This window comes from Pyrus communis, chromosome 2 (assembly GCF_041283825.1).
Source record: "Pyrus communis isolate YQ-2024b chromosome 2, ASM4128382v1, whole genome shotgun sequence".
Lineage (NCBI taxonomy): Eukaryota > Viridiplantae > Streptophyta > Magnoliopsida > Rosales > Rosaceae > Pyrus > Pyrus communis.
Genome location: NC_142566.1, coordinates 1,124,015 through 1,267,492, shown reverse-complemented (window position 1 = coordinate 1,267,492; position 143,478 = coordinate 1,124,015). Strand labels below are relative to the sequence as shown.

The following is a 143,478-nucleotide window of genomic DNA, read 5'->3' as shown; positions in this document are numbered from 1 at the left end:
AACTGCCTAAGACCACCTAGCCTGCCTGGAGTTGTCTAGGCCAATTTTTAGAACAGTGAGTAATAATCGTTATGAACAACAACGGCGACGATGGCAGTTGCGCGTCGTCACAGACGACCAACAGGCGCGTGCAGCGTGTGATGTCATTATGAAATATGTCTTGCCAAATATAGTTAATTTTTTCTTCTGAGTTTCGAAAATAAAATTTTCAGAACATTCATCTACGATATCACTTGTTTGTTCAAAATTTCCATTAAGATACTCAGCCTAATATCTACCCATCATTTTCTTGAAAAGTTCCACTTGCATGTAAAGTTTCAGCCTATAAAAAAAATAAATAAAGCCTTGAGTTTTGTTGCATAATTGTAAGAAGGGAACTTTTGATCTTAGAACATTTTAACATTTTAAATCATAGCAATTAGAGGATTAAGGGCACCACAGCAGTCGAAATTGCTTCTGGCCTCCACTGGTATTTTAATTAATTTGATTTAAGGGCACCACAGCAGTTGAAATTCCTTTGGTCTCTTACATGGTGCGGTGCTCGTGTTTCTTGGGACAAGACTGGTGGTGCTCAGCTAGCATCCATCCCAAATTCGGGATCACTGCCCCATGTAAGAGACAAGGGTGGTGCTTAGCTAGCAGTCGAAATTCATTCACAGTATTGTTGAATTTGATTTAATTAATTGCACTTGGAGTAACCAGAACCATTGGGTTCAGATTGGGGCACACATTGTTTCGAAGCCTCTTTGAGATAGATGAACACCATTTCTCCGAGCAGCCATACAAGCAATATAATCTGGAGTCGTATTAAGAAGTAACAACCACCGTTGCCACCACCAGCTGCGGTGGCACCCAACAAAACTGTCATTGTTGTGTGCAGTTTTCGTTAAACAACCAGACACTGTTTTCTTCTCTCCTGTTTCGGTTGTTTGTTTAGAAAATCCCAAAATCCCACTGCCTGTTGACCAAAGACCCTCTCCTCAACCAAAAGCACCCAACCTCTCAATTAAGCAGCAAACAAAGGGAAGCACTGGCAGCCAAAAATATAAAATAAAATAAAATAAACAAGCTGCCCAAAATCTACATCCAAGCTCCAGATTCTTCCCTCGCACCCTCCCCACCATTCCACTTACCAAATAATAATTCATAACATCATCTCAAAATACATTCAATATCCCCTCAACAAATGCAACCAACATTCACAGTAACGTTCTGCGAACACAACCAAAACCACATTCAAGAATAATCAGCATACAAGCATAAAACCAGCAAAAACAAGATAATAATAAAACAAACATCAACCAAACAGATTAAACACGAGAACATACAATACAGCCCAAATTATGCATACCCAATAAGATTGATCAAACCCGCAACCCGGATTCGAATCTGATAACCCAAACTCGACTCGATCCGAGGTTTGACCCATATCCAACCGGATCTGAATATTCTCTGGAATATTTCCCTAGCGTTTACTTTTTCAGATTTTGGCTCAGTACCCCTCTTAAAAAATTTTGACGGCCAATTCAGTTTAGCAAAATTCTATTGTTTTAAAGTAGTTTGGTAGTTGACCACCACTTGAAATTGTGATTGGTGGAGATCTGACCGTTGGATCATAAAGAAATTTTAGTATGTTGTTCTAGAAGCTTAATAAGTATCTTAGGAAGTTACCGATTCAATGTCTGGATCTTCTAGATCGAGTTATGTAGTGTTGTTGACCCTACTATTGACCGTGACTGACGATTGATGACACGTCGGACACCAAGATGGCCAATTGCTAGCCAACACCCGAGGATGACACAAGCCATTTCATGAATGCATATGTCGAGAACATGTAAAACATGCATAATAATTTCACGCGTAACTATGCAATATATTATTCAAGTACAAACCTTAACAAAATATAATAATCCACTGCCAACAATTTAAAACTGATAATGTATAACATGTTCAGAGCATACTACTAATTTGAAATACAAGCGGAAGGGATATTAGAAAGTGCGATTACAAGAGATGTCCTACGCAGAGAGGAGGACATAAATTCACTGATATGGGAATGCCTCGTAGCTCAAGTCATATGCCTCGTTCCTAGGTCTTGAAGGGGGCGCAAAACAAAACATGAGTGGACCAAGTTTATACATAGTAATACTAAAACAATTACTCTTCAAATGTACTAACCCCCAATTTTAGAAAAACTCAAATAGCTAATAAGTAATAGGTTTTCCAAAAACCCTAGCATGCCATAAAACCTTCATAAAACATATATCGTATCTAGTGTGCTTAGTAGTGGTAACACAATTGCGTGAAGGCATATATAGATCTTCCGCTTGAAGGCCCTACTTCGCCTGCTCAAAGGCATATATAAATCTTCCGTCCGAAGGCATATATAAATGAATATCCACCAAGTAAGCACATAAAAATTATCAACGTAATCTTTCCAAAATATATCTCATCGGAGCTCAAAAGCTCAAACATCATATCATAAATCATATGCATAAATATTTCAGTAACGTAAATTCGATAGAGCATGATATTTCATAAAGCGTAAATCCGATAACTTATAAACCTTTCATAAGATCATGCTTTTCATGTATGCATTTCTAAAAATAAAACATGCATTTTGGAAGGGACACTCACAGATATTCCGTCGTCGAAGAGCCATTTGAACTAGGTGGAAGGGTTTTACACTTTCCAAGGTGGTGATGGTCTGGACTCCACCCACTACGTGGGCTTTTTATTTTTTTTTTCAAGAGGTATTCATCAATTTCCCCCCTCAACTTTAATTTTAGACAATTTCCCCCCTCAACTCTCGTAATTAGTCAATTTCCCCCCTCAACTTTAATTTGGCCAATTTCCCCCCTCAACTCTCAAAATTAGTCAATTTGCACCCTACTGTTAATTTTTTTATTTATTTTAATTTTCCATCTATTCTTTTCTTAATTTTCAATCTTTCTAATAACTTCCAACAAAATACTAAAATTAACATAAACTCACCTGCATAATATAGGGTAAAATGGACAAAACATAATACAGTTAGTAAGTGATATGGGTTGATTATAAGAAAAAGTTATGAATCGGGTTTAAAGCATGTAGAAGAAGAAATAATAACAAAAAGAAATAATAATCCTAAACTCATGGATCAGACCTATTTCAATAAAATGAGTTATTCTTAATAAGGAGTCGAAAATTATGAATAGACTAGCCATTTTTTCACTAAAGCTCGATTCTCCACAATTTACTTGAACTTAGCTTTCACTTTTATAAAGAAAATTGTATTCACATACAAAAATTTACACATCAATCCTTTTCGTTATCAATTTTGTATGGTCAAAAATCAAATAAAATTACTCCATACTGATTTATTATGACTAATAATACTATCTATGATAAATTGTAAAATTCTAAATTTTAATCTATTTGTAATAGGATAAAGATATAGGAACATGATTAACATTCATCTTATTTAGTTTCCTACACAAACTTGTTTAATTATGATCAAATTAAAAAATTAACAATATGGTGCAAATTGACTAATTATAAGCGTTTAGGGGGGAAATTGGCTAAATTAAAGTTGAGGGGGGAAATTGACTAATTATGAGAGTTGAGGGGGGAAATTGGCCAAAAATAAAGTTGAGGGGGGATATTGGCTAGTGGTCACAAGTTCAGGGGGGGAATTGATGAATACCTCTTTTTTTTAATTATGAAACCACGGGAAGAGTTATTGAATGGTTTTAATGTGACATCCCACATCGTCCAGGGAAGTGATCCTTAAATGTATATTCCAATCCCTACTTAGCACGAGGCCTTTTGGGAGCTCACTGGCTTCGGGTTCCGTAGGAACTCTGAAGTTAAGCGAGAAGGGGGCTAGAGCAATCCCATGATGGGTGACCTACTGGGAAGTTGCTCGTGAGTTCCCAAAAACAAAACCGTGAGGGAATGGTAAGCCCAAAGCGGACAATATCGTGCTACGGTGGTGGAGCGGGGCGGGGAAGTGATCCGCCCCGGGCCGGGATGTGACAAATTGGTATCATAGCCAATCCCTGGCCGGAAATGTGCCGACGAGGACGTCGGGCCCCTAAGGGGGGTGGATTGTGACATCCCACATCGCCCAGGGAAGTGATCCTTAAATGTATATTCCAATCCCTACCTAGCACGAGGCCTTTTGGGAGCTCACTGGCTTCGAGTTCCGTAGGAACTCCGAAGTTAAGCGAGAAGGGGGCTAGAGCAATCCCATGATGGGTGACCCACTGGGAAGTTGCTCGTGAGTTCCCAAAGACAAAACCGTAAGGGAATGGTAAGCCCAAAGCGGACAATATCGTGCTACGGTGGTGGAGCGGGCCCGGGAAGTGATCCGCCTGGGGCCGGGATGTGACATTTAAATTATGAACCAACTAACTAGGCGGGCTTTTTATCATTTTTAAAGTTTGGTGTGTGTGTGTGTGTGTGTGTCTATATATATATAAGGGAACTATTATTAGCACTTCAAAAATTTCATTCTACACTCCTTATAAGTGTATTTTTCTTTCTAATTATAGAAAGTTTGGAGTGTAAAATGAGATTTTTGGAGTGCCAATAACAATTTCCATATATAAATGTTATATGAATTATTTGGATAATGTTTTTTTCCTTCATATTATGTACATATAAATGTTATATGAATTATTTGGATTATGTTTTTCTTCTTGGGCCATCATAAGTCATATTATGTACATAAAACAAATGGGAAGTGTTAATGGCACTTCAAAAATCTCATTCTACACTCCTCACAAGTGTATTTTTCTTTTCTAATATAGAAAGTTTGGAGTGTAGAATGAGATTTTTGGAGTGCTAATAACAATTCCCAAACAAATAAATTTATTATATTCATATAATATATAATAAGTTTATCTAAATCTGCCTAGTCCGCTTAGGCACTAGGCCCCATCTCACCGCCATACCAGCGTCTAGCATTTTGTAGAACCATGGTTATTTGTAAATATTGTTAATGTTATTTCAGTATTTGGCACCCCCTTACAGTCGATTGTCATGGACTCATGCGTTGATCATGGATGTATGTCGGGATCAAGGTTTGACACTTTTTCTATGTGCCACCTCATTCTCGTTCCTACCCTATAATTCTTCAGTTAAATAACAGGTTATTCTAAAACATATACTTGATATTCTATCAACCCCCGTTTGCATGAAAACGTTCCTTATGGTGCATGAACATCCAGTCTATTATCAGCCAAGCAAGTTCCTTTCTTTCAGCCTTGACCTAGTAACAAATTATGCACTTGCTCACGTACTCGGCAATCTCTTTTCATCCCAGACCATTAATAGAAAGGTCAAATGGTAAAGTACATTTTTGTGCAGCCTGGATGCATATAGCATAAGCTGAGATGTGTGCCTCGTCAATGATCTCCTTTTTCCAACTCCTCATTGTTCGACACATACATCCGGTCACCCTGCATCACAAGGTCACCTGCCCTCCGTAATCTCAATTCTCCGTAAGCTCAACTTGGTTTACAATGACACACCCCCACACACAAGGAATAATGTTTTCTACCACGTGATTTTCTTGGAGATTGTTTTCTACCATTTATCATGATATCGTTGTTGGTAGACGCTATGGGAACATTTTCATCGTACATTTGTCTGGGAATCATGAACATATGTTTGAGGCAAAGTTTTAAATGATTGATGTGTTTGAACTTGTGATTGATGGTAGACAATGCTTTCTTCTTATATCAATTTAAACTTAATTGAGGTTGATGATAAAGCGAAAAGAATGTGTAACTTTTCCATGAAACTAGAATGCATTACTTTTGCTAGACATGGTCGGTGGATGCAAAGCAGGCTGATTCCTATAATTGGTGATTATTTCTTTCCATTGAACCACAAATGACGTATCTAACATTTCAAAACAAAACCAGATGCAACCATTCATCACACTCGATAAAATACAAGAGTTTTGCTCCACAGAACCATCTCTAATTTGCGGCACATTTGTTGTAACATTGCACTGTTCGTTTAGACATCAGCATGATGCAACACCTTAACTTGAGTATCGGGTTTCGCTGCACTCGATTGCACTGCAAAAACGCAGGTGACAATGTGGTTTGATAACACAAAAACCAACCAGAGCATGCTTCATGATTACGGTAATCCTAACTTCAACCTCGCCGAATGTAACTTGAAGCTTCAACCTTTTTTTTTTCTTCTGTCGAAAGCTTGAGGGACAATAAGGACTTCTTCAAGCAGATATCGAGCTTTTCCGGGTGAAGAAAAGGGGGAGATGCTCTTGCTATTGCTAGAGCATGTCGTATGAAAAAAGTATTTCGTTCAAGAAAAATAGGTTTTTATCGTTAGGAAAGAGAAGCAATTGTGCTGTAAAGTAGCAAAATCTGTATCAGTTCTATTCCTTACTCTAAGAGCCCCTTGCAAGTTGCGTGCTAAGAACTTGGATCATTGTTGTTATCTCGAGCAATGATGTAATAGAAGTAACGATAATTGCAGTGGTAATATTTATTTTGAATACAAGTGATATTGGAGGAATTCGGGAAGCATGTACCGTTGCTACCATCACCTGCGTTGGCGCCCGATAAACTGTTGATGTGTGCTGTGTTCGTGCAACTCAAGTCAACAAAACCAGATATAATCCAACAGCAGCAGATCGTTATGGTTTTGGTTTTGGAGTGGTAAATCAAAACCAAAGGCTTCTTCCAATGAAGATGAAGAACGGCCGAGGGACTGCCCGCTTGAACCGAGGAAATTACTTGTGAACGAGTCCTGTGCAAACTGTGACTAGCTCATGTTCGTCTAACCCTTCCATCCTCTGAGTTTGAATAAATGCCCTGTTTCATTATGCTGAAGGTGCTGTTTTCTAATGTGTTGGATCTAGCCTACCATGTATAGTCGACTATAACACTAAACAAGCAATACAAAAGTTTCTTTATAAATAGATTTTCTCACACCCCTTCACACAGACACAGACAAACCCACACCCAACCCCACGACCCGCCCCCACCCCCCACCCCCCCCCAACACCACCAAAAAACATGTTTATTTTACCCTTCAATTCTCAATTTATTCAAACCAAAGGCGAAAATAAAAAAGTGCAATGGGGAATGTGAAACCACTTCCCTGAAAAAGTGAAACAAAACATAGCTTAGGGGTTTAGGGCGTGTGAGAACCACTTCCCTGAAAGAGCGAAACAAAACATCGCTTAACAAAGAGAAAAAAAAAGAGGTGTGAAGAACACATGATCTGAAGCAAAATCTGTTTATATGTCAATTGCAAATAGAACTTAAAGATTACAACCACTAAATCGAGTTCAAACACAAATGGAACATTTGTAGGATAAACTTTTTGGCTTCGTCTCTAGAAAACAAGCTCATGAGGCTTCATGCCTTGCTTGAGAGAAAACCTTGCAGCTAAATACTCCTTCATATAGGCAATTCTGTTGATGCATCTAATCAAGGGTGTATCAACAGCCTTCTGGTCATCTTTTTTCTCCTGGGGAAGTACATTCTCGTCCTACAATTTGAAGAAAGAAATCAAAGTTAGAAGACAACGAAAAAAAGACTGTCAAATGAATGACCATCCACAGTATACACTTAAAAGATAAAAGACCCAACCTCCTCCGCTTCAAAGAATTCGCCTTCTCCCCTTCTCTTTTTCTTCTGGACTTCCTTTGCAAAATACTTGTCATCAAACTTAACCGCATTAACCTTAGAGATGTCAATCTTAGTCTGAGCTCCAATCACGTAAGACTGGTTCACACGTCTTAGAGGAACACCGTTAATCTTGAATGGTCCTGGAAAAGCAAGAAACAACAGCAGTCAGAAACATTCCAATACAGGGACACAAGGCACGGAGAATATATAGGGAAAACAACACTCTTACAACTACAAATCCAATCACCAACATGTACAGACAAGTGGCTCTCTTGAACTTAAACACACTAACAAAATTAATCACTGTAATCTCACGGTGTAAATAGTGACCATTTTCAATGATAAATGGCCACCGCTTCATCAAATTACAACTAAACGTTCATCAGCCTGTTTTCCTTTGTAATATATTTGTATCTAATATTAATATAGATTAAACCAAGTCATCAGCTCATAAACTGAAATCAACCAGCAGAACAACTGACAAAAAGAATAAGACTGATAAATCAACCAGACCAATTCGATAATGAAGAACTGAAACAGAGGAAACAACGTTTAAGGAGAACAAGAACTCACCAGTGACCAACAGCAAGCCAGATGAAAGCTGCTTCAGAAACACAACCCTCTTTCCCATGAACCTCCCGGCAAGAATGATCAACACAGTACCTGGAGTAATGCTAGCCCTACATGATATAAAGGAAAGAAAATACCTAGACATTATTAGGTATCCAAAGAAGAACACACAGAAAGGTTACCACAACTCAAAAACTTATGAGACTATAGAAACCAATCCAATTGAAAGTAAACAATGAAAGTTAAAAAAAAAAAAAAAAGAATTTCCATCTCGCAGTTTGTGCATGTTAGGTCGCAAAAAAAGTAATCCATTTTTTACTCTCCGTGTTGTAACTTCCACACTATATATCTCCACTTTCAACGTTCCCAATTTTTTATCCTCGCGATTGAAATGGATATTGAAAATCATAAACAGAACCCCAATACGACAATGTTAAACAGAATACATGCACATTGCTACATCACATCTCAACATTTTGCACATTTCAGGTGCCAATTTTAATGCAGAGCAATAGTACCCACCCATATGCCCCATCTGTGCTAGCAAAATCCCACCTATTTCTCACTTTCGACCTATTTTTCGGTATTTTCTCGAATAAAAATAAAACCCCACTACCTAAAACTACATACATGATGGAAAAAGGAAGTGTTATTAGCATTCCAAAAATCTCATTCTATACAAGTGTTATTAGCACTCCAAAAATCTCATTCTATACTCCTTAGAAGTATATGTTTCTTTCCAAATATAGGAAGTTTGGAGTGTAGAATAAGATTTTTAGAGTGCCAATAACAATTTCCTAAAAAAAAGTACTCATTAAAAAAATATACAAATTAGAACTCGTCTGAAAAGTGCTTTTAAATGACAGCAAATTTTAAACAACAAACGCTTTCAGAGGAAATATTTTTGAGTTTAAAAGCAATTGTAGTGCTTTTCTAAGATACCCTAGTTTTACTCTCAATTAGTTCCAAAAACACCTTCACAGTTATCTACAAAACATTTCCCAAACCAGCCATTAGATAGATAAAAGGTCACATAATTCAGACAATAATCACACAGGAGCACACATTTTTCTCAGAATCCAAACACATTAAGACAACAATTCAGCACATCTTCTCGTCAATCACCAGCCAGAAAGAAATACAGACATACACATAATCTATAGATATAAAGATGATTGAGAAACAGGGAAAGAGAGAGACCTGAGCTTTGTGGGCTTGGCATTGCGCTTGTTGACGAGAGGCTTCTTAACATCATCGGCGGGGTAAAACTTGGGGCGCTTGACAGCCGGGGCCTCGGCCTCGGCCTTCTTGTCGTGGCGGGGGAAAACGCCGCCGTTCTTGGCCTTGATAGCCCAAAGCCCTCGCTTGTGGTACGTCTTGGACCTCGATTGTTTCCGAATTTCTCTGATCAGATTTGGGTTTCTGACCACCTTTGAAATCCTCCGCTCCGGCGCCATCGCTAACACTCGGAGGTGAAGGTGAAGATTCTCTCTCTTCTAATCAGTCGCTCGCCAACTATAGTGGGTTAGAGTTAGACCTGTTAAAAAGGGATCGTGTTTGTGGTGTTTGTATCCTTTTTTTAACTATAGCCGTTATTTTAATGAATCATGTCTTGTCAAATTCATTATTTTAACTAGTTTTTAACAGTTGGTTGGATAATAACCCAATTCGTTAACGAGATGCGTGGTTTTGTGTCAAGTTAAAGAATCATGCAATAACTTGTCATGCTTAATATTAAGTCTGGCAACAAGATATTTTATTAGGTTCTTAATAGGTAATCCGTAACAATTCAACTCGTTAATAGATTCTTACGGCTGGTTTGGTATTGCTGTGCTTTAAAAAAAACTGTTTCTGCTGTGCTGTGAGAATAAGCTCATTTCTGTTGCTTCACGTTTTCAGCTTTTTTCCACCCAAAACTGTGAAAATAAGTTGTTTTTAAGTGTTTACCAAACATTTTTTTAGCTCAGTTTTTTTTATACCCACTTTTTATAAAAGCATTTCAGTACCAAACAAATACTTAATGATTGACTTAATAATGACCCAACTCGTTAACATGTTAACCCGAAACCTATTATTTTAATGTCGATTCATATTTGGATAACAGTCTGTGCCAAAAATGTCAAGCCTAGTTAAAGTCGATGTTTTAGGTGTGTCCTAAAAACTGCTTTATTTGATTTCAATCAACAAACTTACTAAGGGTTGGTTAGGTATTGATGTGCTTCGAAAAAAAAGTTGTTTCTACTGTGCTGTGAGAATAAGCAGCTGTGAAATAAAGCAGCAGAGTGTTTGGTAAACTTTTTTGTAAAAGTGCTTTTGAAAAAAAAAAAAAAAAAAAGCAGTATTATAGTGTTTGGTAAACTTTTATGTAAAACAAATGTGAAAAAAAACCCGTTTTTCAAAGCTAGATTTTGCAGCTTCTTGTTTTTGGCTTTTTTTTCACCCAAAACTGTGAAAAAAAATTGAAGCTAAATGTTTACCAAACACAAAAACAGCTCACAGCTTTTTTTTATACCAGTTTTTTTTTAGAATCACCTCAGTACCAAACCAAGCAAGATATGTTTTTAGCTCATTTTTTGCTGGTTTGGGCTTATTATATTAACACCTCACAAATTGTTGAATAAACCTCGCATACTTAATACACCCCACATTTGCTTTTTCACTTAAAAATTATCTTAATACACCCCACATACTTTCCTATAATACCCCACACCCCACATTCTTAATATACACTTTATATTTTGTACATACATCCCATATTTTCTATACACTCCACATTTCTCAAATCTTATAACACTCATTTTTAATTTTCAGGGATTGAATCTAACCATTTGAACGTTTAATTTGTTGAAAGATTTCAAATTAACTGATCAAATTGGTTCCATTACCTTAGTTCGACAAGTACTCCACCATCGCTCGTGAATCTCGGCAACGTTACCCCATCCACATAGAAGAAGATGATCTCAAGGGTTGCCATACTTGCTAACAAGATGGTGGTCACTTGTAGTAGAATAAGGAGCCCTGGATGATATTCTTGTGGTAGGGTTTTTGAGATATGAAAAATTAGGAGCAATATTTTTTTAGAGTTTTTGTTTGCTGCAAATTTCCCCATAACGGAAGAGAGGATTTTCCCAATTTTTTCATAGCAACTTTCATCATCTTTCACTTCACGTACATCACTATTAAATAGAACTAGACCTAGAGGCTTGAGGTTGGAAAAAGGCAAAGGGGCTTGGGCATAGGATGCATCCAATGCACAATCAACTGATCAAGGGGGGTTAGGGTTTTGTTTAGCAATGGAGGGTTTTGATAGTGGAGAAGATAAATAATAAGTTAAAAGTGCTTTGGGGTGTATTTAGAATTTTTTTTTTTTTTTAAATACCCAATAAGGTCAAAATTGTCATTGCATAATGGGGTAAATAAGTCATTGAATATTAAATTTTAATATGGAATGCATTCAACACTTTGTAGGATGCTAATATAAAAAGCCATAAAAAAATTGCCTATTTAAAAATTATTGTAAATGGCAGTAGAAAACATAGAAAAGCAAAAAGCAGGTTTATTATGCTTTTAAAAAAGTTTTTTTTTTCTTCAAAGCATAGTGAATAGTGCCCATTTAATAAAAATTTCAAATGATAAGTATACCCCTGCATATTTTACAAAATGACAATCTTTGCTTTCTTCATTATTCTCTTTGGCAATTATCATATCACATTAAATACTACATTATTTTTAGTTATTTAACATATTCATATAAACCATTTAGTATTAGGTTTTAGTGGTATTTCTCTTCACTTGTAAGCGAGATGTCTTAGTTTCGATTCTCGTCAAAAGTGAATTTGAACCACATTATTATGGCTAGCCTAGTTTGAGGATTAGCACACTCCCTTACCCCCGTTTGTTAAAAAAAAAAAAACACATATTCACATCAATTTTATATAATTTGGCTTAAATGTTAGAATGGTCTTTGTGTTTTAGTCATTGGGTCTATTTAGTTCCTGTGTTTTCAATTTAGTCAATTTGGTCCTTGTGTTTATTTCCGTTAGTCAATTAAGAACATTTCGATCTAATTTCTGTAAAAAAAAAAGTTATAAATTACTATAAACTTATTTATTTGATTTGAAATATTTAAATATGAAAAAAAAAAAAATATTCTTCTCCCAACTCCCCGACCGCCTCCCTAACATTACCCCTTGTCCTTTCTATGTCACTACCTTAATCATTTTTTAGATTGGAAGTTTTATATCGTATATGTGTTATTTCTCATTGATTTGCATTTTTCTATAAAGAAAAAGGGTAATTATATCTGTTATAATTTTCTTATGAATTTTTTAACAGATATCAAATGAACTGTCCTTAATTGGCTAACAGAGACAAATACGATGACCAAATTAACCAAATTGAAAACACATAGACTAAATTGGCCATATGACTACAACACAGGAACTGTTTTGGCTTTAGGCCTAAAAGTTTACCGAAAACTCAAATACTATTTTTTTTTTATTAAAAGCACTTTTACAAAATAAGGAGAAAAAAAAAAAAAAAACAGGTTTACGTACCCTTAACAACACTTTTACAAGAAAATATTTGCCGAACACTCAACAAATTTATTTTACACTTCTTTTATTTTCACAGTATAGCCAAAAACAGTTTTTCTTAAAGAACAGCTATACCAAACTAACCCTCACGTCTCAATTCCCAGTCCTACATATTTTCAAGGGTTGGTTTCTGCCATCCAGCAACTTAATTTATATAGTTCCACTTCGATACGAGGCAATAGACGACGATGTAATTCATCCTCGTCCTCCCGTCCTCGTACTACAGAACCACAAGTGTTCCTTCAGAAATGGCTACGAAAATACTTTTTCATCGTCATCAATAACAAAAAACAGTGCGAAACATATGCGTGCACACGCAAGCTAATGATAATTATTCTTAAACATGTTTCCTAACACAGGAAGGGCATACAACCAAACCTTCCACAATAAGTTAAAGCCCTCTCTTATACGGGCAATCAATTCTTCTTCTGTTTATATACAAAACTGGCCTTTTTTTTTGTGTTTTTTTGTTTTGGGGGAGGGGGGAGCTTCTAGAATTAGTAGATGTAGTTGTCGTCATCATTCAAAACTCCAAAGCCGCTTCTCCATGTTCAAGTAGTCACCAGGTGAGGACCAGATCGAGGGAGCACGCACGAGTATGTGACATATTTCACGCTGTCTAAAAGCACGACAACGAAAATTCGAGAAAGTGACTTCGGCTTGATCACGCCATCCACGTCAATATCACCAGCCTCTCTAGGATCAACAAGAACAGAGACAACCATGGGAGAAACCGATCTATTACCGGGCAGGGTGTTGTTCCGTTGATTTCCCTTCACATTTTCTTCGGTGACGTTATGACCAGATCCAGCAAGGGGAATTGGGAGACCACGGAGGATCCTTCTGTTCCTTCCCCTGTTCAGCTCTGTAGTATTCTGATGGTCTTCAAAAACATTCGAAACTGAAGATGCAGGTATTATACCTCCTGAAGAGGTAGTAGCTGAGACATCGAACTGAAATACTTCAGTGCACATTCCAGAACTCAGCATTGGTCCTGCAGAATATTCAAGAAATCAATAATGTAGTTTGTATCAAAGTGTTTGATGTGAGCACCGACAAAGGAAGTAAAATGAACAGAAGGAGTTAAAGCAAACATATTAGGATACTAGAAAAAGCAACATAGTACAATGAACAGAAAGAATAGTAGGATTCTATCTGTGGTATCTCAATTTGGGGTTGTAGGTAGTTTTGTGTCCAAAATTCTAATATATATATAGAACTTACCAGAGGATGACTAGGGAAGCTAATCACCCCTATATGTAAGATACCCATCTGAAAGTGTAAGTAGGTATGTGTCTGAAGCACTACTATTACTATCGACAATGAGCTTACTATTGATTTGATGTCAATTTCTAAGACTTACAAGAGATGCAAGGATGAATAAACTGTCAGACATACTTTCAAGCATGGTTAAAGCTCAAATCTAAGTATATAAAATCGACCTTCAAACCATACAAGTACACTAACAATATGCTCAACACCCTAACTACTTGACAAGTAGCTGTAATTGGAAAATGGATCCGATCTCATCACACATGTACCAACAAAACACACTGGTCCAGGCTCATAACGACTTTTTCAAAACAGTCAGGTCCAAGATTAATCATGTCACTGATCATAGAAACTGGCTCATAGCCTCACACAATTTTCTTTATACCTACTGCAAACAAAAGTCAATTTTCCTAATTTCTCCTAATTCAAAGCTCATGACTTATCTACCCAAAAGAAAACTCAAAACAAGAGCTTCATCTCACAATTCATCTACCCAAGTGATATTTCCTTACTAGCATGATTAAACTAAACTTATATTTACTACGAACTACCAATAGGTCCCCTCAAACTTAGCTGCACAACTATTACCAACACTGATGAAAATAATTTCGACTTCACTTGTTGATATAATGAAAATGCATGGCAAATAGTCAAAAACAAACCAACCATAAACGTGTTAGGCATCCACTATGTGCACATATACAGAACCTAACACAAAAAAGAAACCAGGTGCAATGTTATTACCCGCAAGACCTTCACGGAACCACTGTTGCAGTTTACCATCAGCTGAAGTTGACTTCATACGATCCTTTGGAACATCAATTGAACCACTTGTGAGAGCCTTGTGTGGTCCGGCAGAATTTCTGTATAAGGGAGCATGAATCCCTCTGTTCCCTCTCGGTTTAGGAATTGCTAATGCTGAAACCAAATCTTTAGCCACAGCCAAACCAGTCTCTCTACTATTTTGCCTTTCAAAAGGCTCATGGGAAGCCATGGCTTTCTCACTGGCCAGGACCGAATGTATAATCAAGTTTCCGTCAATCTTGACAAGCTTATCATTTCTTGGAACATACAAAGAAGCCACAAGTGGCTCACTACTAGTATTGTGCAGACGAGCAAATTCATCAGAACCTGGAACTGGTCGTGACGCTTGTTCTTTCGGCATATTTCTTGTATGATGACCCCTCTCATGAAGAATTTTGTTAGAGACATCGAATTTCCCACCAGATATGCCCAACGATATAATTTCTTCAGATCCGTTCAAATGACTGTGAACATTCAAAAGCCTCCCCCTGTTTTGACCATGGAACCTATCACGAACTTAAGAAGACCCACCAAAACCTCTACCCATTACACCACTAAAGTTAACATTCACCATAGGAACAAGCCCACCAAAAAGCAAGATAAAAAACAACAGACCCAGAAAAACTAATACTAGCAACCTTCTTAGTTCTACCCTCACTCTTCTTACTTTCCAACTTTTTGGACTTGGCCGCAGCCGCTGGCTGCTGGGATTTCAATCTAAGAATTGGTAACAAAAGGGACTGGGACCCTTGTGGCTTCGTCACATAGGGCGAATATGGCATCCATGGATAAGGCATCGGTGGCATGGGAGGAAGCGGGTGCATCCCTAAATGTGGTGGCGGTGGCGGGCACATGGTGCCACCACTACTCAAGTGCTGCTTCAAAGTAGCATTCTCGGCCATAACATAAGAAATCCTATTATTCAAATCAGTGATAGTGGAATGCATAGCCCTCACCTTGTCCTCCAGCTCCTCCACATAATGCTTCTTCCTCTGCCTAGAAAGCTGAGCACTTTCTCTGTTTCTCATCAATCTCGCCTTCCTCTTCTCCTCCTCATCGTTCGCATTTGCACCCACATTCACAGAAACAGAATTGTTGTTATTGTCTGACCTCCGATACTTGGCACTTCTTGACTCCACGTTGCCGTCGTCGCTATCTTTCTTCCTCTTCACAAGGTAATTTTTCGCCATTTCATCCTCCACATTAACCTTCTCATCATCTGAACTGCAAATCGCATTGGAAGAAACAGTAACAGAATTACCCGAATTGCCCGAATGCGAGTCCACCGCCTCGGAAATCCCAGAGCCCTGAGACGACGCAGGCCCACCAGAATTCTCCGAACACTCATTCGATGACGCCGGACAATTCAGAAACCTGAAGACGTCCAGACCCCCCTTATCATCGCCGGAAACCGAAATCGCGGAGCTACCCGATTCCGGAGACCCCGAATTAGACTCGGCCGCACCGGGATCTAATCCGTCGGGAAGGAGGAAGTCCTCGGTCATCGACGGAGAATGCCACGTGTATGGGTTTCACGTGGGAGGGTTGGTTTGCCTTTTGACTCAAGCTATTAGATCCATACGTTTGTATGTACATGGGGGAGTAGTATATATATAATTTTTTTAATGATGTTGGAGTATAAGAAGGTTTGAATTTCAATTATTAGGTTTTAGTTTTATGTTTTGATTAACGAAGTAACTGTTAAAAATTTGAAGTATTTGATATTTTTTAGCGTCGTAATAAGTTCGGATTTAGCAGTGTTTGAAATTTGGGTGGGACTTACTAACTTATTAAATAAATTGTCCTCAAGAGTTGGTCCCCATTGAAGAAGATGTGATTTATTAAAACCTGTTACTAATGAGATTACCGTTTTGTGACTCGATTGGTTGCTTGCTTTGGCAATATGGATATATTGTTAAGTATATAAGGATAAATTGGTGTGAAGAGCTAGATAGCTTAAAACTAAATGACTGTAAGAAATTAAGGAGGAATATCTGCACTTGTAATTTTATGATTATTGCAGTCCTCTTTCAGGTTTGAAGGCACCACAGCAGTCGAAATTGCTTGGAACAATGACTGGGGGTGCACAGTTAGCATCCATCCCAAACAAGGATCACTGCCCCATGTAAGAGACCAAGGGTTAAAGATTCAACGACGAGTCCCCTGGAACTACTAGCAAAACGTTGTTACATCCAGCTGTAATGTGGACTGAGTCTGGGTAGGTTTAGCGACTCAAACTCAATGAGTTTGACAGTAAAACCAAAAGAGAAATACGAGGATGAAAAGTAAATTAAGAAATGAAGAAAGTACACATTTTATATGTTTATCGTGGCAATGGAAAGTTAATAACTGTATGGGATATGACACTTTTTGGCAGATTCATTTGTTTGGCGGGATTGGGAGAGATGCAGAAAGAAATAGATTGGATGGCTCTTCAGGGGATTAACCTGCCTTAGCATTCACAGGTCAAGAATCAATTTGGAAGAAAGTTTTGATGGAAAGTTGTTAAAATTGCTCTTACATTTATGAAGGTGTTCATCAAATTCTAGGATTCTACATTATATGTCTTGCATGTTTGCTCCTTTTTTTTTTTTTTTTTTTTTTTTTTTTGGTCAAAAGGAGAATTTATTAGACAACCACCACAAATTTACAAGCAAAACAAGATCTAAGAAACACCTACTAACAAACAAAACAAGGGGCCGAGACTAAATACAAACAGAAAAGGAGCCCACGAAAGCAGTAAGGCCCAAAGACGTACACAACAACCAAGAAACCACGAAGCTTCCACTGCCTTCTACACCATCGGCTTTCTAGTCCATCCAAGCGAATCCCAGTCCACCGCCGCCGAGTAATACCTCACCAGACGCCACCTCCAACCCTGAAAAGCTACCTGAGCACAACCATAAACAGGGGATAGTCGGCAACAGAGTAAGAGAAGCCAACTACCAGTTTCAAACAAGGCAGAAAATCATGAATATCTAAATCTCTTTCACCCACGCAAGGAATCCTTGAAGCTAAAATACATAAACAAAATATATCAGAACAATAAACAAAATAAATTTAAAAAAATTCAACAAAAACAAATTTATAACAAAATATGTGGTAGTCACATACCCAAATACAGAGCCCCGCAAGAGACAATTCTGAAAGAGGAAACTAACATTACAAGCAGCATCACATCATCAGCTTCTCCAAATTTAACATTTTTGTTAATGTTTAACAGCTCTACGTTACATTCATTAGTTTTGCCTATACGTTCAGAATTCCCTTTGAATGAATACTTCAATGACTTGGATGCATATTTAGCTCCACTTCTCATACAGTAGACGCCATAGTTCAATTCTTTAGACCAGCCGTTAATATCTATCATTGAACATCTGCAGCCGTCATCCTTACAATTTTTAATGTGTACAATGTCACAAAATCTACTTATAACATAAGCTTTTGGAACCTACAAATAACCAACACACAAAACAAAAATTAATAAAAAAATCAATAGAAACAAAAAATCAGAGACAAAAATAACACTAGCCAATAAAAAATAAAAAATATGATACCTCTCGTTCAACGGAGCATATGTAACACTGCAAGTTGATTGCCTGCTTCAAGTTTTAAGTATCCCATAAAGGCAACACCACCCCGGTTATAATGGCACTAGGAGTTGTAGATGGGAGGATTTTCATGTATTTTCCAAAGCTTTTTTTTAGGATACGAAACTAAAAAAAAAGAAAGAAACAAATAAGTGAAATAAACGTAAATTGTTGCAAAATAAAAAAAAAAAAAAAAAAAAAAAAAGAATAATAGAAAATTACTCTTTGTGGAGTCCAGATTAGTAATCGTTGCATCAAAAGACATTAAAACACCTTTAGGCAAAACAATTGTACACAAGATTGTACCAGTGGTAGCAGAATCAACAGTCGTTTCAGGCAATTTACTAGAAGCTGAAAAAGTAACTGAATTAAAAAATCATGAGAAGTAAAAAAATTCGCCAAATTCATTTTCATCCATTTAAAAAAGGTCTAGGAATTCATTATCACAATTTTTCACAAAAACAGACTCCTCAATAACAAAGTGAATTGGATAATTCAATCTGTTTTGAAAGAATTTGAAAGAAAGGAATTTACATACCTTTAACAAGTTGATTCAGTCAAATAATAATATTTTTATAATAATAATTAATAATTCTACGAGCCATCACAAATTTTCATGATCGAAAAAGTCTAAGCAAGCAATGGAAACAACGATAGTGAAACTATGAATCAAAATTAGAATGAACATAAATAAGTAAAACAAAAATGATAACAAATATAGATTCAAGAAGTATTATAACAATGTAATAAAAAGGGGCGGCAGCCTTAGAGCAAGGGGTGGAGTTCTGGAGAACTGCACTGGGAAAGGGATGAAGGTGGTTAGGGGTATTTTTTTTTTCTTCAAGTTTTTATTATTTTTTTAAAATTTCATTTTCCATGTTAAAATAAGTTTTCATTCCAGCTGTATAACAATTATACATGTGTCAACTTTTGAGTGGAATGATCATGTGTTGATGTGGTAGTACGGTACTACCTAATAACATGTTGTCCAATATCCTAGTGGATAGGGTATTGAGTTTCTATTCATGCATCTCATCCTAGGTTCAAAACTCTTCATTCTCCTAAATATTGTAATAGTTTCGAACTCTTCCCATTTCCTTAATAATAGTAATTTTTTGAATTTTTTTTATTTTAATAATAAGAGATCAAACAACATAGCAAAGCAAAGCATCAATCCAACCAGGTACCGCATTATTTAAGCAGAAAATAAATAACTTTCATTTTGCATTTTATTTTTTTCAATAAATTGTAAAATACTTGGATGAACACTCATGTTTCATATGTTCTAATATTTTATAATCTATATGTTATTCTATTTTGCAATTTATGTATCCTATACAATGATGTATTTTGTTATGTATAAATAGATATTTATATACATATATATACACACAAAAATATGTTATATAACAAATTAATTAAAATTAAAAAAGAAAGGCCAAGGCTGCCACCCATGCACTAGTTAGACGTCTAGGCGTTAGACCCCTACCAGCCGCCCAAACCTTTGTAACGCGCATCCAAGACTGGGCTTTCTCTAGCGAACAATGAAACAAAAAACAGTTGGATCAATTGGTCAAACGGGATCTAACAGTTTTTGTTTCATTAATGTGCAAGTTAGCTGTGTATTGAATAACTTTTGCATCCAAGGCCAGTACAAGCAAAGGGCTGTCCACTTAGAAACAAGAACAACCAAGTATTAATATTTCAAGACCAGTACAAGCAAACCAAACCCAAGTACAGTATCCATCCGCCAGCCATCAGTCACTACGGACGGGGCAGGTGAGCTTACTCAAAGACATATATACAGACTACAGAGTGCTGAAACTCAAAGAAAATAAAGAAGAAAGCAACAGCCCAAGACTAGACAATCCAACAGCATCCTCGCCATCAGCAAGATTACGGGCTGCGAGGAACTAGGTTGAGAAGGGGGTGGCCTTCTGCAATGAATTTGCTTAAATCCGGGCAGTCCTCATCCTCGTGGTCACAAAATTTGCCACAAAGAAGACAGAACATCATATCAGCATACCTCAGCCCACGGCCATCCAATATTATGTAGCCCTTGCCAACCTCAGTTACATTGTCTGGTATACGTTTCAGGTAGGGGCATGAATCACTCCAGTGGCCAAACACATTGCAAACTTCACAAGGGTGTTTGAATTGGAATCTGAAAGGTTTCTCAGCTGTGAATGCCCTGCTCATTTTCTTCTCTTCTGGTTTTGATTTTGGAGTAGTAGTATTCCCCTCGTCAAGTTGGAGTTTAGCCAGATTCTCTTCAACAGCCTTTTCATTTTTGACTTGAGAGGGAGGGCCATCTGGGTGTTTAAGGAAATGTGGAGATACATTAATTAATAATACAAATTGCACAGTGCATATATAAGCTAAGTAAGCAAGCCATCTGAATTTGAGTCGGGCCCTTAATTACTTTGTATTCTCGATCTCATTGAGTCATCAAATAATTATTACTACTGATTCATGATCAATTAAGTTCTACTCTGTTTGGGTTAATTTGTTAGGAGGATATCTCATTGAATCATCAAATACCTACCACTAGTGCTTCATGCTCAATTACGTCCTACTCTGTCTCTAGGTTAATTTGTTAGGAAGATAACAAAGCCTGCCATATGCATGTCATTGCCACCTGTGTGTGTGTGTGTGTAAATTGCTACCGGCCTTCTTTCTACCATTGTGGTTAAGTGTGCAAGCACAAGTCCTCAATGTTGTGGGTTCGTGTGTGTTTGCGCGTGTGTAAATAACTAACGGCCTTCTTCCTACCATTGTGGTTAAGTGTGGAAGCACAAGTCCTCAATGTTGTGGGTTCGTGCATGTGTGTGTGTGTGTGTAAATAGCTCCCGGCCTTCTTCCTACCATTATGATTTAAGGGTGCAAGCACAAATCCTCAACGTCGTGGGTTCGAAGGCTGGTATCCTCAAGGGAATTATATGTATAAATAGCTAACTGAGAATAATAGATAGTCCCCTACGCATGAAATTTGTTGAGAATTAATTCTACACAAGTAGAGTAACTGCGGGAGGGCCAAATCAAAAAGATTTGGGACGATACTTGATAGATCCTACAGAAAGTTATGCTCAGTTCGCATTATGTAATGAGGCATGGAAAGGAAACAAAATACAAATTTTCAGCATAGCCAGGGAATTTTTATGAAGACAAAAAATTAGGCATCATCAAGTACCCTAATTAAGTTCAAGCACGGTAACCCTAAAATCATATATACATCGAGTTAAATAAGCTGCAAATTCGAAATTAGAGATAATATCTTCCTCCTCACAAACCCTAAAACCATAACAAATTTGCAAATCTTCTTCCTCCTCACAAACCCTAAAACCAACAAACATGCGAAAAAGCACACCAAGAGAAGAGGGAGGAGCCCGGATCTCACCTCCGAGCTTCGTCCGTTGGCCTGGAATCTTCTCCTGCCCGGATCCGGACCCTGGTCCGGCTAGGGACTTGGACTTGGACTTGGCCTTAGCCTTGGCCTTGGCCTTGGCTATCGCCCTGGATCGGGGGTTCATGGTTTTGTTTTCAAGAGACGAGAGAATTTGGGGCTTCTGCATGGGAGGCTCTAGAAAGGTTGTTTATATACTAAATCAAAGTAATGTGATTACGTCATCAAGCCTATTTCTTGTAGGATTTAGATGGTGCGAGCTAAAGCTCGGGGTTAAGTTTTTTTTTTTTATTTTTTTATTTTTTTTTAATTTTCTTAAAGGAGGACATTCTAAATCTCAAAACTCGAAATTGGTTCGTCGTTTTGAGTTTTGAAATTTAGAATGTCCGTCAACAATGGGGTTGATCATTTTGAGTTATAAGTTTTAGAGTGTTCTTTGGAATGGCTTAGAGCTTTGAGTGTAGGGCTTGGGTTTAGAGTTTTTAACCAATACATGAATATAACTTTGTTAATATGACATTGATACTCAATACGAATAGGGATAAGACCAAGAGACAAATATTTTTACAAATACTTTTACACTTTTTTTAAACCTTTTGATCACATGACATCCAATGGTTCTTATTTATTTATTAAATGACATGAATGCTTATGTGGATTTTAACTAATATTAAAGATCAAATAAAACTGGAAAAAAAAAACGTAAAATTTGGAAAATTAAAACTAAAATTCAAAAAGAAAGAAACCCTAGTTGTTCGCTGTTCTCCCCCTTTGCTGATATGCTTTTGCAACTCCATGTCTTGTATGGCAATTACATGAAGTTGAATATATTACCCTTGTTCATGTTATTTCATTTGACCTAATTCCAAACCCTGTTGTGCGCTTGGTTTTGATAATTTGAGAAAATTGAATTCGGTTTTTCAAAATTACTGCATCTGGGAACTGCTAACGGAGTTTCTAAAAAAATCACAAAATATGGAATCTCTCGTCTTAAAACACAAAGATGTAAGATGTATTTTCTCTTATGTTATGTGATACCAATATCACCTCTATAATATTGTGTATTCCCATTCAATTTGTTCTTTTAAAATTACCAACAGAACAAAGAAAATATTTGATGAGAGCCCGAATACATAAAGGATGAAGTTTGAATCCCAAGTCTGAAAAACCCAAAAAAAAAAAAAAAAAAAAATTTAGTTAATGATTTTTTTTATTAGGGTTCAAAGCTTGAATCCAAGTCTTGATCAAAATGGGAATGGGAGAACCAATTTCAGTTTAAGTTTCTTCCTTTTTTTAATTTTAATTTTAATTTTAATTTTCCAGATTTTATGTTTTTTTTTCAGTTTTATTTGATCTTTAATATTAGTTAAAATCCACATAAGCATCCATATCATTTAATGAATAAATAAGAACCATTAGATGTCATGTAATCAAAAGGCTTAAAAAGAGTGTAAAAGTATTTGTAAAAATATTTGTTCCTTGATCCTATCCCATACGAATATCATCGTTCATGTTGTTTCTTATACTTTATTGGGTTATTTTCGACATGGTCATACCGTACATTCATTTTATAGAAAATTAGATTTTAATCCCTAAATAAGATGAAATTTAGAAAAATGTCTTATTCAACATTAAAATTTGATTTTAGTCCCTAGAATCTATTTAATGCCACCATATGTATTCAATGTTTTTTTTTAATTTATAATTTTATGAATTTAAATTTTATGAGAATATTATAAATTTTAATTCTCATTTTGGTAAGCATCTTATATAAGAAGATATTTTCATAGAGATTTTTCGGTACACCTATGTTTTTGCATATTTTCTTATCTGCCACTAATTCATTACAATATATTTTAGGTATGAACATTTCGGTACACTGGGTTAGTATAATATGTTTAGGTACAGACATTTCGGTACACTAGTTTAGTATAATATATTTAGGTACCAACATTTCGGTACACTAGTTTAATATCATATAGTTAGGTACAGAAATTTCAGTACACTTATGTTTTTACATATTTTCTTATGTGTCACTATTTCACTACAATATATTTAGCTACAGACATTTTGGTACACTAATTTAGTAAAATATATTATGATACGGACGTTTAGGTACACTAATTAGAGAAAGTTCAACAAAATTAATGAATTAAAATGTGTATAATAATAAATTAAAATTTTAATGTAATAACATTAAATAAATTATCTATTAAATATAAAAACAAAAATATAATATGAATTTGAATTAAGTACACATTAAGGGACTAAAATCAATATTTAATATAACACCAGATTTTTATTAAATTTTAATCTTCTTGAAGGATTAAAGTTCAAAAACCCCTTTATTTTACTGTGACAGACATGTAAGCTTCATTTACAAGAGTACATTGAACAAAACACCAAACATTTATTTATTTTTTATTTTTGGAAAAATGATATAGAGATCATATTTTGTAGATCACATGATGCGGCACCTAACGATTAGATTCTTTCTTAGGAAAACTAATGAAAATAGCTTGAAAATTTTGAGTTTTAACAATAAGGACAAAATATAGGGTAAAGTGAATATTACCAAGATTGATTTTTTAGGGTAAAAATGTGATTATTCGTTAAAGTGAACAGCACCGGGAGCTTTTCGTTAGAGTTCCCTTCTTTCTTTAATGATTTGGAGAAGAAATACAATCATGTCATGCCACATCATCTAGTTTACAAAATACAATTTGAGGGTAATGCTTGGTAGACTAAATTTGCAAACTAATTAACATATCACTAATAAAAAATAAACACTTTAATCAATACTTATGTAATAACAAGGTTTTAAAAATCGCTAGGCGCTAGTCGGGCGGCGGGCAGGGGCCTAGCTCCTAGGCGGCTAAGCGGATTTGTGTAAATTTATTACATATCTTGTAAATAAGTGTCTATTTACACCTAAAAAAAAACTATACTTGTATAGATAATAAAATAATGATAAAATGCAAATTAGGTACACCATTTCCATATATATTGGATGAACTTGTAGTAAATCCATTATTTGCAAATTAGGTACACCACTTTCATAAGTATACCACCATAATAAAACCAAAAAAAAAAAAAGCACACAATAGAAGAAAAAAACCGCCTAGGACCGCCTAGCCCGCCTGGAGTTATCTAGGCCAATTTTTAGAACAGTGAGTAATAATCGTCATCAACAACGACGGCAACGATGGCAGTTGTGCTTCGTCCACAGACGACCAACAGGCGTGTGCAGCGTGTGATGTCAATATGAAATATGTCTTGCCAAATATAGTTAATTTTTTCTTCTGAGTTTCGAAAATAAAATTTTCAGAACATTCATCTACGATATCACTTGTTTGTTCAAAATTTCCATTAAGATACTCAGCCTAATATCTACCCATCATTTTCTTGAAAAGTTCCACTTGCATGTAAAGTTTCAGCCTATAAAAAAATAAATAAAGCCTTGAGTTTTGTTGCATAATTGTAAGAAGGGAACTTTTGATCTTAGAACATTTTAACATTTTAAATCATAGCAATTAGAGGATTAAGGGCACCACAGCAGTCGAAATTGCTTCTGGCCTCCACTGGTATTTTAATTAATTTGATTTAAGGGCACCACAGCAGTTGAAATTCCCTTGGTCTCTTACATGGTGCAGTGCTCGTGTTTCTTGGGACAAGACTGGTGGTTATCAGCTAGCATCCATCCCAAATTCGGGATCACTGCCCCATGTAAGAGACCAAGGGTGGTGCTCAGCTAGCAGTCGAAATTCATTCACAGTATTGTTGAATTTGATTTAACTGATTGCACTTGGAGTAACCAGAACCATTGGGTTCAGATTGGGGCACACATTGTTTCGAAGCCTCTTTGAGATAGATGAACACCATTTCTCCGAGCAGCCATACAAGCGATACAATCTGGAGTGGTATTAAGAAGTAACAACCACCGTTGCCACCACCAGCTGCGGTGGCACCCAACAATACTGTCATTGTTGTGTGCAGTTTTCGTGAGACAACCAGACACTGTTTTCTTCTCTCCTGTTTCGGTTGTTTGTTTAGAAAATCCCAAAATCCCACTGCCTGTTGACCAAAGACCCTCTCCTCAACCAAAAGCACCCAACCTCTCAATTAAGCAGCAAACAAAGGGAAGCACTGGCAGCCAAAAATATAAAATAAAATAAAATAAACAAGTTGCCCAAAATCTACATCCATGCTCCAGATTCTTCCCTCGCACCCTCCCCACCATTCCACTTACCAAATAATAATTCATAACATCATCTCAAAATACATTCAATATGCCCTCAACAAATGCAACCAACATTCACAGTAACGTTCTCCAAACACAACCAAAACCACATGCAAGCATAAAACCAGCAAAAACAAGATAATAATAAAACAAACATCAACCAAACAGATTAAATACGAGAACATACAATACAGCCCAAATTATGCATACCCAATAAGATTGATCAAAACATATAGTGTTATCCCAATAGGATACAATCCAAAAACAAAATGATATCCAAAAATACTCTCCTTCCTGCCTTAAAGATATAGAACATTACAAAACAACTATAACAGCTACTGAACCCTGAAACTACTGAGAGAACTCGTTGCCTTGAAGCTTCAACCTGCAATCCTCCGATTAGGATCATGAGGGAGGATAAAGTCTCCATCAAAAAAAGCAACATTGCGGCTCCCACTTCTATCAGACTGTCTAAGACGTCAATAGTCGGCAAACCAAAACAACTATAACAGCTACGGAAGCAACGTTGCAGCTCCTACTTCTACCATACTGTCTATGAAGTCGATAGTCGGCAATCCAAGGAAATCATACTCCATATCATTGATTTCAGCGACATCTAACCCATGAGTCTCTACTTTATCCGCAATCATCAGCATACTCCATATCATTGATTTGCATTTTTCTAAAAAAAAAAAAGGGTAATTATATCTGTTATAATTTTCTTATGAATTTTTTAACAGATATCAAATGAACTGTCCTTAATTGGTTAACAGAGACAAATACGATGACCAGATTAACCAAATTGAAAACACAGAGACTAAATTGGCCATATGACTACAATACAGGAACTGCTTTGGCATTTAGGCCTAAAAGTTTACCGAAAGCTCAAATACTATTTTTTTTTATTAAAAGCACTTTTACTATAAAAAAAAAAAAAAGAAAAAAAAAAAGAGTAGGTTTACGTACCCTTAACAACACTTTTACAAGAAAATATTTGCCGAACACTCAACAAATTTATTTTACACTTTTATTTTCACAGTATAGCCAAAAACAGTTTTTCTTAAAGAACAGCAATACCAGACTAACCCTCACGTCTCAATTCTCAGTCCTACATATTTTCAAGGGTTGGTTTCTGCCATCCAGCAACATAATTTATATAGTTCCACTTCGATACGAGGCAATAGACGACGATGTAATTCATCCTCGTCCTCCCGTCCTCGCACTTGAGAACCACAAGTGTTCCTTCAGAAATGGCTACGAAAATACTTTTTCATCATCATCAATAACAAAAAACAGTGCGAAACGTATCCGTGCACACGCAAGCTAATGATAATTATTCTTAAACATGTTTCCTAACACAGGAAGGGCATACAACCAAACCTTCCACAGTAAGTTAAAGCCCTCTCTTATACGGGCAATCAATTCTTCTTCTGTTTATATACAAAACTGGCCTTTTTTTTTGTGTTTTTTTGTTTTGGGGGAGGGGGAGCTTCTAGAATTAGTAGATGTAGTTGTCGTCATCATTCAAAACTCCAAAGCCGCTTCTCCATGTTCAAGTAGTCACCAGGTGAGGACCAGATCGAGGGAGCACGCACGAGTATGTGACATATTTCACGCTGTCTAAAAGCACGACAACGAAAATTCGAGAAAGTGACTTCGGCTTGATCACGCCATCCACGTCAATATCACCAGCCTCTCTAGGATCAACAAGAACAGAGACAACCATGGGAGAAACCGATCTACTACCGGGCAGGGTGTTGTTCCGTTGATTTCCCTTCACATTTTCTTCGGTGACGTTATGACCAGATCCAGCAAGGGGAATTGGGAGACCACGGAGGATCCTTCTGTTCCTTCCCCTGTTCAGCTCTGTAGTATTCTGATGGTCTTCAAAAACATTCGAAACTGAAGATGCAGGTATTATACCTCCTGAAGAGGTAGTAGCTGAGACATCGAACTGAAATACTTCAGTGCACATTCCAGAACTCAGCATTGGTCCTGCAGAATATTCAAGAAATCAATAATGTAGTTTGTATCAAAGTGTTTGATGTGAGCACCGACAAAGGAAGTACAATGAACAGAAGGAGTTAAAGCAAACATATTAGGATACTAGAAAAAGCAACATAGTACAATGAACAGAAAGAATAGTAGGATTCTATCTGTGGTATCTCAATTTGGGGTTGTAGGTAGTTTTGTGTCCAAAATTCTAATATATATATAGAACTTACCAGAGGATGACTAGGGAAGCTAATCACCCCTATATGTAAGATACCCATCTGAAAGTGTAAGTAGGTATATGTCTGAAGCACTACTATTACTATCGACAATGAGCTTACTATTGATTTGATGTCCACAATTTCTAAGACTTACAAGAGATGCAAGGATGAATAAACTGTCAGACATACTTTCAAGCATGGTTAAAGCTCAAATCTAAGTATATAAAATCGACCTTCAACCCATACAAGTACATTAACAATATGCTCAACACCCTAACTACTTGACAAGCAGCTGTAATTGGAAAATGGATCCAGATCTCATCACACATGTACCAACAAAACACACTGGTCCAGGCTCATAACGACTTTTTCAAAACAGTCAGGTGCAAGATTAATCATGTCACTGATCAAAGAAACTGGCTCATAGCCTCACACAATTTTTTTTATACCTACTGCAAACAAAAGTCAATTTTCCTAATTTCTCCTAATTCAAAGCTCATGACTTATCTATTCAAAAGAAAACTCAAAACAAGAGCTTCATCTCACAATTCATCTACCCAAGTGATATTTCCTTACTAGCATGATTAAACTAAACTTATATTTACCACGAACTACCAATAGGTCCCCTCAAACTTAGCTGCACAACTATTACCAACACTGATGAAAATAATTTCGACTTCACTTGTTGATATAATGAAAATGCATGGCAAATAGTCAAAAAAGCAAACCAACCATAAAGATGTTAGGCATCCACTAAGTGCACATATACAGAACCTAAGACAAAAGAGAAACCAGGTGCAATGTTATTACCTGCAAGACCTTCACGGAACCACTGTTGCAGTTTACCATCAGCTGAAGTTGACTTCATACGATCCTTTGGAACATCAGTTGAACCACTTGTGAGAGCCTTGTGTGGTCCAGCAGAATTTCTGTATAAGGGAGCATGAATCCCTCTGTTCCCTCCCGGTTTAGGAATTGCTAATGCTGAAACCAAATCTTTAGCCACAGCCAAACCAGTCTCTCTACTACTTTGCCTTTCAAAAGGCTCATGGGAAGCCATGGCTTTCTCACTGGCCAGGACCGAATGTATAATCAAGTTTCCGTCAATCTTGACAAGCTTATCATTTCTTGGAACATACAAAGAAGCCACAAGTGGCTCACTACTAGTATTGTACAGACGAGCAAATTCATCAGAACCCGGAACTGGTCGTGACCCTTGTTCTTTTGGCATATTTCTTGTATGATGACCCCTCTCATGAAGAATTTTGTTAGAGACGTCGAATTTTCCACCAGATATGCCCAAAGATATAATTTCTTCAGATCCGTTCAAATGACTGTGAACATTCAAAAGCCTCCCTCTGTTTTGACCATTGAACCTATCACGAACATAAGAAGACCCACCAAAACCTCTATCCATTACACCACTAAAGTTAACATTCACCATAGGAACAAGCCCACCAAAAAGCAAGATAAAAAACAACAGACCCAGAAAACTAATACTAGCAACCTTCTTAGTTCTACCCTCACTCTTCTTACTTTCCGACTTTTTGGACTTGGGCGCAGCCGCTGGCTGCTGGGATTTCAATCTAGGAATTGGTAACAAAAAGGACTGGGAACCTTGTGACTTCGTCACATAGGACGAATATGGCATCCATGGATAAGCCATCGGTGGCATGGGAGGATGCGGGTGCATCCCTAAATGTGGTGGCGGTGGCGGGCACATGGTGCCACCGCTGCTCAAGTGCTGCTTCAAAGTAGCATTCTCGGCCATAACATAAGAAATCCTATTATTCAAATCAGCAATAGTGGAATGCATAGCCCTCACCTTGTCCTCCAGCTCCTCCACATAATGCTTCTTCCTCTGCCTAGAAAGCTGAGCACTTTCTCTGTTCCTCATCAATCTCGCCTTCCTCTTCTCCTCTTCATCGTTCGCATTTGCACCCACATTCACAGAAGCAGAATTGTTGTTATTGTCTGACCTCCGATACTTGGCACTTCTTGACTCCACGTTGCCGTCGTCGCTATCTTTCTTCCTCTTCACAAGGTAATTTTTCGCCATTTCATCCTCCACATTAACCTTCTCATCATCTGAACTGCAAATCGCATTGGAAGAAACAGTAACAGAATTACCCGAATTGCCCGAATGCGAGTCCACCGCCTCGGAAATCCCAGAGCCCTGAGACGACGCAGGCCCACCAGAATTCTCCGAACACTCATTCGATGACGCCGGACAATTCAGAAACCTGGAGACGTCCAGACCCCCCTTATCATCGCCGGAAACCGAAATCGCGGAGCTACCCGATTCCGGAGACCCCGAATTAGACTCGGCCGCACCGGGATCTAATCCGTCGGGAAGGAGGAATTCCTCGGTCATCGACGGCAGGTAGAGTTTGTCCAAGTCGTCGAAAGTGAGCTCGAAGTTGCAATTGTCATCAGAACCAAACCCGAAGCCAAGATCGGACATGAATTCATCCGAGGGGACGGCGGCGGAGCCCATGCCGTTGTCCGATGAGAAGAATTCAGGGTCGAGATGAGGGATCGGGAGGGACTCCATCTCGGAATTGAATTTGAAATCGGTGTGATCCGGATGGTTAGCCGAATCGGGGCCGGAGTGCGGCTCCGCCGGAAGCGCCATGTTAGGGTTTCAGAGAGGTTTGTCTGAGAATTTAGAGAGAGATGGAGAGAGGGTTAAGGAGTACGTGGAAGAGGCGGAGAGGAGTCATGTTAGAATAAAAACCCAACGGTTTCTAAGTTGTTATTATTTAATGAGAATTTGTCAGATTTGGTTACCAAATTAAAAAAGAAAAAAAAAAAAAAAAAAGAGATTTTAATCCAAAAGGAGAATGCCACGTGTATGGGTTTCACGCGGGGTTGGTTTGCCTTTTGACTCAAGCTATTAGATCCATACGCTTGTATGTACATGGGGGAGTAGTATATATATAATTTTTTTAATGATGTTGGAGTATAAGAAGGTTTGAATTTCAATTATTAGGTTTTAGTTTTATGTTTTGATTAACGAAGTAGCTGTTAAAAATTTGAAGTATTTGATATTTTTTAGCATCGTAAAAAGTTCGGATTTAGAAAATTGCTACACTTTCTTAGCTAAAGAGTGTTAATTTACTACAAGTGGTGTTATGTCCGTTCTCTTATTTTATTTTTGAATTAATTACAATACTAGTTTATAAGGTTTCTTGATTTTTCATAAAATCATTTCACCTTTGAGACATTACACTAGTACTCTTCAAGTTCTATTCACTTTCACATAACCCCTTCGCTCAAAATTTTGCTAGTAAATTGACAATTTTACCCTCTATTTGGACCCAAATTTACATCATCGGTCCGAGTAATCAAGGCCGTTGAGTAGGCATATCTCCACATTGTTGATGGAAAGTGAAGATAATTTTATTAATATTAAACGATAACATTATGATTTTTATCATAATTATCTTTTAATGATGATTTATCTTGACATTTTCTTAAGGAAATAATATACCTCCAAGCTGGAAACAGGTGGCATAATTCAATTTGATGTGGATATTTGGCATGTGGACGTGTGGTTTGGATTAGTTTTGGTTTACAGATATGAACGGCATTAGATAATGAAGCATGCATGATGGGATATTATCCATTTAAAATATGGTGATAATCAAAAATGAATTTGAAGTTCAGGATCCAAATCCTCGGGATGCATGCGACAGTTTTGGTAAAAGATGATGAGAGGCTAGGAAAGCTAGATTTTTGGTGATGATGTGGTGATGTGATAAGCCTAGGATTTGATGGTGATGGAGTTATGATAAAAAGTTTAGGTAGACTAGTGGTCATGATGGGATAAACCTAGATGGGTTTTTATTTGAAAAGTCAGCCACATGGATCATATTTCATTCTGCAAGTTAGAATTGTAGTCGGACTCCACAATTATCTAGCCATGTCAAGCAAATATCAACCCTATAAATACAAGGCGTTGTGCAACGTAAAGTCCTTCCAATTCAACACACAACTGCCCTACGCAAGCCTCTCAAACATCTTGAGATTTTTTATGTTCTTTTTCCGCCAACACATCTTCAGTTTAGATAAACAACGTTGTGACGGCAACCGGTGACATCTTCAGTTTGGATAAACAACACTGTTTCCGTAGAATCAGCCGTTCCCGGAGCACCTTCAGTTTGGATAAACAGCACTGCGTCGAGACCGACTGGTTATCTATCCAAGTCTCGGTTGAGAAGGGTTTTCGAATCCTTATTGGCAAAGGTCATCTTATTAGCCTTCTCGGCGAAATAAGGTGTTACAAGCTACTCCATTCGGCACATTGAACTCTAAGTGGTTTTATGATTGGATATTCACAAGTGAGTTTCAAAGTTCGACATTCTGACAACCGAACCACATTTACCATCAAGACATACATCTCCTTTGAGTACTTGTGTCCATATAGTCTGGTGTCGATTCGACGTGCTTATACTCTTACGAATATAATCACTGTGACCGAATCTGGTGCCGACGATTCATGAACTTCACAAAACTAGCAGCCTTATCTTCAGGCTCGAGAACCCGAAAGCCGAGACTTGTTCCTTCCTTGGCCGCAGTCACAAGATCAAGAAGTCAGCAACACGCTCAACGCAACATCAACAAATTGTACTCCTCGACCAAGCTTGGCCGACGAGTTGGCACGGCCCGCATCAACCGAATGACGTAGTTAGCTCATTAGTTACTTGGCCTACACGCCAAGTAGGCTTTGAAATTTTTAGGGTCAACACCCTCATAACTAATTAATTAAACAATAAATAATTAAATTAGAAAAAGAAAATATTAATAATAAATAAATTAAACATTGAAAACATAAATTAAAAACTTCTAAACAAGGGATGCTATGTGTTATTGTAAATAGGGTTGTCCTGTTGATTTGTCGTCGCTCTCACATTCTAATCGAGCAAACCTTTTGCCTTAGAACACAGCCATGTCTTCCACGCAAGGTGGAAAAGCAAAGCCCTGAAGGCACCCAAGGTCGAGGAAGGAGGAGTACGACGAGTCCGATTTGGCAAACCTTCAGAAGAAAAGAGATGAGGAAAAGGCACTGAAGGAGCTTAGAACCAAGGCAGAACTTAAGGGTCATTCGGAGGTTCTGGGCTCAAGAAAAGTGGGAATAAATGAGTGGGTTTATCGAACCCCAAGTTGTCAATTTATTAGCAAAATTTTGAGTGAAGGGGGTTTTATGAAAGTAAATTAAAACGTCAAAACGTATTAGTGTAATGTCTCAAACGTGGGAGGGTTTCGTAAAAACTCAATAAACCTTATGAAGTGTTAGTGTAATTAACTCTTTTATTTTCTCTGTCATTTTCTATAAATATTCATATAAATGCTTATTATAGATGTTTATGGAGTGGTGAGATAATATATGATGTGCATGAGCTTAAGCCCTCTACAAAAATCTGAAAATTGAGTTTGATTCATATAAAACTCCTATAATAGATTATAAATTTTGAGTTTTGTAAAAGTGAGTTTGATTCCAATTCTAAATCAATTTGATTTTAATTTTATAGGAATCATATGAGTTTGATTCCAATTCTAAATCAATTTGATTTTAATTTTATAGGAATCATACTCATACGTTAATATGTCACTCTATTGATTTGTTATTCTTCCACTTGTGCTTCAAATCTGATACTCGTAAATAATAAGAGCTTACTATCTAATTGTGCCGGACAATTGTGTGGGGTAGCTAATTTTTTGTTTGTTTGTTGTTGCATAAGAAAAATCCCATTAGTCACTTAGTATTACGGTCTAGTGGTATTTCTTTTTACTTGTAAGTGAGACGTCTTAGGTTCGATTATCACCAAAGGTGAATTTGAACTACATTATTGCTAGCCCATTATGAGACATAACCCACTATCCCATCCCTTGGACCATCTCCAATGGTTGGGCTACAAGCCAAATATTTTAGCCCGAAAAATTTAGCTTTTAGCCCAGAAACATTTTTTTCTGCTTCAACCGTTTTGGCCTAAAATTTGAGCCCGGAATTATTAAAGAATGAACTTAGGCTTTTTTTTTTTTTTTTCTTAAATTAAATTTAAAAAAAAAAAAAATGTACACTATCGTAAATTAATTTTATGAACATTTTAATCTAAAAAAATTTAAATTCCGATAAATATTGAAAAATCACTAAATTTTTCGCAAAGCAAGCCTTCAACTTTTACCAATCTTTCAACATTGGGCTAACTTTCAATTCACCAACCGTTCGACAATTTGGAAATGGAAAGAAATGGTAGAAAGATAAATTGGAAGAATTGTAAGAGAAAACTGAGTTTTGCATGGATGTTTGAACAAATAAATATGTATTTATAGAGTTTTTGGGTGAATTTTGAGTTAAATAATTTTTTTTAATTATTTTAGCCGTTGGATTTAAATTTGGGCCGTTAGATCTTTTTTTTTTTTTACCGTTAGATTTGATTATATTCGATCTCAGCTGTTAGATTCAATGTATTTTAAAATAACATATTCTAAAAAAATTAAATTTGAATCTGGACCATTGGATCAACCAACGGTCCTTAAAAGCCTAGCCATAGGATCAAAATTACGGTTTTTGTGGGTGGCTGACACACGCCTGACGGCGGGGCCCACCCTTGTTGGGAAACCTTTGCAAGCGCACCGCATAAGGCACGTTGGAGCGTGGGCGGGCCGAGACTGGCCCAACAACCCGCGAGTCCACTCACATGGGGGGGATTTGGGGGGTATTTGGCTCGGCTTTGCCATTTGGCATTTAGCCCAAAGTTTTAGCATGGGTTGTAGAGTGTTTTTTTGTTGGTGGGGGGGGGGGGGAGGGGGAAGGAATTTTGGGAAAATTTTAGCATTTAGCCCACCATTAGAGATGGTCTTAGTGTAGATAATATTGTTTATTCAAAAAAAAAAAAAAATCTCATTTAATTTTGTTACTTTGATTAAAAGAGAAACGACACTTGGATTTGTAAGTTAAATTCATATTAAATACCAAGTTGGATATAGGCTTTAAAGAAAAATATCAAATTCAACCAAATATTTGATGATAGACACAAACTTTATTGCTCAAGCTTATTTCTTTTTCGGATTTTAGGAAGTTCGTTAGAGCTCGGGCTTGACTTTAAGTGGGTAGGATTTAGGTCCGTTAGAAGGTCCGTGAGAAGGTCAGTTACGGTACGAGGTTGATCATTTTGGTTGAGAGTTTTAGAATATTTCTTAACACAGGGGTTGGTCATTTTAAGTCTAGAATTTAAGAATGTCCTTAAGAGCTTAGGTATGAGAACCCGTATTTTTAAATTACGCTTACATGTTTAGACATATCAACATGATGCAACAACACCTTAATTCGAGTACGGAGGTTAGCTAAGCCACACAATTTTCTTTTCCCGCTTTTATTTATCTATTTTAGGCTTATGTTTTCTGTTCATCCAAAGGGAAAGAGCCATCTTGTCTTCTCTCTTGGGTTTGTCTGCACACTATTGCCTTGCTAAACATCAGGATTTCATCGCGGATTTCGCCTTATGAAAGCATATAAACTTATTTTCTTTTTCAGTATAAATGGAATGCAAGAACGCAGGTGACAACGTGGTTTGACAGCACAAAAACCAAGCGGAGCAGGCTTCATGATTACGGTAATCCTATCTTCGACCTCACTGAATGTAACTCGAAGCTTTATCACTTATCTTTCTCCGTAATATAGAAATTCTCCTTGTAACAGCAAATAAGTTCTGGAGTGGGCTACTGAGGAGCTACTATCTGCCACGAGATTCAACCTATTTTGGTCTTTAGTAATAGAAGTAACGATAATTGCTGTGAATTTTTTTATCTCTTTAATACGAAGCCTTTCAATCTTGAGATTTCTTCCTTGTCATCACTTGTAGCAATCATAGCATCCACATAAATAATTAAAGTTGTTATCTTACTCCTTCAGCATTTTAAGAAGAGTGTATGATATGAATTACTTTGCCCGAAGCCATACTTCCTCATGGCCATTCGGAACTGCGTAAACCACGATGATTACTTTATTTCTTACAAAGCCTTTTTCAACTTACACACCACCCCCGTTTGTGTAGGTGACGTATACCCTAGTGAGATGTCCATATACACCACTTATTTAAGATTTCTATGTAAGAAGGCGTTCTTTACATCACTCGTTGCAAGGGCCAATCTAGATTTGCTGCCAAAGAAATCGACACTATTTTTGCTACCTGGCAAATGTCTCCTTGTAGTCAATATAGTAGCTTTGACTATAACCTTTAGCAACTAATCGTGCTTTGTATCTATCATGACTTGTTGACTTTAAAAATTAAAAAGCCTACATGGCGCGCTGAGTAATTATGAGCTAATTACCTTCTTTTTGTGAAAGCAGACATGCCAACTCGCAACCAAGATCGGTAGAGCGAGTAAAATGGATGTGATGGTGGTCTCGAATGTGCTGCTAACTTCTACACCAAAGAGACTACAACCGAGGAAGGAACGCCTCTCGACCTTGGGTCCTGCAACTTAAAGACAAGGTTACTAGATCAGTGCGAAGTTCAATAATAGACTCGTCTTTCATTGTGCCAAACAAGGGGTAACCAGGTAATACCTCACTTCGTCAAAGCTAATGAGATGACCTATTGAGACAGAATTGGGAATTCTTAGTCTGCCATGACTTGGTTAGATAACAGGCCATCCAGCTGCAGTTCTGTTCATTTATCTGAACTGAATGTGCTTCTGAATCGCTTGGTTCTACGACTTCAGTACTGTTAATCCAAATTGAAGACGTGGCCGGTTGTCAGCACAATGTCATTCACTTATCCGGACTGAAGATGTGTTGACAGAAGTGTTAAGATAGTTAGCGTTTTTTTGTCAGGGATATGAGAAGAATGAGCGAGAGTTTTTTTGCACAGAGCTTTTTGAGTTATTTGTAGAGTTAAATGAGACATCTTCTATTGCAGAGCCTTCTGTATTTATAGATGAGGCATCTGTGATAAACAAGCGTGCTTAGGTAGAGTCTTGATGGGCTGTATTTGCTCGACATCTACTTGAATATTCCCCTTATACCTTGGTGGCTAAAACTTCATCTACATATAGTCTCGGCCTCTTTTATTCAAACTAGGACTCTGGATCTGATCTCTTTATGTGACTCATTCATCTTAATCCAATCATGCAAACATTTTGATCATTGGGATACTTTGTATTTATCTAAGGCTCAATATGGTCTCTAGCAATTTTAATTTGTATAGTACTGGACCGAGCCACTTTCAATTGATCTCTTCACAGTCCTTCCTTCATAAGGACTCGGTCGGAATGATCCTATTTATGGGCTGAAAGGCCATCGGCCTGAAGGATGCCTATTGGGCTGAGGTTTGTGGTTCTTGAATCGACCCTCCTTGGTCCAAATTGTCATTTCAGGCACAAACAAAACCCATCAACTTTATGTTTATTCGTGTATACTCGCCTACACTCACGTTATTTTCTTCATTCATAGTAATTGAACTAAATCCCACATTTTTTTTTTTTGAAAGTGTACTCATCTCTTCCTTCATTGATTTGGTGCATCTAGTATCATATAACGCTTCTTTCATGGAATCCAGAACATTGTCAGTTGATAGTTGTTGTATGAATGCCTTGCCTGGTTCTGATAGTTTACTTGATGACACATGGTTGGCAATAGGATATTTAGACCTTTTTGCTTCATCATGTGAGTATCCATTACGTGGTTTCCTTCGGTTATACTTGTAAGGTAGCTGATAATTGAATTGTCTGATATACTAATACAAGTGATGAAATTTTCCTCATGAATATTCATGTATAGAAGCATAGTCATATGTAGGTACTATATTTGGAGAAGATAGGGGGAAGAATCTTCAACTCCGATCTGTCGTCAGACAAATCACGACCAATCGTACTGGGCAGTGGTTCTCTATCCAATTTTCGAGTCATATCATAAATTAGGGGCCACCAATCGTGTCTGGTGATGGCCGTGCTACAAATCTCATTTCAATAAAAAATTTGTCCAAGTCTGCTCTTCACTTCTTGTGTCCCTCTAAAGATAAGAGTTGGATTGAGGAATGAATAATACATTTCATACTCTATAAAGGTTACATCCATAATGACATAGGTACGTCTGGTAGAAAGATGTTAGTATCAATAACCCTTTTGATGAGCTTCATACCCCATAAAAACGTAACGCACTGCACAAGGGTCGAGTTTGGTGCATTGGTTTTTATGAAAATGAACGAACGCAACACTCTCGAAAGCACGTGGTGGCAACATCAAGATAAATGGTAGAAGAGTAAATCTAGAGAGAGCTTGCAATGGAGTCTAAAAGTCCAACACTTTAGATGGCCTCCGATTCACAAGATAGACAACGGACACAACAGCCTCATCTCAAGAAAAGCGTGGGACGTGAGCACCAAGTAACGATGCCCGGGCAGTTTCACTTGTTTTTCCGTTCATCAACCCCATTTTGTTCAGGGGTTTGAGGACAAGTAGTTTCATGGATAATACCATGAATTGTAAAGTGCTGGACAAAGCTATGATATACGTACTCCCCACAATTGTCAAAATTTAAAATCCAAAACTAAAAAAAAAAAAAAAAAATTGAGTTTGAATCATGGTATGAAAGGTCTTGTAAACAGTTAAATCATCACTTTTATTCTTTGATATATATAGCCATGTCATCCATGTACAATCATCCATAGAAGTCACAACCCACCTTATACTAAAAAAGTAGAAACCCGGGATGACCCCCAAGCATCAGAATGTATTAATCCAAAAGGAAGATTACTTTTTGCAAAACTTAAAGGATAAGACACATGATAACTCTTGGCTAAAATGCAAGTGTCACATTTAAAGTTAGAATCAGAACAATCAACAAATATGTTCAGTAGCAAATGCTTCAAATAACTTATAAATGGATGGCCTAAACGGCGAAGCCACAACAACACTTGCTGCTTTTTGTCATCCGATGCCCTCCGTACCCAATTCACAACTCAAAGATGCACTAGTACATCATGGACCAATTATCTTATCCTGAATAAGACAAAGATGCATTAGTACATACCAATTAATTGTTCAGTAGCTTGACCAACACACATTAACTTATGCTTTAAAAAGGGAGCAAGTATTGGGTAAAGAGAGAGTAGGTGTAAGATCACTTATGCCAACCCCCACTATGGGAGAGACAACACCATTGACATTGGTGATACTGCATTGTTGATGAGTAGTCTCGCAAACCAGACCTTTAGGATGATGAGTTATATGGTCAGTAGCACTTGAGTTGATATCTTACCACAAGATCATAACCATTAGAAATGTGAAAAACATGTCACAGTTACTTGAGCTCTCTAGAGAGTAGTTAGTCTATCCATGAGCACCAAAAGAGTCATGAAGTGGAGAGCATTATCTCATTCCAATTTAACAACTATATATTTAGATTTTTTTTGTAATTTCAAGATTAATTTTATAATCAAATATAAACAAGTTAAAAAACAAAGTGCGAATAGCTAACTAACAAACCAACTACGAAGGAATATAATTTTACATGAGAAAGACTAATTTCAATAGTTGCATGATTTCAAAAATTAAATTATTATGAATATCTAGAAATCAATAATTAAATTAACACAAAAAACTAAGCATCAAGTATCCTAATCAAAATATAAAAATAGTAAACTTAAAAGATAATACATCTTCACTTGATTGCAATATTACCATTTTTCGGAACCTAATGCTTGACACTTAGCAAATTTGTGTTTTTCATCTAGTTTTAGTGAATTTAGAAAACATAAAGTGCGACTTCCTGAAAAAAAGTTGAGGTTTCAACATAAAACCAATTGATAATATGGGAAGTAACATAATTACTTATAAGCACATGCAAAATCCTTATTTCCTCGATGTGGGATTGATACTTTCATCACATTTGGAATTAAAATGAAAAGAAAAATACAAAGCATCAGTTGTCAATTCCTTCTGCCGAGCAAAGAGAAACTAGTAGAAAACAATGCGGACAACTACCCGAACATGGACGCTCGTTCGACTTCTTTCAAAGTGACGAATAAGTCATTAGTGGGCATTCAAAGCAAAATATACTCAACATCTTTGATTTCATCAAGTTTTAAATTCATGGGACTCTTCTTTCTCCTATGCTTAACATATCAAGTTTACAAAATTTTATGGTGTACCTTCAAAACTCATCATTTTGGGACTTCTTCAAAATAAATTCTAGGATCAAACAAAGTAAGCACATCCTTCAAGCAATTCGCATCTTTCAACACCGACAAATAAACATCGACACCTTCCAATACAACAACAAATCCATTATCAACTATATACGTTTTTCCAGTTCTAAAAACAACAATAAAACATAGACAATTAGTATCGAGAAATTTATAATGACATGCCATTTAAAATGCATTACATTCTATACATTCATCTGAAAAAAGACAAAGATACTTACAATAAAAACTTCAATTTCAACAAAAAACATTTTTTAAATCGTTGATATCAGCAGAGTCAACTCCATGATCCATTCTGTATGTTCGACAAATCAAATCTAAAAAACTTCAATGTAGACGGTCTTTACAAAACAAATCAACTTCTGGTATACTTCTTCCACTTCAGTAAACGAATCAAATACAAGTAACTTCCTTCATATGTCGCTCATCCTTCAAAGTCATGAAGCGAAGAACATAATATTCTTCCAATTCAACAAATGTAAATCCAAATTTTTTTTTTTTTATAATTTCAGGATTAATCCACAATTAAAATCAAATATAAACAAGTTAAAAAAAATGAGTGCAAATTCCAATTTCAATCATTAATACTAGGGTAAATTATATTTTATTCCTTCATGTGTGCAATTGCAATTTTATACAACATTTTTATAAAATTTCAATCTCATACGTTTAGTAATTATTTTATTTTGATTTCATACAACTGTTAAAAAATGTGTTAAGTTAGTCATTAAGTGACGACGTGTTAACAGTGAGTTCTACAATGCACAACCATATTCTCAATTGGCAATCACTTAGAGTCATTTTTCTAAAAATCCATGTCTAGGCGCTAGGCGGCTGGTAACCGCCTTGATTAGTCCCTAGACATTTGAAAATTAAGAAAGTGTGCCTAGACCCGCTTAGGTGTCCGCCTAGCCCGCCTAAGCACCCGCCTAGGTTGCGATCCTGACTTAGACAAAAAATTGATAACTTTCATTTTATATTTTAATTTTTCAATAAAATGTAAGAAACATATTGAATACTTGGATAAATACTCCTTATATGCTTGTTCCCCATGTTTTCAATATATTCAAATATTTTATATTTTATTTTGCAATTTATATATCCTAGTATAATTATGTGTGTTTTTTAAGTAAAAATAGGCATTTATTTATACAATACATAATAATTAAATCCACCTAGTCCTTTAGGCCCAGCCGGCCGCCCAATTAGTGCTTAGCGTTTTTTAGAATCTTACTTAGAGTTAGATGTAAATTCGTAAGTAACTCAGATGTAGCCTGCTTCTTTTAATGGCATGAAATAGTATATACTGTTTTCTCCTGCAATTAGTTGTCTAATCGCCATCATCAATAGTTAGCAAAAATAAAAAGACAGAAACTTGGAATAGGATCCTCTCCTAAGCAAATGCTCGGGATCCTCATGAGTAATCAACACGAGCCGTTGGATTTTGATTCAACGGTTATAATTATTATAACTTTTAGGAAAACCCCATATTTGTAGCCGTTGGATCAAAATCCAACGGTCCGTGTTGATTGGTCATGAGGATTCCCAACATTTGCTCAGGAGAGGATCATATCCCCAAAAACTTAGCATAAATTTGAATAAATCAACTTGTCATTTGTAGGTGTGAGAGTGGGTTTTCATCAACGTAAAATTTGAATGGAATAAATAAGTACTCGTCTCAAGACCCAACCGATGGTTTCATCAACTTTAGACTCAACCACTATTTTTGCTAGTTTTGGTCTTGGACCCAACCGTCCTCAATGCAACAAACATTACAATACTTTGATGCGTTAGGTACTTTTTGAGATTTTATTACTTTAAACATATTCACTTAATAATACGATTTAGTGATATTTCTCTAAATAAGTGAAAACTTTTAAGTTTGAATGGCGTGGATGAAAGTTCAATATCAATTTATTCTCCCATCCATCAGGATAAATATATCTTTGTATTAAAAAACAAATCCTGGATAAGAAAATTGCACAATGGCATCCAAACTTCTTTTAGTTTTGTGCAGCTATTTAAATGTCACTTAGTACTATGATATAGTGAGATGTCTCTTCTCTTATAAGTCAGAGGTCTTAAATTTGACTCTCGTAAATAGCGAGTTCAATACCAATTTATAATTAATGGCACATTGTGTGGCTTAACCCGATTATTCCACCCTTTAACTTCATATTGTGAGGCTCTTTTGGGGTGTCGTATCAATACAATTACTTGAAAAATCAGGCCAAGGAGAACCGGGATCTAAAACCCACTCACACTTGGGCTGGAATCATAGACCCACAAAACAGTAGCCCACAGAAGAATGTCTCCAAGGGAAACCAACTGTTTTCTTGACATGATGAAAAATTTGATTAAATACAAATGCTAAGAGAAAATGAGAAAGATTGTTTCTTTTGAAACTAACATTCAGTACCAGTACAATAGAACCTGGTTCCTACGGCCATCTAGCTCTTCCCTTCGTTTCATGGCCTACTATTACATGTGTATACCCCCATACCATTTTCATCCCGCATCCGAAACCCTTTAACCTCCGTTGATTCTCCCCTTCCTATACCATTATGAACCAAACAACTATCACACAAACCCAGCTTTGTTGTCCCTCCCATCATTCTACATTATAAACGGCATCAAGGATTATATAGAGATTGTATTTGAACCCATCTCATGATCTTTCTCGATGCTTATTTTTTGGTTTTCGGTCACCAATCATGGTGTTTTGCCTATAACCTATTCATAACATAGCTCCGGGATGCCAACTTTGCCACTTAAATATGATCTTTTAGGAATATCGCATTTGAGACTTGAGACAGCATCGTTCTGTGTCAAACTTAATGAACCAGTCAATGCAAGCAAGGGTTCTAACAAAAACGCTTGGTTTTCACTCTCACTAGTCCTTTCCTTCTCCTTTTCCATTTCTTCCAGCAACGCTTTACCAGTCTCAATACCTATTGATCATCAAGCAACATGACACAAACAAGATGTTACAACTTGTGTTTATAATTGGAGGCCTATAATCTCCGAAAGAACCTTAAATTAATTGATTACCTGCAAGGTGCCCGCCATGGACATAACCACTAAATTTTTCACTTGTGTGTTCCCCGGTGAAGAAGAGGCGGCCTACTGGGTTCTGGTCATAATACAAAAAAAGCAGCGTACATAATGTCAATTCATTTCAAAGTTTGTTATAAGATTGAGACCTTCTCATCGATCAAGGGAAAAATACGAAACGATATCAAATGCTCTTTAAGTGAGCAATGATGTAGCTACACTTCTAATTTTTCTCTCTTATTTTTCATGTACGAAATGTCTTAAGCCATGATGTGGCACACCATGTGACTAGACAACTAATTCACGCTACATGCAAAATATGCACGGGTGGATCTTAATGGCACGTGTGGCAAACCGCATGCAACCGTATCATGGTGTAGGAGCTTCCAAATTTCACTAGAAGAGGAGCTTCTGTGAAAAACATTAAGTGAAATTGATCTATGGTGAAACAAAACGTTTAGGAGAGAGAGAGAAGGCAAACCTTGATGTCATGAACGAATTGGTTATGAGAGATCATAGGGAAGTTACTGTAGCTGCCGCGCTGGAATCTATTGTTCCACCAGCGAGGTACAAGTATATCAGTAGCTTCCGGAATGTCCGGCCCAAACATGTCCTTAAGAGCCGCCATGGCTTCATTCAACGTCTCCTTATCAGACTGAGCTTCCACACGCTTTGATTCCCCATTCGTCAACGTCACGACCAGCATATTGGATCCAGGATAAGCATTTTCCATGTGCTGATGGCATGGCAACAGATTAGCAGCCAGCTTGGAGAGAATATGGTTAGTAGTAAAGTTAAAATATACTATAGTTATCAGTCTCGCATATTTTATTTTATTTGTCATAATAGTAGTTCAGAAAATTTCCACATATATCGGTCAAATAAGTCGTATTGTAAGATGAAAGATAGTGACATCCCACAATGCCTCCATAATATGTACAGTTTCTCTCCTAATAAAACCAAAGAAAATGATTTTAATAATATACACATTTGAGATTTGATTGACGTACGCATTATACAAACTTGTTAATCGTAGCTTCATGAAAGGAAGAACCATTCAAACTAATACTGCGAGAGATACTAGTTTATTAATCATAACAACAAGAACAACAGGAATCAATATTTGTTACCTAATTGTAGACGGAGATATTTTTACAAACTAATGCTAAAACACATGCAGCATACTCTCGACAAGGTCACTGTCAAGTTTCATAACCTACTGAGGGTTATCTAAAATGGAAGAAATGTGTAATTTTATGTACTAACATTGGGGAAGCATCCTATCAACTCAAAGTAAAATGACAGCTCGGTCATACAGCAGACAGCCAAAACATGAATATACAAAGTGAAGATTGTGTTTAAAGATCCTGTAAGTGCGCAATCGTAAATTTTGTTGTTTTCCAAAGGTGCATGAACCACAACACTTGGCATGAACATTTGAAATGTTGTCATCTTCTGATCCTTGACGAGGACCATTTATTTACTAAATTAAACAAGTAGTAGTGGCATGAAAATATGACAGGCTAGTTGGAAATTCAGTGCACAACACAACATATGGAATCTATTTATCTGCTGGAAATGAAAACTCATATATTGTTAGCTGGCGTCGAGAATGACAAATATTTAAACCAACCTGCCAAAATGTGTAGTAGCCTCTCCTCTCATGGGCATAGAGGAAGAACTCTTGTCCTGGTCCACAAGGCCAGAACTTATACGGGAACTTCAGAAAGATCTTCGTGTATACAATAACATCACATTTCTGTATAGCCTCTGTTTTCCACCTCTATGTTGTTTAATTCATCAAGTTAGCATGATTTCAAGCAAAGTACACTAACAATATCAAAAAGAGACTTTGAATAAGATGCGCTTTCAGTCATAGGGTCACAACCAATGTAACCATGACCAATTATCTACCAGTTTCGTTAAGTTAAAACAGGAATTGCATCATCGTTACTAAATATGCCTAAGCAGACGAAACAATAGTGTATGCATAAGTATAGATCTTATACTCCAGGATACAGCACGAAAAGGTATAGATCATATACAATGGGCTCAAACGGCAATCACGCCACAACTGCATAGTCAGATAGCATATAATTTGGACTACCAACTACTCTAAGAATTAGCTGCTAAAATGTATGGTGCAAAACATGCAGATGATTATTCGACAATGCTTAACAAAGGCACAAGTTGGGAACGGTTACATACAAGCCCTAACAACCATCAAACAACAATAAGCAATAAGTAAATCCAATCCCACCCAATCAAAACTCGGAGATCCTTCTATATTATCTTATCTTTATAGCACCAGCCACTGCTACTTCACCGTTGTTACATCTAACCGTTTAGAGTCATGAATGCATATGCACTACCTAATGTAGTAAGGCAAATGAAATGATGTTACCGATCACTTTTCTTTCCTTGATTATTTAACCCCGCTATTAGTAAAAGAGATCTAAAAGATTATCCATTCTACCCCAAGAAACTAAGGCAGAAGCTATAGAATACAATTCTCTTTTTTCTTGTCCACCGCATTCAACACCTACAGGCTACATTTAGTGAACCAAGCAGCAAGGCACAGCCTACATTTAGTTAACCTATTGGCACGCAAATGGGTTAAAATTCTGTAGATCCTAAGTCCATGGTATTGGCAATTTGGCATTTGGCATATAAAAAAACAGATTCCTAATCTTTCTCTTGCGTCATCAACCAGTGAAACTTATTTAATGAGCCCCGCTATCCATAATTTCTGACTCTTCATCTAAATTGCATTCAATAATGCGGACCACACCTTAAATATACCAAGTAAACAAATAGGAAACTCCCATCTAAAGGGACCCATATGTTGGGGACCTAGCCCTTGAGATCCCGCTATATCTTTACGTTGGACAAAGACTTTTCCCCATTAATGCAAGTAAAAATCAGTGTGAAAAGCATGAAGAAAGAGAGGGGCATAAAATCCATGACCAATAGCTAAAAGCTACGCCCACGTACTATGTTGGTAAGGTTGTGGTGGCAATTGAGTCCAGTGACAGACATACATGCAGAAGAGTTGTGAAGGCGGCTGATGTCATGTGAGCAAATTAACATATAAACACGTAATTGGCAAAGATATGAATTAAATCATTTCATTGAAATGATATGAACACAAAAAGAGACGTACGGGTAAGGGTGGATTGAAAGCAATGAGGTTGCTTTGGAGAACACCAATGCTAACTGACAAAATCATGTAATTTGCTTGGAAGACGCAACCATCCTCCGTCATTACCGTAACGCCGTTTCTCGAGTGCTGCAAGTCCCGAACAACCTGCCCCAAATCAAGCTTGGCTTCATCTTCTCATAAATGGATAATAGTAAAAATATTTATACAACCATAAAAAGTAGGGAATTGTTATTAACTCTAAAAATCTCATTCTACACTCCAAAATTTCTATATTTGGAAAGAAAAATACACTGTAGAATGAGATTTTTGAAATGTCAATAATACTTCCCAAAAAGTAACATGTGAAGTTCCCATAAGATCTTGAAATTCAGAGATGAAGGGTATTTATAATACATATTTAAATTAAACATCTAAAAAACAGCCATTAAATTATTTAACTTAATGAAATTTAACAGCTGTTGTTCATATGTATAACTTAAATATGCATAAGAGAAAATTCATTCAGAGATGAGAGGGGAAAGATTTATTGAAACGGAATCTGCTCAAAATTCAAACCATTAGCCCATTTATGTTAGTTTTTAAGTTACAAGGAAACAAGAAAAAAAATGTTGCATAGAACGCTGTCAGTCATTGTAACTATTCAATCTATTAATATCATGTCGTGCAAATTTGTCTCCATATTGCACCGAAGCGCCACGAGGTCTGTTTCATGCAGACTGCTCAATGAAACGTGACATGAAATCTGTTTATTTCAACAAATGAGGAGGGGAAGACAGCAGCCCATGAACTGGACAAAAATTTGACAGCACAACACTACTTCCTATTATCTTGCTCTTGGGGTCTACAAATGTGAGTGGTAAAAGCCAAAAGGGTTTTAAAGGTCTCAAGGATCGCGTCTCTTCATGTATGTACGAGTTAAAACCAAAAGAGAAAAAGAAAGAAAAGGTTTCGGATCCGCTCGGAGGTAAGTAATTGTGCAAATGGAAGTCAAAGAAGTCACGCAATTTTCATATAACAATGTATACGAAAAAAACAACCACCATTATTGGATAAAATTGTGTTAGTCACATATTTATTTTTATTTTTTACATAATTTTTTTTAATTTTTGGCTGTTGAATTCAATAAATTAAAGAAGATCAATGAACAAAAATTAATAAAGTATGTTAGAAGTAAAAATAAGTATGTGAATGATCCTACCTATTAGATAATGGATCTCAAAAAATGACAAAAAAAAGTATATGCAAAGTTTCATGGGTGGATAATTGCTTAGAAAAGGCAAACTTATGATTTATCTACGGTAAATAAATAAAAAATCGAAAAATATTTTTTTAAACAAACAATAACGTGTAAGTTGTTACATATTAAAAAAAAAAAAAAAACCATGTGGATCAAACTCGCAATCAAGTGCATAGGAATTATTTCTTTTCGACATTACTGTAAAGCATTATCTACAAAAAAATATCTTATCTTGGGAAGCTAAAATAAAAATTCTATGAACACGTGCAAATACAATAATATATAGGGTTGTGTTATCCACAAATCAATTTTTATTTTTTAAACACTCTTAATTTTCAGTCATCAAATTAAATGAATTGAAGAATATCAATGAAAAAAAAATTAACAAGAGTGTGAAAAATAAAATGGTGTGTGTGAATAGCACTAATTCACACTAAGTTACTAATGTATATAAGGTAATGCTAGAGAGACTAAATTTATAGATTAAATTTTATAAACTAAGTGACATGGAAGTTGATAATTGAATTATTATTTAAGTGTTAATTAATGTATTTATTTTTTTATTAGTGTTATATTATTTAATTTTTAAATTTAGTCTAAAAAAATTGCTAAAAAGAAACAAAAAAAATTAGTTGACCCTCGAAGAAAGAAGGGTGTATGTTACAATATAATAATGATAGGTATCATATAATTTCATAAAACAAAAGAAAAAACAGCTTTCAGAAACGTCATTATCTACAGACTGCAAAGCTGGGTCAAACTCAAGAAGAAAAGGAAGACTGCGTTTGCATACAAACAAAGCAGGAATCCAGAGTTTTCCCCTCCCACTTTCTCTTCCTTTATTTGTATTTTACTCATATCCGTCCATATTTTTTTCATCCTATTATTGGGTAGAGAAAGCGAATTTTGCAAAGCTTTACAGCATGACCTTGTAACGCAGCAAAGATTAAAGCCTTGTACGAAGGATAAGTCAATGGACTAGAAATTCATTATTAATAACATCTTTTCTTTAAGCAAATCGAAATGATTGGGCAAAGAAAATAAGCTAAAAGGTGGAAAACGAGAAGGATGAGATTCTGGTACCTTATTGAACTTGAGACGACTGTCCAACAGTTTACCCTCAGATGTAAAGAGAAAATCTTCAGCCATTTTGTACAGCATATGCTCATACCCTCTCTCATCCACAACCAAAAACTCTCGTTCTCCGTAATCCAAAAAGGTTGATATGGGCTCTACTTCTGCACCACAATCAAAATACTCCATTTCTCAAATTCACAATTCATAATCAAAATAATTTTTTTCCAAATCTTATTTGTCGTTTTCATTATATAATATAGTACTTCAAAAATCATTTTCTAAAACATTACCAACCTTAATTAATTTACATCTAACAATCTCCAAAATAAAAGAACAAGATTTCCACATAAATTATAAGCAAATGGCGCTCTCTACTACAGTGGTGGAAAGAAATGTTGCCTTCTACCACGACGTGGATTCAAACCCCGTTCCTTACTTTAACATCTAATCCAACAAATTTATTGTTTAACAAAAAAAAATATAAATTAAAAAACAAAATTCCTTTATGTGCCGCCCAGAGAATCAATTGCATTTTTAAAACAAGACCCTTTAGTTAAAATAGTTATTGAGATCTACATAACTCGTCACTTTGTTGCATGAAAATTAAAATCAGTAAAAATAATCCCTGAGTTTGTCCAACGCAAATCATTTTGATCATTTTATGAAAAATCTATCAATATTCCTGTTAAGTGATGAGGTTGGTTTAACAAAAACACTCTTAAAAAAGTGGTCACGTGGTCGTTCACGTAACAATTTAACACAAACTCAAAGACTATTTTTATCAACTTTCAATATCAAAGACTTAAATGAGAAATTATGATAACTCAATAATCATTTTGACTAAAAATCTTTAAAACATCACTAGAAAATAAAAAAAATTGGGAATTTCATGTTCTTGTCTCAGCACCCAAACAGAAAATTGACCGAGGAGGACCTGTGAAAACTAACCTGGCATCTCAAAATCGTGTAGGGTGAAGTCAATGGCGAGCTCTATCGGCGTTTTCTGTGTACTGGACAAACCACACCCATAAACAAAATAATCAAATTCCACACGACTAAAATAAAATAATTGTGAATAATATACAAAATCAACAGTTTCAGGTCAATTTCGCGGAAATTACCACAAAATACAGAAAACGCAAATAATAAAAAATAAAACTAATATAAAATAATAATAATTTGAAAAAATTGGATTTGTTAATAAGTAGAAGCCAAAGCGATTGAGAAAGGAGATTACGTGGGCGGTTCGGTGACATTGGAGAAATCGCCGCCGCCGGCTTCCAGCTTCTTCAGCTTCTGCACCGCCGACTCCACTTCTTTCTTGTACGTCTCTTCCACGAGTCCTCTAGGAAATATCTTCCCGCTGAAAGAAAAAAAGAAAAAAAAAAAGAAGTAAAATACCCAGTTAACTCGGCGAGTTCGTTATTAATAATATTCTCCACCCGCGGCGCAGTTTAGGAACAAACAGTCCACGTGGACGCTAATTTACCCCGGTCGTGCCAAAACAAATAGTTCACCGCCGGCGCAGATTAGCAGCAAAAAAAATAAAAAATAAAATAAAATTCTAAAGTGTGACGGTATGACAAAAATGTGGAGGCCAATTAATTCTCCAACGGCGCAAAGTAGCACACAAACGTCGTGGAAGCTAAATAGAGGCGGCGAAGCGAAAATGCAGGGAAAAAATTAGCTAAATAAATGAATGAACCGAAGAGAAACGGCGTCGTAATGGACCTGCGATCGTAGATGTTGTAGCGAGCATTACTGTAATCGGAGAAGATAGTGCGGAGATTCGATTTCCGGGCGAGGTCCAAGACCGGGTTCAACTCTCTGCCTCCGACTCCGACTATCCAACCGGCGCCAAGCTCCACCGATACACCACCGAAATCCTGTTTTCGGATCCTGCCACCTATACGGTCGGAAGCTTCCAGAATCACCACGTCCTCCACGCCGTTCTCGATCAATACCTTCGCCGCCGATAAACCTTTCAATAAGAAGAAATTAAACGGACGAAGTGAGAAACGAGATTTAAAATTAGGAATTGGAAAATCGACGGTGGCGATTGTCACTCACCCGAGACTCCGGCGCCGACAATGATGACGGAGGAGCGAGAAGGGGAATCCATGAGAGAGAGAAGGGCGCTGTGTATATCGGTTGGCTAGAGAAGCAGAAAATAGCGGGAGTCGGTTTATATAGTTTTTTTCACTTTGACTCGTGAGGGCGTTTTTGTCTTTTCACTTTGACTCGTGGACGTGGCGTAGGGAAAGTAGCAGGAGTTTTCGTTTTGGGTTCGATATTCAGGTATATGTGAGGGTGTTTTCGTCTTTTCATTTTGACGTGCGGTAAATGTGTGCTTTACGTGATCTCCCACGTGTTAGGCACGTGATCCATAACCGTTAAACAGAAAGGTGAAATCCATAACCGTTGTTCCTACGTTACGACGACGAAACCAATTCGATAAAATCCTCAATCGAGTAAAAGCTTATTATTATGTCGACAAGTCAGTCCAAATCTTATACGACAATATAAGCTTACAGTTGAAGAGGATGTTGTTTTGATAACGATTCATGTGAAAGTGTTTATGTTTGAAAAGGTTTTGATTCAAGTGTTTTTTTGTTTTAAAAGTACATGAAGTCTTTTTTTTATGATTCATTTGCAGTTTTACTAAAGATTAATTTCAAAAAAATTCTAATTAAAAATGTTTTTAGTTATTTTATAAACACTTTCAGACGAGTTATAATATACCTATTAGCTTTTGCTGTCAAATTTATTAAATGCATGTTTAATCAATGATCTTAAGCTAGAAATCTTTTTCAATGTGACTTTTTACGATAATGCATAACTTTTATTAAGAGGCGAGAGAGAGTTTGAAATTATTATAATAATGTAAGGGAGTAGGAATTTTTTTTTAACAAGGATGCTTGAGAATGTCAATCCTTATACTTTTTTAAACCACTAGTATAACTCAAAGGGTAGTATTTTTACACTCTTTATTTTCCTTTATGCACTCTTAATTTATACCAAAAGAAAATAGTAATGGTGGAGAATAGAGTGTTAGATTAAAACCCTAATTCATATCCGGATTCAATTACAAGGATGCTAGATGGGCACATAAGCTTCAGTGATGGAGAATAGAGTGTTAGATTAAAACCCTAATTCATATCCGGGTTCAATTTACAATTGACTTAGGAGACAAGTAAGGTTAGAGTTTTATTATGATTATTTCTTGTGTACCAAGTTAAGTGGTAGTCCCAAATTTAAACTAGTGCAATTAAGTGAGAGGTCTAATGGTATTCCTTTCCACCTGTAAGTGAGAGGTCTAGTGGTATTCATTTTCACTTGTAAGTGTGAGGTATTAGCTAGGTTCAATTCTCGCCAAAGGTGAATTTGAACCACATTTTTGCTAGGTCATTATGATGCTTAGCCCACCCCTACCCCCTTAGTGTATATAATATCGTTTGTTCAAAAAGAAAATTAGTGCAATTAAGGAGTTCTCATGTGCTAAGAAGGCCTCATATACTTTGGTATTACATCCATAGGCTAGTAGGGCTTCAAGTAGAGTCTGTTTATGGGTAAGTCTCTATTAGATTGAAGCCTGTAAATACTTGAGGTCGCTGCTCACGCTGCAATCATCACAAAACCCTGAAACTCCCCATACAGTTCTTGTGACAAAGGTGCAATTAGTGAGTGGAAGATCTTGAGTTCATTCTAATTGCGGTTCACCATCTCTTTCATCATGTCGATCATTCTAGGTTAGCGTATTCATTGTGTTTTAATGGCATAAGACTTACATGAGGTATCAGAGCACAGTTTTGTGCTATTAAAATCATGAAGAACACGAGAAATCTCTTGATTCCACTAATTTAAATTCGGAATTATCACTTAACTTGATGCACAAGGACTACTCATAATTAAACTCTAACCTTACTTGTTTCCAATATCAACTCTGAAATCAAATCCAGATAGGGATTAAGGTTTGTTATACTGGCCATTTGAGTTGATTAAGACTAAGATTTCGACAGATTTTGTCAATGCTAAAATGAAAAGAGTAATGGTACGTGGACAATAAAGGAGTAAAAAATTACTCCCCCTTTAACTCAAACAACCAATTAAGTTGACTAGGTTCTTTACGAATACAGTTAATTTTACCATGAAGGATAGTCCTCGTCCCATATTGTTAGTATAACAAGGATTTCTTCCTATTAAAAACGTTACACTGTTAAAATAAACAGACGGAATCAACACTAACCACTAAGAACTATAGAACAATATTGGTTGAATATGGGAGGGAATCAATCAATTCAACGATCCAACTCCGTATAATAACAAAAATGAGTAGCACAATATCCTAATTTGACAACCGCCGGGGATCTCCCTTTGTAATGTTATTTCAATTTTCAAAAGAAAAAAAAAAAACAATTCAACCAAATACATCAACAAGTAGTGAATTGCTTTGGTAATAAGGAGTTTTTCAACCCTATGCTTTTCGGGTTAAAACCATTTCATGATCTACTCTTAAGCTATACTTGGCTCCAGCTTTAGGTTTCATTTATATATGCGAATTTTGGTATTGTATTCTTCTCCATTAGGTTGTTATATATGCCACCATTTCCACCATTACCGTCAACTTTCGTAGCCACTGTTACCTTCAACTTTGGTATATGCTCTTTAATTATTAACTCTCTCTTTTCCCAGTATTGCAAATGGGGAAATTGTTCGTCCATTGGCCTATGGCCTCCACTCAAACCCTACAAAATAAAAATAAAAAACAAACATTTATCCTCTAGCGACTTCGAATTTTTTGAAGGGACCAGCACAATAATGTTGGTTTGGACCCAGAATTTGGAATTTGATACTATGTGTAGAATGTGGAGGAAATGCAGATCGAGTGAGATTTTTATTTTTGGTCAAATGCCTAGCTAGAGAGATAAGAACGCAACATTATAAAAAGAAGTATATAATTTTGTTAGAGACAATTTCCAAACCGGATATGCTGTTTGTACATCTCCACTAGCTAGTAATAGTGAAAGCTAAATGAAGTTATAAGGAATATTTTTCTTTCTAATTCTATAATTTTAGGGTTATTGGAATGTCTAATTTATTTTTTTAGGAGTATTTCATCTTGTGTCTTCAAGCCTACACAGTGTTTAAAATATCCATATAGGTGGAAATATTGATTGCAAATTTACGAAAATATCGGTGGATATATTGATATCAGTTGTTTTCGATGAAAATTATATATAAAAGTTTGCAATGGGGAGGGTACAGTTAGATTTAGTCAAAAAATAGAGGAAATTTTCGTAAAAAAATTCAAAAGTTCAAAATTTGCGATGGATTCTGATAAAATTTATGCAATGAATTGGTAATACCGTCGATGTTCATTGATTTTTCTATATCTAGGCGATATAGGCTAAAATTTGCATTTCATCCCCTCCCCCCTCCCCCCCCCCCCCCCGGCTTTCTATATCGATCCTTTATTTTTCTGTTATTTCAACGAAAATGTCAACAATTTAGTGGATATTTAAATCATTGGTTATACACAAGCACAATATCGACATGAACAATATATGTAAAAAAATTCAAAAGTGGCTATAAATTATGTTCAGAAAAACTGACATTTACATATTATATGTAGTCTTAAATTCTAAACTACTTGATTTTGAGTTCTTCTTTGCATAGAATTTAACCTTAGGAGGACTATCTATATAGTTATTTTTCTATTAGTAACTTTACATAATGTGAACTGTGGAATTACAACCTAAAAATATCAAAGAATTTTATTTTATACCTTTTGGGACAAGTCAATACTGGGAAGAAAATAGTGTTTTCCACTCATGGAATGATGGGTTATAATTTGTCTCGAGGACAATTAAGAATTTCTCAATCTTTGGTCGCTCGGGTTCTAGGAAAGAAGTAATGGGATTTGGTTCAAAAAGCAAACATGCATGCATCACATCATTGTGAGATTTTTGTTGATGTTGAATAAATTTTTTTTTTAATATTTTTGAGGGAGATGTTGAATAAATTGAATTTGAATTCGTTGAAGGAAAAAAGTTGAATATGAATGGATTGTGTGAACTCATATATAGTCTCGTAGGTTTTCTATTTTTCAATCAATGCAGTGCTGGACTTAGTGCCAACTCACTTTGACGTCGTTCTATTAATACATTGCTCACACAGTAATGGTAACTTGAGTATCCGGATTAGCATGATTTTATCTTGCTCTGGAATATCTGTATGCACTCAAGGTCTTTTAACTGTTAGATATATATATATATATATATATATATATATATTTTTTTTTTTTTATGTTCTCGATCAAATATTTAACAAAAGTATAGAGTATCTGATACTGCAGAACACTATAAAAAAATCCATTTTTTATGTTTTCGACCAAATATTTAACAAAAGTCTAGAGTATCTGATACTACAGAACACTATAAAAAAAATCCCTTGAGGTAGTGCATTATTACTCCCAGCTGTACACACTTACACTAGTTGGCACCTACAAAATTTTTTGAGATTTGTTGGTGCCCTTAATTTCTTGCTCCTTATAAGTTATAAGATTACATATTTAGTCGGCTTCTGTTCTCATTTATTCATCTGAGCAAACCTATAAGAATTTTAAGCAAAAAATAAAAAAATAAAAAATAAAAAATAAAAAAAAATTATGAAATCATCATATTTAAAAAGTTATAATGTCCTGAGTTCAACTCTCGTGAATGAATACGAACGCTTTATTTGCATACTGAACCTTCATTCTTACTTAACAAAAGTCTAGAGTACCTGATACTACAAAACACTATAAAAAAAATCCCTTGAATTAGTGCATTATCCAACCCAGGGCTAGGCCAGAGGGCTCGTGAGCCCCACGAAATCTGAAAGGGCCAAAGGGCCAACAGGCTAGCCCAATCTAGCCAGCCCCTGGCTGGGCCAAAATTTTGATTAATCCTGTTGGATATAACCGACAGTAATAGTACTTATTCATGTCAGATATAACCGACAGGAATGGTTCCTAAGCAATTCCTACATCACTAAAAAATTTAAATTATGCCTTGGTTTATGAAATTTAAAAATTTCCTTTTTTTTTTCAAGCAATACCTAAGTCATTCCTACATCATTTCTCACATAATTTTCATCATTCCATACTGTCTCACTTCATTCTATTTCAGTTCTTCACATTATATTTTCTTACCTCTTCCAATAATTTTTCCTTCAATTTTTTCAATAACATTAAATAACATTAAACAATATTAAACAACATTAATTAACATTAAACAACATAAAAAAAATATTTAACAACATGAAACTTAAACAACATTTTGAAAAACATTTAACTACATAAAACTTAAACTCCAACTCCATGCTATTTTTGACCCAAAGATGTGCAACAAAATCTTGTTGTAGGTACTTGTTTGTGGCACGAGAACGTATCATTCTACAGCCTCATGTACTCATTTATAGAGATACTACAAATTCTTGGATTGAAAGGCAAATTAGGCCCATCATATATTTTTGCACGAGTCCTTCTTGACCTATTTGGATCCTTTTGGTCGTCATCGGACTCTCCATCAATATACCCATCTCGCTCATCCTCCACAATCATATTGCGTAATATGATGCAAGACATCATGATGGAATCCAAATTTTGTCGACTCCACCCTTTTGCCGGTTCGCTGATAATCTTCCATTATGCTTGTAGAATACTGAAAGCTCTCTCAACATCTTTCCAGTATGCCTCTTGGTGTAAGGTTAACAACTTTTCGGCGTCATTCCTAGGGTTTGGAATTGCTTGGACAAGTGTCGCCCACTTTGGGTAGATGCCATCTGCCAAGTAATACCCCATATTGTATTGACGATCATTGATGTAGTAGTCAATTTGAGGTGCTTTACCTTCCGTCAGGGTATTGAAAAGAAGTGAACGCCTAAGAACTATAATGTCATTTTGGGATCCAGGGACTCTAAAGAAAGCATGCTGGATCCATGTGTCATACGAGGCAACCGCCTCTAACACAATAGCTAGCTTTCTTGACCTTCCACAGAAGCCTCATTGCTATTTGGTGGGACAATTCTTCCAATCCCAATACATGCAGTCTAATGACCTTATCATTCCCGGAAACCCACGGTCTTCAGCTTTGCGAAGGAGCCGATCCAGATCTTCTTGATTTGGCTTGCGAAGGTACTCGTCTTTGTAAACCTGAACAATTGTGACACAAAATTGTTGAAGAGTTTCAAGGAATGTAGACTTAGACATACCATGTGTTTCGATCATCGATTCAGCTGAGGAACCATAGGTCATCATTTGGAGTGCAACAGTAACCTTCTTATAAGGTGAGAAACCAGAGAGGCCTGCTTTGTCCCGCTTTTGTCGAAAGTATGGATTGACCTGCTGGACATCACAAAGTACACGCTCAAAGACATGACACCTCATCCAGAAGAGACGTCTAAAATCCTTTTTTGTGTACACCAAGTTAGGGTTGAAGTAGTTGTTCATCAGATTAACATGCGTCATCGCTCTGTTTCGTGGTTTGTAAGAGCGACCAACAACAGAGCCACCCCATTTAGGTTGTTGCATAGTTAGCTAACACATCATGGCCGCAGCTATGGTTGCTGCTATGTTTTGTGCGTTGCGCCATATTTCATCTTCTTCATCAGACTCCTCATCTTCTCGTCTCATCTGTTCCCATTTTCTTCTAATTTGGAATTGGATGAGGACCCCCAGTTGGAATCCGAAAAGGATCCAAAGTTGTAATTCATTGCAAACTTAAATTGAAAGAGATTGAATTGAAATAGATTTCAAAATTGTGTGAATTGTAACCCAATATCCACCCTATTTGTAGCCCAAAAAATTCAAATCCAATGGCTAGCTGATGTCACTTAGTCGTTGGATTTGAATTTAAGTTGTAGTTTTTAAATAATAAATTATGTTTGGCCCTTTGTTCCTCGGTTGGATATGAAGACAAATATGATCATATACTGTTCATTAAAATATTAATATCTTGAAGGGCCAGAGGGCTAAAACGAGGGCTCGTTTTAGCCCTCTGGCCCTCCAAGATATTAAGACCATCTCCAACCGCAAGGTCAAGAGGGTTGAAAAACGCCCAAAAACAGTCTCCAACTAAGGGCTAAGCCAGAGGGCTCGTGGGCCCCACTGAATCTGAAAAGGCCAAAGGGCCAATTGGCTGGCCCAATCCAGCCAGCCAGCCAGCCCTGGGCTGGGCCAGAAATCATAGCATTCCTGTTGGATATAACCGACAGCAATATATATATATATATATATATATTCTTGTCGGTTATATCCGACAGGAATGTTGTGCCAAATTTCAAATGCAACGACTAGCTGACGTCAACTAGTCGTTATTTTTTAATTTTGTTCTTTTTACAGTTTTATTTTATTTTTATTTTTTTACAATTTATTTTCGTAGAATTTCTATTTTTAAATTCTTTTTGTTTTGTATAACTTCTATTTTACAAAATTTGTTTCATATTTTTTTTAAATTCTATATTTTTTTCCTATAACTTCTATTTTACAAAATATGTTTCATATTTTTTTATAAATTCCATTTTTTTTTCCTATAACTTATATTTTACAAAATTTGTTTCATATTTTTTGAAATTCTATTTTTTTCCTATAACTTCTATTTTATAAAAAAAATTTCATATTTTTTTTTAAATTCTATTTTTTTCCTATAACTTACTAAGCCATTATATTACATTAAATTAAATTAAGTAACATGAAACAACATTAAACAATATGGAACAACATTGAATAATATTAACCAACATAAAAATTATACAATATAAAAAAAAAACATTTAACAACCTAAAACTTAAACAACATTTTTAAAAATATTTAACAACATAAAACTTAAATGCCTACACCATGGCTGTTGCATTGTTTTGTGTGTTGTGCCATGCTTCATCTTCTTCATCAGACTCCTTATCTTCTCGTTTCATCTGCGCCATTTTTTCTTCCAATTCGGAATTGGATTAGGACCCCCAGTTGGAATTCGAAGAGGATCCAAAGTTGGAATTCATTGTAAACTTGAATTGAAAGAGATGGAATTGAAAGAGATTGAAATGAAATAGATTGAATTCAAAGGTGTGTGAATTATAGCCCAATATCCAACCTATTTATAGCAAAAGAAAATTCAAATCCAACAGCTAGCTGACATCAACTAGCCATTGGATTTGAATTTGAATTTGAATTTTTTTTCGGCCAAAATTTGTAAAAAAATATTAACAAATTCTCATTTTTTTTTCCTATAAATTTAAGTTGTTGTAGTTTTTAAATTTAATTTGTAGTTTTTAAATTTAAGTTGTAGTTTTTAAACATAAGTTGTAGTTTTTTAAATTTAAGTTGTTGTAGTTTTTAAATTTAAATAATAAATTATGTTTGGCCATCAGTTAGAGACCCTTTTTTGTGATAGGGTTAAAACGAGCCCTATGCCCATCAGTTGGAGATGAAGGCAAATATGACCCTATACTGTTCATTAAAATATTAATATCTTGGAGGGCTAGAGGGCTAAAACGAGCCCTCTAGCCAGTCTTCGGTTGGAGATGACCTAATATTTTAATGAACAGTACATGACCATATTTGCCTCCATCTCCAACTGAGGGTCATAGGGCTCATTTTAGCCCTGTCAAAAAATGTCTCCAACCAAGGGCCAAAGGGCCATAGGGACAAACATAATTTATTATTTAAATTTAAAAACTACAACAACTTAAATTTAAAAACTACAATTTATGTTTAAAAACTACAACAACTTAAATTTATAGGAAAAAATGAGAATATTATAATATTTTTTTTTACAAATTTTGGCCGAAAAAAATTCAAATTCAAATCCAATGGCTAGTTGATATCAGCATGACGTCAGCTAGCCGTTAGATTTGAATTTTTTTTGGCTATAAATAGGATGGATATTGGGCTATAATTCACACACCTTTGAATTCAATCTATTTCATTTCAATCTCTTTCAATTCAATTTCTTTCAATTCAAGTTTACAATGAATTCCAACTGGAGGTCCTCATCTAATTTTGAATTGGAAGAAGAATAAGTGTAAATGAGACGAAAAGATGAGGAGTTTGATGAAGAAGATGAAGCATGGCGCAACACACCATATGTGGCAGCCATGGCCGCGGCCATGGTGTGTCAGCCAACTGAGGAACAATCTCAATGAGGTGACTCTATTGCTGGTCGATTTTACAAACCACGAAACAAAGCGATGAAGCATGCCAATCTGATGAACAACTACTTCAAACCTAACTCGATGTACACAGAAGATGATTTTAGACGTCGCTTCCGGATGAGCCGTCATGTCTTTGAGCGTGTACTTCATGATGTCCATCAGGTCAATCCATATTTTCAACAAAAGCTAGACAGAGCAGGCGGCCCTGGTTTCTCACCTCATCAGAAGGTTACTGTTGCATTACAAATGATGGCCTATGACTCCCTAGCTAATTCAATGGATGAAACTCATGGTATGTCTGAGTCGACATGCCTTGATACTTTTGCTTAATTCTGTAACACAATTGTTTAGCTTTATAAAGAGGAGTACCTTCGCGAGCCAAATCAAGAAGATCTGGATTGGCTTCTTCGCAAAGTTGAAGACCTTGGGTTTCCGGCCATGATAGGGTCATTAGACTGCATGCATTGGATTTCAAAGCACTGTCCCACCGGATGGTAAATAGGCTTTAGCGGAAGGTCGAGACAGACAACTTTTGTGTTAGAGGCGGTTGTCTCGTATGACACATAGATCTGGCATGCTTTCTTTGGAGTTCCTGGATCCCAAAATGACATTACAGTTCTTGGACGTTCACCCCTCTTCAATAACTTGACGGAAGGTAAATCACCTCAACTTGACTACTACATCAATGGTCGTCAGTACAATATGGGGTATTACTGGGCAGATGACATCTATCCAAAGTGGGCAACACTTGTCCAAGCAATTCCAAACCCTAAAAATAACACCGAAAAATGTTTTACCTTACACCAAGAGGTATACTAGAAATATGTTGAGAGAGCTTTATATTTAATTTTAAATAAAAATATTTAAAATAATTTATAAACGCATGATATACGATAAACGAACACGATTTGAAGATCTCTGAAGATCCGGAGAGAATCCTCATTACATTCTTACAGCCTCTGAGGAAAAATCACTTGTTTAACAACTTTCCGTGTCGTATTCCTTCTTTTGCTTACGATTGCACGAAGGCCTACAATTTGTTTCAATACGTTCATCCTCCATCATTGCGCTTGCTGTGTATATTTTTGCCATAATCCACAGATAGATAGATCACGCAAAGTCGACCTCCTGACAGTGACCCCAAATGCCCAGGAATTAGTAAAAAAGATTTGAATCCCTAGTTTTGTTTTTGTTGTCAATGTCAATCACACTATGACATCAGTTATCCATGTGGTGTTAAAAGGACAGTGAAATTTACAAATACCCAGGAGTTAGTAAAAAGATTTGAATCCCTAGTTTTCTTTTTGTTGTCAATGTCAATCACACTACGACATCAATTATCCATGTGGTGTTAAAAGGAAAGTGAAATTTACATACGCAATGTTTACCTCCTACACTAATTTCTTACTATTAATCTTTTTTAATTCATTTGATTTTATAGTTAAAAATTAAAAAGTATGTGAAAAATAAAAATTAATGTGTAAATAAAACTATCGGTGTTAAAATGAGAAAGAAAGAAAGAAAGATAGCTCTATATATTGTTATTACGTACCAAATGTCCTTATTAATTTCCAAGAAACTAGTCTTTGTCATGTTCTTGTTCCACATCAATCAATCATCATTTTAGACAGTGAAGTGATTATGAAGCACTAGACAATATGACCTCATTTAGTATACACGATTCATTTTAGCCAGTGAAGTGATTATGAAGATCTCGACAATAAGGGCTTATTTAGTATAGATGATTGAATTACAATGAATAAGCGGTGGTTGTTAGATATGTTGAAAGGCAGTCAATCTTCATTTTAGGCAGTGAAGTGATGATGAAGCACTAGATATTAGATAATAAGTACTAAATTTAGCATAGACCATGGAATTAGAATGAATACGCCACTGTTTTTTTAGGTATGTTGAAAGAATAAACGAAAAATTGGTGACTAACCTGAAGGAAATTAAGAAATAGATTACTCAGGAAGAAAAATTATTCATTTCAATCCCCTTCTAATTCTCTTGAAATGAAAATTAATCTCCACAATATTATGAGTAATGTGTTGTATTTACTACACTTTCATATAACATTTGTACCACATTTCTAATAGAGGTATGACCTACCAACACATGTAGGTCTTATACAAATGTAATATGAAAAATGTGGTAAAAATAACATTTTTGCAATATTATTTTCTCAAATTGTATTGCTTAGCTGAAAGTTATTTATGTATAGCCAAGTCAGATAATAAATTTTTAATGTCATCTTACCTTTTATTTAAGGCCATTGAATTGATCTAAAGGCTTTGAACAAAACAAATATTTGTCCTTTGATACTACCTATTTAGTTACATACATCAATATATCTCAAAATTAAAGAATGATGTGTTTTAACTGGAGAAATCCTAAGAAGAACTTTTCAAAAATGGGACTTTCTACCGCATTATATTTTTGACATAATATTTTATAATATTAATACAAAAATTAACGTTAAAATATGAGACGTAAAAAAATTCATAAAAATTTTCTATTTTGAGAAAATCTCTTTAACATTTTTCTTTATTTAGATGAAAAAATTTGGCAAATAAATTGAACCTCCACCTTACTCAAAATTTTAAATTATTACTATAATTGTACCTACCAATTATGACTCAATGATTGCCCTATTATTAAATCAATATATAGAGATATCTTATTTAATTATTGTGCCTCCAATATTGGCCAAGGTTATTTTTTCCATACGAATAGATAGGATACCTTGTTCCATTTTCTCCGCTAACGTTGGAACACCATAAGCAATGAGTAGCACCTTGACCTTCGGGCCATGCTATATTAATGGTTGAGAATGGATTCATTATTATTTTTTTTACACTCCCTTGCAGTCGCGAAGTCATGTGAGGACGATGAGTGGTGACCGTCACTCCCCTTGCCAGGAAACAACATTGGAGATCTGGATTCGCCACTTCCCTTGCCGGAAAACCCATTGGTTCATCCTCTGTTTTTGTTGCTGACGGTGTTGGGTTATTTGTTCTGTTGCGCAGCAGCAGTAGATTAGCAAATTTTTTTATTTGTTTTTTGTTTTTTTGTTTTAAATCTAGGCCAAAACGATGTCGTTTTGGTCTGGTAAAAAACAAATAAATTTTTTTAAGTCAAACGACGCCTTTTGGATATTTGAAAAAAAAAAAAATTATATCGGGGAACCGCGTGCGTGTTGCCTTGTCCCCCACCCGTTTCCCCTACTTTCTTCAATCCCTCCCGTAACTAGGGGTGGGCATAAAAACCGCAAAACCGCATCGAACCGTAAGAAAAAAAACCGAAAAAAACCGTGTTGACCGGAAAAGTCAACTTTGAGTGAAAAACCGAACCGAACCGTTCAAATCGGTTCCGGTTCCGGTTTCGAATGACCAAGAACCGGCCGAACCGAACCGAACCGTTTTATTAATAATAAATAAATAAATTATATACACACACATGTCATGGTATAATAGGTTAAAAAATAGGTTGAAAAATTGTGTACAGGAGCTGCTGCTTCTTGCTTGCTCTCTGAAGTCTGAAAACTTGCAATTTGTTTCATCATTTTTTTGTTTGTTGACTGATTGACCAGTGCATATGTATTTTAGTTGTCTCTTTTTGTTGACTTGGTGCTACTACCAAAGACATTTGCATTAAAAAAGATGTGTTGTATGCAACTTTATGTAATCAGTTTTAGAAGATGTATTTGAATGCATAATGATTTGGTGTTCAAATAATTTATTATTAGGAACCGTAAACCGGCAAGAACCGAATCGGAACCGGTGTAGACCGAACCGTAAGGTTCTAGTCATAAATTTAAGTGGAACCGCACCGAATCGAACCGTTAATATATTTCAGTTCCAGTTCCAATTTAGGGGTGGAACCGCACCGAACCGCACCGTGCCTACCCCTACCCGTAACCCATTCACCAGTTAGACAGAGAGGAGACAGAGAGGTAAGGTCCCACTGCTCCCAAAATCCCAACGGAACAGAAAGGTTTTCAATTTCTGTTCCCGTTGACTTCTTGCTACCATCACAACTCACAAGCCACTCTTTAGCCACTGAGCCGTCGGCTCCCATTCTTTAAAGGTAAATTTTTTAATTCCTATATGTATAATCTCTAACCCTAATTAATTATTTAATACGAATTTTGTTTAATTGGTATAGAATAATATGGTAATGCACTAATATGGTTATTGGTTATTGATTATTGATGTGAATCATATGCTTCTATGATTATTGATATGAAATTATGAAATTATTTTTTTAGGGTGAAAATTAAATTTGAATTCTTGATGATTAGTTGAATTGATTAGTTGTATTCATATGAATATGATTAGTTGAGAGTCTAAGATTTTTTTTTTCTTTCCATTTTACAGTTACGTAATGGAACGATACTATAAGAAACAATGCTTAAATCCTCCTTCAAACATTTCGGATAGTCCTTCTCCTTCAAATATTCCGAGTAGGTCACAACAAAGTGAGGCCACTGAGTTGGATGAAATATTGGCTAATCTTCCTGCAGACCTTGCCCATAGACGTCGAATGCTTGATTAGCCACCTAATTATCGTGAAGCAATTCGTAGACATTATCTCCAAATTGATCCTTGTCAACCTAGAGACCACATCATGCCAAGAAAGGTTAGTGACAATCTATGTTTTATCATCAGTTGGTTTGATAAGTTCAAGTGGTTGGAGTATAGTATATCAAAAAATGCTACATTTTGCCATTATTATTATCTTTTCAAATGTGATTTTGATCAAATGGGTAGCACTGGAAGTGATGTCTTCACTGAGATAGGGTTTACAAATTGGAAGAAAGGACCTGAAAATCTTCGAGTCCATGAGGGAGGTGTTGGAAGTATTCATAATAAGGTTGTACAACAAGCTAGAGATTTGATGACACAAAAACAACACATTGAAATATTTGTGATTAACCAAACTGATGAAGCTCGCATTAATTATCGTGCTTTATTGAGTGCCTCACTTGAGTGCACAAGATGGTTATTGGGACAAAGTTTGCCTTTCCATGGCCACGATGAATCGTTGAAATCAAGCAATAGGGGTAATTATTTGGAGCTTATGCAATTTCTTTCCAAGCTTAATGAACAACTTAGAAAGGTTGTGTTTGAGAATGCTCCCAAGAATCTTAAGTATACTTCTTCCGATATTCAAAAAGATCTTGTCCGTGCTTGTGCCATTGAAACTGTAGATACAATCGCTAAAGATATGGAAGGTGCATTTTTTTTCTCTTTTGGTTGATGGAGCACATGATTCTTCAACTAAAGAGCAAATGGCAGTGGTATTGCGTTATGTGAACAAAAAAGGAGAAGCAATTGAAAAGTTTTTGGGTGTTCAACATATCTCCTCTACAACTAGTAGCTCCCTTGAAAAGGCCATTGAGAGATTGTTTGCTACAACAAATTTGAGTATGTCCAAGTTACGAGGACAAGGCTATGATGGAGCTAGTAATATGAAAGGTGAGTTAAATGGTCTTAAAACAAAGATTTTGAACAAATACTGTTAAGCATTTTATATTCATTGTTTTGCACACCAACTCCAACTAGCTCTTGTATTCGTGGCAAAGGAAAATGAGGATGTTGCCAATTTCTTCATCAATGCTAGTAGTTTGGTGAATCTTGTTGGATCATCGTGTAAACGTCGTGATGCATTTAGAGAGAAACAACAAGAACAAATTCAAAAAGCTCTTGATCTTGGTAATCTTGAACCAGGTAAAGGGTTAAATCAAGAAAGTAGTCTCATGCGTCCATGTGATACACGGTGGAACTCGCATTATGGTACTATAGTTAGTATTATTGTTATGTTTGAAGCCGTGGTGGAGGTGGTTGAATGGATTAAAAGTGATCGCAACCAAGATAATCTCGATGAAGCAACTAGGTTATTCAAAGACATACAAACTTTTGATTTTGCATTTCACCTTTTCTTGATGAGACTTATATTGGGAATTACAAATGAGTTATCACAAGCATTGCAAAAGAAAGATCAAGATATTGTGAATGCGATGGCGTTAGTGGAAGTATGCAAGCAAAGACTACAATCCTTGAGAGATGATGACTTTGGGGACTTGTTTCATGATGTAGAAAAGTTTTGTGAGAAGCATGATATTAATGTTCCTAACATGGAGGATTTGCATTTCGTACCTGGAAAATCAAGGTGTAAAGCTCCAAAAATCACAAACTTCCATTACTATCGTGTGAACCTCTATTTTCAAGTCATTGATATGCAACTAAAGGAGTTGAATGATCGCTTCAATGAGGTAAATACCGAGTTACTTCTTTGTATGGCATGTTTGAGTCCGGTGAATAATTTTGCATCTTTTGACAAAGCAAAAATTGTTCATTTAGCCCAACTTTATCCTCAAGATTTTGATCGTATGGACCTTATGAATCTTCCAATTCAACTTGACAATTACATTCATGATATGAAGATGCATAGTGAGTTTTCAACATTGAGAGGAATTAGTGATCTTGCAAAAGAGTTAGTGAAGACCGGGAGGTGTGAAAGCTATATGTTAGTGTATAAGCTTCTTACATTGGCTTTGGTGTTATCAGTTGCAACCAATTCGGTGGAGAGAGCTTTTTCTGCTATGAAGATTGTGAAAACACCATTGCATAACAAAATGGAAGATCAATGGTTGAGTGATAGCATGCATGTTTACATTGAGAAAGATGTATTTGCTTTTATTGATAATGAGCCTATTATGCGACCTTTTCATGACATGAAACCTCGCCAGCAACAATTGTAATTTGTTTGTATTGATTAATTATGGAAGATATTACTATATAGAAAGATTTAGTTGTTGACATTTTTCTTTAACCTTGCATGCTTTTAAGTTTGCCCCTCCTCCCGAGAAATCCTAGCTTCGCCACTGCTCCCTTGCATATTATTTTGTCTCAACAACATTCATTACGTACGTAACATGCATATAAGATTGGTTTTTTTGGGAAGCTTGTTTAAGAGCATTTATCGGAGGCAATTCCAGAGAGAGGAGAGAGGGGGAAGGCAGCACGGAGAAGACGCTTTTTTGGGGTCTGCGAGCGTCGTCGTTTGCGTTTAATGAAGTATGAGGATTGTTGTTGCCTACGTGGCGTAATCTTTAGCATTGAATCGACAAGGAAATGTTTTGAACGACTAGCAATGAAAGGAGGGTATTGGAGGGTAGGAAAAATTGGAGAGGAGAGAACCCGGTTTCAGGAAAGAATTGTTCACACATGGACGCAAAGTTACATTCATCATTGGCCGCAAAGACGAAAATCTTATGAGTTCAACTTCACATGCAATTGAAATGGCTGAAATGAGGTTGAGCTCTCAAAGTGTAATCATATCATCATATGCCATTTTACCAAAACAAACCAAAGCCTTGAATGGAAAGTGACCTCCCACTTATAGTCACATTCGCACAAATAATTACGGTTGAAAACCCCACATTGGTCAGAACTTCAAAGGGTTTGCCTTTCTTATGTGCAATGATGTTTTGGACTTAGTGCTTTTTGAACCCTCAAATATTGAATATGTACTTTTAACAAGTTCAAGCCCCACATTCCTCATTTAGTGTTAATAGTTTGTTGATATGGCTCCACAACCTCCTCCATTAGAAGCTTCTTTCTTGCTTTGGGATTGGGGGTCAACATGCTTTTTTTGTTGCATTCTCTATTGGGAAGGTTTTAAGTTTGGACTCGAAAACTGATTTCTGCACAGTTTTTATTTACTGTCTTTAAATTAAATTTAAAGAGATTCATAATACGTAAATATAGGATATACCGGGAAAAAAAAAAGAATTATTATTAACACTTCAAAAATCTCATTTCGCACTTCAAACTTTCTATAATTAGAAAGAAAAATATAATTGTAAAGAGTGTAGAATGAGATTTTTGAAGTGCTAATAACAATTTCCAAAAAAAAAAAAAATTGTGCAAATCATTTTCTTATAGACTCATACAACAACTGAGTAGGTCTTTTCATATATTGACTCAACTTCATTGATGCCCATTGAAACTTGATATATAATTCCATTCATGCATTCATGTTTTTAGTTTTCCTACATCATTAATTCTCGACAGTTGACAATGATAAAACATTGCTCATTGAAATCAAGGACATCATTATTCGCAAGAACTTACATTTCTAGGGGGAAGAGAACTACGATTTCAAAGAGGATGATCATACAGTTACCTGTTCGTTTATAGAATTGACCACCACCCTCACATGAATTCCACGGGGTGGTTGATCTAACTGTGCCAAGTTCTTTCATGAAAAATGGCAAGTGTTTTCCAATCTCCTTTTCTCCCTAAAGACGAGTAAAGCATATAAGAATTAGGATACAAAAATAGTGGAATGCATTAGAGGAAAAATGGAACTGTGGAACTCATTACCCTCTTTCATTAGTGAACAACTCTTTTTTGCAAAATTGTTATTTTCGCTTCAAAATAACTCATCATCTATTCCTTGATGATAACAATATAATGGAAAATAAATAAATAAATAAATAAATTGAAACAGTGTAAGATGATTTGTTGTACAAATTATAACTCGCTTTATTTGACAACATCAACAATATGGTCAATGACACCTTAGAAGTGTCAAAAATTATTATTTTTATTTGTACACAAAGAATAAACTATCACTACTAAAAAAATACTTTGCCAGGCGAAAAAGCTTCGTTGGCTTCGTCGGAAATTTTAACCGACGGAGGTCTGTCGGCAAAGAATTGTCAAGTGAAACTTTGGGTAAACTAGCGTTAACCCGATGAAATCCGTTGTCGGACGAGAGTACCCAACGAAATCAACCTAGTTTGCTAGGACATAATTAAATAATGTGGTAAGCATAGCCCGATGGCACAGCCGTCGAGCAAAAGCCACTGAGTAAACGATTTACACGATGGTGCCTTCGACAAGCCAAGTTTTTTTTTTTTTTTTTAAATTAAAAAAATAAAACTATTAAATAATGTATTTAATTCTAAAATTAAAAAAAAAAAAAAAAAAAAAAAAAACAATAATGATTACAAGAACAGAAAAATAACATTTAAAACCCAAAAAAAATTGTTCATACAATTATACTACAAAAAGTTAAAAAACTTGTAAACGTTGAAACCAAATTCGCGCACATCCGCAAACGAAGGCAAAATCTAATTGGACATGCCCATGATTGCTCTCTAGGGGAGAATGAGATTGATTGGGGGGTGTTGTTGAATCCGAATAGGATTGCCTACGTATCTCCGAGAAGGAGAATTACACCACATGTGTAGTTTGGAGGACTAATGGTGTAAACCAGCCTTGACGAATAGCTTATGGCGACGCGTTATGGAGATGAGTTCTCCATGGACGTGTCTATGTGTAGACGGCGGCATATGTGCCTCTTTTACTAGGCATAGAGAGAATATGTGTGTAGAAGTTCGAGAGAGAAAGATCAATGTCCCCTTCATAGATACCCAGCCTAAAGTATTCATAGAGATATTGAGAGTCCTTGTAAGGAAAGTAATCTTCATCAAATCGGGAGACTGTCTATAAGGAAATCTAGGATAAGATACCTAATCCTCCTAGAATCATAATTACATTGCTTAATTCCCATGATATCCTAGTTTGACCTTAAATGGGTTTTCTTACTTAGGAGACAAGTAACATCTTTAATAGGAGTTAAGCCTAGTCTGTTGAATTACGCTCCATGGGCTTCAAGCATTCTCATCCTTCTTGCGGATCTACCAATCCAAGCAGTGCTTGGGCCAGTGTGGTATTATGATTTTTCAGGGCCAGAGTAAGACCTATTCAAATATTATTACCTCAGAAGTTTGATCATGGACTCGATAGCTTCGAGAGGAGCTGGATCAGCGGAACAGATGGTGGCACCATCACCCTATTCTGATCGCCGAAGTTCGAGCAACTTCACTTGATGATTATACTTGTTTTGCAAGAAACGCAATTTGATCCAGATATGGACTTAATCAAATCCTATAAATCTTGGAGTTCCTACTATCTAGGAATTGGCATGCATCACAAATAATCATAATTCCTAAGAGGCTGCAATATCTATTCTTATATATCATCTAGGATTCTTCCAGCTTAGAATTTTATCCTAAAAAGGCATTTCTCTCAATGGTATAAATACACACATCTAGGATTCATCTTTGGTAGCGCAATCTTAATACTTGAATTCTCTTACCTACTGCTTGAGTCTCAACAATTCACTATCATGATCGTCGAAGAGCTTTTGGCCAGCTCACCCCTTTTTGGTTTTAGACTTGCTCACAGTTGTTTCTTATTTTGCATGTACTCAAGTTTGTGTGCATCTCTTCCACACAAGGTGGTGTGTGAATTTGGTTCCAATAATACGTCTTCTAGGTCTCTATTTGAGAACATGATGATATTGTCGTCGATGAGGAATGGTTTGCTTACAAAGCTGACCATTTTGGGATTCTTGCAAGCTAGCTTCTACTCTTTTCTCTTCGAGCTGATGTATTTTGATCCTAGTAGATGCAATAGATATGGAGGGTCAACTGTTTCACAACCTTCTCTGCTTCGTCATCCTTTTCTTTTTGGGGAGTCTTCTAGTCATTGTTGGACCCAATTCTGCGCAAGATTAGATGAGAGGATTTGCAAAGAAAAAGACGAATAAATGATCGTGAAGCAGAGTACTGGGGAGGATGGTTTCTAGTGAAGACATTCTAATGATCAAGTCAGGTAGGCTTTAAGACGGGGAAATGTATATTAAGTGTATAGGATAAATTTAGATTGTCTAACCATTGGTGAGGAGTCAGGATGTCTATTTGTAGGTGACAAGGAGTCATTATGACGACTTGTAATTTTTATGGATGACCCATGTAAAAAGGGGAGTTTGTCACTCATCCGCTTGACCCTGTTCCTTCAGATGTCATAGCTATTTAACACAGTCATTTGAGGTTAGTGTTGTCGCGCAGTAGGGTGTCATGTCACCCATATGCTCTATTTTGCCCAGGTTTCCGTATAGCTGACAATAAAGAGTTTGGACTAGATAAGGCTGGTTAGGACCAGAAATGGGAGTTCAACTGGATCTGACGTATGTGCTTATGATACCTATTTCAGTCGAAGCGAGTACATGAGATTGTATTAGGCACTATGAGTGGTGCAACACTCTCTAAGAGTAGGTTGGAGGATGCCATTTTCACTCTCGGCCGGAGCCGCAAAGTAGACTTGTGTACCACTTGTGAAGCTACAGAGGTGCAAGGAGGGGCGGGCGCCCTTCTAGTCATCAGAAATAGCCACAAAAAGTGAGAATTCCGCCCCTCCGATCTTCTGAACATGCTAGAATCTGGGTGTGCTATGCTATGAGGATTTGGTTTGTTTAAAAACCAGACATTGTCATTTATTAGTTATAAAACTCCGTGTTCCTTTTAATGAAACGGTGTGGTATGGTGGGCTCCTTTAGTTTCTTTTATTTTTTATTTTTTTTGTTTTATTGAAGTGGTATTCTTTTTCAACCGCACTACTAGCCCATCGTTTCAACTATCTTCCCTTTCTCTTAATGATGTGTCACTAATAAGAATGAGCATATTTATCAACTTTTAAGTAATAAACTAATCATCAACTTTCATGTCCTTTAGTTTCCAAAATTTAATCTACACATTTAGTCTATCCTATTTGAAAACAACTTCAAATTTGACATCTCTTTGTCCATGTCAGCTTAGCCTTTTTTTCTACGTTAGTTTTGACATCTCAGTTGGAGTAAATAGTGGGTTATTTGTTACTGTTATACGTCTATGTGACATTTTTTATATCTCTTTTGAAAATGATCTAACAAATTAGCTCATATACAATAGAACGTAACATTAATAGTATGTGAAGATTTAACGAGATCGAGAATATAGAGTAATTAAGCGCCCTGCCTGAATCCCTTTGTAAAGTTTGTAGGGTACTTGACAACTTTAATGATAAATTCCCTTACATGAAACCTATCCTAGACAACTACAACAGGAAGCGTTCTCATATTTCACTTTACCTAAAGAAGCGCAGAGAATTAGTTACAAAATTTATCTCTTCCGCAGAGAGTCGTTGGATTACTTTAGTGCATATATTTATTGGGTATGCAAGTGAGAATACATATTTAGACTAATTTTTAAAAATTATACGACATTGTTGGTAGTACTAATTAACGTGTTTATTTTTTATAATATACATAATTTACAAATTATGCAAAAAAACTGATCGATCTAACGGTACTGTTATTTATTTGTGCAATTTCGTGACGTTAATCAATTTCTTTAAGAGAGAAGGTGGACTTTAAATTAATATAAAAAGAAAATCTAAATTTAGTGTAAATTCCTGGAAAAAAAAAAATCTTATCTTTAGCTTATATGGACTTGTATTCCTTGGTGATGAAAGAATTATTCTCCATCTTAATACTATAAATAAAGGTACTGTGTATGGGGGATAACAAGATCCTCAACACACACATTCCCCTACAATTCTACAAATACATCTCTCTCTTTTCTCTACTTGCCACCGGCCCCCTCCCCCTTGTCAGGTAAATAGGCTACAACACGTTATCAGCACACTCCTACCGTTGCGCTTTGGAATCTAACATGGAAGCTTTTTCTGCATCAAACCAGTTCATCCATATCATCACGCAAACAGGTTCTTCCATTTTGCAGCCCTGATAGCATGAACATTCACCATAATACATGACCCAACTTTACGTTTTTCGAATTTTATATTCTACATAAATATATATATATATATAATTGTTGAATTATGTGAATTTGATATTGCTATGAATTGCATCAAATAACTGCTCATGCATTAAATTATATGCATTGAATTGAATTGAAAAAAAAAAATTTGTTGGGATTCGTTGAACACCCATCCATGTCGATAGGCCCTTGAGCCAAGAACCCAAACTGGAGCTATGGCTCCAGGCCCAAAACCCAGACCCAACACCCAAAAGGTGTCACCACCCTGAACCACCATGACGCATGGCCTGCAACCATGCCTAGCCACCTTGGCTGCGTCCCCGACAACATGAAGATCGTCCACCGATGTCACTTCGTTGAAGATTCTTTCAAATCTCATCGGATTTATCGAAATTCCGATGTCACTTTCTAGGGTTTTGGTTAAATCGTTGAGATTTCACAAACTGTGAGATGGAAATGTGTTTTTATATTTTTAACTTTCAGTGTTACTTTAAATTGGACTGGTTCGTATAGTCTCATGTAAGTTTTTGAGTTGTGGTAACCTTTGTGTGTTTTCTTCTTTGGATACGTAATAATGTTTAGGTATTTTCTTTCTTTTTATTGTGTAGAGCTAGCAGTACTCCTGGTACCGTATTGATCATTCTTGCCGCGAGGTTCATGGGGAAGAGAGTTGTGTTCCTTAAGCAGCTTTCATCTGGCTTGCTTTTGGTCACTGGCAAGTTCTTGTTCTCCTTAAATGTTGTTTCATCTGTTTCAGTTCTTCATTATCGAATTGTTCTGATTGATTTATTAGTTCTTATTCCTTGTGTAAATTGTTCTGCTGGTTGATTTCAATTTTTTAGATGATGGCTTAAGTACTAAATACAAATATATTACAAGGGAAAACAGGCTGATGAACGTGTGGTGGTTGTTAATTTTATGAAGCTGTGGCCATTTGGCACATGGAAAATGGTCATTATTTACATATGTATTTAAAGTGATTAATTTTGTTAGTGTGTTTGAACGTAAATACAAGAGAGCCACTTGTCTGTGCATGTCGGTGATTGGGATTGGTAGTTTCTATGAGTGTTTTTTTTCCTATATATCCTCTGCCTTGTGTCACTGTATTGGAGTGTTTCTCACTGTTGTTTCTTGTCATTTCAGGACCTTTCAAGATTAACGGTGTTCCCTTAAGACATGTGAACCAGTCTTACGTGATCGATGACGCAGTTTTGAACTCGACATTCCATTTGTTTTGAACTCGACATTAGTTCACAACAGCAATGTATGATAAACATCAAAAGACGACAACAAAAATATCAAGTATAAAAAGTTGAGACACAAAAAACAACGTGATCAATGACGCAGTTTAGTGTGAATGGTTTGTTAATGATGGTCAAGAAGATTTTGGCCAGGTCCCAAATTCTACTGTTATCCTTTGAATGACGAAATACAATCTTACACCGAAAAATTGAAACTCAAAAAACAGGCGATCATCAAAAACCAGCAAAACCACGCCAAGCTCTAACCATAAACCAGCAAAAAAATAAAAACTTATAATGATCCTTCATTGGTTTCAAAGGATCAACCATAGGAGTCAATAAACTGGTCGGGAAACATATTGTGTTATCACTGACACCAAACCATCGCTGGTATGAAACAATGATACAGATGAATTACCAGACATGATCCTAAGATGCAGAAACAGTACTGAAGAGTTGATTTTAATCTAGGAAATAAAATTATTCATTCATGTAAAAAATGTCCAACCTCCCTCCTTTCGTGGGGTTTGTAACCATTTTGTAACATACACTCGTAAATTATAAAGGCAATAAACTTAAAAACACAGAAAACTGAAAATGACATAAAGAAAGAGTTATGATCAGCCATAAACGTCAATACGTCATGGCTGTTATGATTAGCCAAAAAATTTCCCCTTGCTGTTATTGAGTTTATTAAGTGCTACTTATTGGTGTTAAGCATTCAGCTTATCCCAATGATCCATAAATGTAATGGCCATCGTACCTACATCATTTACTATGAATAGTCATAAAGCATTTACTATGAATAGTCATAAATGTAATGGCCATCTTACCCAATCCTATTAAGGAGGAATCTCAATCATTCAGCTCACTCCAAACAACTTTACTGATTTAAATCGTCTATTTCCAAAGGCCAAACTCAAATCACTTTTGAACAAAATGAGCTCATATATTTGTTTGGTCACATTTTTGTGTCTCAATAATCTCTCATTAATTTATCTAATTTTTTATATGAATGAAACTTCGAAAATAAAAGCCATTGACAGGATTTCGGTATTTAATATATAACTTTATTTACTTTTAAACTGCAGCAGTAAGCAGCTTACTTTTCTCCCAGTTCAGGGTCAGGTTAATTATATACAGTAGCTACCAACTAGTAACTAATCAACACTCTCAGATTAAACATAAAGCACTAAACGAAACGCTGGATTTGTCAGGAGCTGCTAACGACTGCCTATTATATACAAATCAAAAAGCAGAGGAGCAGAATGTTCAGAACCTAATTACATCAGAATCTCAAAAAGACCGATGCCCAGGAAATAGCCATATGCCCTACTGTTTCCTCGTACCCAGTTTGCTCCACAATGGGGGTTTGACTTATAATTTGCTCTGCAATGGGAGTTTGACATGGAGTCTGTTCTGGAATGGGGTATTGACTTGGAGTGGGGTTTAGCTCCCGATTCCGTCCTCTCCTAGTAAAATACTTGCCTATGAATGTTTCGGCAACATCAGCATACTTTTCCTTAATGTAATTCTCCAGGCATTTTCTGTACAAAAAATCTTCCTTATGACCATCTGTTGTCACAACAAAAAAGCATCTGCTGCTTGAAAACTGCTGTCCCTATCAACCTGTCATCAATGGCCGGCGTAAATTAGGAGACAATGAGACATTGAGATCAAATAAATCCAATTTATGCATAAGCCAAATTCCTTCAAAAACATCAAAGCTTCGGAAATTTATGTTTCTTTTGGTTTTTGAAGAAGAACACAAAATAGTCAATATAGGGGAATGTTATTACAAGACAAGTAGTCCCTGGGAAAAGTGATAAGACGAGGTATTCAGGCCTGTCTATGTTTTTCAAATACCATGAAAGAAAACCTCTTCCCCGTCGTGACAAGTCCAGACCAGTCTTAATTAATAATTAAAGACAAGTATATACTCCTCTAATGTCTTCTTATCTGAAAGATTAGATCTCCTCAACCTTGGCAGGCTGGAGCCATGAGTGAATAGCTAGACCAGAAAAGAGAAGAAAAATGGTTTTCCAACTAAACCCAGTCTAGATCATCTTCCTATGTGTAACAGCCCCTTGCTAAAAATTAAATATTGACATAAAAAGGGGTTTTGAATTTCCATAGAGAAGCAGAACAAATTTGGGCATGCAAAAAAACACATGGAAGTTTACCTCAATGGACAACGTACAAAATTCAATATAAATGTTACAACTTAATACTTCAGTTAAAAAAAAAACGAACATTAGAATAACCAATAAAACAATGAAATCAGTCGCAGATTCCCAGCATAATGTATCAAAAGTGCCCAGAAACATAATTCTAAATTAAACGCAGTTGAGTAAGAACAGGGTAGATACACATACTGTGAGATGACCAATTCCAGAATCCATTCCAACAGCTTTATCCAGGTGGTAATTGAGAACAGTATCAAGTATAAATGACTGGTCATCAGCTGACAGTGGATCCCCATCATTGTACCTGGATCCAGGATAGATTAATTTAAACACCGATATTACGTCAAGCACCAAGCAAAGATGTTGCGACTAAAACATTCAAACAAGGAAAGAAAGAAGGGGAAAAAAAAAAAAAAACAAACAGTTGCAAAGTAATGCACGGATAACATACGCAAAGTGACTATAATGCCCCAAAATGAAATCAATTTTTCTTATCGAGACCAGTGAAAATATGATATCCCTAAGACATCTCAAAAGGAAAGTCAAATATAACATGTCAAATTCATTAAGTTATAAGATGCCTTTCCTTTATAGTCGTTATGCTTATTTTTTATAATAAAGATAGACTTTAGACTTCATACATCCATAGAAAACAAATAGTAACTAATACGAATGGGAAGTAAAAGCAAAGTGGATCAGCAGTCCACAAATATGCTGTCCGCAACCTGCAATAACCAAGATATTAAAAGTATGACAACAGCATCCAACAACGCAGAACACGGAACAAAAACCACCCGCAGTACAATCAGGACAACCTATGACATAGCAGCTTTCTAATAGAAATTGAAAAAATGGGCAAGGGCAACCATGATAAACAAATGAGACCGAAGCCCACAAAGAGGTGCCAAAACCAACCCGTTTCCGTCTCTCATAAATAGTCCACAACCTCCCCAACTTTGTCTCTAAAACTTGGAGCCCCAAGAGTTGCAAAGCCAACTATGTTCTACGATGACGTTTTGGGAGGGACTTCGGCCTTAGACTTAGACTCAGGCTCAACTAGAGTTTTGACAGATGAATATGAAACAAAATCATTGCACTACATGTGATTATGATACTTCAAATGTTAGAAGCAGTATATTCAACTGTGAGGAAGGATTTTGCCAGGAAATTCCCTGGATTTAAATGGATTCTTACTTCAAGCAAGACATTGAAGAGGCAAAAACTCATTCTTCCTTTAAAAAATTGAAAAGTATCATATACTTTGATAATTTGATCAGTCTAGTCCTAATTGTTAAGAAAGAATATAAATAGAAAACTAACCCAGATTGATGCATTATTCTTCAGATAGAATTAATATTCTTCAATATTAGAAAGAACGTCTTGCTCCTCGCTAGTGAATATATCCAATCTTTGCCTCGTTGCAGTAGAGAGTCCAACCACACTAGAATTATCATTCGCCATACCATGTGGTTTAGCAGGACGGTTCTTATTCTTCCACTCCCTGGGACTTTTGAAACCCAACTCTTTGAACCTTCAAACGACTTTTCTTGTTCTGTCCCCAGTGGTGATGTCTTTCACCAGTATTACATTCTCCACTAGGTGAATCCACTCAGGTAAGCTTGCAGATTGAGTTTCTGTATCAGATGGATTTTTCTGCCCCCAAGAACACTGGTCGAAAATTTCATTAGACTTTTTCTGTTGCCCACTAGACCAAGCATGGTCATTCCCTGTTTCTGTTTCCCCAAAAGAAACAGCACACCATCCATTGTTCTTTTTTCTTTTTCTTTTTTTTTTTTTTTCCCAAACCATCCATTGTTCTTTTCATCTACGACTTTTGTTGGTGGCAGGACTCCAATCATTTTCACTTGCCTTATCTGTCCCCCAGGTAGAAGTGGCATGTTCTCTAGTTTTTCCGCAGGTAGTGTGGCATCTGCTCTGGAGTATTTGTCCCTGATGCAGGAGTAGTATCTTCTGCTGCCTTATCTATGCCCCAAGTAGAAGTAGTAGGTTTTCTAGCTGGAGTTTTCCCCCAAGATGATGTATCATTATCACTTGCCATATCTGTTCCCCAGGTAGAAGAGGTATTTTCTCTAGTTTTCCCCCAAGCAGGTGTAGCATCTTCACTGGCCGTACTTCTCCCCCACGCAGGAGTGCTGTCTTCTGCTGCCTTATCTATCCCCCAAGTGGATCAGGTAGTTTTGTTAGCTTAAGTTTTCCCCCAAGATGATGCATCATTTTCACTTGCCTTACTTGTCCCCCAGGCAGATGTGGCATCTTCTCTGGCAGTACTTGTCCCCCATGCAGGAGTGGTATTCTGATGCCTTGCCTATCCCCCAAGTTGATGCGGCAGGTTCTTTAGTAGTTCTATTCCACGACGATGTGTCATTTTCACTTGCCTCAAATGCACCCAATCCCCCTCTCCCTTGCACAAGTGGTATGCTCTCTAGTTTTTCCCCAAGCAGATGTGGCATCTTCTCCAGCAGTATTTGTTCCCCATGCAGGAGTGGTATCTTCTGCTGCCTTATCTATCCCCCAAGTAGATATGGTAGCTTCTCTATTTCCCCCAGGATGTGGCATCTTCTCTTGTAGTATTTGTCCCCCCTACTGGGGAATCCTTGTCCCAACTTGATTTTCCAGGAAGAGTTTCTGATTTGTCTTCAAATTCAATAATATCTTCAAATACTATCAAAACCAGAGTCAGAGTTCTGGCAACAAGCATGAATCTGCTAATTCATCTACTAAAATAAGATCATCAACTTCTGCTCCCAGTGCTCCCGTAGTTGCTTCTTCTCAATTTGTTGTGCTCACCATATGCAGAAAGTTGAAAACATCTAGTCCACCCCTCTTGATTCCATCCTCCCTGAAAAAAAAATATTTAAATTAAATGGCACAGAACATTCCAGCAGCAGATTAAACTACTCCATACAACTGAGAAAGGCTACAAGTATGTTAAAAATCATATTTACCTCTCGTGTCCCACAGGATATCAAACCTGGATCCAGTACCAACGGCAACATGTTTACCTCATGAACAAAAGAATCCATGTCCATGCGGCACTTTTCAGCTGCTTTCTCAAAGCACCTTTCTTGGTGTCTACAACCACATGTAATGCAATTACAATTAGTTGTGATTGTAGTTCATCTAACCACGAACTATAGGTACATGCCATTCACAGAATTAGGCAAAAGAGTTCAATTACTCAAAAAAACTGTTGCTTCTGTAAATGGTACTTGAATATTCACTGATCGAGATAGTGCTTTATATCCACTAGAATTGAAGCCAACAAAATTTCCAGCACATGTCATGCTATTTGCCAGGAGGATAAGATGCTCTTTCAGAACTCCTTTTGCCACTGCATAATCAATGCAAAAATGTATTTTTAATAGGAAAGTAGGATACGTATCTCATATCACCCAGAGTTGGTCTGATATGATCCAATTTTCCTTGAAAATTAAAAAAGTTAAATTACATAAGATGTACAATACAGGCCTAAAAAAGAAGGTGGCATGCCGAAGGGAACCATAAATACAGCACATAACTACAGAAAAGATTGAAAATTCAAGGTCCATACCTAATGAAGATCAGTCACATGAAAAGCTGATCCATAACTAGGGATTAAATTATATAGTAGAAAATAAATCATTGTATAATAGAGTATACATACAAATATATACCCAACTGATGTGATAAAGCATGCCCGCTTGAAAATAAATAAATAAGGAAGCAAAGAATTAATTGCTATGAAGAAGAACAGAAGTCTAGCAAGTCAAACACTCCAAAGGGAGAGAAGCATATTCGACTCACAGAAGCTACTGGACATTAAGGGTGATAATTTCCTAGCAATGCAGCAGCAACATATGATCCATAAAAAATTATATTATCGCGATTGCTTAACGCATGTCTGATTTTACTTGTTAACCAATGATAAAAAGGCTGAGTTGGTATCAAACAGTAAGTTTTGACAGAACAAACTGTTTTAATGGTATTGTCTGAGGAAAATTTCAGATTTTTTTCCTGTGTACTTCTTGAATGGTATTGGTCCTACTGGATGAATCTTTCATTCTTTCTAGAATCAGGAGTTTTGTCCTATATTTTCTTACACGTGGATTGGGTGCAATTTTCATTTGACGGAAGGTTTACTGACTACTGAGTAATGAACTTGGCTTGGAGCCTTGGAGACAAACAATTAAGTCAATGTCTAAAATTTTGAGTTTCAAGCTGTATCAAAACATAAAATGACTAACAAAAAATTGAGTTAGTGTCAATACATACAGCTTGGAATAAATTATTTAGGTTATCTTGCCTAATACAGTAATACTAAATGACACCAACAAAACAAGACATACACAGTACTATTACAACCCATAATATAAACAATTAACCACAAAAGCTAGCATGGCTCGATACAGGGTCAAGTTCACGATTCGCACTAGAAAGAAGGAAAATTGTGAACCTCTTATTTTACCTGAAGGAACGCCTGGCATCAATTAGGTGAGGCACAGGGAGGCAAGAATCGTGAAAATTCTCCATGCACCACCGCTTTGCTTGACAACAGATTTCTCCAGAACAGCATCCAAGGCCCATTCACCCTTTTGAGATTTATTTGGGCTTCTAATCCAAGTTGTTGAATCTGGATCAATCCAAATTATATTTGCTCAGAAAATCCGAGGGTCACCTGTCCATTTTAGAGACATTAAGACTTTACTAATTAAAGAGTTACAAAAATAGTTTCCAGCAGTAAATAACATGTCCCCCATCTCGTAAAAACTACAATAAGTCAAATAAAAAAACTGCTCCTATCACCAGCACAGGTTCAAATCAATCTGCACTTTTGTTGTAAAATTGTAATCTAGATGTGATATGTAAACATCATGAGTACAGAAAATAGAATTTATATGCCTCTTGTGTTGAACATTCAAGGTTTTATATTCTCCTTTTTCATGCATGGCAGCCATGTGCTAATTAAGAAACTCCTATAAGCAAGGCATACAAATTATGTGTTAAAAAAGGCAACGGATGCAAGACATATTATGTAGAAGCCTAGGATTTGATGAATATCTTCATATATGTAAGAGCAATTATAACTTACTATGAAAAGTTTCTTCCAAATTGATTCTTGCCCTGTGAATGCTAAAGGCAGGTTAGTCCCCTGAAGAGCCATCCAATCTATTTCTTTCTGCCATCTCTCCCAATCCCACCGCAAATGAATCTGCAAAAATATGTCATAGCCCATACGTTATTAACTTTCCATTGCCACGATAAACATATCAACTAAAGTTAAAAGTATTACATTACACCTTTTTTTTTAATCGCAAATTATGTGTACTTTCTTCATTTCTTCATTTACTGTTCATCCTCTTATTTCTCTTTTGATTTTACTGTCAACTCATTGAGCTTGAGTCGTAAAACCCACCTCTGTGTAAACTACTAAACATGGGTACGGTTGTGAATGTCTTACCCTCCTAAAATCCACATTAGCAGAACTGTGCACTCGGCTACCTTTTCTACACTCAATGAGATAAAGTACAACAATGTGTACACAACCTGATCGAAGTGAAAGCAGATACAAAGAGTCAATACTTACAGCTGGATGTAACAACATTTTGATAATAGTTCTGCGGGACTGGTCGTTGAATCTGTTCCCTTCAAGGAAACATGACCACTGCACCAGTACTTCAAATACCAGTGGAGGCTAGATGCAATTTCAACTGCTGTGGTGCCCTTAATCCTGAAACAGGACTGCAAAAATCATAAAATTACAATTGCAAATGGTTCCTCCTTAATTTCTGAGTCATTGAGTTTTAAGCTATCAAGCTCTTCAGGTAAATTTATCCTTATATACTTGTAAGATAAACAATATATTCATATTGCCGAAGCAAGCAATTGAGAATAGAAAATGAAAACATCTAGTCACAAAATGTTGATCCCATTAGTAACTGGTTTTGATATATCACATCTTCTTCAATGGGACTAACTCTTGAAGAAAATTTATTTAAGCTACTTAAAGCACAAAGTCCCAAACAAATTTCAAGCAGTTCTGAATCAATACTTTACAAATTTGCATAATGTTGGGAGCCAATCATTCCCTGTTGTCAAATTGCTATGATTTAGAATGTTAAAATGTTCTAAGATCAAAAGTTCCATTCCTACAAGTTCTGCAACAAAACCGAAGGCTTTATTTATATTTTATAGGCTGAAACTTTACATGCAAGCACATAAATATATGCCAGAACCTTTTGAGATTATGATTGGCAGATAATAGGCTTAGTATCTGTAACGGAAAGTTTGAACAAACAAGGGATATTGTAGGTGAAAGTTCTGAAAATTTAGTTTCGAAACTGCTATAGAAGAAAAAAAGTAACTTGGCAAGACATAGCTCAACATACTGTATCTCAGGATCATGTTGGCTTGACAGGTTGCAATTGTTTAGCACAAAGCAACCGTGTCCACCACAAGCATCCTGATATTGAATTTGAAACAGTTAGCATGATGAAATTAATGTTTTACTAAATTAAGAGATAATTACAGGGAATGCCAAGCAAAGACGAAGAATGTTTTGGCCAAACACGTATCTGTCACTTCGATCATGAATGATATATCTTAAAAGTTTCATATTTTCCTATCTTTTCTCAAAAGCAAACATATCATACAACCATATAGTGATATGCATCCCATAAACTGAATAATGCATATACTGATCCACAGCTGTTCCTCTGAGATTATGTTGGACCCTACTTCCTATTTTTCTTTTCCCGCCCAATTGAAGTGCTAAAAGTGCTTTATGAAGAACCAAAAGTGTTTCTAACTGCGTTAAGCGGAAAAACTTAAAGGCGCTTCTGGTAGTGGAAGCACTTTCCGGAGAAGCAGGCGTTATGTGCAACTTCATAAAGAACTTCCAGTGCTTTTCCACGAAGCACTTGTACTTCTAATAAAATTTTGTACACGTTAACAAAAGCGCTTTTATGAGCAGACGTGCTTTCCACGAAAAGCAGTAATAAAACAACACAAAAAGTCAAACCCAGAATCCAGATGCGAGAATTTTGAGCGAAAAAAGGAAAGAAAAAAAAAAGTACTTGGGAGACAATCTTGAAGTCGAAACTGTTGATATGGTGGGAAGGAATCCTTCGATAACAGCTTGAGCTGCGGCTTCTTGAACCGAAGGCGACGACCGTTTGAAGTCCAGACGGCGGATCAACGCCGCAACTGCTTCTGCTTTTTGCTGAGACAACTACGATCGGTACAAGAAAAACGGCAATCAAATATTAGCAGCTGGGTTTTGAAATTCGACACGGTTTCGGATGATAGAGTGAGTAATCAACGGCTCAGTTTTTAAATTAGTTTACGGAAAAGGATTGCGGAAGAAAAATATTGTTGTTGCAAGGCTTTTTGTTAGCAGGTCGCTGGCAGTATTACGGGATGGTTTGGTATTGCTGTGCTTTGAAAAAAAGCTGCTGTGAGAATAAGTGGCTGTGCTGTGAGAATAAGCGGCTGTGAAATAAAGTCAGCAAAGTGTTTGGTAAACTTTTTTGTAAAAGTGCTTTTGGAAACAAAAAGCAGTATCATAGTGTTTGGTAAACTTTTTTGTAAAACAGCTGTGACTGTGTGAAATGACCAAAAAGGGTATATTACTAGATGTGCTATTAATTTAATTTTCTTAACAAATAAAAGTGAATTACTAAATATATTTTATTTTTAGAAGAAAAATATTTATAAACTTTATCTTAAATATTAATTAGTATGACAAACTACTTTAATAGAAATATTTTAGAGTGAATAGCTAGGATTCATTAGTACAATATTGTTAATGTACTTGAAAGTAGTCTAATTAGATGCATTCATCAAACTTGTTGCTATTCTATTTCTTAATGCCTCTATCTCATGTGATCCTTCAACTTGATAATTTTGATATTCATCATCATCATCATCACTACTATCGCTTTCTTCACAAAAGTCCCTGGGGTCATCAAAATGACGAGGCAGCATATTATACCAACAAAGAAGAAATTTAGTCAAGGTTATTTTCGGATCATTAGTATCCTAACCAAAGCAATTTCCAACTTCAGCATTCAAAACGAAAACGTAGAGTTTATATTAATCACTCAAGGTGATGTTTACATTTTGTGCTACTACAGCACTACTGATTAACCTTTTCGAGGTCCTAATTAACAGTTGAAAACTCTTGGACACATAAAGCTGAAAAATACAAATAACTAAATTACTTCGAAAAATATATTAGGATGGTGTTAACCTCCCAATCACAACCCATTTGCTTCTTGCCAAAACTATCGGACTCGTATTTAAATTTTTCGCCATTGTATTGCCAGGAAGACCCAATTGGCCTGATTAAAAAGCGCTTCCTTCCCAAAACCTTTGAACTGATCAGAGTCCAAATTCCAGAAAACAAATGCTAATCAATAACCAATTAATACTGGGTAATCATTGAAATTAAGGTCCAGAATTTACCATTGTCAAATTTACAGCCAAAGGAGCAATCAATTTACAGAACTCCAAAAAAAAATCTTTACAGAAAAATATCTAATTTCACAAAATAAATGAAACCATATCAAATGCCTTGATATAAACGAACTGGAAAGCTTAAGCAAAACCCACGAGTTCCTGATTATAATCCACGACTTCCTGCGTTGTTTTCGTTTTAAGATTGAACAGTCTGCCACAATTTCCCATCATTTACTTAATCACGGAAGCCCGGAAGTTGACTAGAGCTGTCAATATATGTAAACACATGAGGAACAGCAGAAACATGGAGTGTAGGCCTTCAATCAGGACGTCTAACATTACAGACTACCTTGTATTATATAAACCTTAGAGTTGACTTCCTAGAACAGGCTTCCAGTGCACGGCAAACCTCCCCGCCGACCAAGAGCCAAGAACTTGTCCCTGGCTTCAAGCAGTCTTCTTTGAGTACAAAATGTTAGATATATAGAAGATTAGGAATGACAACCATGACTGTTACATAGGCAATACGTCTGTGAGAAAAAAATGGATCACATGACTCTTTTTATTTCACATGATGGATGAATATACATGACTACAACAAGATTGGTAGTACTCTCTCTATAAACACTCATGCACATATATAGCTGGTCAAAAGTATAATAATTACTCTTCCTCATACTTCCTTGCCTGATATGCAGGTGCGTCTACATACTGAACATTAGTAATGGAGATGGAATCTTGTGTTCCACCAGGCTTCAGATTTCACCCGACAGAAGAAGAACTTGTGGGTTACTACCTGAAAAGAAAGATCAACTCACTACATATTGACCTAGATGTCATCGTTGACATTGACCTATACAAAATCGAACCATGGGACATACAACGTACTTAGAACCAACTTAATTTTAACATTTGCAGCTTCACTTCGAAATGGCATAAATAGATATGGTCCTAAGGGCATTTTTGTGTTCATACTATATTTATATTTACAAATTTTGGATATGGCAACGTGTAGAAAGAAAACAACATTGGAAAAATGCGCGGATGCTTGTTGGTAGCAAAATCAAAACAAAACAGATAGAAACAACATAAACACAAATGCTACTCTCTGTCATCACTCATCAATGGCTAAACAAAAGAGTTTTTATTGACATCTCATAAGATTATGAGCATATTCAGTCATTCTGAGAACTATGTATATGTATTGTGTGGTACAGCGAGATGCAGGTTAGGTTACAGTGAACAGAACGAGTGGTACTTCTTCAGTCACAAAGACAAGAAGTACCCGACTGGAACGCGGACAAATAGAGCCACAGCTGCTGGATTCTGGAAGGCAACAGGAAGAGACAAGGCAGTGCTTTCAAAGGACAACATTATAGGAATGAGGAAGACCCTGGTGTTCTACAAGGGACGGGCACCTAACGGCAACAAAACCGACTGGATCATACATGAATATCGACTCCAAACTTCTGAACATGCACCCCCTCATGCAAGTTCTTCAACATCGTCTATCCATTAACTTGTTATTTAATTTTCCTCAATTGATCCCAGCATTTGACAATACTCATTAATAATTCTCTGAAAACTTTATTGTTAAAGAGAAATGCCGTCATTACACGTGAATGAGAGTGTGAGTGGTGTGTGTGTTTTATTGGTCAATAATAGACAACCAATGAACCCCAAAAGATTAAACTGTTAATTAATGAGCTAACAATGCATTAGCTAACAAGTCAGAATGTGTGAGGCCTTGTGATCATACTTTTAACAGTATGACCATACTTTTAACAGTAATAGCATTAGCTGAAACGTTACCAGGTTAGATTAAATCCGTTCCTTTCTTTCTTGTTTTCATGTTTTTTTTTTCCAATTAGCATTATGTTGTTCACTTTGTTTATTACAATCTGATTGCACCAAAAGACGGCCTTCAGGAGTGCACAAACTACTGAAAGTAGGAAACTCTTCTCAGAATTTAGACCGTACCACAAAAAAGATAATGCAGACAGCATGAGAACACACTGAGAAAAACCAGAAACCAAGCAATCATGGAACAATGGACAGAAACACATCAAATATCACAAAGAATTAACACATGTCTTACAATCTCCGCCAAAGAAAAAAAGGGCTAATAATGTTTCAGTTATTAGTGAAAGGGAAAATACAATGGCATCATGTAAAAAAAAATTCAGCTTTCCAGCAAAAACCAAAGAGAGTAATAATAAAATTTATTATAACTTGTGCTATTATATTATATCAAGGAAAACAAACCAGAATTTTGGAGAATATAAACCCTCTGACTTCTTGGCTGCGATCTTCAATCCTGCGATCTTCTAATGTGTCACCTGCAACATAAACCCGGAACTTTTGAGGAATATTTTGACCCAAAAAACACATGAAAAATCAGAAGCACATGACAAATCGAGAACACAGTTCACAGATTAGAAGCAGAGCAAAGCAAATTATCCCTGACATATACCCAAATCAGAAGCAGACCTTCTTCAAAGCAAATTAGCCCTGACATATACCCAAATCAGAATCAGAAGCAGACATTTTTTGTTTCCTCCACAAACCCTAATTTTTTCCCCAATTAATTTTTTCCCAATTAATTTTTTCCACAAACCATATCACCCTTCCCCAATTAATTTTTCCCCACCCTCCATCCCCAATTGTTTTTCCCGACACCCATTCCCTCATCCCTTTGCTCCACCCCTCTTTCCCTAATCTCCCCATCCCTAATTTGAAAAATCCAAACAAATAAATGAGAAGCTTACCTGGAGAAACCTGGAGAACGAGAACGAGTTCGCTAGTTTTTGGAACGACGGAACGAGAGAACGAGAGAGAGCCTGAGGTTCGGGTTATGCGAGAGAGCTCTGAGGTGAAGAGCGTGCGAGAGAGTTCTGGAGGAAAGGCGAGAGCGTCGGTGAAGGTGAAAATTTTGGAGAGAGTTCTGGAGGAAAGGCGAGACCCTCGGGGCAGTTTTGGGTTATGGTATATTTCATTAAACCTGGACACTGTTCACCCGTGTGTGGGTGAAAATAAGCTGCTTTTGGAAGCTACAAATTGCAGCTTCTTGTCATCTCTTGGTTTTGGGCTTTTTTTCACCCTCAACTTTGAAAAAAAGCTGCTTTTTAAAGTTTACCAAACACCAAAAATTTTCATAGCTTTTTTTCACAGTAGCTTTTTTTTTAAGCACCTCAATCCCAAACAGGCCCTACATTCTGTTTTTCAGTGTCATTCCACTTCTTGTTTGCTATGGATTTTTCACTTTTAATTTCTTTCTTTTTCCTCATTTGCATTTCTTTTACACATTTTCTCCAAATATTGAGACTTCTTCTGAGAATTTTGAGTAAGGTTAGATTTGGTCCAAAATTAAAAGTTTGTCCATTAACATTTTTGTTAAACAACAAAATGTACAAAATTACTATTTTTTAATCAACTCCATTAATAATTTGGTCTGAAATATGCAATGTGACACACATCATGTGAAATTCTGTCTTCGGATTTTACAGTTCAAATATTACATACTCCAAAATAAGAGCCTAATGGAAAAATGTTAGTATATTATTACAAAATATCAAATGTTCAAGGGTATCCAAAATGAAAAGACTTGTATTTCAAGGTCGTGCAAAATATCAATACTTTTCATGAGAGTTTGTAGAGTTTTAAAAATTCAAACTTAAGTAACACAAATAACAATGTATTAAAATCCCGTTATTTTCATGCTGTTTTGTATAATGTCAATAGATAGTATTAAAAATTGTTAGATTTTATGTAACACAATAAATTCCACACGGAGAAGGAGGAAATGCCGTGCCATAATTTCTCTAAAATTTATTTCTACCGCACACGCAGAGCCGTTGGATTAGTTTAATTCGTTTACTCATTGTGTTTATCAATTTGTTTAAGAGAAACAGAATGTAGATAGACATTAAATTAAAATAAAAAGAAAAGCTAAATTTGGTGTAATTTCCCAAAAGTCTCACTGTGGACTCTAGGAAATTCCTTTTGCTGTAATTTTTATTTAAATGCTAAGTAAAAATCCCTTTCACAGAGATTCTTCAATTAAGGATTTGAGAAATTTTAATGAATTTATAAATATATGAATTTTTATAGAGTTTAATTGATCTGTAGAGATTCTATATAAAATTTTGATTTAATTCTCTCGAAATCTTATAGGGAGATGTGAGATTTGTGGATGCTTAAAATACATTACGAAATCTGTCCAATTCCCTCTAATTCCTTAACTTTCTCATATTCTTTAAAATCAATTTCTAATTGAATATATCTGGAATGTTATAAATTTATTTAAAATCCTAATTATATACACCCAAATTTTTTAGAATTATAATAAACTATCTTAAAATTTTAATTGAATATACATTGAATTCAGAAAATTACTTAAAACTCTGATTGAATACCCCTAAATTCATTAAAAGAATTAAAATCTCCTGAAATCCGAATTGAATACTCCCTCCAAATAAAAATAGTATAATTTACATGTAAATTTACTAAAAGAAGAGTTTCACGCGAATAAGTAAATAAAAAATGCATCGAATTCCACCTCACGCCTAATAACACGCACAGCCGTTAGATTATTTATTTTTAACGGTTGAGATACTACGACGCTTAGGTTATGTTTGAAAGTCGTACTTGCGGCTATAAAAACAAGGCCATAGGGTTCAACTGGAGTCGGAGCCAAAGCACAAAGCCATTTCCTCTTACAGCAAAAACCGCTGCACAGAATTATTAGGAGTTCAGAAGAATTTCATGTTCAATATTCTTTGTTTTGTTTAATTTTTCCCTAAGAAAAATATACCAATTCTTCTGGTTCTGGCAATTCTTACGGTAAGAGAATACCCCAATTCATGATGTGAGATGAAATAAGGAGATCTGAATTTTTTTTTTCCCAGATCTCGTTATTTCATATTACTTTATGGTTTAGATCTTCCTAGTTCTATCAATCTGACCATCTTACCATCTTACCACCTTCACCTTTTCTCAGGTACGATTTCGTCTATTCGGTGTTTTTTATTTTTTAAATGTTTAGGAAAAATATAAATTTGTTCGTTCTTCTGGAAATTTTGTCTTACCACATATATGTTATGGTCACTTTCGACGCTATGTGGCCCGGCCCAATACTCAAATTTCAATCAATTTCGGCTTCATACAAATTTTACCAGTTTTAGTTTCTTTGATTCAGTCTCTATTTTTTTCTTACTTTTGAAGAAAAATTAAATTCATTTTTTATTTTCAAATTTCATGTTGACAGTTCAGTTGGATTTCTGTTGAATATGGTAAGGTGGCTATTGAAGCTGTTTGTGGCCATTTTTCCCCAATTACCTTCATAATATTTTAAAATCCCATTAAAAATAAAAATTCATCATTTGTTCTGAAATTTTTTACATTTTAATTGAATGTCATTGGTTGACCACATTCTGTTTTCAAAAGGTTATTTGCGGCCCATTTCCCAGTTCTTTGGCTTTAGGCCCTCTTTTGAGTGCATTGGTACTTCCCTTTTTCAAACAAAAGAACCAAAATCCCCTTTACTGTTCATGATTTCACTAGTTTTTCTAGTATTTGAGGTCAGACCCTTAATTTTTTTTGTTTTTTGGTTCTTTGTTTTAGGAACTATGTGGAGTTGTCCTGATCTTCCTGCTACTGTTATCATTGGTCTAATTTCTGCTAATGCTGAATCTGCCGATGAATTTCTTCATGATTTGTCTGACAATTACAATTCGTCTGAGTTCATTGGTCTCAAACAAAAGAATCATAAATCCCTTTTATTGCTCATGATTTCAGTATTTTTTTCTAGCATTTGAAGTCAGGCTCTTATTTGTTTTGTTTTTTGGTTCTTACTTTTAGGAACTATATAGAGTTGTCCTGATCTTCCTGCTACTGTTATCCCTGGTCTGATTTCTGATAATGCTGAATATGCTGAGTGGTCTGATTTCTGATAATGCTGAATATGCTGAGGACTCTATTGTCTGACAATTTGTCTGAGTGCATTGGGACTTCAATTGTTTTTGTGCTTCTACCGGACATGGTTCTCATGGCATCAGATTCCAAGATCAGTGCCATTGGTATTTCTAAACGTATGTTTCTGTTACTTTTTATGTCTTATGTTGTTTAATTTGTTTTTTGTGTTGGCTGTCAATGGTAGACTCTTTCCCTTAGTTGTTGGTTTAGAGCCTCAATGCTCGTTAAATATGCATGTAACTTTCTTTTTTTTTTATTTTTTATTTTCAGTTCTACTAGAACTTGAGCAGAAACTTCATACCATTAAAGTTCATCCACCGGTTATTGCATCATGGACGCATTACAATTTTTTAAAAGAGAATGCCTCAACTAAAAACGTAAAAGATTATGCTGAACTTAGGACTAAAAGGATTGTTCAGAAGATTTCAACTTCAATGTTAAGGGATTGGTTGGAAAATTTCAATTATTTGTGTACCATAGAAAATGGTGTAAGTGATTTGTATTATTTTCTATGGTTTTTTGTTGCATGTTCTTTTCTGTGTTAATGTAATATTGCTTATACATGTTTATATCCCATTGGTTATTTTGTAGGAGCCAAAAAGGCTCTATCATTAATAAGTCTGTTGAGTGTTATTGTGGGTGTTAATGTGATTGTTCTAAGTTTCGTATTAATAGTCGTAAAAGGGAATTGGGTTGTGGTGTGTATTGTGGTGGTAGTGTAGCAAAGGCTGCATTTGATATAATGTTGGGAAAATATCAGGGAGTACAAAAAAAACCCGACCTAAAACTGGTGAACGTAACATAGAGAATTTGACTTCAGGTTTGGAATTTGATGATGGTGTTGAATATTTGCTATTTATTATGGTTGATGTCGCTTTCCGAATTTCTTCATTTTGAATTGTGTCGTTCATGGAGAACCACAGTGTTTTTCTGTCGGAGAGCAACATCAACCATAACAAATAGCAAATATTCAACACTATCATCTAATTCCAAACTTGAAGTCAAATTCTATATGTTACGTTCACCGGTTATATGTCGGTTTTTTTTACTCCCCGATATTTTCCCGACATTATACTAATTGCAACTTTTCTCCATTACCACCACAATACACATCACGACCCAACTCCCTTTTACTACTGTTAATACGGAACTTAGAACAATCACATTGACACACTCAGCATACCTATTAATGATGTAGCCTTTTGGTTCCTACAAAATAACCAATGTGATATAAACTTGTAAGCAATATTACATTGACATGGAAAAGAAATGCAACAAAAACCATAGAAAATAATAAAAATCACTTACACCATTTTCTATGGTACACAGATAGCATTGAAGTTGTAATCTTCCAGGCCATCCTTTTAGAAACAACCTCCTAAGTTCAACAATATCTTTTACGTTTTTAGTTGAAGCTTTCTCTTTTAAAAAATTCATCAAAGCATCTCCTGCTTTATTGTAATGGGCCCATGATGCAATAACCAGTGGATGAGCTCTAATGGTATGAATTTTACAAGTCTTTTTTTTCTTTTCACAAATGATCTGTGACATCAAAACGGTCCCTGAAATTGTCTGATTTCATCCTTGTAACTGTTTATCTTTACAGTTAGAACAATTGATATTTAAATGTTTGGAGGCATTTTTGTTATATCTTTTACTATGATTTTGTAAATTCTAGATAGACTTGGTTTCTTGATTACCCATTATTCTATTTTTGGCCTATAAAATTGTATTAACTTGTAGGACAAGTTAATCCAATTCCGCACATAATCACTCCAGGTAGGCTCTAAGACTCATTCTCAGTTTGTTGAAGTTATGCTCAAAAAGCCAATTTATGTAATATTATGCCATGGATCCAAAGTGATTAATTAATAAAATGACAAGTTTTATTTATGCATGAGTTTGACTTTATATTATAGTAACAATATGTTATGAATGAGTCCATGAAATTTAATGTAGGGAAGCTTGTCCTAAACATGGTTAGGGTAGGGAGAATTACGTTCCATGGTCACTTATTTCTTATATAAGGTTCCTAACCGTTTGGAAAGCCAACTAGACCTTGACTATCCGAGAAGGCTGGTATAGTTGCATTAAGGTTAGCATGGTCTTGTGCTATGCGTGTTGGACACGAGATGGATATATGGTTCACGCCCCAATTCACGCCTTGATTATATCCAAGGCATGGTGGGAAAGAGTGAAGATGAAATTTATTTACAACTGCAACACAATACATATTATAACAAAATTTTACATAATCAACGCTTGAGTTTACAACATAAAGTTTATTTAATACACAATGGAATAACAAGATCGAGAAAAGGAAGTTTTCCAATCATTCAAACCCATTGCCGAACCCCACTCAGCGGAATAGGGAGGTACTTATGGCAGAAGGGGCCTATTTGGTCTTTCATAATAAAGTGATAGATGGAATTGCTACATCAACACCAACTTGATGAGGAGAATACTACTACATCAACACCAAAACCAGAAGAGAAGAATACAAATTAGGCAGTCATAGCTTAGAAACCCTTCCAATTCCCATTCAGACACCCTTGTGAACTTTGCAATGTGTTTGGCCACTGGCATCACTATTGCCCCTACCTGGAATGTATCCCAGACAACGTAACTCAGGTTCCCAAGGGCTATGAAATATGTTATGAGCGTGGGGTGAGGTATGCTGAAATGATTAATTGTTGTAACTGCCAGTGAGCTTGATGTAATTGAGTTTGCGCAATCTCTGACTCTGCATATTTCTAAATGCTTCTGTACTGAAGCCTAGCCTCATCAGACTCTTGTAAATCTAAAGTGAGTACTTGAACAGCTTCAGTTCCCTATTGAAAGAAAAGAAAAAAAATAAATAAAAAAGGAACTGGGAAAAAGGTTATTGGCATGTGAAAAGGTGATTTATACACAAACTATTTGAAGCAAAATCATGCATTGGATGTACGAATTACAAGAGATGTAGACAACCTATCAGTTGTTACGGTACCTCTGGATTAAAGCCAAAGTTGCGAGTAGACTTAAGATGTGATTTACAATTATCCAATTTAGTTAGGTATCTTAATAAGCATCTGCTACATGTGTTATATTTGACCTCTTGTATCTAAGAAGAGCATAACATATATGATATTTAATTCTGTTATTTAATTTGAAATAATTCAATACAATTGGTTGTCTGATAACCAAGCAGTCACTCCTAAGAATACTAATAGGTAGTGATCATCCATTATGGATTAAACCAAGCATGATCACTCCTAAGTACATAGGACCATACTGAAGTAATAAGGATCGCCCACCGCGGATTAACAGCCCCTGCACACTAATAATGTAAGGCATTCTTATGATGAACAGTAAAGGAAAAATGACGCCTCTATTGTGGATGCAGAATGTTGCAGATCCAATAATGATTTCAAATTGGAACTATTGAAAGTTTTGTGCAATGAAGATTGTTTTTATTTTTATTTTTACCATATTCCAAACTACTCTAATTCACCGGAAGGGAGGTTCGAACTTGGTGCAAGGCGTGTGCACATTGCCTTGGCCAACTAGCCTAATGCACATGTTGTGCAATGACAACTTAAAACAATATATAGATGTAAACAAGATTAAGAAGAATGCAAGGATGGAGAAACACGCTCAAGAAAATGCAAGAAAATGCAACAAGCTATTTTTGGATATCTGTGAGCAACTGGACAGCGCTTTGAGTGGAGAGGTTTTGAGTTTTTAAGTTTTTAGGACAGTTGATTTCTTTCCTTGTTCCCAACCACTTCAGAACTAACAAGTTAACCAAACTAAATAAGCCTATTCTTTCCTTGGCATTAACATTGTTAAAATTTTTACATTTTCACATCTTACATACAAAAGGGAAATATATACTATACAGTGTATGACTACCAAAAGGACCAATGGCTTGAGTTCGGTTTATGTACCTTTTTCTTCTTCTGTTAGCCCATGCTGCTTCCTTCTTGCATGATTTCATTAGTTTCTTCTTCTGCATTTCTTTCAACACTGGATCGGACCTCAGTCTTTTGCAGGATTGATACTCATGGGACGAGTCATCACTGTGTCCTGTCTTATGATTGCCGTCCTCTTTGTACTCACTTGAATATGGCATAGATTGACAGTCGAGTGCATATTCATGGATTAATTTTTCCTTTTCCAGATTGATCCCTATTTTAATCATCCTGAAATGAATATCATCAGTAGCAGCTGGTTCTACAAAGTATGCACCAACATATATCTTGTCTCCGCCTTTGACATTGAGCTTAATGTTTGAAAAATGTCCCAGCCAAAGATAATCTGGGATTTTATTACTTTGACACATTGGAGAGATGAGAAATTCAGCGTTCTGAGTAAAATTTGCAACGCGAATGTGAAGAGATACACCAGATTGGGAGTTGTCTGAAGAATAAATGATGCACACAGTCAATGCTTTTAAATCACAGCCAAAACTTTGTGGCACATCTATTTCACCCTGAGGGTTGACAAGCGTAAACCATGATGGAAGTTCATTTCCAGGGAGAAAAAGGCCACCATTTCCGCTCGCACTCCATCCCTATACCATGGAGAAAGATAGGTACCAAAAAGGATTACCAGCACGTATGTAGAGAGAGAGAGAGAGAGAGAGAGAGAGCCTTTACCCTTTGGATTGATTCCTTAAAAGCAGCAGTGAGATTGGTGCACCCTTCCGTATGAAGAATTGTCGTGGCGTTTAATGCCTTATCCAAGCCTATAACTTCAGTGAGTTTGGCGGAGTGATTCAGATGCAATTCTCTCATCCTTGACATATCTGAAAAATCTGGCATTTTTTCCAAAGCAATGCAGGCATCCGCTTCCAGGATTTCCAAATTTGTTGGTAAATCTGGAATTTCCAGAAGATTTGTGCATTTATTCAAACACAACGTTTCAAGCTTTAAAATACCGCTGAGACTTGGTAGGCTACAAAAACTATTCCAATGAAGATCTAAATGTTCTTAAAAATAGACTCACAAGCTCCTTAGGGATTTCATCATCAGTTAAATTGCAGCCTGCAAGAGATAATTCTCTTAAAGTGTTTAACCTTGATAACGAAGGAGGCAAATGATTGGTTGATAGTGGCAATTTCAAGCCATCAAGAGAGAGAGAATTCAGGTTCTTCAGTCGGAATATGGAAAGTGGTATTGATTTCATAACTGTGTTATTTGCCTTAAGAGTTGTCAACGATGCCATCTCACCCAAGTCCTCAACCAAGTTTTCAAATTGTGAGCAGCCAGCGAGATCAAGAGCCTGAACAGATGTCAATTTATAAAAGCTCTCTGGGAGATCCCTAAGCACTTTGCAGTCCTTAAGATCTACTGAAACAAGTTTCTCACGTTCACCAATTGACTGGTCAAGGTAGAGCAAACACCTGCAGTCTTGAAGTATCAATTGCTCGAGATTTGGGAGTTTTGAAAAGTCCGGTGATTGTGCTAGGTAATGGGAATGACTTAGATTAAGAAACTTCAACTTCTCAAGAAACTGGTAGATAAAAGGGAAAAAATTCAGATTCAAATAGTAGACAGAAAGCATGATGATGGTGTTTACAAAACCTAGAGTAATGAATTAATAATTTGGTTGAAGTCATAACGTACCAGATCGGAATCCTCCCAAACTCGTTTGAGTTTGCTTGTCAATGGCAACCATGTTTGGGTGATCAAAATCTTTTGGTATGACCTCCAGAGGGAATCCATGCCAACACAACCATCTTAACTCATTGGACAGATTGTTGTAATTCTCCAGGCATTTTTCTGTACAAAAAATCTTCCTTATCACAACCATCTGTTGTCCAAAACAAAAAAGCATCTGCTGCTTGAAAACTGCCGTCCCTATCAACCTGTCATCAATGGTCGGTGTAAATTAGGACACTATGAGACATTGAGATCAAATAAATCCAGTTTATACATAAGCCAAATTCATTCAAAAACCTCAAAGCTTTGGAAATTTATGTTTCTTTTGGTTTTCGAAAAAGAGCCAAAATAGTCAATATAGGGGATGTTATTACAAGACAAATAGTCCCTGAGAAAAGTGATAAGACGAGGTATTCAGGCCTGTCTATGTTTTCCAAATACTACGAAAGAAAACCTCTTCCCTGTCATGACAAGTCCAGACCCTCGAAATGGACAAGAGTCTTAATTAATAATTAAAGACAAGTATATACTCCTCTAATGTCTTCTTATCTGAAAGATTAGATCTCCTCAACCTTGGCAGTCTGGAGCCATGAGTGAATAGCTAGACCAAAAATGGGAAGAAAAATGGTTTTCCAACTAAACCCAGTCTAGATCATCTTCCTATGTGTAACAGCCCCTTGCTAAAAATTAAATATTGACATGAAAAAGGGTTTTGAATTTCCATTGAGAAGCAGAACAAATTTAGGCATGCAACAAAACACATGGAAGTTTAGCTCAATGGACAATGTACAAAATTCAATATAAACGTTATAACTTAATACTTCAGTGAAAAAAATATAACAATGAAATCAGTCACAGATTCCCAGCATAATGTATCAAAAGTGCCCAGAAACATAATTCTAAATTAAACGCAGTTAAGTAAGAACAGGGTAGATACACATACTGTGAGATGACCAATTCCAGAATCCATTTCAACAGCTTTATCCGGGTGGTAATTGAGAACAATATCAAGTATAAATGACTGGTCATCAGCTGATAGTGGCTCCCCATCATTGTACCTGTTGGGGTTTTTCAGCCCATGATAAGTTGTCCTAAGTCTATTGGGAATTAATAGTCTTAGAGGATTAAATTGTTTTCTCAATTGGAGAAGGATTCATAACTAGATTCCAAATAGGATTAGTAATCCTTATTGAAGAAGACCTTTATTATGTCTATATAAAGGGGCTATTGTACTAGTTTTGAGACGGAGCAAAACAATAAATTGTATACCACTCAAGGGATTAGAGTGAGAGAATATTGTAAAAGTGTGCGAGAGAAAAGAAAAGAGATAGTGTTTTTCTTGTTCTTGTTCTTTCAGGTTTTTCGTCAAGTCCTAGTTCTAGAGATTTGGCAAGATTATTGGTTGTACTCATTATTGATATAATGAAAGACTGTTGTTGTTGTCCCGTGGACGTAGGCACATACTGCCGAACCACGTAAATTCTTGGTGTTATTTATCTTGGTTATTTGTTTTTCGATTTCTAGAGTTTGTTCTAGTTTTTGCCATTCTTAAACGCGATATTCTCAACAAGTGGTATCAGAGCTTGGTTTGGATGATATCCGTTTAGAATGGAGGGTGCAACCCACTTTAATTGGGTTACGTGGAAATCAAGAGGAGGACATGCTTTACTGAAAGTGTTAAGAGCAAGCTAGCAAGTATGTCTGATGGTGATTGGACCAAGATGAAGATAAGAGATGCTTTCTGGCAAAGAAGTCTATAATTGCCTTTGCCAATGAAGATGAGATGTTTGATCACATGGAGTCTGGTCATGGGTATTGCGATCAGGGGGAGCCTGGTTAAGAGAAGTCTAATCAACAGGGTCTTGGTTAATGAGTAGTTCGATCAAAGGGAGCTTGGTTATGGGTAATTCGATTAAGGGGAGTCTGGTCATGAAAAATTCGATCAATGGGAGTTTGGTCAAGAGGAGCGATACTATTTCGTTATACCTTCCTCATGGTCTGGAGGGGGAGATTGTTGGGTTTTTTCCAGCCCATGATAAGTTGTCCTAAGTCTATTGGGAATTAATAGTCTTAGAGGATTATATTGTTTTCTCAATTGGAGAAGGATTCATAACTAGATTCCAATTAGGATTAGTAATCCTTATTGAAGAAGACCTTTATTATGTCTATATAAAGGGGCTTTTGTACTAGTTTTAAGACGGAGCAAAACAATAAATTGTATACCACTCAAGGGATTAGAGTGAGAGAATATTGTAAAAGTGTGTGCGAGAGAAAAGAAAAGAGATAGTGTATTTCTTGTTCTTGTTCTTTCAGGTTTTTCGTCAAGTCCTAGTTCTAGAGATTTGGCAAGATTATTGGTTGTACTCATTATTGATATAATGAAAGATTGTTGTTGCTGTCCTGTGGACGTAGGCACATACTGCCGAACCACGTAAATTCTTGGTGTTATTTATCTTGGTTATTTGTTTTTCGATTTCTGGAGTTTGTTCTTGTTTTTCCCATTCTTAAACGCGATATTCTCAATAGTACCTGGGTCCAAGACAGAATAATTTAAACACAGTTATTACGTAAGAACATTGTCAAGCACCAAGCAAAGATTTTGCAACTAAAACATTCAAACAAGGAAAGAAAGGAAAAAAAAAGAAAAAAAAAAAAACAGTTGCAAAGTAATGCACGGATAACATACGCAAACCGACCATAATGCCCCAAAATGAAATCAATTTTTCTTATCGAGACCAGTGAAAATATGATATTCCTAAGACATCTCAAAAGGAAAGTCAAATATAACATGTTAAATTCATTAAGTTATAAGATGCCTTTCCTTTATAGTCGTTATGCTTATTTTTTATAATAAAGATAGACTTTAGACTTCATACATCCATAGAAAACAAACAGTAACTAATACAAATGGGAAGTAAAATCAAAGTGGACCAGCAGTCCACAAAAATGCTGTCCACAACTACAATAACCAAGATATTAAAAGTATGACAATACATCCAACAACGCAGAACACAGAACAAAAACCACCCACGCTACAATCAGGACAACCTACGACATAGCAGCTTTCTACTAGAAATTGAAAAGAATGGGCAAGGGCAACCATGACAAACAAATGAGACCGAAGCCCATAGAGAGGTGCCAAAACCAACCCGTTTCCGTCTCTCATAAATAGTCCACAACCTCCCCAACTTTGTCTCTAAAACTTGGAGCCCAAGAGTTGCAAAGCCAATTATGTTCTACGATGACATTTTGGGAGGGACTTCGATATTAGACTCAGGCTCAACTAGAGTTTTGACAGATGAATATGAAACAACATCATTGCACTACATGTGATTATGATACTTCAAATGTTAGAAGCAGTATTTTCAACTGTGGGGGAGGATTTTGTCAGGAAATTCCCTGGATTTAAATCTTACTTCAGGCAAGACATCAAAGAGCCAAAAACTCATTCTTCCTCTAGAAAATTGAAAAGTATCATATACTTAGATAATTTGATCAGTCTAGTCCTAATTGTTAAGAAGGAATATAAATAGAAAACTAACCCAGATTGATGCATTATTCTTCAGATAGAGTGCATAACAGGTTCAATATTAGAAAGAACGTCTTGCTCCTCGCTAGTGAACATATCCAATCTTTGCCTCGTTGCAGTAGAGAGTCCAACCACACTAGAATTATCATTCGCCATACCATGTGGTTTAGCAGGATGGTTCTTATTCTTCCACTCCCTGGGACTAGAAACCCAACTCTTTGAACCTTAAAACGACTTTTCTTGTTCTGTCCCCAGTGGTGATGTCTTTCACCAGTATTACCATCTCCACTAGGTGAATCCACCCAGGCAAGCTTGCAGGTTGAGTTTCTGTATCAGGTGGATTTTTCTGCCCGCAAGAACACTGGTCGAAAATTTCATTAGACTTTTTCTGTTGCCCACTAGACCAAGCATTGTCATTCCCTGTTTCTGTTTCCCCAGAAGAAACAGCACACCATCCATTGTTCTTTTCATCTACGACTTTTGTTGGCAGTGGGAGGTCTATTGGTGCAACTTTCTCCCTCTACCACTCCAATCATTTTCACTTGCCTTATCTGTCCCCCAGGTAGAAGTGGTATGTTCCCTAGTTTTCCCACAGGTAGATGTGGCATCTTCTCTGCAGTATTTGTCCCCGATGCAGGAGTAGTATCTTCTGCTGCCTTATCTATGCCCCAAGTAGAAGTAATAGGTTTTCTAGCTGGAGTTTTCCCCAAAGATGATGTATCATTATCACTTGCCATATCTGTTCCCCATGCAGAAGCAGTATTTTCTCTAGTTTTCCCCCAGGCAGGTGTAGCATCTTCACTGGCAGTACTTCTCCCCCATGCAGGAGTGCTGTCTTCTGCTGCCTTATCTATCCCCCAAGTGGATCCGGTAGTTTCGTTAGCTGAAGTTTTCCCCCAAGATGATGTATCATTTTCACTTGCCTTACTTGTCCCCCAGGCAGATGTGGCATCTTCTCTGGCAGTACTTGTCCCCCATGCAGGAGTGGTATTCTGATGCCTTGCCTATCCCCCAAGTAGATGCGGCAGGTTCTTTAGTAGTTTTATTCCACGACGATGTGTCATTTTCACTTGCCTCAAATGCACCCAACCCCCCTCTCCCCTGCACAAGTGGTATGCTCTCTAGTTTTTCCTCAGGCAGATGTGGCATCTTCTCTAGCAGTATTTGTTCCCCATGAAGGAATGGTATCTTCTGCTGCCTTATCTATCCCCCAAGTAGATGCAGTAGCTTCTCTAGCTGGAGATTTCCCCTAAGATGATGTGGCATCTTCTCTTGTAGTATTTGTCCCCCCTACAGGGGAATCCTTGTCCCAACTTGATTTTCCAGGAAGAGTTTATTTGTCTTCAAATTCAATAATATCTTCAAAGACTATCGAAACCAGAGTCAGAGTTCTGGCAACAAGCATGAATCTGCTAATTCATCTACCACAATAAGATCATCAACTTCTGCCCCCAGTGCTCCAGTAGTTGCTTCTCCATTTGTTGTGCTCACCATATGCAGAAAGTTGAATACATCTAGTCCACCCCTCTTGATTCCATCCTCCCTGAAAAAAACTATTTAAATTAAATGGCACGGAACATTCCAGCAGCAGACTAAACTACTCCATACAACTGAGAAAGGCTACAAGTATGTTAAAAATCATATTTACCTCTCTTGTGTCCCACAGGATTTCAAACCTGGATCCAGTACCAAAGGCAACATGTTTACCTCATGAACATGATGCAACTATGCTTGACAAAGAATCCATGTCCATGTGGCACTTTTCAGCTGCTCTCTCAAAGCACCTTTCTTGGTGTCTACAACCACATGTAATGCAATTACAATTAGTTGTGATTGTAGTTCATCAAACCACGAACTATAGGTACATGACATTCACAGAATTAGGCAAAAGAGTTCAATTACTCACAAAAACTGTCGCTTCTGTAAATGGTACTTGAATATTCACTGATTGAGATAGTGCTTTATATCCACTAGAATTGAAGCCAACAAAATTTCCAGCACATGTCATGCTATTTGCCAGGAGGATAAGATGCTCTTTCAGAACTCCTTTTGCCACTGCATAATCAATGCAAAAATGTATTTTTAATAGGAAAGTAGGATACGTATCTCATATCACCCAGAGTTGGTCTAACATGATCCAATTTTCCTTGAAAATTAAAAAGGTTAAATTACATAAGATGTACAATTACAGGCCTAAAAAAGAAGGTGGCATGCCGAAGGGAACCACAAATACAGCACATAACTACAGAAAAATTGAAAATTCAAGGTCCATACCTAATGAAGATCAGCCACATGAAAGGCTGATCCATAACTAGGGATTAAATTATATAGTAGAAAATAAATCATTGTATAATAAAGTATACATACAAATATATACACAACTGTTGTGATAAAGCATGCCCGCTAGAAAATAAATAAATAAATAAGGAAGAAAAGAATTAATTGCTATGAAGAACAACAGAAGTCTAGCAAGTCAAACACTCCAAAGGGAGAGAAGCATATTCGACTCACAGAAGCTACTGGACATTAAGGGTGATAATTTCCTAGCAATGCAGCAGCAACATATGATCCATCAAACATTATATTATCACGCTTACTTAACGTGTGTCTGATGGTTGAGTTAGTATCAAACAGTAGGTTTTGACACAACAAACTGTTTAATTGGTATTGTATGAGGAAAATTTCAGATTTTTTCCTGTGTACTTCTTGAATGGTATTGGTCCTACTGGATGAATCTTTCATTCTTTCTAGAATCAGGAGTTTTGTCCTATATATTCTTACATGTGGATTGGGTGCAATTTTCACTCGACAGAAAATTTACTGACTACTGAGTAATGAACTTGGCTTGGAGCCTTGGAGACAAACAACTAAGTCAATGTCTAAAATTTTGAGTTTCAAGCTGTATCAAAACATAAATTGACTAACAAGAAATTGAGTTAGTGTCAATACATACAGCTTGGAATAAATTATTTAGGTTATCTTGCCCAATACAGTAATACTAAATGACACCAACAAAACAAGATATACACAGTATTATTAAAACCCATAATATAAACAATTAACCACAAAAGCTAGCATGGCTTCGATACAGGGTCAAGTTCACGATTCGCACTAGAAAGAAGGAAAATTGTGAACCTCTTATTTTACCTGAAGGAACACCTGGCATCAATTAGCTGAGGCACAGGGAGCCAAGAATCCAGAAAATTCTCCACGCACCACCGCTTTGCTTGACGACAGATTTCTCCAGAACAACATCCAAGACCCATTCACCCTTTTGAGATTTATTTGGGCTTCTAATCCAAGTTGTTGAATCTGGATCAATCCAAATTATATTTGCTCAGAAAATCCGAGGGTCACCTGTCCATTTTGGACACACTAAGACTTTACTAATTGAAGAGTTACAAAAATAGTTTCCAGCAGTAAAATACATGTCCCCCATCTCGTACAAACTACAATAAGCCAAATAAAAAAACTGCTCCTATCACCAGCACAGGTTCAAATCAATCTGTACTTCCGTTGTAAAATTGTAATCTATGTGTGATATGTAAACATCGTGAGTACAGAAAATAGAGTTTATATGTCTCTAGTGTTGAACATTCAAGGTTTTAATTTCTCCTTTTTCATGCATGGCAGCCATGTGCTAATTAAGAAACTCCTATAAGCAAGGCATACAAATTATGTGTTAAAAAAGGCAATGTATGCAAGACATATAATGTAGAAGCCTAGAATTTGATGAATATCTTCATATATGTTAGAGGAATTATAACTTACCATGAAAAGTTTGTTCCAAATTGATTCTTGCCCTGCGAATGCTAAAGGCAGGTTAGTCCCCTGAAGAGCCATCCAATCTATTTCTTTCTGCCATCTCTCCCAATCCCACCACAAATGAATCTGCAAAAATATGTCATATGATCCCATACATTATTAACTTTCCATTGCCACGATAAACACAGCAACTAAAGTTAAAAGTATTACATTACACCTTTTTTTTTAATTGCAAATTATGTGTACTTTCTTCATTCTTAATTTAATGTTCATCCTCTTATTTCTCTTTTGATTCTACTGTCAACTCATTGAGCTTGAGTCTTAAAACCCACCTAACATGGGTACAGTTGCGAACGTCTTACCCTCCTAAAATCCACATTAGCAGAACCGTGCACTCAGCTGCCTTTTCTACACTTAATGAGATAAAGTACAACAATGTGTACACAACCTGATCGAAGTGAAAGCAGAGACAAAGATTCAATACTTACAGCTGGATGTAACAACATTTTGATAATAGTTCCGCGGGACTGGTTGTTGAATCTGTACCCTTCAAGGAAACATGACCACTGCACCAGTACTTCAAATACCAGTGGAGGCCACATGCAATTGCAACTGCTGTGGTGCCTTTAATCCTGAAACAGGACTGCGATAATCATAAAATTACAATTGCAAATGGTTCCTCCTTAATTTCTTAGTCATTGAGTTTTAAGCTATCAAGCTCTTCGGGTAAATTTATCCTTGTATACTTGTCAGATAAACAATATATTCATATTGCCGAAGCAAGCAATTGAGAATATGACAGCTAAGGTGCCAATAGAAAATGAAAACATCTAGTCACAAAACGTTAATCCCATTAGTAACTGGTTTTGATATATCACATCTTCTTCAATGGGACTAAACTCTTGAAGAAAATTTATTTAAGCTACTTAAAGCACAAAGTCCCAATCAAATTTCAAGCAATTCTGAATCAATACTTAACAAATTTGCACAATGTTGGGAGTCAATCTTTCCCTGTTGTCAAATAGCTATGATTTAGAATGTTAAAATGTTCTAAGATCAAAAGTTCTGTTCCTACAAGTTCTGCAACAAAACCGAAGGCTTTATTTATATTTTATAGGCTGAAACTTTACATGCGAGCACATAAATATATGCCAGAACTTTTTAAGATTATGATTGGCAGATAATAGGCTTAGTATCTGTAATGGAAAGTTTGAACAAACAAGGGATATTGTAGGTGAATGTTCTGAAAATTTAGTTTCGAAACGGCAATAGAAGTTAGTATCTGTAATGGAAAGTTTGAACAAACAAGGGATATTGTAGGTGAATGTTCTGAAAATTTAGTTTCAAAACGGCAATAGAAGAAAAAAGTAACTTGGCAAGACATAGATCAACATACTGTATCTCAGGATCATGTCGGCTTGACAGGTTGCAATTGTTTAGCACAAAGCAACTGTGTCCACCACAAGCATCCTAATATTGAATTTGAAACAGTTAGCATGATGAATTACAGTGAAATTAATGTTTGACTAAAGTAAGAGATAATTACAGGGAATGCCAAACAAAAACGAAGAATTTTTGTAGCTAATCACGTATCTGTCACTTCGATCATGAATGATTTATCTTAAAGTTTCATATTTTCCTATCTTTTCTCAACAAGCAAACATATCATACAACCATATAGTGATATGCATCTCATAAACGGAATAATGCATACATTGATCCACATCTGTTCCTCTGAGATTATGTTGGACCCTACTTCCTATTTTTCTTTTCCTGCCCAATTGAAGTGCTAACCAAAAGTGTTTCTAACTACGTTAACCGGAAAAACTTAAAGGCGCTTCTGGTAGTAGAAGCACTTTCCGGAGAAGCAGGCGTTATGTGCAACTTCATAAAGAACTTCCAGTGCTTTTCCACGAAGCACTTGTATTTCCAATAAAATTTTGTACATGTTAACAAAAGCGCTTTTATGAGCAGAAGCGCTTCCCACGAAAAGCAGTAATAAAGCAACACAAAAAATCAAACCCAGAATCCAAATGCGAGAATTTTGAGCGAAAAAAGGAAAAAGAATAGTACTTGGGAGACAATCTTCAAGTCGAAACTGTTGATATGGTGGGAAGGAATCTTTCGATAACAGCTTGAGCTGCAGCTTCTTGAACCGAAGCCGACGACCGGTTGAAGTCCAGACGGCGGATCAACGCCGCAACTGCTTCTGCTTTTTGCTGAGACAGCCACGATCGGTACAAGAAAAACGGCAATCAAATATTAGCAGCTGGGTTTTGAAACTCGACACGGTTTCGGATGATAGAGTGGGTAATCAACGGCAGAAACTAATGAAACCAATTGAAAATTGAGTTTTAACTGTTTGGATAAAATAAAAGGTAAAATAAAATGGAAACTTATGAAAATAGTTTGAAAAAGTTGAGTTTTAACAATAAGAACAAAATAAAGGGAAAAATAAATAATATCAAGTTTGACTTTTTAATGTAAAAATATGGTTTTTCGTTAAAATAACCTTTCGTTAAAACTTTCTAAAATAAATACTTTTTAGTATAAAAATATAATTTTTTATGTTAAAATAAACAATACCGATAGTTTTTTTTTTTTGTTAAAAATACTTTTTAAAAAAAAAATTGGTTTACGGAGAAGGATTGCGGAAGAAGAATCATCGTTGTTGCAAGGCTTTTTGTTGGCAGGTCGCTGGCAGTATTACACTATTTTTTTTTTAGTAAAGTATAAAAAATTACCTCAATTGTTAGTGTCACGATATTTTCATATTTTATCTTTTAAAATTGACAATATCATACCTCATCTTACGAATTTATGCCAATGTCAGATCTCCGTCATTTTTTCTGTTAATTTTTCTGGTAAATAAGAGGAGAGGGAGAGGCGAGAGAGAGAGGGGAGAGAAAGGGGTGGTGGAGGACGGGTGGGAAGGGGTCCCGGGGGGGTCGGGTAGGAAGGGGTTTTGGGTCTTCTAGGATGCAGAGAAGAGAGAGAGGCAAGAAAGGGTGGGAGAGAGGAGAGAGAGAGATTTAATATATATTTTTTTTAATTTTTGAATATTTAATTATTTTTTAATCCAGTTGTATTAGTGAGTGGGACACGTGTCGGCCACGTCAGCATTTAACAGAGAAATTAATAGAAAAACTGACGGAGGTCTGACATTGGCACAAATTCGTAAGATGAGGTATGACATTGTATATTTTAAAATATAAGGTATGAAAGTGTCGTGACATTAATAGTTGATGTAATTTTTTATACTTTACCCTTTTTTTTTTTTCAGAGTGTCATTCCACTTCTGGTTTGCTATGGATTTCTCACTTTTGGGCCAACGTAATTTCTTTCTTTTTCCTCCTTTGCATTTCTTTTACACATTTTCTCCAAATATTGAGACTTCTTCTGTGAATTTTTAGTAAGTTTAGATTTGATCCAAAATTAAATGTTCGTTGATTAATATTTTTGTTAAACAACAAAATGTACAAAATTATTGTTTTTTAGTCGACTCCATTAGTAATTTGGTTTGAAACATGCAATGTAACACATATCATGTGAAATTCTATCTTCGGATTTCACTGTTCAAACATTACATACTCCAAAATAAGAGCTTAGTGGAAAAACATTAGTATATTACTACAAAATATCAAATGTTCAAGGATATACAAAATCAAAATATCAATACTTTTCATGAGAGTTTGTAGAGTTTTAAAAATTCATACTTATGTACCACGCACAACAATATATTCAAATCCTGTTATTTTCATGCCATTTTGTAGTTGTGTTAATGGATAGTATAAGAAATTGTCCGAAATATTTCTACCACACACGCAGAGCCATTAGATTAGTTTAATTCGTTTACTCATCGTGTTTATCAATTTGTTTAAGAGGAACAGAGTGCAGTTGACTTTAAATTAAAATAAAAAGAAAAGCTAAATTTGGTGTAATTTCCCAAAAGTCTCTCTCTAGACTCTAGGAAATTCCTTTTGCTGTAATTTTTATTTTAATGTAAATTTAGTGTAATTTTTATTTGAATGCTAAATCCATTTTTTTTCTCGAGAGTTTCCAAACCGACAAGCTATCCATTTCCCTTCACGAGAGATAAAATAAAAATGGTATAATTTATCTGTAAAATTACTAAAAGAAGAGTTTCACGCGAATAAGTAAATAAAAAATGCATCGAATTCCACCTCAACGAGGCCTAATAACGCGCACAGCCGTTAGATTATTTATTTTCAATGGTTAAGATACTACGACGCTTAGGTTAAGTTTGAAAGTTGAACTTGTGGTTATAAAAACAAGGAAACTTTAACGAAAATTTTTTGGTAATATTCACTTTAATGAAAAATCATATTTTTACTCTAAAAAGTCAATTATGGTACTATTCACTATACCATTTATTTTATCCTTATTATTAAAATTCAAAATTTTCAAACTAATTTTATTAATTTTCCTTAAAAAAAAACAAAGTCATAGGGTTCAGTTGGAGTCAGAGGCAGAGTAAAACAAAGCCATAGGGTTCAGTTGGAGTCAGAGGCAGAGTACATAGCCATTTCCTCTTGCAACAAAAACCGCCGCATAGAATTATTTGCAGTTCAGAAGAATTTCATGTTCAATATTCTTTGTTTTGTTTAATTTTTCCTTAAGAAAAATATACCAGTTCTTTTGGTTCTGGCAATTCTTACAGTCAAGAGAAAAATATACCAATTCTTTTCGTTCTTTCCTCAATTTATTGGCCGATCACTAACAGTTGTTGTTTCATGTTCTGATTTCGTCAATGCCTTTACTGCTCATAATTTTTCAGTGGGTAATCTTGTATTTGTTGTCGGGCTTTGTTATTATTTTTAGAAATTGTACAGCGTTTTCTTGATCTTCCTGCTACTGTTCTCACGGGTATAATTTCTGCTAATGGTGAATCTGTCGTTGAATCTGGCAATGAATTTCCTGTTGATTTGTCTGAGCATTCGTCCTTACCTTTCTCAAACAAAAGAATCATAAATCCCCTTTACTACTCATGATTTCAGTAGTTTTTCTAGTATTTGAAGTCAGACCCTTATTTATGTGGTTTTTGGTTCTTAATTTTAGGAACTATATGGAGTTGTCCAGATATTCCTGCTACTGGTATCCCTGGTGTAATTTCTGCTAGCGCTGAATCTGTTGTTGAATCTGCCGAGGAATTTCTTGATAATTTGTTTGACAATTCGTCCAAGTGCATTGGTGTTTCCCTTTCTCAAACAAAAGAATCAGAAATCTCCTTTATTGCTCATGATTTAATTATTTTTTCTAGTATTTGAAGTCAGGCCCTTATTTATGTGGGTTTGGGTTCTTAATTTTAGGAACTATATAGAGTTGTCCTGATATTCCTGTTATTGTTATACCTGGTCTAATTTGTGCTAATGTTGAATCTGTTGTTGAATATGCCGAGGAATTTCTTGTTGATTTGTCTGACAATTCGTGCATTGTTACTTCTCTTTTTCAAACAAAAGAATCATAAATCCCCTTTACTAATCATGATTTCAGTAGTTTTTTTTTCTTTCTAATATATGAGGTCAGCCCTTATCATTATTATTATTATTTTTTGTTCTTTATTTTAGAAATTGTATCGAGTTATCCTGATCTTCCTGCTAATGTTATCCCTGGTCTAATTTCTGCTAATGCTAAATCGGTTGAATTTCTTGATGATTTTTCTAACAATTACAATTCATTCGAATGCATTGGTACTTCCCTTTCTCAAAGAAAAGAATCATAAATTCCCTTTATGATTTCAAATTTTTTTTTTCTAGTATTTGAAGTCAGACTCTTATTTTTTATTTTTTTTGTTTTTTGGTTCTTAATTTTAGGAACTATATTAATTCCTAAAATAAAGAACCAAAAATAAATAAATAAATAAGGGTCTGACTTCAAATACTAGAAAAAAAAATACTGAAATCATGAGCAGTAAAGGGGATTTATGGTTCTTTTGTTTGAAAAATGAAGTACCAATGCACTCGGACGAATTGTTAGACAAATCAACAAGAAGTTTCAACAACAGATTCAACATTAGCAGAAATTAGACAAGTGATAATAGTAGCAAGAATATTAGGACAACTTCGTATAGTTCCTAAAATTAAGAACCAAAACCCACATAAATAAGAGCCTGATTTCAAATACTAAAAGAAAAAAAATACTAAAATCATGAGCAGTAAAGGAGATTTCTAATTCTTTTGTTTGAGAAAGGGAAGTACCAATGCACTTGGATGAATAACAAGTGTTGAATCTATTGTTGAATTTGTCGAGGAATTTCTTGATGATTTGTTTGATAATTCGTCCGACTGGATCGGTACTTCCATTTCTCAACCAAAAGAATCAGAAATCTCCTTTATTGCTCATGATTTCAGTATTTTTTTTCTAGCATTTGAAGTCATGCCTTATTTATGTGGGTTTTGGTTCTTAATTTTAAGAAGTATACACAGTTGTCCTAATATTCCTACAACTGTTATCCCTTGTCTAATTTCTACTAATGATGAATCTATTGTTGAATTTCTTGTTGATTTGTCTGACAATTCGTCTGAGTGCATTGGTACTTCACCACAATTGTCACATCCCGAACCCAATCCACAAAGTAAGATATTGTCCGCTTTGGGCCACGCCTTCACGGATTTGTTCTTAGGCTTCCACCCAAAACGCGTCTTACTAAGGGAGGTGGGCATGTACATATAAGGCATATGACCTCCTCTCTACCCAGTTGGCTCCAAACCGGTTTGACCGACCAGACCCGTTAACTTTGATCGACCCGGACCGTTGACTTTGACTGTTTACTTTGACCAGTCAACGATCAACTTTGACTTTTTCGGGTTTCGTCCAGGACCTGTTTTCCTAGGCTAATATCGACGTCCTGGACCTGTTTTCAACATCTGTTTTTTCCAAATTCAATCATTTGAATAGAGTTTTATTAATTGTACACTTTATGTGCTTAGGTGCATATATTATGGCAAATCCTTCTTCATTAGTTTGTGAGGCTCTTCGACGGCGAAGTACAATGAACAAATCCTTTCTAAAATACATGTTTTAATAGTAGAAATGCATACATGAAAAGCATGATTTAATGATTAAGTTTTATGAGAAATTGATTATCATGCTATACTGAGCTTATTTTGGAATACCATATTTTCTATCAAACCTATGTTCTTGTAGGGTGTTTGATGGATGACGATATACTATTTAAAACATGTTTTTACACACTTCTTTATAGTATAGATGATGAATGACTTTATACTATGAAGATGTTTTTGAGATATATGTACCTATGTTTAGAAAGATTGTATTCAATGTTTTTGTGCATATTTAATGGTCACTGTTCTACCTACGGGTGATGTTACTTATATTGCCTTCGGTCGGGCGTGTGTAGGGCACTATTATGTGCATGTGGAAGAAGATACTTATATTACCTTTGGGCAGACATGTGTAGGGCACTGTTATGTGTAGAACAGAGAAACTGACACTAATACCACTAATTAGAACACTTTTTACGAGATGTGTTTTATGAGATGTTTTATGGCATGCTAGGGTTTTCGGAAAACCTACCACTTATTATGCTATTAGTTTTCATAAAACTTTGGGGGTTAGTATGTTAATAACTATTTCATTATTATATATATATATCAACTTGGTCCACTCATATTTGTTTTGCACCCCTTTCAGGACATAGGAACAAGGCTTACAATTTGAGCTACGAGGCATTCCCCTACTGGCGACATCGTGCTATCTCTTCTGCTTTGACATCATTGTAATTCCATCTTCCGCTTGTATTCTAATTAGATGTACACTTGAACATGTCATGCATTATTGCGAATTCATTGTTGGCAGTTGAATATTATTTATGTCTCATTTTATTATTTTGCTACAATTTAGGTGCATGCTTCACATGTTCTTAGCACTTGCATAAATACAAGGCTTGCGTCACCTTTGGGTGTTGGCCAGCACATGACCATCCCGATGTCTGTGGGACATTGGGATCGGGACGTGTCAAATTGGTATCAGAGCCACTCCCAGGCCGAAAGTGTGCCGACGAAGGCGTCGGGCCTTTAAGGGGGGTAGATTATAAGATCTCACATCGCCCGGGGAAGAAGAGGTGATATGCCTTATATGTACATGGCCACCTTCCTTAGTAAGACGCGTTTTAGGTGGAAGCCCAAGAACAAATCTGTGAGGGCGTGGTCCAATGCGAACAATATTCTACTTTGCGGACTGGGTCTGGGATGTGACAATTTGGTATCAGAGCCACTCCTCGGCCGAAAATGTGCCGACGAGAGTGTCGGGCCCCTCAGGGGGTGGATTGTAAGATCCTACATCGCCCGCGGGGGAGAGAAGGTGATGTGCCTTATATGTACATGCCTACCTCCCGTAGTAAGACGTGTTTTGGGTGAAAGCCCAATAACAAATCCGTGAAGGCGTGGCACAAAGCGGACAATATCTTACTTTGTGGACTGGGTCTGGGATGTGACAATTTGGTAACAGAGCCACTCCTCAGCTGAAAGTGTGCCGATGAGGGCATCGGGCCCCTAAAGGGGTGGATTGTAAGATCCCACATCGCCCGGGGAAGAGGAGGTGATGTGCCTTATATGTACATACCCACCTCCCTCAGTAAGATGCGTTTTGGTTGGAAGTCCAAGAACATATCCGCGGAGGCGTGCCCCAAAGTGGACAATATTTTACTTTGCGGACTGGGTCTGGGATGTGATAATTTGGTATCAGAGCCACTATCCGGCCGGAAGTGTGCCGACGATGGTGATAGGAGCATATTTAGGTGACTTAGTTAGCTTGTTTTCGTACATTTATGTTGTTAGTTCATAGTTATTTTAGTAGTTTAAGCTATTTTCATGTGTTTTTAGGTTCATATGGCTAAAGAAGCAAAAATGTGCATTTTGGAGCATTTTGGAGCAAAAGGAATGGACAAAATTGAACACCTAAAGGTGTTAGGATTCCTAATCACAAAAGGATTCCTAGTCAAAGAAGGTTTCCTACTTGAAGTAGGAAAGCTAAGCCAAGGTTTCCTATTTTGGTTTAACCTTTCTTAATCCTTAAAGACGTCATGTTTCAACAACATTGAAGACTTCTATGCATTCTAGGACACAAACCAAGCTTTCCTTGCAATTTAACATTCCTTGTCGTGCAACCCATTAACTTTCCCTTCCTTGCAGTGCAAGAGAGGTCCTTGTTTCCTATTCTATGTCATAAAATCACATTCCTTTTCACCCCAATCTCAGCAACACCTCACATGCCTTTTCTATCCCAAATCCTTGCCTAAATCCATGCCATTAAATCACATTCCTTTTCATATAATTTCTGCCGCAAGTTACTTCATTTTCCCATGGATTTCTGATTTCATATCTCTTTTTCCTTATGGATTTGGGGTTAAATCATTTCCTAAACAATTTAATAAACCTTAGGATTCTTTCTCTCAAATAAATACCAAAGCCGCACCCCTCATTCAACCCTAATCACTTTCACACACAATCTGCCATCATTCACAGAAACAAACCCCTTTGCCGCAGCCTTCAACTCATCTTTCCACCATTCTCCTAATTCCATACCTTCACCCAAACATCCATACACCATCCCCAACCTTTGCTGCACTACCCTACCAACCTAAATCCATTCACAACCCAGAAATTCATCCAAAATCACCCTAGACCTCTTGTGCCGCAACTTTCCAAGGAAGAAGAGAAGAAGACGAAGAAGCTTTGGACGTTTGTGCATTTAAGTTGGAGTGTTGGAACGTTTTTAGGTGTAATCTATCTTTTGTTTTCAATGTTTAATTTAATTTTCCTTTGTTTTGTTGTGAACATGAGAGACTAAACTCGTTTTAGCTAGGGGAGGCTTTGAAACCATGATTATATTTATGATATGAATTGATTAAGTCCAATTGTGATTTCATAAATTGTGAATGCAATTTACTTAACCGTTTGATGGATAACTTATTCTTGTATGTTGATTAGGGAGGCCTACTTGATTTGCATGCTTGAATTTGGTGCTAGAATATAAGGGAGTTTCACATAATCGTCACAAACTTATATTCACAAGTAGTTAAGGTTGTTTTCACAATCATGTTAAGTAAATTCCTAGGATGAGTATCATGATGTCATAGTTACGAGTGCTTTGTCAATACTTATGATTTTCATTGAACGTAATGATTTTTGATTGTATCTCTATTATGATGTCATGTAGAGAACTTTTGAAGAATGCTTTGGGTTGTCGTATGATGTCATCCAACCCAATAACTTAAGGAAAATCTGAGGGTTAATTAGTGATGTCACGGTTAATCTGGGGTGTTGAGGTTCATGGTTTATCGGAAAAGCAACTGGAAATCAATTTGTGTTTGAATATGTCATGTGTGGAAAAGTATTCCCTAGCTATCTAATTATCCATTGGTTTTCCCAAATTCGTCCAAATCTCTTTAAAGTCTTTTAATTACTTGTTTTTCTCTTAAATTTGTCCAAAACCAAATCCCCTTTACTTACTTATTTTAAATCTATCCTAAAGTGTGTTTTTGAGTCAAAACCAATTCTATTTTCGTCCAAATTAAGTCCTAGAGTTCAAATTGAGTCTTTTTGATTGTTTTGAGTTGTTTTGAGTCTTTTAAGTTTGTTTTGAGTCATATAAGTTTAGTTAAGAGTCTTTGAGTTTGTTTAAGTGTTTTTAAGCATATTTTTGTATCTTTGAGTCAGTTTTCTTTAGATTAACAATCCCTCCTAATCCCCGGCCTAGAACGATCCCTACTTATATCTATACTACAATTGTCAAAAAGAGGGTTTAATTTGAGTGCTATTATTTATCACATCAAATTTTTGGCGCCGTTGCAGGGGATTAGCAAAGTTGCTAATCCCCCGTTGTTTCTTTTTGTTTCTTTTTCATATCTTCTTGTTTTAGCTACTGACCTTGTTTCTTCTCTTGTTTTTAGGTACTAGTTTATGACTCATAGTTCTCAACCTATCCGTGCAAACATCTTGGATTTTGACGACGATTCTGAGCGCACTTTGAGAAGAAAGAAGAAGGCCTAGAACTTCACCCATCAAGTTCTAGTTTGGCCTCTAACTTTGAGGAGGAAGAGGAGCCCACGACAAGGGAGGAAGAAGAGGTCCAAGCCATAGCAGCGGACAACCGTACAATCAAGAAGCTTTCCGCCTTGGGAATGGACAATGCCGCACCATTATGCATCCAATACCCAAGGGCGGTTCAAGATAAAACCGATGAATTTGAATTGAAGTCAAGTTTGTTGCATCACATTCCAAAGTTCCATGGATTGTCCATGGAGGATCCCAACAAGCATTTGAAAGAGTTCGAGGTGGTGTGTTCAAGTATGACTCCAATTAATGTCGATAGCAATATTTTGAAGATGAAGGCCTTTCCATTCTCACTATTGTAGAAGGCCAAAGATTGGTTATACGAACTAGCACCCGGAACGGTCACTTCTTGGGAGAGCATGAGGAGGGCGTTTCTTGAGAAGTTCTTCCCTACTTCAAGAGTCATTCTCTTGAGGAAGAAAATTAGGGGAATCCAACAAAGTCAAGAGGAGTATTTTCCGACATACTATGAGCATTTTAAAGCCCTTGTTGCATCATGTCCTCAACATCAAATGAATGAGGAGCTTCTACTTCAATACTTCTATGAAGGCCTACTTCCCATTGAAAGGCAAATGCTCGATGCTTCGGCGGGAGATGCGTTGGTGGACAAAACTCCCATGGCAGCCAAGACCCTAATTGCAAACCGTGCTCTCAATGCACAACAATACGAAGGAATTGGGCAAATGGACCCCCTCACGGCAACAAGTGCATGAGGTAAGTTCTCAATCCGACATTCAAACTCAATTAGCTAGTCTTACTTCTATTGTGTCTCAGATGGCCGAAGGAATGAAGATACAAGGACCAATTGTATGTGGTGTATGTTTTATCCAAGGACACCCTTCGGAAAAGTGCCCTCAATTGATTGAGAATGGGGGATGGGAGAGTGCAAATGCCATTGGATTTTCAAGCCAAAATCAGCCAAGGAATGATCCATATTCCAACACATACAATCCGGGTTGGAGAGACCATCCAAACTTCAAGTGGAGGGAGCCTCAACAACCATAACAACAAAGAGGCTTTAGGCAACAACCCATGGGGTTCTACACCAAGCCATACGGCTCTAATCCAAACCAAACCCAATCTGCCCAAAACAATCAAGGTACGTCTTTGGACAATGATACACTTCTTAAGTTACTTACCAATTTGTCTCAGGGGCAAGAGAATCAAAACAAAGCCATGCAAAACCAAGACAAAAGGGTAGACCACTTAGAGAAGCAAATTGGGCAGATTGCGGAGTTTGTAGGGCAATTCCGAGACCAAGGCAAGCTCCCGAGCTCAACCATTGTCAATCCAATGGGAGGGTTCGAATCTGCCAAAGCAATCACCTTGAGAAGTGGAAAAGAAGTTGGCACTACATCCAACCCATCCAAAACAGGTCTTAATGAAGAGAGGAAGCTGCAATTGGGAGAGGAGGAGGCAAGTAAGGCCACGGCAAGGGTAGAAACACCCTTGCCGCAACTACCTAGGGACCCTAATGCATCCAATTCGGCCACTAGAGGTACGTTGGGTTCAAATTTGATTAATTCTAACCCCATTCCACCCAATGTTCCTTTTCCTCACAGGTTTTTGCAAGCAAAGAAGGAGGAGCATGAGAAAGACATTCTCAATCCGTGCATATCTCTAAATGCTTCTGTACTGAAGCTAGGCTTGTGACGTTCTGACAAATCTAAAGCAAGTCCTTGAACTTCTTCCCTTGCATGTTTCAAAATAAAATAAGGTAAAATAAGACGAGGGTTATTTGCTTCAACTTCAACTGCTGCAGCCACTAGTTCCGTGAGCCAGAGTTTGCTTAGACTTCAGTTTTGTTTTACAGGGCTATTACAATTTTGTTCTCTATTACACTTTCCCTCGTCTACCCTTATTTCTCTGTTCATTGAACCTATACCTAATTAATGCATTGTATAATGTATGTTGTACTCTTGACACATTCAGAGCATGCAATTTCTTAGATGTGGGATATGCATATAAATTCTCCTTTACTATGAACATGCATTTAATATGCAATTTGATTGCGAATGTACTTACAGTTTTGGTCCTCAATACGTGTTTTACATCTTCGTGATCCCACAATCTACAACGCTTTCCAAGGATGTCTGGGGATTTTTCACATACAATTTCCTTTGCCAGTGTCACGAATCAAACCATGCATCATCAGATTGCCTTCTGTATCAACAGTTACTTTTTCAATTAGAGAATGTAAATGAAATGTTCGTTTGCTAAATGCCTTCGGATATTGTTCTATTCTTGTATTCCTACCTTGTCCTACTATTTGTCATTTGAAAATATTGAAAAATGTGTGAGAGACAAAGGCCTAATCTTCAAAAGCCTAATCATGCATTCGTCACACTACACAACAATGGTATAGGTGAGATAAAACCTCAACCTATCTAAATTCTAAAGCTCAACACATCATTACCAAATTCTTTTTTTTTTTTTTTTTTTGTTTTTTGGGAGTGAAAAGATTTGAATATATAGTGACGCAGGTGCACTACGTTAATCGATGTGATTTAGCTCGATCTGAGAACACTGGTAGTAAGATCAAGCATTGATGTATTCTGATATCGGAGTTTTTAAGCTTTGCATTTAAATGCATAAAATCAAAGAATATAAGCCTTTACTTGAAATCAATTTACAGTTTATCGACATTTTGTAAACAGAGGTTGGCAATTGAATTTTATAATTAAGGAATTAAAAAGGAAAAGGAAGTAAGTAATCACCCATCAGTCGCACGAAAATCCTCGCCGGCCAACTCTGCAGCTTCATTAAGAGCTTCTTTCCAGGTCTGCACCATTTCAGGGAAGCGCTTTTGATGTTCCCGGAAGGCTTCCTCAAAAGCACCCCTCTGATGCCTGACATCGGAAGGATCGATGTCATAGAAAATTGGCAAAACCATTTGCCCCATTATTCTTCTGCAGGCCAAGATCTCGACCAGCTCATCAAGACACCATCTCGACTCGGCATACCCGCTTGAGAAGATGACAGCAGCAAGCCTAGAGTCTTTGACTGCTTGTTTCAGTGCTTGTGTGATAATTTCGCCTCTGGTCAATTCGTTCTCGTCGATAAAGACGTTGAATCTGTGGTCTTTCAATGTGCAGTAGAGGTTGTTCGTCAATTCCTTGGGCGTTTAGCCTCTGAAGCTCAAGAACACGTCGTACTTGCTACATTTTGAGGAGGAGGAGGAGGCCATCTTTATCAGTAATTGTGACGATTCTCAATTTCTTGGCACTTTCTCTATTGTGTGGGTCTATAGTCTTTTACTTTCTATTTCTCGTTTGATAATATAACTTTCCTTTTAGGAGTTCATTCAATTGGGATATTGAGAAATTTTAATTTTTTTAATAAAATTAAGAGTATTTAATCAAGATTTTAAGTGATTCTATTCTATTAGAATTTTAAGATAGTTTATTAAAATCTTTAGAAATCCAGGTGTATTTAATTAGGATTTTAAAAAATTTGATAAAGTTGAGGAATTAGAAAGGATTAAAGAGATTTTATAGTGTATTTTAAGCATCCATAAATCTCACCTCTCCCATGAGATTTCGAATGAATTGAATCAAAATTTTATATGGAATCTCTACAAATAAATTAAACTCCATAAAAATTCATAAATTTATAAATTCATTTAACTCTTTAAAATTCTCAAATACACCCCCTTAATTTCATGCGCATATTATCGGAGGAATGAATACAAGCTCTTGGCAACCGTCGAGATTGAACTTTGAATTTCGGCATGCTACCAATTGTTCTGGTGAAGCATTTGTTGTTCTGACCAAGTATTCAATTTATTTATTTTTTTATTCGAGAGAACTTTGAATTTCTGCATGGTACCGAATTTGTACTTAAAAGTGTCGAAGGGAGAAAACTTATCTAGCCAACTTGGCTACACCAAATATACAGCCAGTACTCAATTCTTATGTGGCATGTGCATATTTCTTTTTTTCTTTTTTTATATATACATTTTTTTTCTACATTTCAGAAACAAGTCTTCAGACATGAAATTTACTAGTTCCAACTTATTTCAGCTATAGGCCACCATATCAAAGAAGAGGAAAATTGCATCCGAAAAGCTAGCATGTTTTGAAGATAACCAAAAATAAAAAAAAGGAAAATAAGTATTAATTAAAGAGAACATTATAACTTCTTACATACCAAAGGGAAATATGTAGTATAGCATGAGTCCCAAAAGTACTAATGGCTCGAGTTCAGTTTATGAACCTTTTTCTTCTTCTGTTATGCTGCTTCCTTTTTCTTCTTCTGTTATGCTGCTTCCTTCTTGCATGATTTCATCAGTTTCTTCTGCATTTCTTTCAACACTGGGATCCAACCTGAGTCTTTTGCGGGATTGATTCTCATGGGACGAGTCATAACCGTGTCCTGCCTTATGATTGCCGTCCTCTTTGCACTCACTTGAATATGGCATAAATTGAGGGCCGAGCGCATATTCATTGATTAATTTTTCCTTTTCCAGATTTATCCCTATTTTCTTCACCCTGAGATGAATATCATCAGTAGTCCCTGGTCCTACAAAGTGTGCACCAACATTTATCTTGTCTCCGCCTTTCACATTGAGCTTATTGTTTGACAAATGTCCCAGCCAAAGATAATTTTCATGGCAAGTTAATACAGTGGCACGCATTGGAGAGATGAGAAATACAGTGTTCTGGCTATAATTTGCAACACGAATGCGAAGAGAGCCACCAGATTTGGAGTCGTCTGAAGAATAAATGATGCACACAGTCAATGCTTTTAAATCACAGCCAAAACTTTGCGGCGCCGCTATTTCACCCTGAGGGTCGACAGGCGTAAACCATGATGGAATTTCATTTCCAGGAAGAAAAAGGCCACCATTTCCGCTTGTACTCCATCCCTATACCATGGAGAAAGACAGGTACAAAAAAGGATGACCAGCATGTAAGAAAGAGAGAGAGAGAGAGAGAGAGAGAGAGAGAGAGAGAGAGAGAGAGAGAGAGAGAGAGGACCTGTAGGATCGCTTCTTTAAAAGAAGCAGTGAGATTGGTGCACCCTTCCATATGAATACTTGTCATGCAATTTAATGCTTTATCCAAGCCTAGAATTTCAGTGAGTTTGGGGGAGTGATTCAGGTGCAATACTCTCATCCTCGACATTTCTGAAAAATCCGGCATTTCTTGCAATGCAATGCACTCATCCGCTTCCAGGATTTCCAAATTTGTTGGTAAAGCTGGAATTGCCTGAAGGTTTTTGCAATCTTTGAGTATCAATCTCTCAAGATTTGGGGTTTTTGAAAAGTCCGGTGATCGTGTTAGGTTATGGGAATGACTTAAATTAAGAAACTTCAACTTCTCAAGCAACTGTCAGATAAAAGGAAAAATATTCAAATTCAAATAGAAGACAGAAAGCATGATGTTTACAAAACCTAGAGGAATGAATTAATAATTGGTTACAGCCATAACATACCAGATCGGAATCCTGCCACACTCGTGTGAGTTTGCTATAGCTGAGGTCAATAACAACTATGTTTGGGTGATCAAAATCTTCTGGTATGACCTCCAGGGGGAATCCATGCCAACACAACCATCTTAACTCATTTGGCAGATTGTTGTAACTGCCAGTGAGCTTGACGTAATTGAGTTTGAGCAATCTCAGACTATGCATGTTTCTAAATGCTTCTGTACTGAAGCTAGTCTCGTCAGACTCTTGCAAATCTAAAGTGAGTCCTTGAATTGCTTCAGTTCCCTGTTGAGAGAGAGCGAGAAACAGGAAAGGGAAGAGAGAGGGAGGAGGGGGGGGGGGGGGGGGGGGAAGGAAACTGAGTAAGAAAAAGGCTATCTGCATGTGGAAAGATGATTTATACACATGAAGTAAAACCATGCATTGAATGTATGAATTACAAGAGAGGTAGACAACCTATGACCTGCCGCGGTACCTTTGAGTTAAAGACATATAATTTGTGCTCAGACATCCGTTGTGCCGTGTCCAAATTTGTTAGGTATCTTAGTAAGCATCCGCTACAGGGTTTTTTACCTCTTGTATCTAAGAGCAGAACATATATGATACATGATTCTGTTATTTAATTTGAGATAATTCAATGCACTAGGTTCTTTCCATGTCTCCTACACTTTCCTTTCTATGCTCTGTTCCTCTTTTCATTCAACCTGTAGTATATATGGGTGTCTATCCAATCAACTCATTGTTTTGTATACTGTTGAAACATCCAACTTATACAATTTATTAGATGTGTGATATGCATATTTATTAAGTGCATGCGTTTGACATAAAATTTGATTGCGGAATTACTTACAGATTTGTCCCTCAATACGTCTATCACATCATCGTGATGCCATAACCTACTGCGTTTTCCAGGGACATCAGGGGATTCCGCATGCACAATGTATCTTCCCATGTCGCGAAGCAAATCATGCATCACCAGCGTGAAATCTTCATTAGTAGTTACAAGGCATCGTTCTTGGAGGACACTGATTCTGATTTCTGGATATAAGTCACAGCCATCCAATATTTTCATGACATAGTCCTTGTTCATTCCAGCAAAGAAACATGATACATCAAGGAATATAGCCTTCAGGTCATCATCAGCTAGCTCGTCAAAGCTTATTGTAAGTCTATTGAGAATTTCCCTACTATGATGACTTTTAAATTTCTCCAACTTACTTTTCCATTCACTTATGCTTGCCCCAGATAGATAAGAACCTAAAATTTCAAGTGCTAGTGGCAAACCTCCACAGTAATCAACAACTCCTCTTGGGACTTGAAGAAATTTTTTAATAGGATAATTGTTGGAATGCCAACAAAGGAGCTCAAAAGCTTCTTCTTTATTCATTGCTGGTAGATGATATATCATATTCGCTTTTAGTATCTTTAGCAAATGCTGGTCTCTTGTGGTTATAATAATTCTACTACCTGGACCAAATGAGTAAAATTTTATAGCTAATGCTTCTAACTGTTTCACGCTGTCTACATCATCAACTATGACAAGTACCCTTAGGTTGCTAAGTCTTCTTTTTATATCCTCGGTCCCTTCATCAACTCTACGAACCTTAATGATTCCCGATCTCACTACATCAGAAAGAAGTGTGTTTTGCAAATCAACCAGTTTCTCTTTTCTCACATTAGCAAGAAAACTTTTACCTTCAAAGGTATCCTGATATTTGTTGAAAATGGCTTCGGCAACCGTCGTTTTACCCAGTCCGCCCATACCCCAAATTCCAATTATGCGAACATCATCTGATCCTCCAACATCTAAATAATTACTGATTTCTTGCACCCGAGAATGTATTCCAACTGCAGGCACCCAAGAATGTATTCCAACTGCAGTGCTCTGGTGCAAGACTTCGATGACACCTACGACAATTTTAATGATATACTGATCCTCAAACCTGGTTGTCAAAAGTCCAAATGAAGCAAAAGTTAGATTTATTATACAAAACTGCAACATTAAGATGTGGATGTGTTCGTTCAACTGTAACTATTCAGCATCTGACGAGCCAAAGCCACCAAATACCGTCAAATTTTGATATCTAACCATTTCGAATTTTACTGAGGGGCCATTTAGAATTGCTTATGTAGGAAGCAATCTGTTCATGAACAGAAGTGCTTTCAGTCGACATATGTTAACATTTGCACTAAAAATTCATGTTCCTGGAAAAGCATCTGACATGGACTTCCCTAGAAACAGCTTCTACGACTCAAAAATACTTCTAACTTTGTCGCCAAAAGCATTTTAGCGGCTCGGCCGATTTCTCGAGATTCCCGACTATTCCATTTTCTGATGTTAGCAATGTATAGCGGTCAAATAGGACCATTTTCTTCTTAAGACCTTTTACTTTTTTTCGTCATGTGGGAGTTAGAATTAATTCCAGTTTATCTACTTCTATCCATGTGGGGGGAAAGAAACGTTTGTATTCAGCTACAAAATTTATCCCTTCGAAGAAATCCCAAACAAGCATCATTCTATTGTTTCTTGATACGGTTTTTACATATAAATGTTTTTAAATATGTAAAAAATTAGATTGGGAATTTAAAAGCCAGACAAAATAAAAAAAGGAAATAAGAAAGTAACTTATTTACCAATGGGCTTTTCCAACAACAAAACCAGATAAATCTGCAGCTTCGGTCAGAGCGTCTCTCCATAGCTGTAACTTTTCTTTGACCTCATCGAACTGCTGTTCGTGCTTCAGAAAAGCTGTTGCAAAAGTGCCGGTCTGTTTCCTAACATCTGAAGGATCGACATCATAGAACACTGGAACAACAATTTGACCCAGTGTTCTTCTGCACTCCATGATCTCCACAAGCTCGTCAAGACACAATCTTGATTCCGCATAGCTCTGTGAGAAGATGATGATAAAGGTTTCAGACTCTTCGATATCTCGAGTCAGTGAGATGCGTGGACTTTCCCTTCCTTCTAGCAGGCGACCGTCTATAAAGGTTCTTACTCTGGCCCCTTCCAAAGCCATGTACAGCATGCTCGTGAATCTACAGCATGCGTATTGACCTCCAAGGATCAAGGACACGTCGTACTTCCAACGTTTTAAGGAGGAAGACGAGGACGTCGAGGTATCCATTGGAAAAATTGTTTGTTGCTGCACTTGTATTCCAACTGCAGAGCTCTGGGGCAAGATTTTGATGATACCTGCGACAATTCCCATGAAACACCGAGCGTCATCCCTGGTTGTCAAAAGTCCAAATGAAGCAAAAGTTAGTTTTATTATACAAAACTGCAACAATAAGATGTGGATGTGTTCGTTCAACTATAATTATTCAGCATTTGACGAGCCAAAGCCACCAATACCATCAAATTTTGATATCTAACCATTTCGAATTTTACTGAGGGGCCATTTAGAATTGCTTATGTAGGAAGCAATCTGTTCATGAACAGAAGTGCTTTCAGTCGACATATGTTAACATTTGCACTAAAAATTCATGTTCCTGGAAAAGCATCTGACATGGACTTCCCTAGAAACCGCTTCTACGACTCAAAAATACTTCTAACTTTGTCGCCAAAAGCATTTTAGTGGCTCGGCCGATTTCTTGAGATTCCTGACTATTCCATTTTCTGATGTTAGCAATGTATAGCGGTCAAATAGGACCATTTTCTTCTTAGGACCTTTTACTTTTTTTCGTCATGCGGGAGTTAGAATTAATTCCAGTTTATCTACTTCTATCCATGTGCGGGGAAAGAAACGTTTGTATTCAGCTACAAAACGTATCCCTTCGAAGAAATCCCAAACAAGCATCATTCTATTGTTTCTTGATACGGTTTTTACATATAAATGTTTTTAAATATGTAAAAAATTGGATTGGGAATTTAAAAGCCAGACAAAATAAGAAAAGGAAATAAGAAAGTAACTTATTTACCAATTGGCGTTTCCAACAACAAAACCAGCTAAATCTGCAGCTTCGGTCAGAGCGTCTCTCCATAGCAGTAACTTTTCTTTGACCTCATCGAACAGCTGTTCATGCTTCAGAAAAGCTGTTGCCAAAGTGCCGGTCTGTTTCCTAACATCTGAAGGATCGACATCATAGAACACTGGAACAACAATTTGACCCAGTGTTCTTTTGCACTCCATGATCTCCACAAGCTCATCAAGACACAATCTGGATTCCGCATAGCTCTTTGAGAAGATGATGATAGAGGTTTTAGACTCTTTGATTCGAGTCAGTGAGATGCCCGGACTTTTCCCTTTTTCTGGTGCATGATCGTCTATAAGGGTTCTTAGTCCGGCCCTTGTCAAAGCCAGGTAGAGGTGGCTCGTGAAGTTCCAGCGTGTGTATTGACCTCGAAAGCTCAAGAACACGTCATACGTACAATGTTTTAAGAAGGAAGACGAGGGCGTCGAGGTATCCATTGGAACAACTGCAGAGCTCTGGGGCAAGACTTCGATGATATTTGCGACAATTCCCATGATAGACTCTGCTTCATCGCTGGTTGTCAAAAGTCCAAATGAAGCAAAAGTTAGATTTATTATACAAAACTGCAACAATAAGATGCGGATGTGTTCGTTCAACTATAACTATTCAGCATTTGACGAGCCAAAGCCACCAAATACCATCAAATTTTGATATCTAACCATTTCGAATTTTACTGAGGGGCCATTTAGAATTGCTTATGTAGGAAGAAATCTGCTCATGAACAGAAGTGCTTTCAGTCGACATATGTTAACATTTGCACTAAAAATTCATGTTCCTAGAAAAGCATCTGACATGGACTTCCCTAGAAACCGCTTCTACGACTCAAAAATACTTCTAACTTTGTCCCAAAAGCACTATAGCGGCTCGGCCGATTACTCGAGATTCCCGACTATTCCATTTTCTGATGTTAGCAATGTATAGCGGTCAAATAGGACCATTTTCTTCTTAAGACCTTTTACTTTTTTTTCATCATGCGGGAGTTAGAATTAATTCCAGTTTATCTACTTCTATCCATGTGGGGGGAAAAGAAACGTTTGTATTCAGCTACAAAATTTATCCCTTCGAAGAAATCCCAAACAAGCATCATTCTATTGTTTCTTGATACGGTTTTTACATATAAATGTTTTTAAATATGTAAAAAATTGGATTGGGAATTTAAAAGCCAGACAAAATAAGAAAAGGAAATAAGAAAGTAACTTATTTACCAATCGGCGTTTCCAACATCAAAACCAGATAAATTTGCAGCTTCAGTCAGAGCGTCTCTCCATAGCTGTAACTTTTCTTTGACCTCATCGAACTGCTGTTCGTGCTTCAGAAAAGCTGTTGCAAAAGTGCCGGTCTGTTTCCTAACATCTGAAGGATCGACATCATAGAACACTGGAACAACAATTTGACCCAGTGTTCTTCTGCACTCCATGATCTCCACAAGCTCGTCAAGACACAATCTTGATTCCGCATAGCTCTGTGAGAAGATGATGATAAAGGTTTTAGACTCTTCGATTGCTCGAGTCAGTGAGATGCCCGGACTTTTCCCTTTTTCTAGCGCGTGATCGTCTATAAAGGTTCTTAGTCCGGCCCTTGTCAAAGCCTGGTAGAGGTGGCTCGTGAAGCTCCGGCGTGTGTCTTGACCTCGAAAGCTCAAGAACACGTCGTACTTCCAAAGTTTTAAGAAGGAAGACCAGGACGTCGAGGTATCCATCAGAACAATTGTTTGTTGCTGCACTTGTTTTGGTCTGCTCTGATTATTTTTCTTGGCAGAGGTTTTTGTGTTTGCATAGATGAAGAATACTTTCAGATCTGTGATCTATCTACAAAGACCACACAATACAGGAAGGTAAAGTTGGTCCGCTAAAGTCCATTAACTCCTTTTTTTTTTTTTTAAGGGAAAATTAGAAGGAACTCCTCCACGCATTAGAAAGGTACTGTCCATGTGTCCTAAAAAATATTCTCTACTCTCTTATTCTCATTTCTATCTGTTCTTTCATTTCACATATTATTTTTAATTTTATTATCTCTATAAAAAAATCAATATAAGATGTTGATGTGATTTAACCATGATCGTTCAAATAGAAGGAGATAGAAGAGGATAGAAGGGCAGAGAACCTCCTCCCTTAAGAAGGAACTCCTTCACAGTCTCAAGAGCCAAGTCTCTCTCTCTTTTCTTTTTCTTTTTAATAACAATATTATCTTAGTTCTACGGAATGGTATTTCTCTTTATTTGAAAGTGAGCGGTCTTAAGTTTGAATCACGTGTATGACGAATTCAATACCAAATTAGGTTGTCTATTGTGTGGCTTAGCCGAACTCCCTCTCCTATTAGTGTAAAAATATCGATGTATTAAAAAAAATAACAATATTATCTACACTAACTTCATAATGGGCTAGTAATAATGTAATTTAAATTCGGTTTTGGAGAATTGAACCTCAAACCTCTCATTTACATGTGAAGTGGAATACTACTAGATCGTAATATAAAGTGGCAAGTCTCTCTCTTTTAATTTAAGGGTTGATTTTATATTTTCTGCCTCAATTTTTATGGTTTTTTCACTTTGGTCCTCCCAATTTTTTTGTTCCAAATTGGTCTTTTTTTCTTTTTTTTTTTTTTTTTTTGGTAATCAAATTGGTCATTTTCTTTTTGTTAGACGCAAACCGGTCCTTAAAACTTCTAAACGTGTGTCTAATTGGATAGATGAGTAGGTTTTGCTTTAAAATACGATAGAATAACACAAATTATAATTTAAAGGACATTTTGGTAACCCATGTACTTTGACCAACACATGACCACTTATGTCTACAGCTAAGCATTTATTTTGAAAGAACATAAATAAAAAAAATAAAAACAATAGAATGGGGCTTGTAAACTGAAGTTAAGTGGTCACATGTTGGCCAATGTAGATGGGTTACTCTGTTTCAAAAGTTAACAACTTTGTTCATCACTTTCATAGTACGTATCACCTTATTTTCACTTGCTTTGTCAGTTTGGTCATTTTGTTTGATTTTGTTAGCATTTTAGTTCAATTTGAAACTTTTCATCTAATTAGCTTCAAATTGCAACTCAAAAATGATTTATAAACTTCTTTGAACCAGCATTTCCAAAATACATCTTTGAGCCAATAAAGCAAACAAATTTCAAAACACAACCCAATCAAATTCAAGATTCCATAAGATCAAAATTCAAAACACACCCAACCAAGTTGATATTCAACCAAAAAAAGAAAAACCAAATTAATAGTACACTTAAAAGTTGTGTTTCAATAAACTACCAGCCTGCACAACCGCTCTTGCGAATTAAACAGTTTATGAGAACACAAATTTGTCCAAATTTATCATTTTTCTAGATATCTGGTGTGACATACACTCCTGTGCCACAAGGCGAATTCAACTGCTCAGACTGGCCATGTGTGCCCTATCTGCTGTTGATTGTTTTGAGAAGTTTGAAGTACCACCTGATGGGGATCCGAAATGTTCTTCTAGAGGATGGAGCCCTACAGGGTCAAACGCAAAGTCCCCCTCCAATGTAATATTTCCTTTTGCTCTTCCTTTGTTCGCTTTAAGTGTTGTACACTTCTTCCTTCACCGGATCTTGTACCATCAGAGATTTTCTATGACAAGGTTTTAACAACACCTGCACGTTGATAATGTACGGCACTATGGTGAAAAGTAAACAGTACAGGGAAAACGACACTTCTCCATTGTGGATGCAGAATGTTGCGGATCCAATAAGGATTTCGAATTGGAACTATCAACAGCTTTGTGCAATGAGGATTGTTTTGTTTTTTATTTTTACCATATTCCAAACTACTCTAATTCACCGGGAGGGGGATTCGAACTTAGTGCAAGGTATGTGCACATTTTCTTGGCCAACTAGCCTAACGCACATGTTGTGCGGGGACAACTAAAAACAATATATTTGACGTAGACAACATTAAGAAGAATGCAAAGATGGAGAAACACACATTCAAGAATATGCGGTGCAAGAAATGCAACAAGCTAGTTTTGGATATTTGTGAGCGACTGGAGAGAGCTTCAAGCGAAAAGAGGTTTTAAGTTTTAAGATTTTAGGACAGTTGATTTCTTTCCTCGTTCCCAACGACTTCAGAACTAAGAACTTAACCAAATTAAATAAGCCCACTCTTTGCTTGGCATCAACATTTTATCAAAAATTTTATATGTTCACTTCTTACATACAAGGGAAATATGTAGTATACATTCTGTGAGTAACAAAAAAGGACTAATGGCTCAAGTTCAGTTTATGTACCTTGTTCTTCCTTCTTGCATGATTTATCAGTTTCTTCTTCTGCATTTCTTTCAACACTGGGATCAGACCTTAGTCTTTTGCGGGATTCATTCTCATGGGACGAGTCATCACTGTGTCCTGCCTTATGACTGCCTTCCTCTTTGCACTCACTTGAATATGGCATAGATTGACAGTCGAGTGCATATTCCTTGATTAATTTTTCCTTTTCCAGATTGATCCCCATTTTCTTCACCCTGAGATGAATATCATCAGTAGTCGCTGGTCCTACAAAGCGTGCACAAACATTTATTTTGTCTCCACCTTTCAGATTGAGCTTTTTGTTTGACAAATGTCCCAGCCAAAGATAATTTTCATTGGAAGTTATTACTACAGTGGCACGCTTTGGAGAGATGAGATATTCAGTGTTCTGGGTACAATTTGCAACATGAATGCGAAGAGAGCGAAGAGAGCCACCAGATTGGGAGTCGTCTGAAGAATAAATGATGCACACAGTCAGTGCTTTTAAATCACAGCCAAAACTTTGGGGCACAACTATTTCACCCTGAGGATCGACAAGAGTAAACCATGATGGAATTTCATTTCCAGGGAGAAAAAGGCCACCAATTCCGCTCGCACTCCATCCCTATACCATGAGAAAGATAGGTAAAAAAAAGGATTACAAGCATGTATGTATACAAGAGAGAGAGAGAGAGAGAGAGAGAGAGACCTTTAGGATTGCTTCCTTAATATCAGCAGTGAGACTGGTGCACCCTTTCAGATGCAATTCTCTCATCCATGACATTTCCTGAAAGTCGGACTTTTTCCTCAATGCAATGCACTCATCCGCTTCTAGCATTTTTAAATTTGTTGGTGAAGCTTGAATTTCCTGAAGCTTTTTGCAACCTTTGAGTATCAATCTCTCAAGATTTGGGATTTTTGAGAAGTCGGGTAATCTGGTCAGGTCATTGCAGTAACCGAGATTAAGAAACTTCAACTTCTCAAGTGACTGTCAGACAAGAGAGAATGAATATCAAAATTCAAATATAAGAGAGAAAGCATGATGTTGGTATTTACAAAATGTGGAGGAAAGATTTGATACATAGTTTGGTTGAGTTCAATACAGTACCACGTCGGAGTCCTCCCAAACTTGTATCAGGTCGATATAAACTACGTTTGTTTGATTGAAATCTCCAGGTATGACCTCCACAGGAAAGTCAGTCCAACACAACCATCTTAACTCTTTGGAGAGGTGTTCGCAGTATCCAGTGAACTTTACACCTTTGAGTTTGAGTAATCTCAGTCCCTGCATCCCTCTAAATGCCTCTGTGCTGAAGTTAGGCTTGTGACGATCTGACAAATCTAAAGCGAGTCCCTCAATTTTTGCCGTTCCCTGTTACAAACAAAAAGCAACTAAAATAAGACAAGGATTATTTGCATTTTGCATAGACTTGAACTTCTGCACCACTAGATCTATGACAGAGTTTGCATAGGGCAATTTTCAGATAATTCAGTAAATAAAATCAGTTCTTCTCTTCTCTCTGTTCATTGAACCCACATGCAATCCATGCATTGTATATTATTGTATGATGTGGGATATGCAATTTGATTGGGATTGTACTTACAGATTTGGTGGTCAGTACGTGTTTCACATCTTCATGATCCCACAATCTACAACGTTTTCCAAGGATGTTTGGAGATTTTGCACGTACAATTTCTCTGCCAGTGTCCCGAATCAAACCATGCATCATCAGATTGCCTTCTTTATCAACAGTTACAAGGCATTGATCCTGGAGTACTCCAATTTTTATTTTTGTATCATGATCATATCGATCCAGTATTTTCATGACATAATCCTTGTTCGCTCCTATAAAGAAACACGATATATCAAGGAATATAGCCTTCACATCATCATCAGTTAACCCATCATAGCCTATCTTAAGATTTTTGTGAATTTCCGAATAAGGCCGTGATCTTTTCAAACTACCCAATGCACTTTTCCACTCACTTGTGCTTCTTCCTAATAGATAAGAACCTAAAACTTCAAGGGCTAGTGGCAAACCTTGACAGTAATCAACAACTTCTCTTGCGAGTTGAAAATACCCTTCCATAGGACAATTCATACTAAAGGCACGCCAACTAAGGAGCTCAAGAGCTTCTTCTTCATTCATTGCTGGTAGATCACACCTCCTATCCACGTTTATTATCTTTAGCAAATGTTTATCTCTTGTGGTTATAATAATTCTACTACCTGGGCCAAATGAGTCGCGTTTTATAGCTAATGCTTCTAACTGTTTCACGCTGTCTACATCATCAACTATGACAAGTACCCTTAGATTCTTAAGTCTTCTTTTTATATCCTCGGTCCCTTCATCAACTTTACTAACCTTTATTTTTCTTAATCTCAACACATCATAAAGAAGTATGTTTTGGGAATCTACCAGTTTCTCTTCTCTCACATTAGCAAGAAAACTTTTACCTGCAAACTTATCCTGATATTTGTTGAAAATTTCTTTGGCAACCGTCGTTTTACCCAGTCCGCCCATACCCCAAATTCCAATTATGCGAACATCATCTGATTCTCCGTCATCCAAATATTTACCAATTTCTTCTACACGAGAATCTATTCCAACTGGGTTTTGGGGTATGGCCAAGTGTGTGTTCTTCAGTTTTCTAGCGATCTCATCAACAATTTGCTGGACAAACTTTCCTTCATACCTGATAGTAAAATTTCGAGAAAAGGAAAAGACCAAATTAGTCTTTTTTTAGAAGTGGCTTTTAGAGCAAAATTGTAGAAGACAACACTCCAAAAATATCTAAAAGAGAGAAAGCACCGAGAGATAAAAGTCTCTATATGTGTGCTGCTTGAAAGCAGAAAGAGTGGATGAGTGCGAGAAGAGCACAGAAAACACCAGTAGATTGTGCAACGGAAATGGAATCAAGTTAGGACTCTAGTGAAAGAGCATCAATCTGAATTTCATGAGGACCAAGTGAGTGTTAGAAGAGAACACCACGAGGAGAGTGTGCAAAAGATCAAACTATGACAAAGAAGTGGAGGAAAGCCCTCTCTTGCGAAGAGTGATCAGAACTTGTAATCGAAACAGTTCCGAGTCACAAAGATGAAAACGCAGGAAGGGACTACTTGAATCAAAGATGATCAAGATCTCCATGAGAGTAAGTCCTGTCACAAGGATTTTGAAGTAAGATCCGACATGGGACTACTTGAGAAAAAGATGATCAAGACGAAATACAAGCAGAGATCAAACTTGTACATAGAGAGGTCTCTCATATATGCCACAAAAATTATTTGTTCAAGTAAGAATGTAGATGAAATGTTTGTTTGCTAAATGCCTTTGAATATTGTTGTGTTTCTTGTATTCCTATCTTGTCCTACTATTTGTCATTCAAATATATGGAAAGTGTGTGAGAAACAAAGGCCTAATCTTCAAAAGCCTAATCATGTATTCTTCACACTACACAACAATGGTGAGATAAAGCCTCAACCTATCTAAAACTCAACAAATCATGACCAAATTCTTTTTTGTTTTTGTTTTTTAGCTCAATCCGAGCACACTGGTGGTAAGATCAAGCATTGATATATTCCGTTATCGGAGTTTTTAAGCTTTGCATTTAAATGCATAAAATTAAAGATTATAAGCCTTTACTTGAAATCAATTTACAGTTTATTGACATTTGGTGAACAGAGGTTCGCAATTGAATTATACAATTAAGGAATTGAAATCGAAAAGGCAGTAAGTACCCGGCAGTTGCACTAAAATCCTCGCCGGCCAACTCTGCAGCTGCAGTAAGAGCATCTTTCCAGGCCTGCACCTTGTAAGGGAAGTTCAGTTGATGACTCCGAAATGCTTCCTCAAACTCTCGCGTCTGGTGCCTGACATCGGTAGGATCGATATCATAGAAAATTGGCAAAACCAGTAGCCCCATTGTTTCTTTGCGGGCCAAGATCTCCTCCAGCTCCTCAAGACACCATCTCGACTCAGCATACCCCCTTGAGAAGATGATAGCAGCAAGCCTAGAGTCTTTGATTGCTTGCTTCAGTGCTGGCGTGATAGGTTCGCCTCTGGTCAATTCGTTCTCGTCGAGAAAGACGTTGAATCCATGGTTTTCCAATGTGCGGGCGAGGTAGTCCGTCAAGTTCCTGCGTGTGTCGCCTCTGAAGCTCAAGAACACGTCGTACTTGCCACATTTTGAGGAGGAGGAGGACATCTTCATCAGTTGGCATGCTACTGCAGCAGCAATTCTGACGATGCGAACGGCAAATCGGGCATACACCAAAGTCAAGTCAACTCCCCATTGTTTCAAGTCCACAATAGAGTAAGAGCTTTTTGCATCTTTCGGCTGGCAACTTCTTGGCACTTTCTGTTGAGTGGCTCTAGTCTTTTACTTTCCAGTTCTCATTTGATAATGTAACTTCTTTATTGATAAATTAAAAAAATTAAAAATAAATAAATAAATAAAATACTTCACTCTTAATTTTATGTAAGCGAGCCGCTTAGTATTGCAGTCTGTTAATATTTTTTTTTCAGTTATAAGTAAGAGGTTTTAAGTTTAAATCTCGTGAATAGGCAAATTTTATACTAAATTAGGTTGTCCATTACGTAGTTTAGACGAATTTTCTCTCCTTTTATTAGTATAAAGTATATCATTGTACTCAAACAAAAAATTTCATGCAAACAACACTATGGAAAGAATGAATCAAACTCGGAACCTTGAGTTCAAATGTGCTTGTTCTTAACAAAATGGGTTACAAAGCCAATTACTAAAAAAAATCCACGCATTTATCAAAACATTACGTTTTTTTTTTTTAAACTTTGAACTTCTGTACAAACTCTTGGCAACCCTCGAAATTGAACTTTGAATTTCTGTATAATGGGATCCAATTGTTCTAGTGATGCATTTGCTTTTTTCACCAAGTATTCAATTTTTTTTTTTGTTTTCATCTCAAATAGTCTTTGAAATTGATCAAATATATTAAGATGGTCTTTGAAATTGATCAAATCTAATTAAATATTACCATGTGGATTAAAAAATATTTAAATAATAAAAAAAACAATGTTTTGTCAGAAAAAAAAAAAGGGTCCATCGTCTTCCTCGCGAAGGCTCAGCTGCCATGGCAGCCCTGCTACACCACCTTCTCCCCACCTTATCCTCCTACCCACCTCTGCACCCGAGGTCCCGAGGCCTAGATCACCAATAATTCTGACGAGTAGCAGAAGATTTCGGAAAAACCCACCTTCCCCATGGGTTCTTTTTGCTTTTGCTGGGAGTGGATGCTTTTGGTGGGGGAGGGATGGCATGGCAGCATGCTTGGGCGAAGAAGACCACGGAAAATATCTTTTTTTTTTTTTTTTGACAAATTTCTTTTATTATTATTTAAATATTTTTAATGACTTTTTATTAGCATTCGACAAATTGCTGTTTACGCCCCATATACTGAAAAAAACTTATGCTTACTTTTTAAACCAAACATTATCTTAATACACCACATTTACTTACCCAAAATTACCCTCCGACACCACTTTCTATCATACTAAGGCATATCCGAAGAGAAAACAATTTCAAAACAAGAAATGCAACTCTTAAATTGTGACTCTCAGGAGGCAATGCACTAAGAAGCTGCTCATCTCAGGGCCTCCTTAAAACCCTTTCTCTGAGGGAAGCAGCTTCTGAGAAGAAAAATTGAGAATTGTCTTTTTTGTATGCATGAATGCTCCATTAACATGGTCTGATACATAGTGCTTGCAACAACCCCAAATTTTATGTCACCATTTTTGACAGCACCCCACATATTCAAACACCAAAATTTCCCAAAAATTAAACAGGTTTTTTAATCAACTTGAACAAAACCCGGATGAAATTGTAGGCAAATTTTCAGGGTGATTAGAATAAACCAAAAATCAAAGTGGTGAGAGAAATAAGAATTAGGGCATGTAAGTCATTTCATATTAGAGCATACAAGACATTTGATATTTAAATTTTATGTGGAGTGTATTCATCAATATATGAGGTGCCAATAAAACAACCGTTTTTAATCTACGTGTCAATAATTAACTAGATTTGTGGAACCCAATTATATGCCATATCAGCACATAACATTTTTTTTTTTTTACAAAATTATGACGGAATAATCACATTGATTTGCAATGACCATTTTCAAGGACTGCATTGATCGATTTTCAATTTCAATGACCATTTGTGATAAAAATCCTTTTTTATTTATTTATTCAAGTGACATTTTAATTTAATCGAAGAAATTATAGCAATAGTCCCTAATTTATGAGTCAATTGAAACAATGATTTTTAAATTAAAAATTCATTAAATTTGGTCCTGAATTTAACAAAATATTGAGCAATAGTCCTTAGCCTAACTCCGTTTATTTTCCATACATATTCTGATTACGTGGCATGTGCGTGGGACCCACAATGATATTTTTCCATTTTTAATTACATAATTAACCTTCTAAATCTTTTTTGAACAAACCTTCTAAATCTTTTTGAAGAAAAAGAAAATCAACCCAGCAGGCGCTCCATATATAACCATAGCTTCCGCGAAAGAGAAGATCCGGAATGATGAGGCCGATGGCGATGAACTTTTTCGGCGATGAAATCAAACCTCCACTCAGCCCAGTGGGCGCTCCATAGCCATATCCCCCATTTTCGTAATCCTCCCATCAGCCCACCCACCCCACTTCCATGAAAACAAACAAAGTCATGAAATATGGTTGTAGTCCTGTAGATTTGTAATGGGTTGGCTGCAGTGCTAGTTGAGGGAGGGGTCTGGCTGGGTTGCAGCCTGCAGTGTTTGGTTGGGGAGAAGCAGGTTGTTGGCAGCTCGTTGGGTTGAGGGAGCACAAGACAGCAGCGAAAAAGGGGATGCGGTGGTGGGTTGTAGGGTATTAACTTGGTTCTCACAATAAAATACAAACTATGTATTTTAATCCACAAGTGTGGGTAGAGCGGATGGAAAATAAATAGAGTTAGGGTCGAGGACCATTGCTCAACATCATCAGTAGCTGTCAACATGAGTAAGTGTTCAGTCATCAAGAATATATTACTACTTTCATATCAATTTTTTTGTGTTACAATTATCATAATAAAAGGGCGACTATAGTTCTCGGGTTCAAATTTTGGTTATTTTATCAAGCTTCCGAGGCTGTGGCGAGCGACGGATAGGAGAGAATCTTCACCTTCACCTCCGAGTGTTAGCGATGGTGCCGGAGCCGAGGATTTCAAATGTGGTCAGAAACCCAATTCTGATCAGAGCGATTCGGAAATACTCGAGGTCCAAGATGTACGACAAGCGAGGGCTTTGGGCTATCAAGGCGAAGAACGGCGGCGTTTTCCCCCGCCACGACAACAAGGCTGACGCCGACGCCCCGGCAGTCAAGCCCCCCCAAGTTTTACCCAGCCGACGATGTCAAGAAGCCTCTCGTCAACAAGCGCAAGGCCAAGCCCACAAGGCTCAGGTCCCTATATTTCCCTGTTTCTTAATCATCTATAGATTATTTGTATGTGTATATTTCTTAATTGACAAGAAAATGTGCTGAATTGTTGCCTTAATGTGTTTGGATTCTTAGAAAAATCTGGGCTTCTTTGTGATTATTGTCTGTGTTTTTGTCTGAATTCAGTGACTTTTTATCCATCTAATGATTCGTTTGGAAATTGTTTTTAAATGATTGAAACGTTTTTTATGAAAATATTTTTAAAATCAATCTTAGAAAAATACAAACATTTTAGAATCCATAAACATTTTGGCTAAAAGGGCTTTCTCTCGTTTGAAAGCATTTTCCAAGTGAGTTCTAATTTATATATGTTTTGAATGACTACTTTTTTGTCTATAATGTATGTGCATGTATTCTGTTTAACATTGTCGTATTGGGGTTCTGTTCTTTTCATTAGAAAATCGCAATGGGAAGTAATGAATTGCAGAGATAAGGATTTAATTGTGGACTTAAAAAAATTATTTTTCTTTTCTTGGTAAGAAGCACAAAGGCTAAATCGCATATAGAGTAAATGGTCCTTTTTTTTTACAAATAGGATGAAAAAGGACATGAGATAGAACTAATTTATAATTTTTAGCATAAAAATTATTATTTATTACCTATACTCTACTAAATTATACATTATAATAGCATGTATTGAAACTGAGTGGACTATTTATACCTCCAACACACTCTTATTCTTTTTTTGTCATTGATCATCTTTACTTCATTCTATTCGACAACTGAACAACTGAAAGTTGAGAAAAATGTGTGATAAATAAAAATGAGTGTGTGAAAACCTCTCTGGACTATTACCCACCTTAACCTTGTGGGTGGCTCCGCCACTGCATATATATGCCCCTAAACTAAACTATACCCCGCCAAAAGCCCCTAACCATCTAATTACCTTCGTAGAAGCCCCATACTCGCTCGTCTCTTACAAAACAAAACCATGAACCGCCGATCCAAGTCCAAGTCCAAATCCCTCGCCAGACCACGATCCAGGCAGGGGAAGTTTCTAGCCAAACCTACGAATCTCCGAGGTGAGATCCGTACTCCACGCTCTTCTCTTGGTATGCTTTTTTCATGTTTGTTTTGGTTTTAGGGTTTGTGCGGAGGAATAATATTATCTCTAATTTTGAATTTGCAGCTTAATTTATTTGTTGCATATATGGTTGAGAAATTTTATTTGAACTCATCTAACATTTTTCTACATCCACTTACTCTCTTCACCCATATTTTTTTAATTAAAGAATTAATATCTCTTTAAATCCAAATTTATTACCTAAACTACCCTCTCAAACCCAATTCAAAATGTAAAGTTATCTTTACATTCATTCTCTTTATAAAATAACATCTCTAACTTAATGTATTTTTTCGGGATAAGGATTGAAACTTGACAACCGTGTACACCGAGTACCTTATATAATCATACACATCTATAAGTTTGTAAATTACCTTCTTGTCTTCGAATTTTCCTTCACTTTGGCTGCTAAGCTTTCTGGATTTCGTTGGTATGTTTTGTTTGCAGGGATAATCGCATAGTCAATTGGGATTGTGGGTTGCCTACAGCAATATCTGACATTGAGGTCAGCCTTCTTTTACCTGCATATTCTTCCTTATTTTCCAGCATATATTTATGGATTTTTTTTGGGTTTGTATAGGTGGATTATATTGATATTCGATATACGACATTACTCACGGTTCCTTGATATGAGAACCCTGTTGAATTTGGCGTGTTAACTTCATTTGCTTACACTCTGGAGGAAGATTTTGGTGAGATTGTGGCGGCCACCACTAGAGTGGAAACCTAAATAATAGATTAATTTAAACCAAATTAAACTCGCAAGCGCACGAATCAATTGTAGTAATATATGCAAATACGAGGTCGATCTGACAAGGATTGCTTTAACACCAATTTAACTGATTAATCACACTAGACTTAATTAAACAAACAAATGATAGATTGAATTAAATAATTGAGAAATTGATTAAGACTAAAATTAACAAGAAAAATAAAAGACAATTAATTAAAACAAACACAAGACATAAGAAGAAATTGAGAAACAATGGAAGTCTAAGGTTATGAATCCACCACTAACAATCCTATTTACTTTTCCTAAAGCCAGCCACTATCCAATTACCATGCCAATGTTAAAAGTTGTTCTTTCTAAGGTATGCATTAATCCGTGGTCAGACATCAACTCGTGTATCTCTACATGATAATTATATCATATTGGTTAGGCATACAATTAAACATATAAAAACCCATGAGTATAGAAGAATCATGTCAACCAAGTAGGACTAGTTTGATATTGGTCATCCTCACTAGTTTGTCTACTCTTCTTAATCTTAGTTCCAATAAACCTAATTGATTGGTCATCCTCATAGATTTATCTAAATATCCAGATGCAAAATTCCTAAGGGTGATTAATCATTAGAAACTCGAACCTAGAATAAAATACCCATAAAGATTAAGAATATAACATGCATATAATCAGATAATCATTAACAAAGTACTTCGCAAATATTCATATCATGGCTTCATCATAAACCTTAGAAAATAACTTAGTTACACATAGAAATAAAAATAAAAGAAAGATAGAACCTGGAATCCATAGCAAAGTATGTCCCTAAGATCTTCTTCACAGATTGCGGAGATGGTGAATGGTGTAGTATATTCTGGTGGTGATATGAGAGATGTAGGGGTTGAATGGATCTTTTGAGAGAGCTTAGGGACCTTATTTATACTAAGAAAAACCCTAAAAGGTCTGGGACAAACTCTCCTAAATAAAACAGACTCCTAAACAATTAATGACACAAACTAGGAAAAAATCCTTCTTGGCTTTGGAAACACGTCATCTGTCTTGCAAGCCAGTTTTGGGGTCGATTTATCTTTTGGAAAATTCGTAAAAATATGGGAACGTAGCTTTATCTTTCTAGGCATATATCGCACGTCACTAGGAAAAATTGGGAAAGCCTCCAAATCTTCATTCTCCCACAGTTGCGCAATTCTGACGGGAAAACAACTTCTGCGGGATTGATTTGTAAAACTGGTATGAATGGCTTCATGGAAAATTATGAAATTTGGATACAACGATCTTCAGACTCTTAGCTTCCTTCTCCAATTGGTCTTGCATAAAAAATCCTCCTAAAAGTCGAATTATCACCAAAAACGTCATGTGTGCGCAGAATGGCTGAAACTGAGAAAAGGAAAGTAATAAGACTCTTTTATAATCAATTTCTTAACAAAACTTAGGAATAATTAACATGAAAATATGATAAATAATGCACCTATCAATACTGCCATTGTTGTACATCCTAATGACGAGAGGTATAGACACCTTCATGGAAAACATGCCATCCATCCTTTCAATGGAAGAAGAATTCCTATAGTATGTGATGAAATTCTCGTTGATCCAGAGTTCGGGATTGGTGCTGTGAAGGTAAAGTTTAACATATAAGTTCCAAGTGATTGGATTAAATTTGTTTTTTTGGTTTATGTTTCACAGATGTAAAGATCTTTATGCTCTCTCTCTTTGCCTCCTGCAGATTAACCCAGCCCATGATCCTAATGACTTTCCTTTGCCCCTGTATAATTGCATATGACTAGCATTTTTATTGCTGTTTTTTTTTTCCTGCTACCAAACCCATCCATAGACTTGGAATCCAAGAGATATCCTTCCATAGATTTGAATTTGCCAGAGAATGCAATGCAAGCTTCAGCTCAATCCATCACTTTGTTAGAAATATTTGACCTTGATGCTTTGGATTTGGATGGAAACATACCACCCCATAGTGAGTGGTCAAGGTTTATGAGGTTGGACACTTGTTATTTGCAACAAGAATCAAGTTATATGTCTTTGCACTACTAATCAAAAGTCCTTGCAATGGTGTTTGAGGGGCATACAGACGGCAGAGAAAAACAAATACGATGCAATACAATATAATAAGTATGAAATTTAATCCAAAAAAGAAGCAAACAACCACAATATCCATAAATCGAGTCATACCTTAGTTGGAGGATTCAAAACTTCAAAATCACTATCCATCAATAAAAAAATGCTTGTTTCTCTCTATTAGAACTATTAGGGTTTTAGCCGGAATGGACATAAGATACAAAGGGTGATGCTAGGGTTTAATTATAATGTTTGGTTTTATTGAGAAATTTAAGTTTTATTATTAATTTCATTTTGTACTAATAGTAATTATGCAATAAGGTAAAATAGACAATTAACATTTAAAATTTAGAGCAAAGTACAAAAAACTACCTCAACTATTGGGGTCACGACAGTTTCATACCTCATCTTTTAAAATTGACAATGTCATACCGCATCTTACGAATTTGTGACAATGTCATACCTCCGTCAATTTTTCTGTTAAATGATGACGTGGCAAGAGACGGGGACCACTTTCTATTAAAAAATTATTAAAAAATTATTAAAAACTAAAAAAAATATTTAATATTTTTTAAATATTAAAATAATAAATAAAAGTAAAATTAAAAAAAAAAAGGGTAAAGTACAAAAAACTACCTCAACTATTGGGGTCACAACAGTTTCATACCTCATCTTTTAAAATTGACAATGTCATACTGCATCTTACGAATTTGTGACAATGTCATACCTCCGTCAATTTTTCTGTTAGTTTTTCTGTTAAGTGCTAACGTGTCTTGATTCAGAACCTACTTTCTATTAAAAAATTATTAAAAACAAAAAAACAATTATTTAATATTTTTTAAATATTAAAATAATAATAAAAAGCAGAAAAAAAAAAAAACACTCATTTCGTCCCTCCCCTCCCCCCTCCTCCCTCCTCCCTCCTCTCTCCTCTCTCCTCTCCCCATCTTCATCTTCTTCCCCCACCTGCAAATCCCAACAAAAAAAAAAAAAAATCCAATTTGTCTTCCCCCCACACCCACACCCACACTCAATTTCCCCACACCCACACCCTTCTCACTCCTGCAACCCAGAAAAAAAAAAAAAAAAAAAAAAAAAAAAAAACCCAGATCCCGTCAGCAGGAAGATGGGTGAGCAGAAAAGGTGAAGGATGGGTGCGGAAGAGGATGTGGAGAATGGATGAAAGTAGCGGATTTGGGGTTTGATGAGTTTTCAAAAAAAAAAATTTTCCTTCTTTTTTTCCTTCTTTTTTTCCTCTTCTTTTTCTTCCTTTTTCTTCTTCTTCTTCTTCTTCTTCCGCAGGGGAGTTGATGGTTTAAAAAAAAAAAAAAAAAAAAAATTTCCTTCCTCCTTTTTTTCCTCTTCTTCTTCTTCTCCTTCTCCTTCTCCTTCTCCTTCTCCTTCTTCTTCTTCTTCTTCTTCTTCTTCTTCCTCCTTCTCCTTCTCCTTCTCCTTCTTCTTCTTCTTCTTCCTCCTTCTCCTTCTCCTTCTCCTTCTTCTTCTCCTTCTTCTTCTTCCGCAGGGGGGTGTTGATGGGTTTTCAAATTTTTTTTTATTTTTTCTTCTTTCTTCCTCTTCTTCTTCTTCCTCCTTCTCCTTCTCCCTTCTTCTTCTTCCGCGCCGACAGAGGGGAATTTTTTTTTTTTTTCCTTCCTCCTTTTTTTCCTCTTCTTCTTCTTCCTCCTCCTCCTCCTCCTCCTTCTCCTTCTTGTTCTTCCGCAGGGGGGGTTGTTGGGTTTTCAAAATTTTTTTATTTTTTTTATTTTTTTGGGTTTGCAGGTGGGGGGAAGAAAATGAAGATGGGGAGAAGAGAGAGGAGGGGGGAGGGGGAGGGGAGGGACGAACTTATGGTTTTTTTTTTTTTTCTCTCTGCTTTTTATTATTATTTTAATATTTAAAAAATATTAAATAATTGTTTTTTAGTTTTTAATAATTTTTTAATAGAAACTATGTCCCGAATCAAGCCACGTGAGCACTTAACAGAAAAACTAACAGAAAAATTGACGGAGGTATGACATTGTCACAAATTCGTAAGATGCGGTATGACATTGTCAATTTTAAAAGATGAGGTATGAAACTGTCGTGACCCCAATAGTTGAGGTAGTTTTTTGTACTTTACCCTTTTTTTTTTAATTTTACTTTTATTTATTATTTTAATATTTAAAAAAAAAATTTAATATTAAATATTTTTTTAGTATTTATTAATTTTTTAATAGAAAGTGGTCCCCATCTCTTGCCACGTCAGCATTTAACAGAAAAACTAACAGAAAAATTGACGGAGGTATGACATTGTCACAAATTCGTAAGATGCGGTATGACATTGTCAATTTTAAAAGATGATGTATGAAACTGTCGTAACCCCAATAGTTGAGGTAGTTTTTTGTACTTTACTCTAAAATTTAAGTTGGGTGTAGAAAAATGTTACGCGAGTTTAAATAAAATTTCCCTATATGGTTCTAGGGTTACCATGCGTGAATTTAATTAGGGTACTTTATGATGCCTAATTTTGTCTTCATAAAAACTCCCTTGCTTTGCTGAAATATTTTTTTTTCTTGTTCGTTTAGGTTTAAGCACTTTTGTTTGATTTTCCATGCCTGGTTACGAAATACTGAGCATATTTTTCTGTAGAATCAATCAAGTATCCTCCCAATTCTGTTCGATTTGGCCCAATCGTGTCTACTTTACTTGTGTAGAGTTAATTGTCAACAAAATTTGTAGGTACTATCTATCATTAGCTATTTGTGCATATATTTTGTGAAATCTCATTCCTGGATTTCACTATTGTAATCTATGTATTTAGTATTCATTGGATTTTATAATATTTTCACAAATTCAAATTCATTTTAAATTTTAATTACTTAATTACAAAGTTTGAATTTAAAAAAAAATTATTAAATCTGTAGACCTTCGGGGTCACTCTTAATGGTTTTTTTAATTGGGCTCGACCCCTCGAGCGCATAGACGAAGGCCGTACTGAGAAAGGAAGCGTTATGGACGTTTTAGAAGTTTCTTTAAGAGAGAGAGTTAAAAAAAAAAAAAAAAAAAAAAAAGGGATGGTTTGAGGCTGCCTGATGGCAGCGTAGCAAAGGAGGGAGATGGGCGAATCAGGGAAGGAGAGAGGAATGAGGGTGACAAATCAAGAAGGAGAATAGGGAGGGAAATGAGGGAGTGGAGAGGCATGGGATCATTGATCCCTCACCCATCTCTAGTAACCCGACCATGTGGAACAGCGGAACCCGTTGGGTTCCCGTCAAATTCTTGCTATTTTCCGACGATTTTCACCAACCCACCACTTGGAAACTCTTTACCGGCCTTCACTCTCCATTTTGCACCCAAGATTAACAGGGTTTTGGCCCCGTATCACGAAGAACGAAACCGTGGGTTCCGGGGATCCCATGGCGGCAATACGTCACTCCGGCAACCCTCACCCTCGATGACCACCACCAATCCTCCGAAACCCAGGAACAATCCCAAGTAGTGGTGGAGGCGTTAGAGTGAGTATGGAGGTCGAATCGAAGCACACCATTTTCTAGGGTTCCGGCGGGTTGTGGGCAATTTTAGGTGTTTCCCGGCTGAATTGGATTTCGGCCTAGGTA

At 36.4% G+C, this 143,478-nt stretch overlaps 11 protein-coding genes, 2 long non-coding RNA genes and 5 pseudogenes across 21 annotated transcripts; 5 read left to right on the top strand and 13 right to left on the bottom strand.

Annotated features, from left to right (window-relative positions):
• Nucleotides 1-7,246: 7,246 nt before the first annotated feature.
• Nucleotides 7,247-10,554, bottom strand: LOC137748349 (large ribosomal subunit protein eL6x). The gene is made up of 4 exons (XM_068488494.2): nt 9,426-10,554; nt 8,229-8,335; nt 7,617-7,795; nt 7,247-7,515 (listed from the first exon to the last, which is right to left on the bottom strand). The coding sequence occupies exons 1-4, from the start codon at nt 9,680-9,682 to the stop codon at nt 7,360-7,362; spliced, it is 699 nt and encodes a 232-aa protein (XP_068344595.1). The 5' UTR covers nt 9,683-10,554; the 3' UTR covers nt 7,247-7,359.
• A 2,515-nt stretch (nt 10,555-13,069) lies between these two features.
• On the bottom strand, nt 13,070-15,320 carry LOC137747515 (bZIP transcription factor 17-like). Its single transcript, XM_088680292.1, has 2 exons — nt 14,837-15,320; nt 13,070-13,814 (listed from the first exon to the last, which is right to left on the bottom strand). Exons 1-2 carry the CDS (start codon nt 15,255-15,257, stop codon nt 13,372-13,374), a joined length of 864 nt encoding a protein of 287 aa, XP_088536418.1. The 5' UTR covers nt 15,258-15,320; the 3' UTR covers nt 13,070-13,371.
• On the bottom strand, nt 15,300-16,401 carry LOC148698332 (bZIP transcription factor 17 pseudogene; annotated as a pseudogene).
• A 3,758-nt stretch (nt 16,402-20,159) lies between these two features.
• Nucleotides 20,160-22,039, bottom strand: LOC137748768 (uncharacterized). The gene is made up of 2 exons (XM_088680280.1): nt 21,884-22,039; nt 20,160-20,798 (listed from the first exon to the last, which is right to left on the bottom strand). The coding sequence occupies exons 1-2, from the start codon at nt 22,014-22,016 to the stop codon at nt 20,383-20,385; spliced, it is 549 nt and encodes a 182-aa protein (XP_088536406.1). The 5' UTR covers nt 22,017-22,039; the 3' UTR covers nt 20,160-20,382.
• Nucleotides 22,040-27,440: 5,401 nt separating this feature from the next.
• Nucleotides 27,441-31,101, bottom strand: LOC137747082 (bZIP transcription factor 17-like). The gene is made up of 2 exons (XM_068487091.2): nt 29,153-31,101; nt 27,441-28,124 (listed from the first exon to the last, which is right to left on the bottom strand). Exons 1-2 carry the CDS (start codon nt 30,975-30,977, stop codon nt 27,682-27,684), a joined length of 2,268 nt encoding a protein of 755 aa, XP_068343192.1. The 5' UTR covers nt 30,978-31,101; the 3' UTR covers nt 27,441-27,681.
• A 2,192-nt stretch (nt 31,102-33,293) lies between these two features.
• On the top strand, nt 33,294-33,501 carry LOC137746759 (uncharacterized; annotated as a pseudogene).
• Nucleotides 33,502-42,935: 9,434 nt separating this feature from the next.
• LOC137746446 (polyamine oxidase 1) lies at nt 42,936-51,267 on the bottom strand. Its single transcript, XM_068486461.2, has 10 exons — nt 51,156-51,267; nt 50,817-51,066; nt 50,323-50,448; nt 50,034-50,095; nt 49,092-49,246; nt 46,772-46,915; nt 45,242-45,391; nt 44,090-44,344; nt 43,606-43,687; nt 42,936-43,505 (listed from the first exon to the last, which is right to left on the bottom strand). Exons 1-10 carry the CDS (start codon nt 51,205-51,207, stop codon nt 43,288-43,290), a joined length of 1,494 nt encoding a protein of 497 aa, XP_068342562.1. The 5' UTR covers nt 51,208-51,267; the 3' UTR covers nt 42,936-43,287.
• A 5,868-nt stretch (nt 51,268-57,135) lies between these two features.
• LOC137748086 (uncharacterized) lies at nt 57,136-57,594 on the bottom strand. The gene has a single exon (XM_068488177.1). It carries the CDS (start codon nt 57,592-57,594, stop codon nt 57,136-57,138), a length of 459 nt encoding a protein of 152 aa, XP_068344278.1.
• Nucleotides 57,595-60,308: 2,714 nt separating this feature from the next.
• LOC137748087 (uncharacterized) lies at nt 60,309-60,770 on the top strand. The gene is made up of 2 exons (XM_068488178.2): nt 60,309-60,564; nt 60,634-60,770. Exons 1-2 carry the CDS (start codon nt 60,309-60,311, stop codon nt 60,768-60,770), a joined length of 393 nt encoding a protein of 130 aa, XP_068344279.2.
• Nucleotides 60,771-64,658: 3,888 nt separating this feature from the next.
• On the top strand, nt 64,659-67,038 carry LOC137748088 (uncharacterized; annotated as a pseudogene).
• Nucleotides 67,039-75,240: 8,202 nt separating this feature from the next.
• On the bottom strand, nt 75,241-79,471 carry LOC137746435 (DNA-directed RNA polymerase V subunit 1). Its single transcript, XM_068486453.2, has 4 exons — nt 79,345-79,471; nt 77,699-79,238; nt 76,568-76,682; nt 75,241-75,813 (listed from the first exon to the last, which is right to left on the bottom strand). The coding sequence occupies exons 2-4, from the start codon at nt 77,710-77,712 to the stop codon at nt 75,481-75,483; spliced, it is 462 nt and encodes a 153-aa protein (XP_068342554.1). The 5' UTR covers nt 77,713-79,238; nt 79,345-79,471; the 3' UTR covers nt 75,241-75,480.
• A 110-nt stretch (nt 79,472-79,581) lies between these two features.
• LOC148698331 (uncharacterized) lies at nt 79,582-83,785 on the bottom strand. Of its 5 annotated transcripts, none has more exons than XR_015953580.1 (5): nt 83,452-83,785; nt 81,963-82,117; nt 81,468-81,840; nt 80,844-81,053; nt 79,588-79,730 (listed from the first exon to the last, which is right to left on the bottom strand). It is a non-coding gene; the product is annotated as an uncharacterized LOC148698331 (long non-coding RNA). The 5 variants fall into 5 exon arrangements; XR_015953581.1 differs by lacking the exon at nt 83,452-83,785 and adding an exon at nt 82,765-82,849; XR_015953583.1 differs by lacking the exon at nt 83,452-83,785 and having other exon boundaries at nt 79,582-79,730; nt 81,468-81,587; nt 81,963-82,822.
• Nucleotides 83,786-85,559: 1,774 nt separating this feature from the next.
• Nucleotides 85,560-86,354, top strand: LOC137712314 (NAC domain-containing protein 30 pseudogene; annotated as a pseudogene).
• A 3,160-nt stretch (nt 86,355-89,514) lies between these two features.
• Nucleotides 89,515-92,701, top strand: LOC148698330 (uncharacterized). Of its 3 annotated transcripts, XR_015953576.1 has the most exons (3): nt 89,515-89,834; nt 90,281-90,337; nt 90,458-92,701. It is a non-coding gene; the product is annotated as an uncharacterized LOC148698330 (long non-coding RNA). The 3 variants fall into 3 exon arrangements; XR_015953577.1 differs by lacking the exon at nt 90,281-90,337; XR_015953575.1 differs by having other exon boundaries at nt 90,281-92,701.
• Nucleotides 92,702-93,014: 313 nt separating this feature from the next.
• Nucleotides 93,015-105,017, bottom strand: LOC137746434 (uncharacterized). 2 transcript variants are annotated; one of them, XR_015953574.1, is made up of 10 exons: nt 104,236-105,017; nt 103,754-103,873; nt 103,130-103,294; nt 101,889-102,037; nt 101,631-101,778; nt 99,996-101,525; nt 96,418-96,659; nt 95,449-96,304; nt 94,738-95,363; nt 93,015-93,639 (listed from the first exon to the last, which is right to left on the bottom strand). XR_015953574.1 is itself a non-coding variant. In XM_068486452.2 (10 exons), the coding sequence occupies exons 8-10, from the start codon at nt 95,611-95,613 to the stop codon at nt 93,609-93,611; spliced, it is 822 nt and encodes a 273-aa protein (XP_068342553.1). In that variant the 5' UTR covers nt 95,614-96,304; nt 96,418-96,659; nt 99,996-101,525; nt 101,631-101,778; nt 101,889-102,037; nt 103,130-103,339; nt 103,754-103,873; nt 104,236-105,017; the 3' UTR covers nt 93,015-93,608. The 2 variants fall into 2 exon arrangements, 1 of the variants encoding a protein (XP_068342553.1); XM_068486452.2 differs by having other exon boundaries at nt 103,130-103,339.
• Nucleotides 105,018-117,556: 12,539 nt separating this feature from the next.
• LOC137748090 (toll/interleukin-1 receptor-like protein pseudogene) lies at nt 117,557-118,030 on the bottom strand (annotated as a pseudogene).
• Nucleotides 118,031-118,937: 907 nt separating this feature from the next.
• On the bottom strand, nt 118,938-126,132 carry LOC137746436 (TMV resistance protein N-like). Its single transcript, XM_088680244.1, has 7 exons — nt 125,454-126,132; nt 124,195-124,761; nt 122,908-123,504; nt 121,124-122,216; nt 120,280-120,558; nt 119,823-120,173; nt 118,938-119,710 (listed from the first exon to the last, which is right to left on the bottom strand). Exons 1-7 carry the CDS (start codon nt 125,945-125,947, stop codon nt 119,051-119,053), a joined length of 4,041 nt encoding a protein of 1,346 aa, XP_088536370.1. The 5' UTR covers nt 125,948-126,132; the 3' UTR covers nt 118,938-119,050.
• A 1,163-nt stretch (nt 126,133-127,295) lies between these two features.
• On the bottom strand, nt 127,296-132,880 carry LOC137748390 (disease resistance protein RUN1-like). 2 transcript variants are annotated; one of them, XM_088680253.1, is made up of 7 exons: nt 132,242-132,880; nt 130,961-131,199; nt 130,107-130,348; nt 129,611-129,874; nt 129,212-129,490; nt 128,506-129,127; nt 127,296-127,872 (listed from the first exon to the last, which is right to left on the bottom strand). In XM_088680253.1, the coding sequence occupies exons 1-7, from the start codon at nt 132,712-132,714 to the stop codon at nt 127,850-127,852; spliced, it is 2,142 nt and encodes a 713-aa protein (XP_088536379.1). In that variant the 5' UTR covers nt 132,715-132,880; the 3' UTR covers nt 127,296-127,849. The 2 variants fall into 2 exon arrangements, with proteins under 2 accessions (XP_088536379.1, XP_068344638.2); XM_068488537.2 differs by having other exon boundaries at nt 130,107-131,199.
• Between the last annotated feature and the right edge of the window lie 10,598 nt (nt 132,881-143,478).

Coding starts and splice junctions, on each gene's coding strand:
- LOC137748349 (XM_068488494.2), bottom strand. CDS start 9,682: ATGGCGCCGGAGCGGAGGATTTCAAAGGTGGTCAGAAACCCAAATCTG. Junction 7,796..8,228: donor TGGCTTGCTGTTGGTCACTG/GTGAGTTCTTGT, acceptor TTGCTTTTCCAG/GACCATTCAAGATTAACGGT. Junction 7,516..7,616: donor AATTCTTTGAAGCGGAGGAG/GTTGGGTCTTTT, acceptor TTCAAATTGTAG/GACGAGAATGTACTTCCCCA.
- LOC137747515 (XM_088680292.1), bottom strand. CDS start 15,257: ATGCCGAAAGAACAAGCGTCACGACCAGTTCCAGGTTCTGATGAATTT. Junction 13,815..14,836: donor GTTCCGTGAAGGTCTTGCGG/GTAATAACATTG, acceptor AATATTCTGCAG/GACCAATGCTGAGTTCTGGA.
- LOC137748768 (XM_088680280.1), bottom strand. CDS start 22,016: ATGAACCCCCGATCCAGGGCGATAGCCAAGGCCAAGGCCAAGGCTAAG. Junction 20,799..21,883: donor CCAACGGACGAAGCTCGGAG/GTGAGATCCGGG, acceptor TTAAACACCCAG/ATGGCCCTCCCTCTCAAGTC.
- LOC137747082 (XM_068487091.2), bottom strand. CDS start 30,977: ATGGCGCTTCCGGCGGAGCCGCACTCCGGCCCCGATTCGGCTAACCAT. Junction 28,125..29,152: donor GTTCCGTGAAGGTCTTGCAG/GTAATAACATTG, acceptor AATATTCTGCAG/GACCAATGCTGAGTTCTGGA.
- LOC137746446 (XM_068486461.2), bottom strand. CDS start 51,207: ATGGATTCCCCTTCTCGCTCCTCCGTCATCATTGTCGGCGCCGGAGTC. Junction 50,449..50,816: donor TACAACATCTACGATCGCAG/GTCCATTACGAC, acceptor TTTTTCTTTCAG/CGGGAAGATATTTCCTAGAG. Junction 43,506..43,605: donor CCATGGCGGGCACCTTGCAG/GTAATCAATTAA, acceptor GATGATCAATAG/GTATTGAGACTGGTAAAGCG.
- LOC137748086 (XM_068488177.1), bottom strand. CDS start 57,594: ATGACGCATGTTAATCTGATGAACAACTACTTCAACCCTAACTTGGTG.
- LOC137748087 (XM_068488178.2), top strand. CDS start 60,309: ATGAAGCATGCCAATCTGATGAACAACTACTTCAAACCTAACTCGATG. Junction 60,565..60,633: donor TTCAATGGATGAAACTCATG/GTATGTCTGAGT, acceptor AGCTTTATAAAG/AGGAGTACCTTCGCGAGCCA.
- LOC137746435 (XM_068486453.2), bottom strand. Junction 75,814..76,567: donor CTGGAATTGGTCATCTCACA/GTATGTGTATCT, acceptor ACAGGTTGATAG/GGACAGCAGTTTTCAAGCAG.
- LOC137746434 (XM_068486452.2), bottom strand. CDS start 95,613: ATGCCAGATTTTTCAGATATGTCAAGGATGAGAGAATTGCATCTGAAT. Junction 95,364..95,448: donor TTAAGGAATCAATCCAAAGG/GTAAAGGCTCTC, acceptor TCCATGGTATAG/GGATGGAGTGCGAGCGGAAA. Junction 93,640..94,737: donor GCTAACAGAAGAAGAAAAAG/GTACATAAACCG, acceptor TTCTTTCAATAG/GGAACTGAAGCTGTTCAAGT.
- LOC137746436 (XM_088680244.1), bottom strand. CDS start 125,947: ATGGATACCTCGACGTCCTGGTCTTCCTTCTTAAAACTTTGGAAGTAC. Junction 124,762..125,453: donor GATGTTGGAAACGCCGATTG/GTAAATAAGTTA, acceptor TTTGACAACCAG/CGATGAAGCAGAGTCTATCA. Junction 123,505..124,194: donor GTTGTTGGAAACGCCAATTG/GTAAATAAGTTA, acceptor TTTGACAACCAG/GGATGACGCTCGGTGTTTCA.
- LOC137748390 (XM_068488537.2), bottom strand. CDS start 132,714: ATGAAGATGTCCTCCTCCTCCTCAAAATGTGGCAAGTACGACGTGTTC. Junction 131,200..132,241: donor GATTTTAGTGCAACTGCCGG/GTACTTACTGCC, acceptor TTTTACTATCAG/GTATGAAGGAAAGTTTGTCC. Junction 127,873..128,505: donor ATGCAAGAAGGAAGAACAAG/GTACATAAACTG, acceptor ATCAACGTGCAG/GTGTTGTTAAAACCTTGTCA.